Source organism: Ursus americanus, chromosome 7, assembly GCF_024610735.1.
Source record: "Ursus americanus isolate L20-20 chromosome 7, mUrsAme1.1.p, whole genome shotgun sequence".
Lineage (NCBI taxonomy): Eukaryota > Metazoa > Chordata > Mammalia > Carnivora > Ursidae > Ursus > Ursus americanus.
Genome location: NC_142133.1, coordinates 57,378,203 through 57,496,755, shown reverse-complemented (window position 1 = coordinate 57,496,755; position 118,553 = coordinate 57,378,203). Strand labels below are relative to the sequence as shown.

Below are 118,553 nucleotides of genomic sequence, written 5' to 3'. Positions count from 1 at the left end.
CTTGAACTTGGATAACATGACTGGTATTGTGGCAGCCAACTTGAAACCAAAAAATAGATGAAAATCCATTCCTCTAAGAAGGGCAGAAGAGGAATAAAAAGAGCCTGGGTCCTTCTTGACATTTTGAACAGTTGGACCAATGCCAACAACTCCCTTACACTGAACTTCCATTTTTTAGGTCATTATTTGTTCAGCTTTCTCAAACTTAAAAGCTAATTCCATTCCTTGCTGATACAGAAACAAAAGGTAAATTGGCAGGGCTGCACTTTGTTCGTCTGCACATTGAAGACAAGTTAGTCCAGTCATAATGACCAAACACACTGGGAATAAGAGAGGCAAGGTGGCTAATATCCATGACCCATTCCTAATGATTCTTTGACATTTGTTTTACATGCTTGTACCTAGAAAGATTGTTTAAATTGGTGGAAACTGTCCACTGAGTATAGTGTCGGGAACCAAACTACTCCTCCAAGTGACACACAAAAAAGAGAAGTCTGGGTAAAACAACAAGACTTGAGAAGAGGGGAAAAGAGAATTGGTGTCCTGTTTTTCCAGGTAAGGGAAGGGAAACGGAGAAGCCGAGTAACAAACCTCCTCAGTTACTGATGCAGAAATCTTCAGACGGGATTCTGAGCAAATTCTTGATCCACCTTAATTTTCTCCTCCTCATCCTTCAACTTGCCATGAGGAATTAAATGTGAAAAATGAGTACTTCTTTTCCTGAACTCCTTGAAAATGAAGAAACACACACAGATAATCCTTGAATAATACAGATAAAAACTGTAATACCACACACAGAACAAATTATAAGAAACATAAAAACACAGACCTATAGAAAATAAATGTGAAAACCCAGAAGAAAGAAAATGTTTCCTACAAAATATAAATTATCAGAATTAATCCAAGAAGTGAATATTTTGAACCAAAGATATTAGAAAAGAAATTAACAATCCTACCTCTAAAAAAGAAGGCCTCGGGAACAAAGGATTTCTCAGCCAAGTTTCCTCTAATCTTTAATATATAATTTCAACGATCTCTTATTTAAACAAATATAAAGTATAGGAAAAGATGAAAAGCTCCCCAATTCATTCTATGAAACAAGTATTGCTTTCTAAAAATGTTTTATTCAAGTATAATATACATACAGAAAAGTGTACATGTAAGTGTAAATTAGATGAATTTTCATGAACTAAACAATCCAACATAAACAAGCACCCAGATAAAGAAACAAAATATTACCAGCACTGCAGAAGTCCCCCTCAGACTCCCTTTCAGCCACTATCTCCTCCCCTACCTCTCACTGAAGATAACCACTCTCCTGACTTCTAACAGTTAACATAGATTAGTTTTGCCCATTTTTGACTTTATATAATGGAAAGCATACAGTATTCTTTTATAGCTGCCTTTTCAGGCTCAACATAATGTTTCTGAGATTCATCCATATGTTGCATGTACTTATAAACCGTTCATTCTCATTGTTGTATAATATTCCATTGTATGAATACCAAAATGTATTTATCCATTCCATAGTAGATAGACTTTTAGGTAGTTTCTGGTTTGAAGCTATTACTAATAATGTTGCTATAAACATTCTAGAACATATCTTTTGGTGTACATTTGTATGCATTTTATTGGGTATTTGCCCGGAAACAGAATTACTAGATTTCATATGTTCACTTTAGTAGATTCATCCAAACGGTTCTCCAACATCTTGAATAAATTTGCATTCTCACTGGCAGTGGGTGAGCCTTCTGATTAGTCCCACGTTTTGTCAACCTGCATAATTTTTTACACCTAATAAAAAGTCCACTGAAGAAACCTATAGACCAATCTCACTTAGGAATATGCATGCTGCAGTTCTAAACAAAATATCAGCAACTGGAAAACTGATTTATAAAAGAAAGAATAGCACATTATGACCAAGTAGGTTTTATTCCAAGGAGACAAGAGTGGCTTAATGTCAGCAGCTCCACAAACAATCTAGTTAGTCACCAGATAAAAGGACAGTAACACACAACCACATCAAAAGAAGCTGAAAAGGCATCTGACAAAATTCAGCAGCTATTTCTAGTAAAATCTCTTGGTCAAACAGGAAAGAATTTATTTAAATTAGATTATTTACCAAATAGCAACACAAATATTCAAAATAGCTAAATATGCAAACTATTTCAATTAAAATCAATAGCACTCAGAGATGCCTATCACCATTATCACTTAACACTATAATGGGGTTTCTAGACAATAAAGATTCTGAGAAGAAAAGAATCTTTCAAACACTGGGGAAAAAAAACAAGTTATTTTTGTGATTTTGTGAGCGTTAGTGTCATTATATTTGTGACTGTCATCATTATATTCCTAAAAATCCCAAGAGACTGTAGTGAAAACTTCTGGAATTAATGAGAAAATTTAGTAACTATATATAATAAATGTGTTGTATACAAGGTAAGAGCACACACACACACAAATAAGCTTTTTATTTATAATAAGCCTTTAGAAATGGAAATGGAAAAAAATCCATTCTCAATAATGACCAAAGACTAAGAAACGAGATTACATGTAGTTAAAAAAAAAAAAAAAAAAAAGACACAGGACTTAAGTGAAGAAAAGTCTCAAATCTCAAGCTTACTAATGATATAGACAGGATCTGAGCAAACAGAAAATGATACAATTTTGTTAGTTCTTAGAAGACAATATCATATGTCAAATTTCCCAAAATTAATCTTTAAATTTAATGCAGTTTCAACCCTTAATTGGATAAAATGATCACAAACTTCAAATGTCTGATAATAGCCACGATAGGCAGTAAAAAGAACAGTAGCCAGGAGTGTGGGGTGGGACAAAGCTCTGCCTGACCATTTTATAAAGCCACTGTGTGCAAACATAGAGTCACTGTAATTAAGTGCATGATACTCTAAGCGAAACAGCATAGTATAGTGAGAAATCTCATTCTATCTGAAAAATTAATATATGACAAAGTTGGTATTTTGTTTCATTGGAAAAAGACAATTTGGTAAGAAGTGCTGGAACAATTGGCAACCCGCTCGGAAGAAAGTAAAGTTGGATCCATAGCTTGCATTCTGTACAAAAACAAATTCCAAATGGAGTAAAGACAAATATAAAAAAAAAACCCACTAACAACAAAACCCAAGAATAAAATGGATAAGCCATTCTAGGAGACTACACATGCCACCCAGCGGTGAACAGAATACTTTGAAATTTTTACATATTTACAAATGTCCATGTTTTATAAAAAATATACTTGAGTATATACTAATATAAAGTTTTGAATGGGAAAAGGTATAAATATGGTAAACAGACAAATTAGTTTGGAAAAAATTTGCAAATAATATGAAGTGTTTACATATAATGTAGAAAGAGCACTTACAATTTTTTTTTAAAAAGACAGTGCACAGATGGGCAAAATGTTAACAAAAAATGAAGTGAATGAAAAATTTAAAAAAACGAATAAAAATTTAAAATGTGAATAAAAAGATACAAATATGCAATTCACCTTAAGAGTGAAATCCAAAAGGCTAAATTTTCTATGGAAAAAGTATTTAATAATATTAGTGGTCAATGGACAACTAAGAGTTGGAAAAACTTTGCAACCAAGGGTAGAAAGGCTTAATAATGTGTAATATACAAAAAACCTATGAACTAGTTAAATTAAAAGATAAAAAGGCAAACACAATAGAAACATGGACATAAGTGTAAAGATATAAATAAAAATATGAATATTTGTGGTAGACAGAATTCTAAGATGGCCCCATGATCTTTGCCCCTGGTGTTACTCCCATGATAATGCTACTTTTACCAAGCAAAGGGAGTTTGCGGAAGTAATTTAAGGTTACTAACCGACAGACCTTAACATACAGAAATTATCTGGGTGGGCCTACTCTAGGCACATGAGCCCTTTAAAAGCAGAGAGTTTTCTCTGGCTGATAGCAGAAGAGAAAACACAGAGTCAAGTACGAGAAGGATCTGATGAGTCCTTGCTAACCTTGAAGATGGCCGGCAGGGGGCGGGGTGGGGGAGCGTTACATACAAGGACTGGAAAGGAACCTCTAAAAGCTGAGACAAGAACCTCTAGCTAACAGTCAGCAAGGAAACAGAGACCTCCATATTACAACCATCCTACAATTGTAAGGTTTGAAATTCTGCCAACAACATGAATGAGCCTGGAAGTGAATTCTTCCCCCAGATCTTTTAGTCAAGAGCCAAGCCTGGCACACACCTTCGTTTCAGCCTTATCGGACACTCAACAGAGAGCCCAGTCAAGCCCACTTGAAGTTCTAAACCACATAACTATGAAATAATAAAACGGGTATTGTTTTAAGCTGCTAAATTTGTGGTAATTTGATACACAGCAACAGAAAATGAATACAAAAGGTAATTTAATTATGAGTGAAATCCAAATAACCAAAGAACATATGAAAAGTTATGCAGATTTACAGTAATCAGGAAAATGCAATCAGGAAAATAATATGGAGAAATCACTGTACACACCATGTCGTGTTTTTTTTTTTTTTTTTTAATGCTACAACAGCTATTGCTAGTGGATATAAAGAGTAAGGGTATTTTTATACTGTACATTTACTGATGAAAATATAAATTGTTCCAGCCTTTTTGGAAAACAATGTCAATACTTATTTAAAAAATTTAAATCTCCATATCTCTCAACCCAGCAATCCTACTGCAGGGACTCTATTCCATAGAAGTGAAACTATCCTGGTCATGAATAGTGCACAGGCACAATTACCATAATAGTGAAAATCTGGTAGCAAAGTAAATGCCCACTGATTATGAAGAAGTTTAAGCCATCATCATTAGAGTATTCATCATTAAAAAGAATGAAATAACAGCTATAAGACAGACTTGGAGGAATTTCAATCACATATGGTTGGATGAGGAAAGATGCAGAGGACATGTATTATCTCATTTATTTAAAGCAAGAAGATCCACCAAAAAAATCTCATTTCATTTATATAAGATTGTGTGTGTATATTAAGGAATGTAAAAGAAAACTATATATGTATAGACTTATAAGTTGCTCAAAATATAATTAAATTTTAAAAGCAAGTTGCAGAGAACACGTAGAACAAGACAAAAGTCCATGCAGTATTTGTGTACACACACTGGTATGAACAAGAACAGAGGTACATATATCACACTATTACTACAAGGGGGGTGGGAGTGAAACGGTATGGTGGGATATGATGAATACTGCCTCCGTGTGTCTTCATTACTTATTTATTGCTCCTTTCTGTTGCTCTTTTTAAGTTTTTATTTATTTAGGTAATCTCTACAGCCAACATAAGGCTCAAACTTACAACCCCAAGGTCAAGAGTAGCACAGTCTTCCAACTGAGACAGCCAGGTCCCCCTTGTGTTGCTCTTTTAATTAATTGTATTAATTTCAATTGTATCACTTTTTACGTCTAAGAAAAATCATCTCCTTTCCCTTTGTTTATCCTTAACACTTATCACTCATATTCTGTATTTTTTACCTATATTATTTGTTGTTTTCCCCAGCTGGAATGTAAGCCACCTCTGATAAAGGATTTTGTCTGTTTGATGCTGCACGCCAGTGCCTAGAATAGCCTGGCACATGGCAGGCACTCAAATATTGAGGAAAGTAACATTTTATGGATAACTTTTAGGGCTACTCTTGATGTTCATGTTAACCTTATTTCTCCTAAATATCTGATATTCTTGAAGTTATCAGGAGTGTGACAGAATTACGTGACAAAAAGTGTGAATTCAAGGAGTGAATAATTACTTGTTGGATGTTTATTACTGCCCAACATTTTATCAGGTGTTTTGTGTCTATTATCTCATATCAATCTATCAGGCAGGTCTATAATCTCCTTCTCACAGATGAAAAACCAACTCATAAGAGTTAGCCTAATTAAAGTTTCACTGACAATAAATGTCCTGTGTCCAGGCCAAAACCCTGTTCCTTTCTTTGTGCTGGTACTGATCTTAAAAGAATATTTTAATAATTAAAAAAGAGATAATAGTTCCTACATAATACATAGGTTTAACATTGAGATTTAATTGAATATTTCATACACAATTCACTACTCTGTTGATGATTCTATTAATGATGTAAGTCATTTGATTGTTATATATAAATAGTCTGTCTCTAACTTGTTGACTATTTTACTCCTGAAGCCATTGAGCTCTGCAGCTCAAGGCCGCTAGCCACCTGGGCCCTGGGAGAGTGGTAGCAGCAAACTGAGACAACACAGAGCTCTTCTGGGGAGAGTTAATAAACATTTAGATAATTACCATCAAATGTTCTACACAAAAAGCAGCCCTGAAAACATCCTGAGGGATTTGTCCTAGATTCTTCAAATTCAAGGTACGCTCCCCAGAGGAATGTCTTTCTTGACAATCTTCTGTGGGGAGGAACTTCCTACTTCTTTGGAAAAAAAACACCCCAGCCAGTTAGGAATAGCAGGACCGTCTGAGGGTCACGAGGAAAGAGTGGTGGACCTGGCCTGGGCCCAAGACAGTCCTGGCAGGTTGAGGTTCCAGACTGCATCAGCGGCCCCACAGGGGAGTAGAGGCCAGTGGGGTGGTGCTGCGGAGGTTAGGGAAAGAAGGGGCAACTTTAAAGGGTTCAGATACGTCTCGTTGTCACCCACAGGCTCAATTCCAATGCTGGCAGGACTGGAAGTGCACAGCAGCGGGAGGGTGATGCCTTTGGCATTCTATTGCCACCTTCCAGGTGAGGTCCCAATTCCTCCCTAATTAGAGTGCACACCTCAATCTTGGGATCAGCTTCACAGATCTAAGTACATTTGAGATTGGATAGGGACTGGCAGAGATTACTATTATTTTTTTTTGTCTTTGAAAATCCGGATAGATTTAGAATTTTGAAAATGTGCTGATTACTCACCCAACAAATAGTTATTGAGTATTTTTTATATGATAAGGCACCAGGAGAGGTGCTAAGGGGAATATAAAAAAAAAAAAATGAGGAGCTTATAGACATTGAAGCAAACAAATAATCATTAACTGTTTTTAGTTTGTTAGGTGACAGTAAGTAATACTTAATATGTAAAGTCTGAGTTGAGGATGGTGTATAATGGGTATAAATTCATAATAAAACTCATCACTACCTGCTCCCCATACCACAAAAAAATCTACAAAATTTTGAAATATATAAAATAAACGTATCACATCTTCCTTGCTAGTCTTTGCACTTCCAAAATAATTTTTAAAAATCACACAAAATAAAATTTGTGTTGATCTGCAGAAGCAAGCTGTATGTAACTTGCATACATCAAGGACAGAAAACTGCATGGATCACTAACTTTCAATTTCAAAAGTAAAATCATTTCTGCCTCCAGAAAGCAATGATGTTCCTAAGGAGAAGAAACAATCTGCTTGCAAGGTTTTTTTTTTTTTTTTAATTGGAATCATTAGACGTGTATTCCCAAGTATTGTACGATATGAAAAATAGGAGCTTATTGTCTTGCTTGTTTAAAAGGCTGACCAAAATGAGTAAAACAAAGCCTGAATGTTTTAGAGCTGGGAGAAAGCCTTTCTTCTGACCCTGAGATCTACAAGGAAACTGAACAGGTACTGTTTCACTGAAAAACACAGTTTCCATTTAAATAAATTAAGTGGCATTTTAGCTGGATGTGCATACTTTCAAAACTCACGAATGGCAATTAGCAGAATCTAACCTTAACGCTGATAGCTCTGACGGGACATTGCTAATTAACATTATTAACATGGTATACATGTTAATTTTAACATGTATGAAATACACAAGTCTTCCATGTTGATCTGCAAACTATGTACAACCATAGTGCTTTTCCAGGCAGTCAAAATACGGAGACATTTACCACTTGTCTACATAGGAGTTGAGTACTGTATCAGGAGTGTTATTCATAAATGACTGTCAAAACATGTGAGACCAATGAATTTTTTTTCTAAAATACATACTGAATGAAATTATTCCAACAGGATATTCTGAAATACATGGGCTCAAAGTCTGTAGAAAAATACACAAATATATTTTTAAATGCTTTTAAAAGCACAGTCAAAATCATTCAAAACAGACCTCATCCTATAAAAATAATTCTCTAATCTTTTCGTGAGATTATCACGTGAGATTGGCCACATGAGAACATTTCTTACATGTCTGGTCTTCATTCTGACATATGCAAATGACACAACATCAACTGGGCCTATGTTATTATGGCTTCCTAAAATATCATAAAAACTATGTTGTCTGACACTTTACCAGGGGCTCTAGGGTACTTTTGATGTAAAAATCTTTAATTTAGGTAACAGGGACCAATGACAAACCAGAATTGGAACCATTTACTTTTGTAGGTCAAAAGATCTCAGTGGTCATCGTTCCCGGCCATTTAAAGAGAAAGAAGGACAATGGGTGGTGGGTCAGATTGCAGAGCTGGTGGCTTTTCCTTCCTGGGATGGTGCTTCTTTCCCCACACTTTCACCCAAGTTAGCCAGCACCCAAAGTAAACTTTCTGATGAGATTTCTTTTGCTCTAATGTAAGTTAATCTTGTTTATTGGAGAAAAATTACTGCCTTGGTCCCACTTCCATCAGGAAGTAGCTAAATGTCAGTATACTTATACATTTCGGCACATCTAAGTCACAAGCTGCTTGTTTTTACAACTCATACTTAACATAAAATTTTACTTTCTGGGGTGCCTGACTCAGTCGGTTAAGTGTCTGACTTGATTTTGGCCCAGGTCAGGGTCAGGAGAGCAAGCCCCAAGTCCTCCACGCTCGGCAGGGAGTCTGCCCCTCTCTCACTCTCTCTCTAAAATAAACAAACAAATCTTTAAAAAAACTTTTTTGCTTTCTATGCAGTTTTTTTTAATTAAAGAAAGTTTTTTAGTTTGGGAAGTTTCATTTGTGAATGATGGGTTTCCCTTACCATTACCCTTAATTTGATGATGCTATTATATGAGGTAATTCAAAAATATCTTTGGTTTGAGGTTGGAGATTGGGAAGCTGGTGTACATACTGGATCTTATGAGAGCACGGAAAACTTTGGCACATGAATTAAGAATACTAATTCTAGTATTCCAAGTGCTATTTAACAGATGTTTTACTGTGGGTCCTCCTTTACATTACTGGATTAATTATCTCTTTAAAGAGGCACACAGGGAAAGTCAATGTGGAGTTAGCATCTGGACCAGCCTTCAATGTAAGGTGAATGGCTAAATCATCAAGGACAAGAGAATTTTCTACAAAACAGGCCCTTCCCGTTAGCAGGATATTGCAGATTTTGTTCACTCAAATAGATCCTCCAAGTCTGACTGAGGCCAGCATTACCTTTAGTCTAATTACACAAACAGGATTAAGAAAGGGCTTAGGGTTGTAGGATCTAAGTGAAACAAAGAGTATTTTCTGTAGGGTGGGTTTTGAATTGTTTGGTTTTGAAAGTACACAAACTATACTAAATTAAAATCTGTGTTCCAGCAAATATGGATTTGTTTTCAGACCTGCAGGTCAATGCTTCCCCATAAAACTGGAGTGTCCTGATCATTGTAAGCAACAGGTGTAACTAAGAAGTAACAACTGGAAGGACGCGTCATAGTTACAGTGATTGGGTTAAATAGTGATGCCAGATTCCTAAGTTCCTGGGGACTACCCTAGGTGCCAGAACAACTCTGGGAAGGTCTTGGGAAATCCAATGCAGGTCAGAATACCACCCTGGGGTACCCCAGAGGGTCCATCAAATGTCTCAGTTCTTATTAAAGGGGACAAAAGGGATATTTCTGACACTACTGAAAAATGTGTCCATGACAAAGGATATAACACTCATTACTACAGAAGCATACAAAACATCAAAGCACAGCAGATAGTTTCAAGGACACTCTTAGAGTCCACATAACATTATGGCTTCAGATTGGAACAAAGAGATTGTGAGTTGTGGGCAGAGAAAGCCTTTGAAAAATAATGTTGATTTGAAAAAGCAAGGGGGAAGGTTTATGTTTGTTAAGTAGCCAAACAAAAAATAAAAACACATTAAATTTATAAGTGTATAATTTTTTAAAAATATGTAATTGAACACTTGAAAAAATACACATATATCCCTGAAAGTATTACTGACCCAATCTTATCGGGTATTTTAATTTTACTGGCTTTCCAAAGGTTCAAACTCCATAATGATAAATTTCTCTACCGTACTCACAATCAATAATTAAGACTGGTTCATTACTTTGGACTCACATCTACTTTGTCTAATACTCCTTTTATTTCTCTGCATGCCTCTCCTACCCCTCCCCCCCACCAAAAAGACAAAATCAAGATGTATTATTTTAACTGCAAATCCACTAGATTCCAAAATATTTCAATTCATGAGACACCTATAGCACATTATCTATATTTGTACACTTTATTTAAAAACAAATAATACACTTAGAGCCACCAAGAAAAGATAATTAGCTTATCCATACCCTGAATTTACAAAAGAAACTTCTTGCACCACAAAAATTAGCATTTGGATTAATTTACATTAATTGATATAACTGAATTTAAAAATACCTGAAGATCAAACAATCTGGTTCAGGGCTCACCAGCTGGGGGGTGGGGAATCGGGGGTGTGGAGAAAAGGAGTCACTTAGGAAACTGGACTGATGATGCCCTGAAGTCAGCACTAGTAAACTGAAGTTGAGAAGACATAAAAGTAACCAGTAGATTTCAGGATTACAAAGAAGTGGTTCCTCCTAAAAACAGATATTAGATGGAATGGGTGTAGGGGAGATCTCTTAATTTGGATTGAAAAAAGTGTGTGGAGAGGGGGGTTGTATTTGTTTCTCACAAGAGGCAAACTTCAGCCAAACAATGAGAAGAAAGCAGGGAGGGAGGTATGTGGTAGACTGAAGGCTTTCTGACTGCTGATAATACCGAATTTAGCAGATCTGTACAACTAAAATACCATTCTCTGAGACATTATCAGAAAGGAGCTAACAACCGGAAAAATCATTCTACATTAACAAGGCACTCACTGGTTCACAGCCTGCTAAAAATCCAGGCAGACATTAAAGTTAATCTAAATTAAAATGAACTTTCTAGTTTGCATCAGAGGGATGACAAGCATGTTGTCCCAGTTAAACCAAATGTAAAGGTTGACTAGCAAAGATCCAGGAAATTCTGACCCCTAAGTACCACTTTAGGAATACTGCTAGAATAAAGAAGTGGAATCTAGGGATCTCTGTTTGGCCTAAATTTGCTTTTTTGTTTTGTTTTGTTTTTTAAGATTAAGAACAAAAACAAAAATGGAACAAATTCAAAAACAAAACTGATGCAATCTGTTAAATACTTTGTCAATCTGGTCGTCCCTGACACTGACATGGAGGTCCAGCTGGATGATGGATATGGCCAATTAAAAAACTTTCAGTGTTGAAAGTAAAAACGATTCAAATCATTTACCAATGGCCTGTCCTTTGTTTTTAAAGATGGACATGTTTTCTGGACCTTCCCCTAAAAGGAACTTCTGGAATTGATACATTTCACAAAAATATACATATAATTTCTATCAGCTACTACTTTTGTACAACCTGAATCCCAGTGTCAACACATAAAGTACTACAATTATATAAATAACTAGACAAATAACATAGTAACAAAGGCAACTTCTGAGTAAATAAAATTAATGATTATGTACTTAATAGCCTTGAAACAGCTTTCAAAGAATAAAGTAAGCTGAAGAAAACTGTACTTAGAGCTCTTTTTCCATGTAAATTCAGTAACAGTTTGGCTCTTGGTTGAAAATATTACAGACATATACTAACCAGAGATTAACTATATCCACTCACTATCAACCTTGACGATAAATTTTAAGCAGTTCTTTCAAAAGAAAACCAAAACTCTTAAATCTTTCAATCTGATTTGTGACATCTTAGTTCAATATAACTTAAATGACAAAGCCTGAGAAAAGCACCAACATAGATTTTTTAATTGCATCCAATCATCATTTTCAGATGTCATAAAGATTTGCTTTAGTTAAAATGGCAGCAATGACAAAGAGGTAGATATGAAAGATGTCATTTAAACACTATTCTTAGGTGGTATTTTAACTAGTTCAGGTGTTTAATCTAAAAATAATTTTTCCTAGTTGAGTCTTCATCACATAAGAATTTCATGACATGCTCTTATGTGGGAGGGAAATATATGAAGTCCTAAAAAAGAGGGCCTTTAAAAATTACATTTTTAAAAAATTAATTTACTTAGCCAACATTTAAGAGATCCCATCATTTTGGTGAACGAATAATTTCTCCTTTTACCTGAACTTGACTACAGTGAAAACATAGTTATTTTCCTCTCTACTGAAATTTCTAGGAATTCACATTCAAAATCCTTGGAAAGTACAGGTGGTGCTCAGAAGAGCACAAAGACAACGCATGAAATGTCCCCTGAAATCCTAGAAGTTGAGCAGATACACTGAAGACATTGATGGTCACAAATCAGGACCGTCACAGATTGGCGCGCGCGCACACACACACACACACACACACACACACACACTCTCTCTCTCTCTCTCTTTTTCTCTCTCTCTCTCTCTCTCTCCCCCCCATAGCCCTCCCACCCCCCAACTCAATCCTCATCCTCACTGTAAGGCTGCATTTGTATTTTATTTTAAAGGCACCTCTCATTCTCTAGCTATTGCCTTCTTGATGATTCTGTTTTGTTAAAAATCCTGAATGTTCAATGGAAATAGTTCAGTACTGAGAATGGAATATTTTTCAATTCACATTTGAATAGCCAGGTTTTCTTACATTCAGATTTTAATAAACTAGAATGACAGTCTTTAAAACAAGCATGCTAGCCTATAATGAATATAATATATACAGTAATTTAAACATTTAGAACTATATATTATACTGCAAAAGCAAACAGCACAACACTCATCATACTCATCATTACCTGCGGTGTACACACTACCTCTAAAAACAAAAATACAAAACAGTAAAATGCACCTATGGTTTATATATATATACATATATATGTATATGTATATATATATATAGTCTACATATATTATATATATTCCTACAATATATATAATATATATTTATAAAATATACATACATTTTAGACATTTTCAAATAAATCTTTATCATTATCTCCAAAAGAAATTTATAGCAAGAATACTGAAGGAATGAAAGATAAACAAAAAATTTTTCACAAAGTTCATTATCAGTGATGCAGCATAATTTCCCCCCTTTTAGTCATAACTAAAATGATTATAAAAGCTAAATACTTTGCATAACTAATTATCTGTTTAATGGCAAAAATTGCTAAACTTGTTCAATAGAAAAATACTGAAGGTCATTATATCACTTATGTTAAATATCTGTCTAGGGTTCGAGTAGCAAATGAGCTTCATATGACAGTTGGGTTTTGAGAAGGGTGCTGCAAGCTCCCAGAGATGTATCCACAGCATATGAAAATAAGGCAGGGACCCACTTCTCCTGCTGATTTTCATACTATCCCCATATATTTCACCCAAAATATTTACAAATCAAGCACTATGCAAGCATTTCAACGACTGTTTAAATCGTGAATTTGTTCATTTTGTGGATTTTCATTGAATTTTCAATAGGCTGGGGGGGAAATTAGACATATGTCTATGCTTCTATCTGGTTGGAAGACAGCTTTGGCTCATTTCTAGGCTGAGATCATATAGTGCTAGTGGAGGAGAATCTCTGTTTCTGTGTATGGTCTCCAACGGCATGGCACTGGCTTGCTAAAGAACTTTCAACAGTTCCATCATTTGCACTACAGTCTACATATCTCATGGTCATTTTCTACTAACAGAAAAATTTCAACCATGAGGTATAAAATGCAGGGGAAGAGAATGTCTTGGTTTGGGGAATTTCAGTGACTTAAATAAAGCAGGCACTGAAGATCCTGGGAGGTAATTAAAGCAGTAACTGGTAGAGCTGTAGCTTAATCTGTCATAAATATGCCAAGTAAGGGCACCTGACTGGAATTTTTCACTCATCGAAGAACCAAAAGAGGAATGCACCAAACAAAATGCGGAATTCTATATCTGCGTGGGAATAATACAAACATTCACCTGGTAGCTCAAGTCCAGGTCAGTTCATTTGATTATACAAAGGAGTCCCTTGAGCCCACTGTTACCCAAAGCACAGATGAAATGACAAGGTAGCTGTGTCAAAATATTAAAGCATATATGTGTATCAATCAGGCAAATCTAGCACACATCTTTAAAGAAATTTGCCTATAGACTGCAAAACTCTAGAGGCAGAAAACAGAAATTTTAAAGAAAAATTATCAATTACTACCCATATCACCATCAGAATACGTTTTCAAGGAGTAGATATACATATAATCAGAAGTGTCATTGTTATGACAATGGAATAGGTGGGGAGAGGAATGTAGGAATTACATTAAAAGGTTAAAACATTTATGGATATGGATTTTTTAAATCTGAGAACTATTATACATATATTTTGCTGAAATGCTGGGCATTAGTAATTTATTTCTAATTTCTACATTGGTCTCTGACATTTGAGGCAAACAAGAGAGTGTAAAGACAGGTGAGACAGTTGTAGGGATGAGGTCTATACATTAGGTCCAAAGAGTGGGGTCATGGGAATCCCAAGAGCTGGCCACATGTGGGTCACAGGCTAGGTGAGCTCAGGGAAGCCTGGTCCTTTATGACAGTTTTCCCCAGAAACAATATTGATACACTGCCTATTAAAACATGCTGTGTATTCCAATTAAAGAATGGAGGAGGGGGTAGGGGCAGGGATAGAGAAAGACAACTCTTTAGCCAAGGTTATACACTGAACTCTTCCATCCAGATTTCCAGGGAGCTCCCCTTCTTGGATATATTAATGGAGGACTTCTGGGGTACAAAATAGTTGGCTTTATTTAGTACTGCAAAAGCAGCTGCCTGACGTTAATCAAACCCTTTGGGCTGTTAAAACATAATAATTATAAACTGTTTTTGGTAGATATCAGATAATTTGAATATGAGACACAAAGAAAGAGCAAGAGGTCATCTGAAGCATGGTATGTGGGTTTTGGGTTTTGACAAAGGAGTACTCACAGATAACTTCCGTCTTTTCAAACCACTGAAAGGTAAGAAGATTTCATCGATATGAGATAACCACTCTGGTACTATAAATATCACATGAATAAAGTGAATTTTTTAAATTAACAGAAATTATTATAAAGATATGCCCTGCTTGTTCTTAAAAATAAACAGAATCTCAAACCTGAATAAGTTAAATCCTTTAGTAAAAGCAGACTCTATCAACTATTCATAATGGTGACTGTTTCTGACAGCTAAACTTTACAATGGTACCAAATCTATTTTCAAAAATGTAATACAATATAGAAATCTGCTTACAAACTAAATATTTGTTTAGTATTTCTGAATAATAATATATTTAACGTATTATTGCATTTCTTTTTTTCCCCCCCTTAATAGGTACAATGCTTTGCCAGGTGCTTTATGTGCACAGACGAAAGGAGAGCTAAATTAAAAACTCGTTTGAACACTGCCTGGTCATTATGCACACAGGGGTTAGTACAGCAGATATGGTCAAGATTACTGTTTTAACTACTTAATGTGTTTAACAAGATTTCTCAGGGGAGAAGTAGGTCTAAATTTGTTCTTCCTTTACTCATTCCCAGTCATCAAGTTTTTAATTATCCCATATAGCATGTCCTATTTACTCAATAGGGACAAGCTAAACTTATGTTCGCTCAGGCCTGCCTAGCGAATTAGAACCACCTCAGAAATAAAAGCTCCTATTTGGGGGAAAATTTGAAACAGTTTTCAGGCTCACAGATTCAGCTGAGCTTGCAGCAACCTGAACAAACCTTAGTTTTAGAAAACAGTATACGAATTGCAAAACTATACTTTAAAACAAATGTTCTCTGTGCTCCTTCAGCAGAACAAAAGGGCAGGACAGGTTGATTCTTGCCCTGGTCTTCTGTATCTCTTTTGTGCAGTTGATTATTTATAAAGAGCTAGAAGGTGAAGATGATGCACTGTGTCATACAAAGACTTTAGCCAGTGCATCAGCCCCAGCACTGGCTATATAGCATTTGGATGGGTGGAAAGCTACATCATGAATTGATTCTTCAAACTTTTTCCGATGAGCTGTGAACTCTTGGATACACGTCTTACTTTCTAGGTTCCATAAACGTATTGAACAGTCATGACCTGCATCAAGAAAAAAGGAAAAAAAAAAAAAAAGAAAAGAAATTGAAAGGAAATATTACATTAACATGAAACTAATAAGGATAAATAAATAATCCACAGCTGATGTACTTACTGCCAGACATCAAGTACAAGCCATTAGGATCAACTGCTAGACTTGTAACAGCTTCTAGGTGGGCTACCATCGAGTGGATGAGTTTGCCTTTGGAAAAAAGAGATTGTTACTTTTTATTAATAGCTCTCCTCATTCTGAATATATGCCAGCTACATGTTACACTGATTTCTCCAGTCACCCCTCTCTGTGTACTTACTGCATCAATAGCTTTTTCCATAACAGCTAAAACAGTGTGTCTCCCTCCCCACTCCAGCCACAGTAATGATGAAAAACAAAAGCTCAAATTTCAAATTATATTTTTGTCTTTCAAATAACAACATAAAAGTCATCTGTACACAAATATTCCTTTAAGCCATGTTCATTAACTAAGACTCAGACTTTATTAATTAGCTACTTTGTATCCTTTAGCAACAGGCAAATTACATGGGCTGTGAGAACAGAAGAGACAGAGACAAAGACAAAGGAACAGAGAGAAAACCTGGCCACAATTTTGGTGGAAACAACATATAGAAAGGCATTAAAGTATTAAATTACTCATCACTCACAGCTAAGCAAAGTCAGCAAAAGTCAAGAGCAGACAGTCAGGTAAATATGGCTGCTAATGTGGAGTGTTTTTCTCCCAACACAGCTCTTCAGGATTTTCCTTTAGTGAAACGCAATTCAATATAAAAATAGGAAAGCCCACATATCCTAATTCAAATCAATCAGGACCAGATAGTCAATATTATAATACAGAAAAGAGTAGTCCATGAAAAACTGAATCAAGTAAACCAAATAACTCAAGGGTTTCCATCTCCAACACTAAGGCTATTCAAACACTGGACAATTTTAAACAAAATATAATGATCATATGCCTCTACTTCTAACATGTTTCTACTTGTCCCCAATATATTCACAGCAAAAAATCAGTTTTATTGCTATTTGAATGACCTTTTCATTGTGTCCCTAGTCATAACCTTGGCTCTAGGGCCAAAACATAGTATTTACTTACTACGAAATAAACCAAGATGATTCTATATGCTACCATGAAGACTAGTTCTTAGCAGATCTGGACAGAAGGAATAGAAACTGAGCTGGGAGAGTATCTGTTTTCATGCCTACTCCTGGACCATACAGCCACTAAGAGACACCCAGATCAGGATACTTATGGTGGGGTTTGTTTGTGGTTTTTTGATTTTGGGTGTTTTTTTGTTTGTTTGTTTGTTTTATCACTGATCACTTTGTAATAAACACTTACCTGTATTGTTATCATAGAATTTGATGTGCCTGTCTTCATGAGCAGTGATGCTGATGGGAAGAGTGGGGTGGCTGATAACTCTATTTATTTGGCAGGAAGAGTTGCCTGCAAAAAAGAAAAAAAAAAGAGCAACAAGTTAGTCAAAACTACAATTTTTTCACACAAGAGAACTGAATACTCACCTAGGAGACTAAAAAAGTAAACCATGTGACTTTAATTTATCTTTAGTTCATTTATTCCGTGACTATTCATAATTTCAGTGTTAGGAAAGAAGAATTGCCTGAGCAGTAACATACTGACAATCAAGAGGTATGTACAAATGAGAATTTTCTTTTCCACCTGCAATCAATGGGTGCCACCCAGGGATTAGCCTAGCGTCACTGACATTTCTCATTCTCTGATGACTTGTGATACTTCTGCTGCTTTAATAAAGTTCCCTCATTACTTAAATGTAGACAGTACCCAAATTTAAATCTCCACTCTTTCTAGATATAGAGCTTTTTACCACATGGTTATCATCTGAAGACAAATATGACAAAGAGAGCTTCTGAGCTCTTTAATCTCTTTCTCATCATAATAGAAATAGTCATCAGGGCACCTGGGTGGCTCAGTTGGTTAAGTGTCCGACTCTTGATTTTTGGCTCAGGTCATAATCTCAGGGTTGTAAGAGCAAGCCCCAAGTCAGGCTCAGTGCTCAGCACGGACTCTGCTTGAGATTCTCTCTCTCCCCCTCCCTCTACCCCTCCCCTCAACTTGCACACGCACATGCACACACACTCTCTAAAATAAATAAATAAAATCTTTAAAATAGAAATGGTCACCATTTGACAGTCTACCATGTTTGGAATCTTAAAATAGCATCCTGACTAGTGCACTATAAAGTAACTTTCAAAGAATGTCAATTATATGCACAACGAGACAGGCAGGCCACATGTCATTAGGTCCATACCACAGTGCATAAACCAAGGTCTAGAAAAAGTTGTGACTCCCCCAAAATCATGTGACAAAGCCAGTACCAATACTAACTTCTACCTCTATCCTAACCACATGGCTCATGCAAATCACACAGCTGCCAAAAATGGTACCTAAACTATTATAAAAGTCTTTTATCAAAAGGAAACCAATCATTAAAAACCTTCTAGTGAGCTCTGTTAAGACACTTTATTCTTCTTTTAAAGGAAAAAAATCTAGATATATAAAGGTAATACTAACTTAAGGTATGTCAAAGTTAAAAAAAATCATGTCACGGTTCAGGGAGAGGAAGGGATGCCCTTCTTATAAAGTACATTATTAGGACATCTGGCAAATTTGCATATAAACAATAACTTAGACAATATAGTATCACTGTTAAATTTCCTGATTTTGATAATATGCTACATCAGAGAATGTCCTTGTTCTCAGGAATTACATGCTAAAGGATCTAGGGGTACAAGGCTATGATGTCTCTTAAGTGATTGAGAATTTAAAATTATACACATATATAGATAGTGATAAAGCAAATGTCACAAACGTGGCAAAATGCTAAAAACTGGTGAATCTGGGTGAAGGGTAGCTAGTTTTTGTACTATTTTTGAAACTTTTCTGCATATGTAAAATTATTTCAAAAAAGAGTTAAGGGGCGCCTGGGTGGCACAGCGGTTAAGCGTCTGCCTTCAGCTCAGGGCGTGATCCCGGCATTATGGGATCGAGCCCCACATCAGGCTCTTCTGCTGTGAGCCTGCTTCTTCCTCTCCCACTCCCCGTGCTTGTGTTCCCTTTCTCGCTGGCTGTCTCTATCTCTGTCAAATAAATAAATAAAACCTTTAAAAAAAAAAAAAGAGTTAAAAATTTTTTTAATCTTGGAATAGTTATTATGAATTTACATTCAAATAGAAAATATAATAAAAATAGGTAAAAACAGCTGTAATCCATTAGTGTACTCTATTAGATTTTCTTGTGGTTCCTAAAAATATGATATCTTAAAAACTGAAAATAGTCTTTTTCCAGTGTTAATGACAAGGGGCCACCCAGCCTGTTATCTAAGAATAAAACAAAAAGTCACTTGACCATGTGGAGTAAGCTCTGGGTCAGTTATACTTGATTCAAATGGTCCTAACCAAAGAGTTTAGTTTCAAAATTCAGCCTACAGATTTTCCCCCCTCCGGAGGTAACACAACATGAGCAAGATCCTCTGTAAGACCCAGCAAGAAAGTAACAACAGAAACGAAATACTTTAAGTAAAATATCCCATATATTCTGAGAGAGTGGTTTCTGAGACTAGCTTCCATTGTATTGAGATCTAGGAAATAATTATGATAGAAATCACATGATGGAAGCAGGCAAGAGTTTTCATATAGTTATACTTTCAAGGAAGTTCTCCACTTAATGGTAAATCAGACAAGTAAGCAAAATGCAAAGAACACTAGAAATCAATTGAAGGCCTACCAACCATCATTCTAACAATGAATCTAAATTTTCCAAGTATTCATATTCAGCTTGCAACTTAGAGGTCGTTTACTTTTCACTGGATCAACAAGTACTCAATGACCTGCTTCAACTACTTTTGACTTTTTCAGTCAAGTCACCATTGACATTAATGAGTAGAAAGCTAGTTTATTCTGATTTTTAAAACAAAACTCCTTCATCCTTTTAAATTCTTTTTTTTTTAAGATTTTATTTATCTGTGAGAAAGAGAGAGAGAGGGAGAGGGAGAGCACAAGCAGGGGGAGTGGCAGGCAGAGGAAGCAGCAGGCTCCCCGCTAACCAAGGAGCCCAACATAGAACTTGATCCCAGGACCCTGGGATCATGACCTGAGCTGAAGGCAGATGCCCAACCAACTGAGCCACCCAGGCAACCCCACTCTTTTAAATTCTATATGAAATTTACTTTCACCTTGAAACATGTTTTTGGTCAGAACTTTAATTTTTAAAAAATCTGCTAAATTCCAGAAAAGAAGAACGTAGTCAAATATGAATAGGTAGGGGTAGTCATGGTAGAAAGGAATAAAAGACTAAATTATACAACTCTAAAGTAATCAAACTGAAATTTAGGAAATGTCAGGACATACTATTATAACTCAAAATAATTATCACTTATGCCAATAATGCTGCCTTTGTTCAAAACATTTTTGGCAGTTTTCTTCAGAAAATGCTTCTAGTATCAGGCAAAAAGTTGTATGACTTTATAGTCACCACACTTAAGGAAAAAAATGGGATTGCCTAGTTCAGTTTATCCATCTCATCCACCAGACGTGATGTCTTATTAATTTAGAGCAGTCATTAAAAATCAGTATTTACCACTCAGGACATTCAAATAATTGACCACAATCTCTGAAGATAATTCTAAGAATGTTCACATCTTTCTTAGTTTTATCTTGTTTTTTGTATTTTACCACTGTAGCTTTAGGTCATATATTTAAATGAGTTTAAATTTATTGAGAGTCTAAAACCTATATTTCTTGGCAAAAAAAAAATTTTTTTCTCTTTTTCCTATTCCATAATCTCAGTTTTTATTTTTTGCCTCTCTCTTTTACATCCAAATAGTTCAAAACTCTATTCATGTCTATTTCCCAAACAATTCTCACAGGACCTCAGAAAAGAACAAAGGACAACAGACTGGGAAGAGAACATGAAGAGAGCCAAAATGGAATGAGGGAAATTTTTGAGAGAAAATGAGTAGAGGGAAGGAGGGAGACAGACAGATAGAAAGACACAGACACACACGCGCGCCGTGGTAATTCTTTTTAAAGCTGGTTCTCAGACTAAAACAACAGTGTATGTTTACACAGTTTTTTTTATCAACTGCATCCTAAACTATCACCGTCTGGATGAAGCCTAAAGATAGAAAGCAATGGTTAAAAAGCCAAAACCACTAAGATTCTGTAGTATGTTCTTCACAATCTGAGAAATTATTTTCTGACTTTATGTATCCAATAAGAAGCTTCATATTTGAGATTCTGAGAGGCAGAACTTGATCTACATTCTAATCAGGCTGTGTCAAATTACATCATTAATACAAAATTAGGTTGATTTAAAAATGAAATTTTGAGACATGAAAAAGATTTTATTTTCAGAATAAATATTATTGTCCTCAAATAGAATTGAAAACTAATCATTTGGTGTAAAGTAAAATCTGACTCCTCTTTGGAATAGATCAAATGCTATTCCAAATAGTATAGTTACAAATGTGTGTAAACTTAACACAAAGTCTTAAAATCAATTATAAATCATTATATCCTTCTAAGTTACTGTGTTTTGTGATTTAAAAGGCAGAACTCTTTATAATAACAAGCTATTATATAACAAGGTATTTTTTGTAGTTGACTCTGGTAGTTATAATTTTGATAAAGCTTAAAAATTTGATCCAAAGACTATTTAAAGTTGGTATACACAACAATTGCACTACTGGGTGCTTACCCCAAAAATACAAATGTAGTGATCTGAAGGGGCACTGGCACCCCGAAGTTTATAGCAGCAATGTCCACAATAGCCAAACTATGGAAAGAGCCCAGATGTCCATCGACAGATGAATGGATAAAAAAGATGTGGTATATATATCTACAATGGAATATTATGTAGCCATTAAAAAAATGAAATCTTGACATTTGCAACAACGTGGATGGAACTAGAGGGTATTATGCTAAGCAAAATAAGCCAATCAGAAAAAGACAATTATCATACAATCTCACACGTGGAATTTAAGAAACAAGGCAGAGGATCATAGGGGAAGAGAGGAAAAAATGAAACAAAGATGAAACCAGAGAGGGAGACAAACCATAAGAGACACTTAATCTCAAGAAACAAACAGTGATGCTGGAGGGGAGGGGGGCGGGAGGATGGGGTGGCTGGGTGATGGACACTGGGGAGGGTATGTGTTGTGGTGAGCAATGTGTATTGTGTAAGACACAGACCTGTACCCCTGAAACAAATAATACATTATATGTTAATAATAAAAAATAAATTAATAAATAAATAAAATAAAATAAAGTGTTATACATACTTGTATCTAGGTTGGATTCTAAAGTGAGAATGCGCTGTTGCGTTTCCATGTTAAAGATGCTTGTATATCCTTTGCTGAATGATGCTACCATATGGCTTGGGTCACTGCTCACTAGATCCACAGAAGCAGGGATTCCCAATTCTAAGAGAGTCAGAACATATTCAGAGAATGGTGATCAGAGGGTCTACTTGAAAATGTCCTCATAAAATAGCAAAACAAACAGTCACAAGATTTCCGTAAGAAGTAAAGAAGACTCAATCTTAGAATAAAAATAAGCTCGTAGCCATTCAATGGAGATTATTTCTTTTGTTACGTTTAGCCCTAGCCTATTTTATTATTCTTACCTGTTCAGCAAGTCTTCTACCTGTTACTCAGCTAAAATATTCACAGAATGCAGGCCTTGGCTCAGAAAATAAATGGAAAACATGTATGGACTACAAGTTTTGTTGCTTCCACTCAACCTGAGGCTTAAAGTGGCATTGTGGGAATTCTTTATTTTAAAAGCCCATCTCTTATTAGGAATTTTAATTCATCAAAAATACGGAATTAAAAAAGTAAAATTTCAAATTATTATGATTATGATTATGATTATATTATTTTATGTAGAGTCACACAAATATCAGATGCTGGCAATTCATCAAAACCCAAACACAAGTTACGACAGCTCAAAAATAAAGAAGGTATTTTTATCTATCATCTAGAATAGGGTAAAACTTGGTTAACCTTGAAATGTATTTATAAACAGAACAGAATGGTATGTATGAATATAATCTTATCTTTTGATTTGGCTCAAAATCTAAAGTAAGCAAATAGTTCAAAAATGTGTATATTACAGGGGCGCCTGGGTGGCATAGCGGTTAAGCGTCTGCCTTCGGCTCAGGGCGTGATCCCAGCGATCTGGGATCGAACCCCACATCAGGCTCTTCTGCTATGAGCCTGCTTCTTCCTCTCCCACTCCCCCTGCTTGTGTTCCCTCTCTCGCTGGCTGTCTCTATCTCTGTCGAATAAATAAATAAAATCTTTAAAAAAAAATGTGTATATTACAGAAGAAGATAGATGAATGGCTAATGAGCACACAAAAAAAGTGCTCAAAAATGCAAATTAAAACCACAATGAAACACTGCTACAAACCCACCAGAATGACTAAAACTAAACAGGTGTTAATAATTAAGGATGAAAAGCAACTGGAATTCTCATACACTGCTGTCAGTGGTGTAAAATGGCACAACCACTTTGGAAAAGCTTGGCAATTTCACATAAAGTTAAATATACAATACCACTTCTAATGCCCAGCAATTCTACTTCTAGCTCTTTATTAGCTCATAAAAAATACGTGAATGTTCATAGCAGCTTTGATCATAATAGTAAAAACCTGGAAACAACCCACATGTCCATCAAGAAGTAAATAAACACATACACTGATTTAATGAAATACTATTAAACATAAAAATAAATTGATACTTACTAGAACATGGATGAATCACAGAAACAGTATAAAAAGCCAGATACAAAAAGAGTACACATTGTACGATTTCATTTATATGAAATTTTAGAACAGACAAAACTTATCTATGATGAAAGAAATCATACCCCTGATTGGGAATAGGAAGAGGGACTGGGAAAGACACAAAGAAACTTTGAAGAGGTGAAAGAAATGTTCTAGATCTTGATAGGCGCAAAAGTTATTTATTTGTCGAACTCAATAGAACGTATCCTTAATATCTAGTTTTTACTGTATATAAATTATATCTCAATTTTGAAAAAACATTTTTAATATGTGCTCTTTCACCAAATACTGTGTTTTTAAAAATCATTAAGCTGGAAATTTAAGCAAATATACTTTCATTGCTTAAAAACACCCCTTCAAATTACATTTAAACTGTTTGTAGAATCATTTACTTATTTATTTGCTTGTTGTTACAATAAGATATCTTATAAAAGATTCTTTAGAATCACTTTTCAAAAGTACGCACCTTGATTATCGTTAAATACACTTAGGGCTGGAGCAACCTCAGTTGTATTCCATAAACGGAGAGTGCCATCTGCTGAACACGACAACAAACGCTGATGTGCGGCACTATAAGCCAAGCCCCAGACCGCATCGGTGTGGCCTAGAAGAGGGCCTCTTAAAACAGAAGGATCTATACAAAACAGCAAGAGTGCAATATCAAGAGAAAATAAACAAATCCTAATGGTGCTCAGATTCCAGAGAAACTAAATATACACACAAAAGTGCCTGAGAACAGTATAAAACATGCTTCCCAGTTTCTGTTATTCTTCCGAAATGCTGCAATAACTAAAAAGAGGCTTGGAAATATGCAAATGCCGAGTCTTGAGTTTATACATTAAAATTCTTAAGTATATATTTCTCTCCTTAAAAAAATTAGGTACTTCCCTCTCGCCTCCCTTTTTTCTTTCCATTTGTCTAGATTTTTTAAAAAGCATGTTAACACACATCATCTAAATTTTATCCACCTTCAGAGAAGCCACAACTCTTCCCTGGAAGTGAACAGAGATCTCTTCCTCCCCTGGCTCCTTCGGCCACTTCTCCCCCTGGACCTCCACACTAGGAACAGCAGTTACTCCCGGGGAGCAACGGGGCTCTGCTACTCCAAGTGGACAGGAACGGAGACCTAGAGGAACCCCAAATCCTCAAACAGCGATAACTGACATGTCAATGATGTGTACGATAGGGAGGGAGGAGAGAGGAAGGGGGATCACTTAGCACCGTTTCATAATACAAGTCAAACTGGAAACTTTCATTATTTCTCCTCTCAGTGACTCTACGAAGCAGTACTTTCAACATGGCTCACACGTTAAGTTTAAAATGTCAATAATGTTATCTGTCCTCTACCTTCTCTCTGTCATACCATAAAATATTTATTGAAGACACAATGTGTCAGGCACTATGCTAGGTGCTGGGGTCACCCAGATAATTAAGACACAATGCTATCCTGTTCTCAAAAGACTGTGGTTAAGTATAACAATGGTGACAGACACCAGTCTCCAAGGAGAGTAACTGGGGTGAGTGAAAGCTTCCCAGAGAGAATGACAGGTGTTGGCCAGTCAAAAACTAGAGGGAAGCCACTGCTGGCAGAGGTGGGACCTACAAAATCACAGAAGGACAGAAAGCATGACATGTGAGGAAATTTATGAGCTATTCAGCATTACTAAAGTGTGACGTTTGAGGCAGGAAGCAGACAAGATGAGAGGAGCTAGTTTAAGGTGGGATTTCTACAACATATTAAGGTACTTAGAAATTATTGTGAAAGCAAGATGAACCACTGAAGGGTTTTCTAGGAGCAGCTGGGTGAAGCGTGTATTTAATAAGGTAGGCTTCACTGTAGTGGAGAAGACAGAGTGGAGAGAATCAAGATGAGGGCAAAGGGACTGCTTCAATAGACTGGGAGAGTGATGATGTAGACCCAAGAGAGGACAGTGGTAAAAGAGGCAAAGCAGAAGGGGTAAATTCAAATATTTAGGGGGTAATATCAAAAAAGCTAGGTAATTAATAAGGTGTGCATAGTACACAGAACAAAGCAACAAGGATAACTCTTAGGTTTCTAGTTTGGGTAAGTTTGGTGGTGCCACCATCTAATAAAGAATATACGGGACAAGAAACACAGCACTTATAGGGATTTATGGACAATGAGATGACCACTTTGAAATGTCCTGCAGGCAGTCTGAGGCTTAAAGAAGAGATTTATGAGTCAACCGCATGTAAAACCACAGAAGTAAATTCAGTTCACCAAAAAATATGTGTACAAAGAATGAATAGGGTCAGGACCTTGATAAGTGCCAATACCTAAGGTGGGAAAAACTAAAGTTTATGAAGGATAGGAAACAGAAATTGTTACAAAGTGTCAAAAAAGCCAATAATTCAAATTCAAAAAGGATGGAGTAGTCTACAGTTTCAGATAGCCAATACATATAGTAAAACAAGGACTGTAAAATACCCCTTGGATCAGCCAATTGGGTAGTCATTGATAATCTCATTATATTTAAGTGTGATAGCCAGAAAACAATGCAGAGGGATGATGCACAGGAAAAGGACATGGAATTAGTAACTCCTGACTGTGTTTTCTAGTCATTACCACCAGAGAGACATAGATGATGAAGGAAAGAGAGACTAAACAGAAGCCAGAGAGGAAAATGGAGTCAAGAAAAGGCTTTCCCTTGCTCAGGATAGGAGTTACCTAAATTTACTTATATGCTGAGGGGATGGGAAGAGAGAAAAGAGGGCAAGGTTTAAGAAGAGAATGAGACAAAGCGAGAGCGAGAGAGAATCAAATGCAGTCTCAAAAGAAACAAGAGAGAATGAGGTCAACAGCAAAAGGGGAAGGATTGGTTGGCCTGAAACAGAATGAAGACAACTGATCCACTTCTTAGAGAGATAAAGGAAGTAAGGAAAAATGGAGAGGGTTTACCTTTTACAAAATATATGTTAAATGCTTATTAAATAAGTGTTGGGAAAAATTTTTGTTTATTGAATTTCTTAGGTTTGGTAGTAAAATTAATCTAAAGTGAAAATGAAAATAAATATGGCTTTAGGACAAATATGACACTCCACGCCATTCTAGAATTTAAGAAAGAACATAAGAGGAAACCAAAATAGTCAATTCCTAAACAGTTTTTGCAAGAGAATTTATGGTAACATCTAGTGATAGACTATAATGTGGATTTATGTTTCACGGTACTGTTCCCAAGGCTAAAAGGGCACTTCTTAATTTTTAAGGCCTTTCAAGTATTTTGGTGTCACAGAGTTTAAAAATCATTCGTTTCTACACACTCTAATAATAAATGAATAACATTCACATTCCTTCAGTTGTTTGTCAAGAATAGTAATGAATATGTAGTAATAGTATTAGTAATGAAACATGATTACGGATTAGTAATAAGGTATCAAGTAATGTACAGATGCCTAAAATGAAGAAAACAATTGTCAATCAAGCCAGCATTTCCAATCAATAGAACTTTGGGGGGTAGGAACTGTTTTTTCAGGAACAACACATTTTTTTCTTTTTTCTTTTAACATATATATATTTAATTGTTTCCTAAATACAAAAATCCTTTTTAACAAAATAAAGACCTTGTTCCCTTTTACCAATTTATTTTTTAAAATATCTCATTTCATCCTTATATATGCTATGTAAAATGTGTAAGAATAAAACAGTTTATTCTTTCACATCTTCAGGGAAACACCTACCATAGGAGTCATAGGGATCGATGTTGGGGTTGGTGGTATTCCAGCCCTGGATCAGTCCGTCAGTACCACCACTGTAACACTGCTCACCATTGCTGCTCATTACCACACAAAGCACTGGACCTCTGGGAGATAAAAATCAATTTCTATTCCCAAAAATCAATCTGATAATAGGACTTGTTAGAAAAAAAAATGTTTAATTATTCATATGGCTTTCTATTTTTCTGCTTTCTACAACGAATAGAAATTGTATAAAAGCACTGCTCATTTTTCTTCTTCTGCTAAACCAGAGATTGGTAAACTATGGCCTATGGGTCAAATCCTGCCAGTGGTCTGTTTTTATACAGTCCTCAAAGCTAATAATGATTTTTGCATTTTTTAAGGGGTTATAAAACTGAGCTAAAAACAAGAATATATAATAGAAAATATATGGCCTAACAAAGCTGGAAAAGTATTTACTATCTGACCCTTTATATAAAAAATATGCCAGGGGCGCCTGGGTGGCGCGGTCGTTAAGCGTCTGCCTCCGGCTCAGGGCGTGATCCTGGCGTTCTGGGATCGAGCCCCACATCAGGTTTCTCCGCTAGGAGCCTGCTTCTTCCTCTCCCGCTCCCCCTCTGCTTGTGTTCCCTCTCTCGCTGGCTGTCTCTCTCTGTCAAATAAATAAATAAAATCTTAAAAAAAAAAAAATACGCCAATGTCTGTGCTAAATCAAGTGAATTAGTGTATTTCTTAAGCTTATACAGAAATATGAAAAGCATGCAATATGTGATCATAATTTAAAAATTCTTCATATTTTTATCTAGATTATCTTTAAGGAAAAAAAAGGTCCTGATTTTTAATATCTAAACCTTATTGCATCACCTTATTTCAAGCACAAGATATATAACATTTAAACATCATCTAAATAAAATCTAATTTCAGCAAGGATCTCTGGTAGTGATAAACTTGTTTTTAACACTGTATTATCTTTTTTACATTTATTAAAAAAAAAAACCAAAATTCCTCCCCAAAACTGCTATTAAATACAAAAAATACATAACACAAATACTTAAGTGAAAGAAAATAAAATACTCTAATCAGGCTGATGTACAGTGATGTTGACTTAGAGAAAAAGCACATACTTACTTATGAGCCCTGAACGTATAGATAGGCTCCACATCAAGAGAAGTACTCCTAAATCAGAGAGAGAGAGGACTTTTACTACTCCAAGTTTTAGTAGTAAACGGTATCAATGAATATATGCCACAAAATAGCCTTTAGAAATACCAACACTGTGGTAATATACCATTCTCAACCTAGGACACTTAAGAAAGCTTACTTGACACCAATCACTTATTTTTGTGGCCTCAAACAAAATCCTTGTTTAGTAACAATACCTGCTTATAGTGCTCTTAGCATTTCATCGTCTATTTGACTATTTGAGAGAGCCACACTCAGAGAACATCATGGGCTTTGAGGAGATACATTTCTGGATTCAATTAACTGGCTAACTCCAGGCAAATTACTTACTCTTTTGGAACTTCAGATTCCTCTCTATTTAAAACAAAACAGAAAAATTGGTATAACACCAAACACCCACAGGATTAAATGAAATTCTACAAATAAAACAGCCTAGGACAGAACCATGCACATAGTAGGATTTCAATACATGGTACTTTAATTTCTTTGCATTTCCATCAAGGCTAATATGTCCAAGTCATTAGTTTATTCATTATTCAGAATGCTGAATGCACAGATAGTCTACACTGCCTAATACTTAAACTGGATTTAAAGTCAATTACTTACCATTTCTTGTATTGTATTAGTTTTTTATAGGCATATGATTTCTCAAGCATTTCCAAAATGTTAAGCTCAAAGGTAAACAGGCCATGTTATTACATGTGAAGGTATTATTACTAAGCTATCACCAGCAAGTTACTTGTTTCAATATTTTTTAAGTTTTAGTCAAGAATATATGAGACGTTCACATTCTCTAACGAGATGCCCATTGTGACCAGAGAACTAGAAATAATTTATAACTAAGAAATAATTTTTCTCTGCTGAAGATACTGATCCATATGAGGATTCTCTTGGTTTTAGCAAGATCTGGTTGAGCTATGTCATGAAGACTGATAAATCACGTTATTTTATCTAGTCCATGTATGACTTACAGTAGGAATGTCACTGATCTCTTTTAAACTTGGCAATAGATATCTTCTATCAGTAGTAAAACTTTAGTAATCTCCTCCAGTTCATGTTCATTTCTATTCTTCCAATAATAGAAGTGCCTGACACTGGAGAAGGGCCCTGCTGACACGTGCTGGGTTCTGGGCCACCTGATTCAAGGACACAAGGAGAGGGATCTCCAATAAGTACCTCACCAAGTGGGGCTAAGACTAGCTTGGTGACTAATAAGAGTTTATAACAACTCATGTCTGTTCATGCTTAGAGAGGAACCAAGAAGCCAAGGCAAGAACTAGCAGTTAAGTGACAGCAACAACACTGCCTTTCTGTCTACACATTTGGTGGGTACGGAAAGTACCTAAAGCATCAAGGGCAAAAGACAAAACCAAAGAGAGGTCCCTCACCCCTCTCAATCAGCCTTCCCTCCCTCCCACACCATTAGTCCAAACCTAATAAACAACAGGGCATGGTTCGGGTGGGGTTTGAGGATTTTAAACATGCCTACACCTCTTTACAACAACAGTAGAAACCTTCAGTATAGATAAGGGACTCCACAAATATGACGACCATTTAAAACACTGTATAAGGACTGTAAATAGCATTCAGAAACTCTGGGAAACTATCAGATACCACTTCTCTCTCACTGTCAGTTTTCCAACCTAATATCAGATTGTGAGTATGAAGGGGAAAATTCTAATTATGTGACATGGTAAAGAAGAAAGAACTAGAAGGGATACCTGATAAATTGAGAAATTTAATAGCAAATAATTTAAGTATTTTTTTGCTGAAAAACTGATAATTAAAATACTCAAATACAGTTAAAGTAGAATATTCTCACTTCTTGGCTGGGGCTGTTTTCTGCAAATTCCACATTTTTAATGTGTGATCCTCTGATGCTGTTATCAAAACAGGCTCAGTGGGGTGGAAAGCAAGGGCTCGAATGCCATCAAAGTGACTTCGTAACGTAAACTTAGGGTTCCATGTCTTCCTCAATGCATCTTTATTGTTTGCTATCTATTAAAGAAACAAAGAAAAATACCCGGACATTTAGTTCAGGACAGGAAAAAAATTATATTTCCACATTAATTCTTGCTGATTTGTCATTAAATCATCACATTTTACAACTTCCAAAACAACATAATTTCTACATGTAAATAATCAAATCAACAGGCAAAATTAACACGTCAACAGTGGCTTTCTTTGAAGAAATATGAATGCTAAAATAAGAAAAGAGGTAACATAATTCAATATTGAAAGAATATTAAATAACATAAATCTTCACTAGGATGACTAAAAAACCCCAAAGACAAGTAATTTCAACCTACATTATAGTACAGAAACTAATTTGGGGTAAGAGCTGAAAAACTAAGTTACCTTTAAACCTGTTAACATTATAGAATATGATACTTCTGAGATTTTCAATACTTTCTACAAAGAGCTAAATTTTCTTCATCAAATTGGCAACAAGGTTTATAAACTGGAAACATAAAATGTTAACATTGGAAGAGAGAATCAGATGTTACAAAACAGTAGATTCCACTCGTAAAACCCGTCACATTATTTTTCTCCACAGAAACTCCATCCCAACAACTAAAAATGTGCTTTTTTTCTCAACTATATTTCAGCTTTTTTTTTTCATTTCCAACTAATGCGAAAGCCAAAGAGGTTCATGTTTAACCTTACACTAGCACCACATATGAACTATTCACGCTCCACAACTAATAATCATGCTAGGTTTAAGCAAGAGTGGGCCAAGTATACTGTTAACACACTGGAGAAATATTACCATACTTACAATGACAAGAGCCAGCAAGATACTAACAACAGCTGCTATTATAAGCATTATTCATTATTTTGTACATTTTTCAAAAACTTAACATGCATTAACTCACCTAATTGTCACAACAACTCTATGAAGGAATTAACATTATCCCCACTTTATAGAATAGACACGTAAGGAAAAGAGAAGTTAAGTGACTTGCCCTCTAGTAAGCGGAGGAGTCAGGATTCAAACCCAAGCAGTCTGGCTTCAGAGGCTACACTCTTAATATCAACTAAGGCTTAGGACCCAGAAGTTTAAAAATTTGCAAAAAAATTGGATAGAGCATGTCACAATTGGGGCAGTAAGAAGACAAAACACAGAATATAAGGAACTACTATAAGAATTGGGGCTGGTTATCCTTGTGGGGGGAGGCAGGGGAGAAGTGGAATTAACAAAGTTGACTCTGTCTGCTCTTATTAACGAGCTGAAAGATTTTCATATTTAAGAACAATTCGATTCCTTCTGACTGTCTTAATGTGGTAGACAGCCACTAAGATGGTTCCCAATCAGCCCTACCTCCTCATATTTACACCTTGTGAATCCCCTTCTACATCATAGGGTTGCTCTGTGTGACCAATAACACACAGCAAAAACCTTGCATCTTGGGTGTTCTTGCTCACTCTCTTTTCAAGGGCACTCACACTGGAGAAAGCCTGCTGCCCTGCTGAGGAACCCACAGAGAGGCCCATGTGGTGTGGAACTAGTGTCCAGCCAATAGCCACGAAGGAATCAAGGCCTTCCAACAACCACATGAGTGAGCTTAGAAGCAGATCTTCCCCAAGTCAAGTCTTCATTGAAGGCTACAACTCTTGCCTACACCTAGACTACAACTACCTGAGAGAACAGAACCACACAGCTAAACTGTCTCAGATTACTGACCCCCAGAAACTATGATATAACAAATGTTGTTTTAAGCTGTGTTGGGTGCGATTTGTAACAAAGCAATAGATTACTAGTATGTGTATTAGAACTGGAAACTACTTTCAGGGACCCTGGGTGGCTCAGTCAATTAAGCATCTGCCCTCGGCTCAGGTCATGATCCTGGAGTCCTGGGATCGAGTGCCACATCAGGCGCCCGGCTCAGCAGGGAGTCTGCTTCTCCCTCTGCCCTTTACCCCACTCTTGCTCTAATAAATAAATACAATCTTTAAAAAAAAAAAAAAAAAGAACTAGAGACTACTTTCAGAAACCTAGGTATAACACTGAGTTTTTTTTTTAACAACTCAGAGATGTTAAAAAAAAAAGAGAGAGAGAGAATGACATTTCTCTAGGGACATGACTGAGTTCCATAACATACTGGACTAAATCTTTGTGGGGTTAGTATAGAAAGAACAAAAGTATCTAGTGGGAACTTCTGCTTTTAGCTATGACAGACTAGATCATTAGGATCAAGTCTGCACTTGAGGATAAATAGAAAAGCAGAGCTAAAAAAATTTTAAATGAAGAACCAGCAAAATAGTGAAGAAAAAGCAGACCAGAATCCAGGGGAAGACAGAAGTCTAAAAAGCCTGATATTTGGACCTGTTTTTCCCACAGGGTGTTTACTGATTCCAGAAGGGATGGCTGAGAGGTCAGGCTGTGCTTTTGACAGCTGTATAGTGCAAGGAGATACAAACTGGTGTCCAGTGCCTGCCAAGAAAGTGGGGCTTGGTGCACCTCTTTGCTTTAGGTTCTGAGTTCAAAAAGCTGCATTCTTTTTATTTTTTTAAGATTTAATTAATTTATTTATTTGAGAGAGAGAGAGAGAACAAGCAGAAGGAGCAGTAGAGGGAGAAGCAGACTCCCTGCTGAGCAGGGAGCCTGATGAGGGCCTTGATCCCAGTACCCTGCGATCATGACCTGAGCGGAAGGCAAACGCCCATCTGATGGAACCACCCAGGTGCTCTTTGGCTGCATTCTAGATAGAAGAGTTAACTAGAAGAATACAAGCCCTTACAGAGACTGCAGATCAGCTTTAGATTGTCTGAAAAATTGAAAATGGAATGAGGTGATCCAGATTTCTGATGGCTACAGACATCTGACAGAAGCAAATTAAAATACACTCCCTAAGGAAGATATCACTCTAGGCCTGAAATTATTTCTACAGACAACTCTTCAGGTATAGTTATTTGGATATAATAAAAAATAACCAGGCCTTTGCAGGATAATACACATAAATGAAAACAAGCAGATACATAATCATGCTTACTGCATTCAAGAAGATAAAAGACAACACTGTAAATTTTGGAAGAAAACTATAAACAATTAATAAAAAGAATTCTAGAAGCAAACAATATAAGACCTAAATAGATGGGTTTAATTACAGATTACACATAACTGAAGTGAGAATTAGTTAACCAGAAGATGGGTCATAAAAGTATCAAGACTGAAGTATGGAGAAACAAAAGATGGAAAATACAGGAGAGGGAATAGGAGACAGAGGATATAGAAAGATCTAACAATTTAATTAGCATTCCAGAAGGAAAACAAAGAGAAAGAAGGGCAAAAGCAATATTTGAAGATGAATGGCTGAGAATTTTACACAAAACTGATAAAAACATATTAAGCCAAGAAGGTCTAAGAACTTCAAGAAGGTTAAATAAAAAGAAATCTAAATCTTGGCTAAAATTCAAGACACAGGAAGATTATCAGTCAGGAAAAAAAAAAAAAAATCAGACTAACACTGAACGACCAGTAATAGACAGTTAACTTTAGCAGAAAACAACAATGGAAGAAAATGAAATTATATATTTAGAATGCTTAAAAAGGAAACAAAACAAAACAACCCTTGCCAAATGGAATTAGATACCAGAAGTAATAGTTAACCCACTCAGGCGAAATACAGACAATTTAATAAAACCAGAAACTGAGGGAACTGGGCACCAGCAGACCTTCACCAAAGAGAAATATTAACAGTTCTTAGAGTAAAAGAAAAGTAATCCCAGATGGACAGTCAGATGTGCAGGAGAGAAGAGAATAAAGCAAAATGAAGAATGTAAAATGGATAATCCTAACTGAATACTCAGTGTACAAAACATTACCTTGTAGGAGATAAATGTCTAGAGAAAATACACAACAAGAATGACATATATGTAGTGGGGTAGGAGTTTTTGGGGTTTTTTAAGATTTTATTTATTTATTTGACAGGGGGTGCACATAAATGGCGGTGTGGCAGGCAGAGGGAGAGGAGGAAGCAGGCTCCCTGCTTAGCAGGGAGCCTGATGCAGGGCTTGATCCCAGGACCCCGGGATCATGACCTGAGCTGAAGGCAGATGTTTAACCGACTGAGCCACCCAGGTGCCCCAAGGGTAGGAGATTTTAAGTAGAGTTAAAAGTGTCCTAATGGTCTTTGCATTAAAATTTTGATAAGGATGTGTGTGGTAACCTCTAGGGTAACAATAAAAGAGTAATGAAAGAGTTCATCATCTCCAAATAATGGGGTGGGGGTGAATAATAAAAAATAATCCCAATACAGGCAAAAATAGGAGAAAAAGGAACACAGAATAGGTAACACAATAGACGATGGATTTAAATCCAAATATATCAGTAATTACTTTAAAAAGAAAGACTCTGCTCTAATCAAAAAGTTTGTCAAAGGTTAGATGAAAAAAAAAACGAAAGTCAACTAAATGGGTGTTTTTATACAGAGAGACGTAAAACATAAGGATATAAAAATAGAAATAATTTTTTTTAAAGCCTGTATCACATATGTGGAGAATGGGGAGCAAAGAGACCATTTAAATCAGGTTACTGTAGTAGTTCCAGATGAAGAAGAAATGGAGTTGGATGGGAGGTTTAAAAAAAAAAAAAAAAAAAAGCTATGGATTTCAGCTATTTTTGGACGGAGAACCCAAAAGACTTACTAATAGACTTAGCAAGGAGAGTGAGAATTTTTGATTTGCAGGAAGAGGAGTGAGTGGTGAGGTTGCTCTGTGGAGTACTTCCTTCTCGCATCCATGGTCTGCTTAAGCATCCATCCTACATCCCCCATGTGACAGGAGCTATACTTTGCTCTCCAACAAAGATAATGAGGTATCAAAGTTGAGAGAATTTTAATGAAGATAATACAAACTGTGAACACTTTATAAAATAAGCAACTGTTTTTCTGACAATTTATTGTCATGAACAATTACAAATGTTATTTATGAAACAACTGTGTTGGGGATTAAGTAAAGGAATGCATGAATAAAGGTATCAAGATTTCAGTTTTGGTCCAACTCACTGATGGGTCTGCCTTAATATCTGAAAAGCACCCTACAGACACCCCTCCCTAACAATAGCTAAAATCATTTGTATGCAGGATATTCACTGGTAATGTACTAAAGAAACACAAATGTTGCCATGGGCAAGCATGAATTTCAACTGATCACTGGTACCCTAAAACACAAAACCCAAACTTGGTAACAGAAAGGGAATTCTTTCCCTTATCTAAAACCAATAAACAAGCTATAATGACTTACGGATTTAGGCGAAGCCCATAATTTTAATCTCTATGCAATGTGAAAAATGATTGTTTAGAATATATTCATATTTTCAATGTTTGCAATTAAAATGGAACCAAATTCTATACTTGTGAAGAAGTTTTACCCCTGTCTTTTTCTATAAAGTTAACTTTTTATTTTTAAGAAATGAGAAAAGAACAACAAAAATAAAACCACGACTCACATCGTAAGTTAGTGAATCTGCTTCATTGGCCACCGTAAGGCCTGCCAATTCTCCAAGTCCCAGTTCACTTTCAAGGGCTTCATCTGCTCCCATGATGAAAGACTTCCCAGAAGAAGGAGGAAAGGTCAATGCTTCCACTGAAGGGGCAAGACAAAAGAAACATAAAAAACCTCTAAAGTATAAACAATTAGTCTCTTAAGGACTTGTCTACATTTATTTTTAAACACTTTTAAACACAATAAAATTCAGTTAGCAGAAAGCCCCGCAGAACTAGCTGATTTTTTCTTTTTTAAAGATTCTATTTTTTTTAGAGAGAGAGAGAGCTCACATGCATAGCTGGGGGAGGGGCAGAGGGAGAAAGATACTCCCGGCTGAGCGCAGAGCCCAGTAAGGGTGTCGATTCCAGGACCCTGAGATCATGACCTGAGCCAAAATCAAGAACAGGATGCTTAACCAACTGAGCCCCCCAGGCGGCCCAGAACTGGCTGCTCTTTCCATATCTTAACCATAACTGAAGGTATCATCTAATTAGAAAAGTACAACATGAAACAAATCCAACAGCCCATTGTCCTTTCTTTTTCACACACACCAAAAAAAAGACTAAAAAAAAAGTAGGCTTTCCTTATTTGATATTTCCTGTTTATTACTCAAATTATTAAATATATGTAACAAGTGATCTGAACACTGCTGGTCTCATTCAAAATAAAACTGTATAATTCTATAACCTGGCGGAATACAGAAAATTTCAAATGAAAATGGTTACAACTGTAAAATGTGCCTCTATGAGGAAAATTAATGCTGGTTTAGAAGTCAGGATTATGTCTGGAGACAAGGGAAGGAGCAGTGATTTGAAGCACAAGCAGGACTTCCAGGGCCCTGGTAACATTCTGCTTCTTGACCTAAGCAGAGGTAACACACTGAATTCACTTTGTGATAATTTACTGACCTGCTCCCTTATGACGTCAACAGTTTTCTGCAGGTATGTTGTATTTCACTTAATAATGTTTATTTCAAAGAAAAATTTTTTCACTGTAAGTGGATTTTTTTTCAAAGAATTTTTTTATAAGTGTCCATTTGAACACTTTCATTAGCTACTAAGTGTGCTTCAAGAGGCCAGATTTTCTTTGTGATAAGTGAAAATATCTTTATTAACACTGAACACACCAATCCAATTCCTTCAATCACCATCATAGAAGAACTAGTTAAAAGCAAATTGCCATATTAAAATAGGAATTTTATTTAATTTGGCCAATAGTAAGCTACTGATTTTTATAAATGCAAATTATTCTAGCAAAGTGTCAGAGATAGTCTTTGAGTAGGTTTCTAGCTGTGGTTACTTTACTAACGACAAACATTTATAAGTTGATTATGTGAATTTAGTAGTTTAAACTTAGGCTGTTAAAAAAAGTAAATTAACTTTTTCTTAAAAGAAACAAGTCAAGGGGCCTCTGAGTGGCTCAGTCAGTTAAGTGTCTTCCAACTCTTGACTTCTGCTCAGGTTGTGATCTCAGGGTCAAGAGATCAAGCCCCATGCAGGGATCCGTGCTAGGAGTGGAGCCTGCTGGAGATTCTCCCTCTCCCTCTGCCCCTCTCTCCACTTGTCCTCTCACTCTCCCTCTCTAAAAAAGAAAAAGAGAAACAAGTCAGTTAATGTAAAAAACTGGACTTAAAGCTGCTTTCAGCTTTCAATTTGATTATGTAAGTTTAGATTCAATCATAAGTATTTGTTGAAATGAAAGAATAATTATGTGCACTCTATTTAAAATCCTTTAAGAACAAAGGAGAATATAAATTAAGACATTTTTAAACTGCCATACAATAAAGCAGCAATAATAAAAATGGGTTTTACCCAAACATACCACATTATCTTCTGAGGGGTTTGAACAACTCTAACATTTACTATTGAAGAGTGGGGACTATTTAAGTTAGAATGGCAATTTTCATGACAAAATTTCAATAAAAGACTCACGTGAGTCTATGAGGCTGAGTCTTCAGCCAGGTGTTTTGCCTGCTTTCATCTCTACTATTTCCAGACAACTTTGTTCAGGTGTGAAATAAGAACAATTCTTAAAAAAACAAGACTAAGATTCATGGGATTTGAGCATGCACATTGGGCTAATTGAAATAATGCTCTAAAAATGACAAAGCAAAACCTGAAAACAAAGGAAGGCAGCAACTCCTTCCACCACACACCACCGGCTAAGCCAGCCAACCTGAGGGCCTAAGAGAGAGCAACCATGGGCAGAACTCACTTGACTCCTCTCTAAGATGCCTTAGAACTTAAGACCATACATCACATTTCTATCTGGTAACTAAATATTACTAGCTCTAATCAGGTCTAATCAAATTACTGAACTGTACCCTCTTAAGTATGGCACTATCTTCTGAATTATTAAAACAAAAACAAAGTAATAAACATTTATATCACACACAGGCTGTGGACTGGTTTTCTGAAACTAAACTGGAGACCAAGAAGCATCAGTCAGGTACAATTAAATACACAATGTATTTCTTACACACTTTTCTATTGCTGAAAACCTCACACTGAGGAGGAAAGCTTAGGACAACCAATGTTACAGACATTAAGCTAGATTTTCAACCCTTCAGTTTTAAGGTTCTTAAATATTTTTTCTACCAGGGGCACTTTCTGTGGCTTATGTAATACTTTTGTACATTTGTCATTATAGTACTTAGTCCGCCTCTATTATTAGAATTCCGCAAGACGAAATCTCTGATAAAACTCTTTAGGAGTTATCAGAATAAAAGAAGAACTAACTTTTCTCCTTATCTAGACCTGATCTTGGAGTAACTGAAACTGATTAAAATTCTCACATCGATAGGGTCAACTGTATGGATCTCCTAGTGAACAACAGACACACCTAATGAGGCCCAAGACTTCACATCTGTAATTCAAAAGACGTGTCTACATCAAAGAAATTGTACTATAAAGGTGTAATGTACACATATTTATTATTTAATGCATGAGTAATAAATTCCAAGTGTACTATAATTAACTCTAACAAATAACTAACCATGTTATGGTCAACAATTTCATTTAAAAAGAACTCTGACCATAAATCTGTGCAAAGTTCTATCAGTTTATGTCTCTTTAAAATGTAACTAATTTTAAAAACCAAGAAAGAAAAACACTTCTGATTTTTCTGTGGCTTTTTCCTGGGCTGTTTTGTTCAATCAATAATAATTTGAAGAGGCATATTCACTGCAAATTATTACAGCATTTAAATTCAAGACAATTTTTAAAAATAAATTCTGAAAAATATTTATTAATTATTAAGATTATTTTTATGTCATACTGGATTTTCAGCTCATGTAAACATACATATTAAAATCAATTTCTACATATAGGCACTTAATACATTTATAAACAGATAAATCAGAACTTACATCTAAAAGAAAGAACTGTATATATCATAAAAAACTATAAAAAACTAGAAACCTAAATTTCCAACAGGGAAATGGTTAAGTATCAGGTCTAAAATACAATATGTAATCTTAAAGATATAATTATGAAAGTTATTTTTGTGGCTTTATGTTAAATGAATAAAATAAAATGGAATTATTCTACCCGGGGACTGTAACTTTGTAAAAAAAAAAAAAAAAAATACATGCAATTGGACAAGGACTAACAGGGTACAAAGTAAAAACAGAAAGCAGAAAATGTGACTAGACTTTCAAGGTGTCTTTTTTCCCTTTTCCATTTATCAGCGACAAACTGCTTAAATAAAACATTTGAAAATATTTATATGAGTCTCAAAGTAAACATTCACTACCTATTTATGCTTTTGTACGTAAGTACAAAAATAAGTACAAAGTAAACAGTGAAAGTACAAAGTAAACACTACCTATTTATGCTTAATTTTCGCATTGTTGTAATGGGATAAATAAAACACCCTATGTATACCAAATACGTGGCTTCTGTGGAGCCAGGGGATGTTCTAAACTAGAATTTAGCTGGTCTTTAAGTTTATGCATCCATTCTTAAGTCTAAAAGATTGAATCACACCCCCCTGAATGTAAGAAAGCCTACATTTGGGGGATACTATGTAGATCAAACATCTGTAAAATAAAATTATTTTCTTAAAGAGTCCTTCTGAATAACTGAACTTATATATGTATATTCCCATACTTTTTGTGCTCCAGAGTGTCTTTTTTTTTTTTTAAAGAGGAGAGTGAGGGAGGGCGAGGGAGGGAGGGAGGGAGAGAGAGAGAGAGAGAGAGAGAGAGGTGGAAGAGAGGGGCAGAAGGAGAGGGAGAGGGAGAATCTCAAGCAGGCTCCACATCCAGCGTTGAGCCTGACACGGGACTCAGTCTCACAACGCTGAGATCAGAACCTGAGCTGAAATCAAGAGTCAGACGCTTAAGCAACTGAGCCACGCAGACACCCCCAGAGGTCTTACATACTTACCTTCATCTGCCCTATTTATTTCGTGTTCAGGAAGCCTGGAGCTGGTGGGTCTGGAAGGTGAACCCACAGATGGCTGCAATGAGGGAAGTTCATCAACATCTCTCAAATTAGCAAGCATATCTTGTAGTTTTGACCTATTGGGCCCTAGCCCAAAAACAGGAAGGAAGAGAACAAGAAAGAAGAGAATTATTCAACTGGATCAAAATGGTGCCACAAACCTTATTCACATCTACCTACATTCACCTTTAAAACTACCCTACTAAATCAAAAAGTAATTATTTTCCAAGTTTTCAAATTATTTTAAGAGTTTATTCTTGAGAAGAATCATGTTTTACATATATTTTAAAAATTAAGCTAATGGAATAATATTGCTATTTGCATGAAAAACAATGTTCATGTGTAATTTGGACCATTATAAATAGTATTATTCTATAATCCTTGTACATTACTCTAACTACAGACACCACGGATTGTGAAGCTACTGTGTATTGAATTAAACAATAACATCCCTTTTTGTTTGTCTATTTATGTTAAGTTGCATTCATTGCCTTACATCCTGAAACTATGGTACCCAAGGTGAAGTCTCATGCCCTACTGATTACTTACCTGAGCTTTGATTCTTCATTCTCCCACATCCCTGTTTTGACTGTTTTATATAGGATAGAGGCTGAAACAGATCTTCGGTAGTTTTTCCTGTTACAAGTTTAATTAAGAATGGGAAAATCTTACCCATAGTCCATTATGGTTTTTTTCCTATACCAGCAAAGAATACAACTACTTTTAAGCAATTTTAACTAATACCTAGAAATATATTTCAAGACAGTATGATTGGAGTACACAATTTGACTGGAAATATTTCTACTTGACCATATCAAAAGGACTCAAACTTTTCCAATGAGTAATTTTTAATTCAATTAAAAAAATATTTATGGTGATTTATAAATCCATGCTTCGTATATCAAGTCAAAGCTTTGCTTGAGTTCTGTTTTTATGTCTTCACTTATTCCCAAACCACCATGCTATTAAGACAACATGAACTAACAATAATAAACAAAATGTGCTGAGCCTCACTCTGCAGTCCTTCCATCCTCAATGAAACACATTAAAATTCCTCTCCCTGCAGTCATTTTTCTTCATCATACCAAAAAACTATGTGCTATATGCCTGCATAGTGATCATAATCCCCAGTCAGGAAATCCAATAGCTTCCATTAGTAGGAATACTGTTCCAGTCAAATGGTGCCATTTTAGATCTTAAGGGCTAAATTCCAACTACAGCAATGCCTTGATATTTGACAAGAACTGAATAATCAATATAATAGTAGGTGGATTCCACATAAGACCTAGATACCCTTCCAATCAAGAGATGTTTTATATTTGAAGACATTCATTATTGCAGCATAAGGACTTAAAGAAATATCAACTTTAAGGCAATCTGAAAATTAAAATATTCTCCTTTCTCATTTATGATATTTGCATTGAAATTTCAGTATAACTGGTTTTGCCATGGTTTGGAGAAGTCCTAATAAAGCATGTCTCATTATTGTTTAAGATTAAATTTTTTATCCATACATTTGGATAAAAGTTACAAAATACTCTTATATTTTAATATTAATCTTTCTCATGATTTAATTTATATTGAGGAGGCATCAAATAACATCATCTCTCAGTTATGTAATAGTTGGTATAATGATAACATAAAAAATAGTCACTGACTTTTTATCCATTCAAGCTAACTACTTTTAACACCTAAGATATTTTAAACAAAGATTTAAATGTTTATCAGGAATGACTATGCTACTTTTTCCAACTTTTTAAATGCATGTTTCACTAAATTGGATTTTAATCTTACTTTACACTACTTTAATATCCCAAAGGATACAATTCCTTTTGCCATAAAGGGGAGCCCTATGTTCATAGTGTCAGGGAGAGTGGAAGCACAAGGAGGTAGTTTAGCCTAAAAAGGTGTTTTAGATGGTTTTCAGGATGCTTGAAAGACTCTGTATTTCCACTTTACATACTTAATTAGTTCTACTGCTAAACCTAATAATCTGTATAATGAGTTTTATACATATATATATAAATTATTATATATATAAATATAAATATATACATTAAATTAGAAAATAAACACTTTTAAAAGTTGTGATTTGACTCTGTGCCCTATATAGTATATAGTGGTGAGAGCAAATGAACTGTGTGTTACGAACACATAGAATATTCAGGGGTAGAAATTAACTTTCTGTCTCCAAGTCCAAAAATAATATGCAATAATTTGGGTGGATTGCCAGAGGGTCATACTAAATGAGATTTAAAATTGTCAACAGTGAAAAATCATTGTGGTAATTAAGCATATATACTTCAAAAATGAAATTATCACTGTTTTGAATATATAGTCCCACACTCTCATGAGGCTCTAGATGTATTATTGGGATATATTATGATTCCATAATCATATGCATGGTTGTTTTAATTTTTTAAGGTCATACTCAAATAGCTAACCATTTAATTTCAACCCCTGAGAGCAGGTGAAAAGGAAAGAGATCAGGAGCAGAAAAGAAAAAGAGTAAGTGGTTTTAGGAAAACATTGAAAAAAAAAAATTGGGGGATGTAAAAGAGGCAAGATTTACGATTTACAGATACAATGTTTTCCACTTACTCTTCACCCCCTTTTTCCCCTTTCTCTCCTTTTTGTATTGTTCCTTGAGTTTGGTAATTACTCCCTGGTCCACATTCCAGGCTTCAGGCATGAGACACTGGTCTTCCTTTTCTAAATAGAGTGAAACAAATGAAACAGCCTTTTTAAATAGATATTGAACACTGTAAGTCAATTCACTGTTATGTCACTGAACGACATAAAACCATTTTCTTCATTGTATCACTAATTTTGAAAAGTCATTGCTTACTCTTTAGATGTATAAACCACACAAAATATAATATCTAAGAAACGACAATCAATTCAATTTCCTAGGTAATAAGAAATTTCTCTTGAGGGGTGCCTGGGTGGCACAGCAGTTAAGCGTCTGCCTTCGGCTCAGGGCGTGATCCCGGCGATCTGGGATCGAGCCCCACATCAGGCTCTTCTGCTATGAGCCTGCTTCTTCCTCTCCCACTGCCCCTGCTTGTGTTCCCTCTCTCGCTGGCTGTCTCTATCTCTATCGAATAAATAAATAAATCTTTAAAAAAAAAAAAAAAGAAATTTCTCTTGAAAGAGACATAGAAAAAAAAAAAACTAGAAGATCTGAGTGACTTTTAGTAAATAAAGCTCAAAAACTCTAGAAGCCCTCATTTTCTTATTCAATTAGGATTGATTCATAAAAAATTTTTTTCTTATTAATTTATGTAATGAGAGGATTATTACTAAGAGATTATATAAAATGTCTTCAATAATCTTTTCACTTTAAAAATTTTAAGTTTTTGGCATGTGTTCATCAACTAATGATCATTTTTTTTTACAGGCCTTATAAATACCACTTCGTAAACTTATCATTCAACCTTCATTCAAAATTTAAAGCAATTTAAGTGATTTATTAGTTTACAAATTCCGGAACAGGAAACTGAGCTCCTAGTAGATAAGAAATTCAATCATTAATTTTCACTATTACAGGAGAAAAAAATTTAAAGAATGTGTCATGTATTTTATATTAGTATAAAATTATTTATATACCATATAACATTATGTTTTAGCTCAGAACTCTCGCTTGAACTCAAGACTCATATATCCAACTGCCCACTCTACATTTCCAAAAGTCTAACAGATTATCTCGACTAAATGTATAAAATCAAATTCCCGATCTTCCAAATCCAGTGTTTCATCATCCTTCCATTTGCTCAAACCAAAAACCTCCCTTCTCTTTCATACTTCACATCAAGTATTTCAGAAAATACTGTTTTTTTCTACCTTGCAAACACATCCAGAATCTGACTACTTAGCACATACGCTACTTCTCTAATCACTCTGTCTCTTGCTATAATTACTCCAATAATTGTCTCCTCTCCCCTCACACCAAGACCATTATCGACACTGGGTGCTCTACATAGTCTAAGTAAAGCCAGAATGATGCTTTCAAATCAAAGTCGGATCATGGCACCCTTCTGCTCAAATTCCTCCCGTGGTTCCCCATTTCACCAGTGGTGTATGGTCCTATATGATTTGGTTATTTCTTACCATATTCCCCTTAGAATCACTCTGCTCTAGCCATTCTGGTATCCTTGAATTCCTCAAGCATACCAAGGCTGCTGCTATCTTGGGGCATTTGCTGTGGCTTTCTTTTTCCTGAATATTCCCTCCCTAGATACCATATTGCTAACCCACCAATGAACTTTGAGTCTTTTGTCCAAATGTTACCCCCCTCAATGGGATCTATCCCATTACAATTTTAAATTATAATCTGTCCCCCTCCACTTCACCCCAACCCCAACACTCTCTATCCTCCTTACTCTGTTCTACTTTTTCTATTTTCCATAGCATTTATCACCTTCTGACATGCTCTATCATTTGTTTTTTAAAGCTTATTGTCTATATTCTCTTAGACTATATGGACCACAGGGGTAGGGATCTTCACCAAAAGACTTCGCACATAGAAAGCACTTGATCAATATTTGTTGAATGACTGGAATAAACCAAAATGAATCAGAACGAACAGGAACCTATTTTTAACAAGTTGAATTTCAATCTATAGTTCAAAAAACTTAACTGGGCCTCTGAAAAGATTAAACACAATAAATTTAAACATTTTTATAGTTCTAACTATAATCTATCAATAATAAAAATAGTCTCTTCTTTCCCAGAAAGATCTAACAATTTAAAATGTTAATATGTCTTCAGTTTTTTAAATTAAAAGTTAAGCCTTACTGTAACCTTCGACAGACTCACAACAATAGTAATGGAAGGTCATGGAAGATGTGTGGTAAAATCTATTTACCTGCCAGAAACTAATGAGAATCTTAATGTAGGCATATTCGCTCCTTTTTTAAGGGGGAAGGAAAGAAATAAATAAAGCACTTAAAATGGTTTAAATGTCCATTCAACTAAACAGGATTTGCAATCTAGTTCTTTTAAACTGCTTAAAAGTGAAATTTTCTGAATATAATAAAATCCTAAAAACACACAAGGCTATACTCCTGGTAAGGAAACCTCTAGTCAACTGAAAGATTCCATTCACTCATACTCAGAAATACCCAGTACACTACTAAAGAGTAAGACAGCTCAAAGGTTGGACCAGTCACTCATGTTTTCACCAGTAACTTCACAGGAGGTTACCCTGAAACATACACACATGTATCATATAATATTCTGGGCCATGACTCGCACTATAAAGCAAAGGAAGTGACACAAGAAACAATGCAGCTCTCCTTGGAGAGAAATGAATCGCAAAACCCTTGCAGTAAGACTGGCAATGAAAAAGCCAACTATTATTTATGCATATGTACGACTCCTCAGAGAAAGACTTCTATGTAGACAGTGGAGCTAGCTATATTGGTAGACCTGGTGCCTAAAGTATCTGAATAACTTGATATATAACCTCAGGAGTAACAATTCAGAAAAGAGACTTTACTTCAATTTCCCCTGGGTTTCCAAAATTTTTCTATTGCCCCCTCCCCCAAAAAAGAAAAAAAGAATTAGTCACTTTATAGCCATTATATATTTCAGTGACTAATTATCCAGTTTAATAATTACCTTCAGATATTTGCCACAAAAAAGGAAAAGAAATGGCATCATAAGAGTTCTTGAAGGTAAAGCCCCAAGGAAAGCCCCCAATTTAAAACTAGGATAGGTACTGACTCTCTAACCTCCTCTGTCTTTAAAGTACATAAAACCGCAACTAAGGGAGTCCTGGAATTCTTCAACCTCAATAGAAAATTTTCTCTTATTCTCAGTATCTGTCTCTCTCTCTTCCTCATTCATACTACATGTACACACACCTGACAGAACTGATCACTTTTGAAGAATTCATCACAATCCTACCTTACTGATAGCAACAATTCATTTTCAAACCCGAAGAATAATCTATGCCGTAGAAGTCTTCCCCCAAATACTTGCTTTACCTCGTTAGATGTTTAAAATATTAAATTTGTTTAGAACAATTTGCACCAAAAAACTCTATGCCTTGCACAAACTGGTGAAATCTGCCTAGAATGAGTAACTACAGTTTTCTAAAATTTATACTTCTTTATGCACAGAAGATGCCAGAGACGAGTCTCTAAAACCCTTTTATTGCATTCTCATGCTCAATTTCCACAAAATCTACATTTGCAAGTTCTACTATCTAGGCAGGAAACATAGAACATTCTGTATATGGATTCAAATTATTTTCATGGTATATTACTTATGCTAAAAAAAAAAAAAAAGATGAGATAACTAGATGTACAACTTTCTTTAAACACACACACAGATATACACCCTGGATAAAAGGTGACAACAGTAAAAAGTTCATAGGATGTTTAAAATTTCAACATTTTAAGAAATTTACAGTGTTCTTCAAGATGTTGCCCTCCTGGTAAAATATTAGTTTCTTTTATTTACTTAACACCTCCGGCTGGATCCAGTATGTTTCCTTACCCCATTCTGTTCCATCGCCTGCACTTCTAGACTCGTTGTCTCCTTCTTCTGATGTAACCAAGAAGTCAAATTCCTTTAGAGCTTCTTTTGTATCTCGATCTTCACTGCTATCAGGCAATGCTTTTTTCCTAACAATCTAATGAAAAAACATGCTAAATTAAAATTCTAGGATATATTATGAAATTAATTTAAACAAAGGAAAACACTATCCCTTTATCACTGAATGAGAAAACCCCATTATTGGCTTCTTCAGAAAGTATACCTTTGTTATGTTAAATAGCTATAATACTTAACCAACTCAATGTAAAATAGGTATCATTTTAAAAAGATATGCATTACACATTTTAAAGTAGTAACTTAAACTTCATTCAATGATGGCTTGTTTTAAATAAGCTAATGAAATCATATATTGAAAACACTGTAATTTAAGATAGGTATTTAAATTATAGATAGATGAAAAATGTCCCTAACATACTACTGTACTATGAGAACACAACCATATCCTCCATTTCTTGGATGCAGTCTGTGCAACGTGCAGACATTCTAATCTAACCAAAAAGAGAAACACTTCATAAAATACAAGAGTTTTACAGAATATAATCATGATAAATGTTAACTCTACTACGTAATTCCCTTACAAAATCTAAAATCATAATAGCTACAAACTCAGAAATGCATGCAAGTCTTAGAAAGTATGGTGTTAGAGAAGGAAAAAAAGGTTCCCCCAGTATTTCTACTGTTCCAACCCTGCATCGGTTTTCCCTAATAACTCTCTATAATTCAAATTTTTTCTAAAATACTGATCTTTCCGAGCGGGACTTGACTTAGATTTAATAGCAAATCTGATAAGGGCTGCTATGTTGTTTTATGTATTGAGGAATATCTCTGGAATCACAAATCCAGTTGGAGGACTGAAATTTAGGCTTAATGCATGCAGAGATAATTTTTGAGATTTGTATGCCAAAATTCTTTATGAATTATCTTCTTTTTGGTCCCCTCCACCACCAGAAGCCCAAAGAAATTAGGATGAATGGTTTGCAGCTTCTTTTGATAAAATGGACTATCTCAGCTTTTCCAGGCTTCAGCTTCTTCGCTTCATGCAAAATGGAAATAGCATGATCTGATCAAACTTTATTGCTGGGTTACTGAGAGTGGGGTTACTGTGAGTGGATTAAAATTATAAGGGTTCAACAGAGTGATCAATAGGACAGAATACAGAGTCTAGAAACAGACTCTAAGAGATAACAAATACCTGACTTGTAAGACCCTGTTCTCATGCTCATTTGTGGTATCACTTAACAATTACAGCAGTTTTCATCTAAGATCAGATACAGCCTCAGAAATCCTTTTCAGTGAAACAGTATGGAAGTTCCTCAAAAAGTTAAACAAGGAACTACCCTACAACCCAGCAACTGCACTACTAGGTATTTATCCAAAGGATACAAAAATGCTGATTCAAAGGAGGACATGTACCCCAATATTTATAGCAGCACTATGAACAACAGCCACATTATGAAAACAGCCCAAAAGTTCATCAACAAATGAATGGATAAAGAAGATGTGGTATATACATATATAATGGAATATTACTCAGCCAACAAAAAAATGAAATCTTGCCATTTGCAACAACATGGATAGAGCTAGACAGTATAATCCTAAGTGAAGTAAGTCAGTCAGAGAAAGATCAATATCGTATGATTTCATTCATTTGTGGAATTTAAGAAACAAAAGAGATGAATATAGGGGAAGGGAAGGAAAAATAAAGTAAGATAAAAACAGAGAGGAAGGGAAACCGTAAGAGACTCTTAACCGTAAAGAACAAACAGGGTTGCTGGCGGGGTGGTGGGTGGGAGGATGGGCAAAATGGGTGATGGGCATTAAGGAGGGCACTTGTTACGATGAGCGTTAGGTATTATATGTAAGTGACGAATCACTAAATTCTATTCCTGAAACCAATACTGCATTATATATTAACTAACTTGAAATTAAAAAAAAAAAAATCCTTCTCAGTGTAGCACTCCAGGAAGCCACTATCAGAAGAAAGCTGGTGCAGTAGATGAAACCTAATCTGCCTTCACTGTCCTGGTATATATAAAAACCGAATAGGAGAAAGCAAGGATTGTTCAATGCTGCTAGAATAACTGGTTTAACTATTTAGAGTATTTCCCTAAAACCAGACATACTTTTATGTTTACAGCATATTCCAATCTCCCATCTAGCAAATCTATTAAACACACAAAAAGCAAGACCAGTTTGACATACTGTGTACAGAAAACCCATGCTGAAGGTGTATTCTCTTGTAACCATATGCTAAAAATTTCTTCTAATTCTCCCTGGGCAGCCAAACTAAGGGAGAAAAGTATCTCAGAGGGGTTACACCAATAGAAGACGCTGACCTTCACTGTTCCACAAACAAACACACTGCCTAATCCATCTTCTTTTACCCAAGAGGCTTGATTCCTCCCTTTCCCCGACCCTGATGGGACACCAGATATGAATTAGAGGGACCATCACCAATACCCTGTAGATAGAGAATTCTTGTTCTCAATGCCTGACGAAAAGGACAGGGAAAATACAGAGGTATCTGGAAACTTAAATTGAAAGACTGGATGTATTTTCAACATTCTAATTACTAAATGTGGTATTAAGTCACAAAACTAACGCCTTGGGAACAAATCTGTTTCTAGGTTTCTTCTCCTCCATATAACCTTATGAATGAAGATGTGGCAAGCTGCAGGCCACACTGTCTATCAAGTCCCCCACTTAAATAAATAAAAACGCCTGTGTTTTTAATGGTTAGGCATAGAAGAAAAGTGTGGTTATCAACAGAGAGTAGGATTAGTAAATGGGAAAGGGTGGGGTTTGTTGTAGTAAGTATATATTACTTTTCCTTACATCTCGGGTTCCACTCCACTCCTACCTCCAATGAGTTTAGAAGTCAACTTAAGAATTAAGGCAAACACAAAAAAAGTTATGGGTTGCACAGGGTGCCATGAAGATTAGAAAAAGGGATAGATGGGCACAATGAAAACTATTAGAAGAAACATAACACAGATGGGGATGGAACTGTGACTAACACAACAGTTAATGATTCTTAATCCCATTCCAACACAATAGTTAATGATTCTTAATCCCATTCCTTTTCCTCCTCAAGTATCTGAATGTGGAGGGTAAATCTTGCTGGTGAAGTTATCCTTCAAATATTTTAAAGCTGATCACTTTTTATACACATGTATAATTTCAAGATCATTATTACACTTAACTAATGATACCATGGTGAGAATGCAAAACAATGATGGTAAAGAAAAATAAGGTGAAGAGGTTGATCATGAGGAAGGAGGAGATAAAGAAGAGGGAAATGATCCAGAATGTAACCCAAAGAACAATCAAACTCCAACAGAGGGTAAAGAGCAAGAAGAGAAAGCATATGTGGCTACACAGAAATGACAGTTACTAATAGCTATGTTTCTGTATTTTCCTAGTTGAATCTACCAAACTATTTTGATTAAAGGAATAAAACAACAGTTTAAAAACCTGTTCGTTGTATTAAACATTTTAATAGGATGATTTTCAGCCATTCTCTCTTTCTATAGCATTGCAATACATCTTTTAAGTCTTGCTTACTCATTGCTACATAGAGTTAGACTGTGAAGGTCCATTTGGTATGTAGCTGTTAGCCTGCAGCTGTGAAAATTAATGTAATATATCCTAAAAATTAGCAAAGCTATTACAAAGAAAGCACTTATTTGTTTAGAGATATTTTTTTTTCCTGAAAAACTAAAAGGACGTTTGACTCCATGCTCAAATGGGGTTAATTAGCTATGCCTTCACTGCTTGGTCATAGAATTGCTACAATCTGCACTAACTGCAAGAGAGGAGCTTTATGAATTTGATTACTTACACAGAAACCAGTTTATGGTTAGGAATTTCTAGTAAGACTATACTTAATACTTAAATCATCATAATCAGTCATCATTTACCACTGAGCTATGAATAAAGTATTTTGATGGGAAAATAATATCTCAATGCAATCAGCCCATAGAAATCACAAAGCAATACAAAACTTCCAAATGAATAGGACAGAGAAAAGGTATCATACAAGTTTAGGCATTTTCTTTTACTACAGTAAATTAAAACACATGCTATTACTACCTGTTTGGATAAGAAAAATTGGGGGTGACTACTTGAAGTTCAAATACTATCCATGGCAAGTCTGGATCAGCAGAATACTACTGCAGAGTGGCTCAGGGAAACAATAATCTGGAAGTAATAATTTGAGAGTCTCTGATGGAAGCAGAGGATATAAAGGACAGAGAAGTTACACCCAGAAAGCATTTATATCATTTTTCATATACACCATCTCATTTACTGCTCACAAAATCCTCTGAAGATAAGATGGGTATTTATAATCCCCATTTTACAAACTAAAAAACTAAGCCTGAAGGCTAAGAAGCACAGATAATTAGTGACAGAACCGGGACTTAAATCCAAAGCTTTCAACTCAAGGTCCAGTCGGCTTCACTACCTTGCTTTCTTCCTTACTCTTCTTAAATAAACATGGAAGAGGAAATGTAAACATTTTCCTAGACAAACCAAAGCATGCCCTCATATATTACTTTAAAAAGAGAGGAGGAGAAAGGAAGGAGAGAGAAGAGAGGAGAAGGAGGAAAAAGTAGGGAGAAAAAAAGAGAAGAAAGAAAAAAAAAAAACAGGAGGAGTTGAAGGTGAGAGAAGGGAGAAGAAGAAGCAAGAGACACCTCTTATTCCAAGAAACTACCATGGGAAAGTCAATAAACCTATAAAGATCTAAACAAAACTACGGAATTAACTTCAAACAAGTTTGAAGAAATCTAATGGAACAGTTCTAAAAATTTTAACAACCATCTACCACCAGAGCAACCCAGACAAAAGAGACAAAACTGCATCGATTAGACGTGATGCCAGTCACTATCAGGTACCATAATGGGTCTGTCAGTTCTACTGTCTTATAGCACCAATAACACTGCATTATTATAACATACACATTTTTACCATATTCACCAGCTCTATCAAACTATCAAAATGTTTAATGAGTTAACAAGTCAAAGAGTGAGGACTTTAAAGATTTTTTAAATTTTTGTAAGTAATCTCTCTACCCAGCGTGGGGCTAGAACTCACAACCCTGAGATCAAGAGTCATGTGCTCTACCATGAGCCAGCCAGGTGTCCCAGAGAGTAGGGACCTTTTAAGAAAAAGCCACCATCCCAAAAATATTCTTGAATTTGAACTCAATACTAAACACTCTTAGATTAAATTTCCCCAAATTCATGAAAAAAAGTTAAGGGTTTAGGTTGAAGCATATGGATTTAAAAAAATTTTTTTTCACTTGGGATATTTTTAAAGTAAGCATAATGATCCCTAAAAATATTAGTATCTGTGTATCCAACTCACCGTTGAAGTATCAATGATGCTTTTCTCTCTTCCATCAATGTCATCATCTTCATCTTCATCACTGAAATCTGCAGCTGCACTTTCAAGGAATTTGAAATTATCCAGCACGGAGGCAGAATCTGTTAACTCGGATTTTCTGGTTTAAAACATGTACAGCTTGCTCAGTTAATATTTTTAACTCAGCAGAAGAGTCCACATGTGGCACTAACTTCTGTTTACACTGTAACTATGATACCTCAAATCATGTTATGAACTGCACTGATTCTTATCCATTATATTTCCATAGATTTTAATTGGCAAAGCACAATAGGCAGTGGTTACTCTTTTAAAAGTACTTTGAAATCATATCTATTTAGGTTAATGGTAATATAAAGAACTCCTGCTCCTGATTCAGTATTCTTTTGATCAAGTCAATCTTAATGTCTTTCTTTTTAAAAATATTTTTCTTACTACCTCTACTTCTATTTTTCTTCTTTTCCTCTCTGCAACTCTTGCTCTGAAATGTAAATTTCTATAACTAGAATATAACTAGTAGATATGTCAGTTTTCTCTGACACAATCTTATAGTTCTACTGAACAGCTAAGGAACTGAAAAAGACAAATACACACATAAAGTTACTAAAAACAACTTAGTCAAATTAATATTACTACAAAACTTGATCCTGTTAATGAATAAACCATTAACCTTTTCGAAATGATTGACTTTTCAAATACATAAGATTTTAATTTAGTGCCCTCAAAATAAATTCAGTAAACAATTTCCTAATGGCCAGAATAGGATGATTTCTCTCCAGTTCATTACGAAATGTTTTAGGTAAGAAGGCATTTTCTTAAAAAAAATTAGCCATGACTATAGGCAAAATTTTCAAAACAGATAAATCTTAAATTTCAGATCTACTGAGAGCTATGTTTTTGGTGTCTTCCACCCTATTCTCCACCCCTACATAAATCAGACAGATTCAGAATAATACCCTTCTCAATTCCAAAAGACAGGTCGAGGGCTAAACACAAGACAACTAGAGTGGTCTTTTCTGAACATCTTTATAATGACTTACGATAATCCTTCAGGTAAAACTATAACCAGGAATAAGGTCTACACTGTCTATGCCTACACAAAGAAACAATCTAATCTTACATTTGTATAAATAAGTTAATATAGTCTTAAATATTAATGAATATATTTAAGAAGGCTCCAATGACATTTGTTTATAGAAGTTTGTTTATAGAAGTCCTATGTTTGAACCTTTACCTAAATCCCATAATTTTAGTTAATGTTCCAAATAACAGAAACTATGTTCTTACTAGAAAATGTACAGAGTTCAATTAAAACCATTCTTATAGCCCAAACATGCAGTAAAATGAAGCAAAATAATATTCAGACCTTCACAGAATCTTTGGCTTTTTATTTAAGAATCATGCCAAATTTCTTTTCAATAAAGAATGTCCTTATTTAACTACTCATGTTCATTTTAAGCAGAATTACATGTAATTGTATGACACATGATCCAAAGAGCAAAACAAAATGCTTCAAACAGCTATTGAATTTTTCACACTTGCTCTATCAATTAAAAATACACACTTAAATAGATATTTTTGAAAGGAAAGATGAGTTACATTATTATTAAATACACAAATGGTTACGAAAACATTTACTTCTAAAAAATTTGAGGAATTTATAGGATTTCTAGGTCACCAGGAATGAATTTCACTTTTTCAAGATTTGAACTGAATCTACAAAAGATGATCTTTTGTGAAGTTCTAATAGTAAGTAACTGAGCTTCAAGATATTAAAATCTGTATTAAACCTATACATTTCAAGGAAATAAAAGTACCTTAAAAATATTCTTAAAATAATCACAAATAACTCTAATCCCTATGGGTAATCTTCTACCAAACTAAATTTCAATTTTTTAATTAAACTTCATAATAAATTATTTCTGTAGCAGTATCTAAAATTGCGAGTATCTCAAGTGTCACCCATAAACCAAAAATATCTGATAAGAACTAAAATTTTAGCTAAAACCCTTTCTAGACAAAATACTTACCCAATCATTGCTGTCTCTTTAACTTCGGCCTCTGTGCCATTTATAACTGAATCCTGATTTTTGTCATCTTCCCTGTCAGTGACATCACTTGAAAAGCCCAACAAAGCTCGCACTCGTTTAGATTTCACATCTAGAATGGTATCTGTGTAACCCACCTCCTGTAGATACCTGCGTGTGAAGAAGATCCTTACAATTCAGTCATATTGGAATCAGTATTCTATAACTTAATATGTAAATAAAAGTATTTCTTTAAATTCATTGCCTGTGTAAGACTTAACAGTACAGTACTATGCTAGTAAGACTTGCTAATAAATAATCTTCCAGCTGCAGATGGAGCTGTCTCTTGCAGTACCAGCCTCTATGGTCACTGAAAAAAATCAAAGAACTATACAATACACCATTCATTACATTTATCATAAGAAGAAGCTGGTCCTTAATATACCTAATAGCACATTCTTTCTTCTAGGCAGCAAACTCACTCTCAGATTCTTACAATAGTAATTATTATAACCACTAGGGTTTGTTTTTTTTTTTTTTACATTCCTGATATATTATCGAATCAACTGTTTGAGATCTAGAGAGGGTTTTTCTAGCATATTTGGTTTCCTCCATGACATACATGAAGATATATTCCAAAGAGTAATTTCTACAGAACGGAAGCCTTTATCCTAAGACAACTCTAAAATAAAAATAGCCCACAATTCAACTGTGGATGTGGGATGCCTGTGTGCACGTGGGTGTGTGTGTTACAGAGAGGCAGCAGAACAGGAAAAAAGAGAACAAGATCTGGGTCTAAAGCCCATTTCTGCCGCTTTCTTCCTGTGTACTTTAATTCTCCTCAGCCTCAGTTTTCTTCCCCCTAAAAGCGACACACCTAGTACAGTGGGCGGCACACGGAAGGCACTCGATACCCACTAACAACAAGGTGACCAAAATGACCAAAAGGAACATGAAAAAAGCAAATGTCATTACTAATGTCATTAACAAATGTGACAAATATTAGGCATGAACCTATAAGTAAGCATCAAGTCTATGAAATTAAAGAGAAAATAAAGGTGGATAAGATAACCAGTCTGAGGTCAGTTTACTTCAAGATCTGGTATTAATAGATTTCAGCTCAAAGACATGTTTCACAAGAATATGTGACCCAAATGGAGTAAGTATATCTTATCAAACCAAGATACTCATTTTTCAATACTATCCAATATTTATAGAAAGGTTTTGATTAAAATTTGGATAATAAATGTTTAACTTTCTTGAATTTAATCAGTTCTTCTTATAAACCAACAGAAAGGTGTTATGTTTTTCTGTTCTAAACAAACATTTGATATATACCTTTCTTTGGCAACAAAATCACATTACAGGTAACTTTTTCAAAAACGCTCTTTCTATGGTAAGTCGGCTTTACTAAATAGCTACCTCCTTATTCATTGACAAAATGTCACCTTTACTTTAAAAGGGCAGATTATGAGTCTTTTGAAGTTTTTGAAAATTATCTCTCAGATTGCTTACTACAATAACCACTTCTCATAAAAAAGAAAATGAGCACTTTAAAAACACATTTATGAAAAAAGAATGTATATGTCATATTTAAGACCAAGGTGAGGGCACTATGAAAACCACTTATTAAATGTTAGTGAATTCTCATTTTTTTCCCTAACATTGAATAGATAATACATAAAAGGAGACATTTTAATATGCTCTTCCCATAGTCAAAAGGAATGGCTGGCACAAATCCACTCTGGAAACCATTGGTGTAGATTACTCACAGGAAACTCAAAAATCCAAAAACAGGTAAGTAAATTTCATTTTAATGAAGCACAAATCAGAATACCAATTTCAAATGTGATATGCAAGGATCAGGCAGTGAGCTGGTTAAGTGGATTTAGCCTACCACCTGACATCTGAACCTCATTCCAGCTTTGTTTCCTTTTAATAGTCTCAAATACACATTTTATAGGAGAAAGTACATGTTAGTGCAATATTTGCAAATTGGGAAATTAAAAAAGTTCTTCAATCTATTTAAAATAGGAAGTTTAAAAACATAACCAAAATTACATCTAAATATTGATTAGACTTACATTAAGACATACGTATGTTCAGGTATAAAAGATGCAAAAAGTAACTTTAAGGGTAAAGAATTCTTTTTTTTTTTTTTAAGATTTTATTTATTTATTTGAGAGAGAGAGAAAGAGAAAGCAGAAGCAGGGGGCGGGGTAGAGGAAGAAGTAGGCTCTCCGCTGAGCAGGGAGCCCAATGCAGGGCTCGATCCCAGGACCCTGGGATCATGACTTGAACTGAAGGTAGACACTTAAATGACTAAGCCACCCAGGCACCTCAGAATTCTTTCAAATGTAAACATAGTGTATATTAAAATTTAGAAGCTTAAAAGTACACTCTAAGTTAAAATTATAAAAAGAAAATTTATTCTTGGTAATTCTTATGAATATTTAATGAAAAATAAATTCTACCACAGGGGGAAAAATGTTTACTATGAAAAAGGAACAATAATTCAATTAAGCTTTTTCATACCAGCAGTCTAATGATAAAAGAGATAAAATTATTCTGAGTTGAAAATGCCAAAAACAAAATACATACATATATATATATATATCTCCTGATGGAAACATACTTTTCTTTGTTTGGCCACGGGATACTTACTGTCTGAGTAGTTGTCGACCTTGTTTCCACATTAACTGGCTGTTTTGCTGTGGCTGTACCTCTGTTTCATTACCTTCATCTGGAAAACATTAAATCATAATAAAAGTGCTTTGTTTTATTCATTAAATGGCATCTCAAATCATAGAATATGTCCAACGAAAATTTATAAGACGAAGAATATGCAAAACTACACTGTAAGGTATGTTTTAGGACAATGTATATTGTTTTTTTAATCTAATTTCCATAACAAAAATTATAATATAGATTCATTATTGCTACTAGATTCCCCTGAGTGTAGCAGAACTAAAATAAAGACATTTTCCCAATCTCTAGTAGCCTGATAATTTTCGTCCAGGACAAAGACCTATTCAAATCAAGTCACACAATAAGAGTCAAACGAAAGTATTACGGAGCACCACATCAGAGCTAGAACAAAGCACACAGGAATGATGACAGAAAAGCCAGTTTGGTAAAGAATAGATAGGGAAGAAATAATTTCAATCCAAATCTATTTCTTTCACTGGTTATTAAATGAAAACTTCAAATATTCTTTTGAAGACATTCTTTGAATGAAAACCACCTAAGCCTTGTAAAGCTTAAATTCATCATTTGGTAGAAAGTGAATACTTTCAAGAAGATAGTAAAATAAAAAAGCCTTCTCTGTGATAAATCTGGACTACAGAATTTCCAAATTATACTCTGACTCAACTTTAAAAATACAAAAAAGTTCACACTTTCTATCAGCCCTTGATCAAACTGTAAGAAACCGTGATCTTTTACAGGGTTTTATTCAAGTGGAGATGTAAGAGAGACCGGGAAAATTTGTTTTATGATATTTGATGTTAAGCATTTACTATGTTCCAGATGCTGTGTTAAAAACACATTCATTATCTCTTTTAATCTTTACAACCTCAAAAGATAGGTGTTATTACTATCCCCATTTTAAAGATGAAAAAAATGAGTTTTACAAGTTGTACGATTTGCAAGTTAGAAACACAGTTGTAAGTGCTGAAATCACGTCTGACTCCAGAGCTCACATATTTCCCTCTACATGCTATCACTACAATGATAAAAAAATTAAAGAAATATGTAAATAAGAATTAGATCTTCCATTTTCATTTTTCTCCTAAAATAATTAGGCCAAGCTCTGTGATATACCAAAGAAACAGCAGTAGACCAGACTGTGGAGGGAGGATTAAGTTACCTCAAAAAGGTAGATGACCTCAGAGGGTATACTTTTAAAAAAAGGGCAAAAATAATCTCCCCATACTAAGGAAAAACAACACACATCTTGTTTCCATTGACCCACAAATTCAGGAACTATGGTTCACAAATGGTTCCACAAATTCAGGAATATACTATGGTATGTTCTAATATATATTAAGTCAAGTAAGCTATACTTGCCAAGTAAGAATACTTAAACTGGCATTTCGAAAGACTAAACATTTCATACGGGAAGGAACTCTAATTTCCCATCAGTATAGGCCTCTCTATACCATCCTCAGAGATAGTCAACTGCCTTTGCCTACTTTGGCAGCTAGTGATGTTACCAAAGTGTGACACATACACTCAATGGAATACTACTTACAAGGAACAAACCACAGATACACACCAACATGAACGAACCTCAAATGCATTATGCTAAGTGAGAAAAGCTAGACTCGGAAGGCTGTATTTTGTATGATTCCGGGATTCATATGACTTTCTGGAAAAGGCAAAACTATAGGAACATAAAACAGATGAGTGGCTGCCAGGGGATTAAACTGGGGACAAAGGGGTTGACTACAAAGGGTAGTAGTAACGAGACTATATGTGTTTGTGAAAACACTAAAAAGGTGAATTTAACTTATGTAAATGATACCTTAATAAAAAATAAATTAAGTCAAATCAAATAAGAATGCATCTTCGCCCTCCTTAAAAAAGTGTATTCACATATTGAGATAAAATCTGACTCCCTGGGTATGCTTTTTGAAACAGTCTGCAGTTAAAAGAGGAAAAAAAAAACTCTTGTACACGTGAACTTGATTTTCCCCACATTTCCTTATCCAAGCTAAAATTCCCAGTTCTCTCAATCAACTCTCAGATTCACTCTCACCGTATCAAGTTTAAAAAAAATGACATCATACAAAAGTGAGGATTTTAAATTGGTAAGAGTTGAACTGCTTGGTAATATAAAAGTAGTTGACTAGTACTTCCAGTCAAGTTGGAGTAACATGGACCCAAATTTACCCTCCTGCTTGAAACAACTATAAAACAAAATAGATGAAATCATGGTTAAGACCTGGATGTCAGGCAACAAAGGACAATGATCCCTGAGAGAAAGGAAGCACAGAGGTGAGCCCTGTGATTACTCCAGCTTACTGCCTTGACAGAGTTTCTAGATTGTGGCATAGGGAGGAGGAACAAAAACAATATCTGAGGAAATGACGGCTGAAAAGTCCTAAACTTCATGAAAACTATAAACGCACAGATCCAAGAGACTCAGTGAACCCCAAGCACAAGAAATACTTTGGGTGGGGAGCACCTGGATACTTCACCAAAGTACATTATAATGAAATTGCTTAAAACCAATGGCAAAATGAAAAATCTTAAAAGTGCCAGAGAAAAAGGTCAGATTCTGCATACAGAAAACAGAGACAAGTTTGACAGAAGATATCTCATCAGAAACAATGCAAGCAAGCAAGCAAAAGACTTTTTCAGACACAGGCTGAAAGAACTCATCGGCAGCAGCCCCTATTACAGGATATGTAAAAGTCCTCGAGGCAGATGGACTACCACAGCAGAAAACATGGATCCACACAAAGAATGATGAGCACTGGAGATACAGACTTCTTATATTATTTAAACTTCGTTAAAAGAAAATTGACTGCTAAACAAAAATAATAATGTAGTGTGTGACTTACAACATAATAGAATCAAAATATGTGAACAACTGCCAAAGAGAGGGGAAATCCATGGTTACAAGGCTCTCATACTATAAGAAGTGGTATATTGTCACTTAAAGACAGACTGTGGTAAGTTAAAAAAAAAAGTACACCGTAAACCCTAAAGCAACCACCAAAATAGCAGAGTTACAACTAATAAGTCAGCAAGAGATAAAATAGAACCATTTAAAAAAAAACAAACTAGATTATCCCAAAGAAATCCATGAGAGGAGAAAGGATCAAAGAACAGACTGAACAAAGAGAAAACAAACAGCAAAGGGGGTAGCTTTAAATCCAACCATATCAATAGTCACATGAAATGTAAACGGTCTAAACATCTCAATTAAAGAATTCGTCACTCTGGATAAAATATTCTATTTTTAATATGTAACTGGCTTCTAATATTAAATAAAAGAAGCTAAAATATAGAAGATAAATAGATTTTAACATAACCTGGGGTAAATTTTCCTAAGGTAGAAATGTAAAGGTTTGGATATAGAACAAAACAGGGGGGAAAAAAGTTAGAAGGGAAACTAATTTTATAGTGAAAAATGTCTCAGAAAATGTCTGGATTGTCAGTTTTAAAAAAAATACCGTAAATGGAGAAAAGAGCAAAGACTAGAAGAATTCCTGCTTCTTTAAAGTTTACCCTGTTTGGATACACCACCTTCTACCCTCTCCTAGTCACTGTGCTCATCACTGTCACCCATGAATCCCTGGATAACGCTCAGAACCAGGCTTACATGCTTCCTCTGCAACCAAACGTTTACCTCACCTTGAGCGAAGTTAATATTCACGTGGGTGATCCACTTCAGCCTCCCCACAACCACCACCCTCTCTAGCTGTCATACCTTAGAGCTTGTCATTATGAAGAAAAGACGCAGATGCAAACTCCCTCTCTGAGCATATTCTCAGCCTCATATTCCCACCTCACTCGTTCTTTCATTGAGTTGGGACCTTAGACCAGGGGCCAGCAAATTACAACCTGCAAGTCAAATGTGGCCTGTCATACTCATTATGTGTTGTGGCTACTTTCATGTTCGGATGTCAGAGTTAAGTAGCTGCAACAGAGAACATATGGCCTAAAAAGACCAAATATTACTATCTGGCCCTTTACAGGAAAAGTTTGCTGGCCTGCCCCAGACCACAGCTTATCACCTCACTTTTACCCATTAGCCTCCTTTTGTCTTCACTTCCTTCCCTCTCTAGTTTTAGTTCACAGTCTATCACTTCAATTATTCTTTAGTTTATGTCTTCAAATTTCTTGTCCCTGTGGTCTCTCCACTAATTCAATGAATTCAACTATGAACTATTCTCATTCTATTTAAGTTTCACCCAAGCTGTCAAGTGTGCAAACCAATGTATCTATATAAACTCATGATCACACCCTCAACTGGACCCCTTTCTCAATCCTACTATTGTTATCAGTTTGCCCTCCTGTTCATTATTATTTTAAACCTTCTCTACTTTTCTTAAACCTGTCATACATTCTTAGCAGGTAATCCAGTCTTACACATAAAGCTATCATATTAAATCCCCATGACCAAAGTGAAACCCAAACCTACACATCCATCACCTAACTTCTACATTCTTCTTGGGAACAATAAAAGACATGCTCCTCCCACCATTCTCCAGCTAATTCAGAATCCAACCTCTGTGCTTCTTCAGATATCTTCCTATTCTGAATATCTCTTCTCTTTCCATTTTATTTGCTCTTCCTCTAAGAAACACATCACACACACATACACACATTCCTTGACCCCAGGTACTCTTTCAGCTATCCCTCTCTTTCACCTTCACAATCTAAGCTTCCTGAAAGATAACAGCACTTAGTCTTCATTTTCCACTCATCTCTTTGTTTCTACCTTACCTTTCTCCTAAAACTGCCGGCAGTAATGGCCCACGTGTCACTAAATCTTAAAGCTCTTTAGAACCTCTGGCTACTAATCATAGTGCTTTAGAGTCCTTACTTCTGGAATCCCTCTCTTCTCCTGGTTTCCATCCTACCATTAAGATAATTCTTATCATTTCCTTTTCAGCTTTCTACTCTTCTACCGGTTTTTTAAGTGTTGCCATTCCTCAGGGCTCCAATCCAGGTCTTCCTCTCACTCTGAATATAGTCCAGAGTCGGGGGGCGGGGGCCTCTTCTTCCTCTCCAATGACCTGAGTGCCTTTGGAACCATGTGCTGATGCCTCTCAAATCCACACATCAAACCCATACCTCCAGTTTGAGCTCCAGACCCACAGCACCAGCTGTCTGCCAGCCATCTTCACTTGAGTGCCTAACTAATAAAACCAAAAGTGAAGCCATCATCTTCCAAATCTACTTCCGGGACGCCTGGGTGGATCAGTCCTTAAGTGTCTGCCTTCGGCTCAGGTCATGATCCCTGGGTCCTGCGATCAAGTCCCACATGGGGTTCCCTGCTCAGCAGGAGGCCTGCTTCTCCCTCTCCCACTCCCCCTGCTTGTGTTCCCTCTCTAGTTGTCTCTGTCAAATAAATGAATAAAATCTTTTAAAAAATCTACTTCCAATCTAGTTTGGAGAACTAGAAGTGTGGGGGTCATCTCTGAATGTCCCTTTTTTTCATCCCCTACATCGAAACTAGAACTCATTCCCCTCTCTCTTCACGTCCAGTCAGTGCCTGTCAAGGCAGCCTTCCTCATTTAGCCAGGAGGCTGCAACAGTCCTCTCAGCAGTCTCCCCATCACCAATCCAGCTGCTCTCTGATCCACATGCTACACTGCTGCCTATGGGATCTAAGAGAAATCTGATCCTTCAAATACCTTCTCAAAACTCTTAGGATAAAATGTAAATTCCTTAATATATTTTTACAAGACCCCTGTAACATACTTTACCATCTGCTCTCCTCCCCTTTCCCCTGCTAACTCTCTAGGTTGCATCTAAAAACACTCCTTCCCCCCCTTTCTCTACTAGCCAGTTATTTTATTTCTCAAATGTACCAGATTCTTCCCTCTTTCTCCCACCTCGCGTTCAGCAAATATTTAGTAAGTTCACTTTCCCTGGCCAATTCCTACTTGTCCATAAGATGTTAACTTTAAACACCATTTGACTCCTTAGGACTAGATTTGGTTCCCCTACTACTGTGTTCCATAACACCTATTATTACCTTCCCCACTATGCATGTCATTTTACTGTAATCACTTTTTTCTTACCTTCCCTGTAAAAATCCAATAGAGCATTGTTATTTTATTCACTGAATTTGATACTGGGTCTGACAAGCATTACATATTTAATATTTGTAAATAAACAGTGAAAGATCAATAGATGGAATCATACTAGGTACTAACCATGTGTTGTATACTAAGAAAATAAACCTGAAAGTGATGAATTATTTCCACTATTTTCCCAGTTTCAGATAAGCAGCAGCGCAATCTCTGACAGATTAATATCACAAGTATTTAAAGTGTCAGGGCAGAGTTGAACTTACAAGCATAAGAGTCAAACTTTTTCTAGAACCACACTGTTTACTTATAAACATTTTGTATATGTTGGCAACTAGACCTTTATACTCCTAAAATAATGTCCAAAAATAAAGAAACAAACTTTTTTAATAAAAAGGTCCTGATCAAATCACTTCTGTGAACCAGACAAAATACTTTCAGGAGCTCAATTAACAAATAGTTTAAATTTAAAACATCTAAGTGCATCTCAAGTCAAAAGGACAGACACCAAAGTAAGACAGAACAATTTAAAAAACAAAGGGAAAAAATATGCCAAAGATCAACTGATACTGCTCTAAATCTCAAGGATTCAATATTCAGCTGGGGAAATGTGTTAACATTACTACACTGAACTGAACTTTAAAATCGGCAGCACATTCAGAACTTATAAGGTTTTTTTCATACATTGTCAAATACAGAAGCAGTGTGGTAAAATGGGACTAATATGAATTTTGGACTCTATAGGTATGGGGCAGGTGGCTGGCTCAGTCAGAAGAGCATGCAACTCTTGATCCTGCGATTCTGAGTTCGAGCCCCACCCTGGTGTAGAGATTACATAAATAAACAAACAAACAAACTTTAAAAATATATGTATGAATGTTGGGAGTCATTAGACCTGGGCTCGGATCCATATTCCCATTACTTAATAGTTGTGTGACCTTATGCAAGTTTCTCCACTTCTCGGAGTTCAAATTTCACATAGGTAAAATGAGAAAAATATCATCTTTATGAGCAACTATGTTAAGAATTAAGGTCAACATACATAAAGCCCCCAGTACAAGGCATATATTTCAGCAAATGATATAAACAATAATTGATATCTTCAGATATTTGATCTAGAAATTTGATCTGAAATCATGTCAAAACATACTCATTTAAAACATAACTTTTGAACTTTTCTTACTATCGGTTATACCTACTAATAAGTCAAATATGTCTATATTCCTCAATATCTGATTGTTTACAAAGTGCTATTTTTGTAGGGATGAAGAGGAAGGTAGGAGAATAAAAAAGAAGAAATAACACAAGAAGATAATAAATGTTTCAGCTGTTAAAAGATGGCCTGGCTGCAGAATCTTCTGTGTGTAAGAAAATCCAAAAACAATTTTGCACCTGCAACTGAGGGATTAGATTGAAGGGATCAGGAACTCCCTGTATGTGAGAAGAAATCTCTGAATTTCATTATTCCTTCTCTTTCTCTCAGAATTTCAAGGGCATGATGTGTACTGCACATCTCAAAGTTCCCATTAATACTGGGAAACCCAGCAAGAGACAGTTATGTTAATGTGTTACCCCATGAATTCTGATCCTTCCAGAAGTGTAGAACACAAGCAGAAAACGGGGAACTAAAAGAAAGGGTAAGAGGAAAAAGGAAGGAAGGTGATAGAAAATCATCTAAATAACACTAAATGATTAGTGCTAAAGATAAGTCAGGTCAGAGAAAATCACTAATTTGCAAATAATTAGAAATTAATTTGCAGTTATAAATATTGCTGCTACAAATACTAATGTCAACTTCTTTTTAATCACTTAAACTTCCTTTAAGATTGGCTTACCAGAATCATAGCTTGGAGGCTTCATATCTCCCTGATTCAATTCTGTCCCATATTTCAACTTGTGGTATTTGGCTCTAACAAAGAAATAAGAAAATACAAACCATCTTAAAACATATTTAAATGAACTTTAGGATATGTAATAGGAGTAGTCATCAGTACACAGCAGTCCTGGCTACCTTTCAAAATAGCCTTCCACGGTGTCAAAGTGGTTATCATTATTATTTTATTGTTGTTATACCATCGAGTGCCATTATAACAGATAAAAGAGTAACACTGGGAACCATAAATCTTTCTATAATTACATATAACATTCTAGTTTCTAGAGTATTCAAATTGTCTTGATGATTGCCAAAGTACAATTCTACTATCAAAAGCAGTAGATAAATTTGAATTATGAAATAAACTGTTAGAAGGCTAACCTTTCTCAAAATTGATGTATTTAAAAAAGAAAACTCATCTAATGGTATGTACATACAATGGAATATTATGCAGCCATAATATTAAAAGGACGAGATCTTGCTATTTGTGACAACATGGATGAACCCAGAGGGTATCATGCTAAGTGAAATAAATCAGACTGAGAAAGACAAATACCAAATGGTTTCACTCATATGTGGAATCTAAAAAAACAAAACAAATGAATAAACAAACAAAAGGCAGAATCAGACCTATAAATACAGAGAACAGAGAATTACCAGAAGGAAGGGCAGTGGGGGAACAGGCAAAATGGGGGAAGGGCACTGGGAGATACGGGCTTGAGTTATGGAATGAATAAGTCACAGGAATAAAAGGTATAGCACAAGGAATACAGTGGATGATACTGTAATAGTATTGTATGGTGACACATGGTAGCTACACTTGTGGTAAACATAGCATAACATATAGAGAGATTGAATCACTGTGCTGCACACCTGAAACTAATGTAATATTGTGTGTCAACTATACTCGAAAAAATGTTTTAATTCATCTATAATACTCTGTGCGTTGTCAGGCAATTACGATTTACCAAGTATGCATTACAGTAAACAATTCAAAGGAGGGAGGGGGGACCAGCTCTTATCACCAGTGTTGAGTAAGATATTTCAATAGGAATGAATAAATTTCTTTTAATAGTCAAGATATCCTTTGCCTTTTCAGGAAGAACTCAGGAAGAACTGTGAACAGAAATTCTTATCTATTTCCCTTTCAAAGCTAGCTGAATGTAATTATTTCTGGCTAACCTGATTTCACCATTTCAGAATTAACAATCTGAGACCAGAAAAATAATCCAGATAAAGTAAAAATTTTAAAGGTCAACCAAAAATGGCCATACTTATGTAATGTATTTATACATTCTGACTGGTTTGTTTCCCCAAAATATTGAGGCCATTTATAATAAATATTAAATGTAATAAGGTTAACAACCTAATAATAGTAATAATAATTTGAAAAACTGAAGTAATAAAGCAATAAAGAAGAAATGAGGGGATAATATAGCCAAATTTCAAAGTTAATTTTTTTTATAAAAAAACTAATTGAGCACTTAACTTTATAGAAGTTTTTGTATCTCAAGAAAGGTATAAAGGAAATGAAAATTATTTGCTCAAACGGGCAAAGTAGTGGAATTCATATTATTTTACAACAGAAAAATCAAAGTTTATATAGAGGAGGATCTTAAGAAAACCTATGAAAATTATAGTCAGCTGATGTTCTATTTAAGGTAGGTAGCGAGTATATGAGTATATTATGTATTAGTCTTTATAAGTTTTGCATATGTACAAAATGTTTTGTAATAATATATACCCATTAAAAATAAAAAAGAATATTTGTTTTATATGTGTGTTTTATATATATATTTCATATGCATAGAAGATTTCTGGAAGAATACATGATACATAAGACATTAGTAAGATTTCCTTTGGGAAAGGAAAGCAATACATAAGGGAGACCATATTGTGTTATTTGGTTAATTAACAACATGAATATATTTCTTCTTTTTCTAATTTTTAGTAAATACTTTTGTTCCAAATTAACTAGAACATCTTTTTCTCTATTTCCAATGCTTCTGTTAATCACAAAGATTTCGTCACCAAAAACATTTCCTAGTCTATTTCAACGTATCTGTAATAATGTTGATTAGAGAATAAGATTTATTGCCACTTAATTTTATTTACAGTTACCAGAAAGTAAACAAGGTTCTTAACATAATCATCAATCTTCAGATTTTTCATCTACCATGAAACAAAGTAACAATACCTCCTAAAAGTCAAATAGCAATTGAAAGTAACTGGTCTGAGGATGGAATAAAAGTAGCAATAAAATATTACGGAGTTTATAGATAGATAAATAGATAGATAGATCGATCTATGAATAGATATATATACATATGAATGTGTATTTGTGTGTGTGTATGTGTATATATATATACATACACACACACACAGAAAAACATTTCTATACACAAAATACTGCACTAGAGTGCATTCTAGTGGTCTTGGGGAAAACTGCAACAGAGTTTATATAAAAGGGGAATAGAAAATATTCTTTATAATGTATGTAATAAAAATAACATACTATGAACAAACATTTCATAAAAAATTAGACAAAGTAGGGGCGCCTGGGTGGCGAAGTTGTTAAGCGTCTGCCTTCGGCTCAGGGCGTGATCCCAGAGTTCTGGGATCGAGCCCCACGTCAGGCTCCTCCGCTGGGAGCCTGCTTCTTCCTCTCCCACTCCCCCTGCTTGTGTTCCCTCTCTCGCTGGCTGTCTCTGTCAAATAAATAAATAAAATCTTAAAAAAAAAAATTAGACAAAGTAAATAAAACTGTTGTGTTTACCACAGGATGTGTTCCCTCAAAGCAGGGTATCCCTACTAAACTGTTAAATTCACTGAAAAATAATTTAGTCCCAGAACCCTTCTTAACTTAGTAACATTCCTTTTGAAGCCAACATGCCAAATACCTTTCTCACTCATACTGTTTCCCATGGTTTTAACACTTCATCTCACTGTGTTATCTACCAATCTTCTTATTCCCTTATCTTTTTGTCTAACTGTGACTATAAAATAAATAGCAGATCTTACGCCTAGGAACTCTGATACATAGCTAAGCCTCCCAACTGGTCTTTACTGGATAAAAGAGCATAAAATTTGTATAATAATAAAGAAGTCCCATTATAGCTTTGTTTCAAAGTCTATTATTATGTATAATATGCTAGGAATATAACATAGCATCCCAATCACATTTTAAATGTTGATGCTAAAAATAATTTGATGAAATCAATGAACTGTTTCTGAATTCTTATAACATGTCAGGATTGTATTGGCTGCTGGGAATAACCTGCAATTTGTAGTCAATTAGGGTGGAGGCAAGGAGATGCTTAAGAGATAGAAATTAAAATACGACAGCACACTGTGATAAGAGTTATGAGTTATATCAAATGTTATAGGAATTCAGATAAGAGATTATCTAATTTTGTCAAAGGTGGTGTCAACGAGAACTACCAAAAAAAAAGGTAACATGAAATTTTAGCTAAACCTCAAAAAACCAGTGGTTTTCCAATCAGACGAATAGATTGATGAAAAGTATTTCTGTCAAAAGAAAAAGGTGCGAGGGAATACATCATGGGTCAAAAAAAAACCCGCGTGTGTGCATGTGTGCATGTGTGTGTGTATACAGGACTAGAAAGGGGCCGGGCTGTAAGAGGTTTTTACTAAGATTTTTGAAAATAGCTAGATATTTTAAAGCAGGGATATAATACCTGTATTTCAAAAAATGAATCCTACGAATGTGGAAGATGAATTAGAATATGGAAATATCAGAGGCAAGCAGGACATGTGGGTTTTTACAGTAGTGCAGATGAAAGAGAGAAATGGGGAAAAATGGAATGTTTCAGAATTTTATTTTATATAGTATTTAATAAGGTTCTTCAGTATAGAAGTTTCTGAGTAAATCTTAAACATTATGTATTCTTGAAAAATTAGATGTAAATTTGCTCATTTTGCATACTCTATCACACTTTAAGGAATGCCTTTATAAATTCATGGCTAGGCGAGTAATCTTCCTGTAATGTTAAGGATTCAGTTTCACTTAATTTTGGATCTTTTTAAGTGGGACTACTTAGAAAATCTGTAACACAGCAATTCCAAATCATGATCCTTACACTTAGGTGTGTCAGGTAAATGACAAGATGTCTAGAATTTGCTGTTCTAAAATAGATAAAGACGAAGCAAGACTGACAGGAACATTAACTGTTGAGGCTTGGAGGTGTATATAAAAGATATTAGTCTCTCTACATTTATGTTTCAAACTGTCCTCAATAAAAAAAAAACTTCTTAAAAATTCTTGGCTTAAAGCTTTAGAAAAATAATTTCAGAATCAAAAGAACTGAAATGTTCTAGAACTCCAAAATTTTTAAAAATTCCTGGCATTAAAGCATTAGAAAAATAATTTCAGAGTTAAAGAACTGAAATGTGTTAAGAGCTCTAATCCACAAATAAATGCTTTTTTATTCCTTATTACACTTATAGTGTAATAGTGCCATAACATCAGGAATAATCTCAAATCATTCCATAAATTTTAAAAGATACTAAATCAGTGACTTTTCCAGAATTCCGTTAAAAAAAAAAAAAATCTTCCCTAGACCCAGCCAGTTATCTCTTCTGTTCTTCAAAGTCAAACTACTTGAAAAAATAAGCGACTGTATCTGTCTCCACTTTATCTGTCCTTCTTAGCCCTCAATCCCCTGGGATCTGGTTTATGTTTCTGCTACCTCACTGAAACCATTCTGGCAAAGAGACCAGCAAGCTCCTACCTGGCAAATCTAGATGACTACTTTCAGTTTACAACTTACTTGGAGTATGTTTGGCATCTGCAACTGTCAAACTCCCACCTTCTTTAGCTTGCTTCCAATATACTGCTCTCTCCTTCCTTCTCCAACCATTCCTTTGATGGCTCTTCCTCCCTCTGCCTTTTCCTCAAACATTTCCATTTCCTGTGGCTCCAGCTGATTCTTTCTTCTCCTCCCATAACACTTGTTCTGCTTGTTTCAACTACTCCTATAACTTTATCCACAATATTCATGGTTCCCAAGTATACCTCTAGTCCTGAGTCCCACTCCCATACCTGCTTTTCAACCCTTACTTCTTAATCTTTAATTCATTTGATAACTTATAAAACTTTCACTCAAGCCAGGAACCTGGGAACCATTCTTGAATTATCTTTCTTCCTCATCCTCTATACCCAATCATCTCTAATTTTCATGGATTCTATTTAAAATGTTTCACAGCTGATGCCTCCTCTACCATGTTATAATTTCTCATCCTAGACTATTAGACTCTTCCTGCTTCTATTAACAGATCTTTCCAGTCCATCCCCCATAATGAAGTCAGGGTGATCTTTCTAAAATCTATTTCACACTATTCCATGCTCCTTTTAACTGCATCACAACTAAATACAATATATATTCCTAGACTGGATCCTAAACCAGGAAAAAAAAAATACTATAAAAATCATTACTGGGACATTTGATGGGAAAAAAAATGCTATAAAGATCATCACTGGAACATATGAATATATTAGATAATAGTGCTATATCAACATTAAATTTCCTTATTTTGATAGAGTTGTAATTATATAATGGAATCTCCTTGCTATTAGAAGATACACAGTGAGGTATTCAGGGGCAAAGCGATATAATGTCTGCATCCAAGTAGCAAATAATTCAGGAAAAAAGCAATGTGCCTACAGAGTGAACATACCAGTAAATATAGCAAAATGTTGTCAACTGGTAAATCCGGGTAAAAGGCATGTAGTACTGAAACTACTATTAGCTTGAGAAATCTCAGAATAAAAGGTTTTGAAAAACTTTCAATGTTCCCTATTATATGGAAGGTAAAAGTCTGAACTCCTTAGTTAAGTTCTCCATGATCTGGCTCTTGCCCACATCTACCATTATCACTTATCAAATCATACCTAACATCCTACTCTCCACACACAGTGACTGCAAATTTCTGTAACACACCAAACTGCTTGCTTTGTTCCCTGTCAAACGTATCCCCTCTACTTTCTGAACTTTGCCTATCTGGCGAACACCTTATTTTTTATGATGCTGTTGAAGTCTCACCTCCTCTCCAATTACATCCTTCCTTCTACTTCCGCCTTCCAGACCCAAATAACCACTCCCTTCTTTGTGACCCCACTGTACCCTGCACAGACATCTCCCATAGCACCTATCACACCGCACTGCACTTTTGTGGTTTACAAGTGTGTTTCTTGCTACTCTGAGCCCTTAAGGGCAAGGACGGTGACCTATGTTTATACTCAGCTCCAGCACAGTGCTTAAGTTGGATGGATACATTAATGAATATGCTTAATGAGAAGGGACACACTCATACACACACACACACACACACACACACACACACACACACACACAACATCCCTGGTTATCTTCTGTATTACACAGACTTCAGAATCAGACAGACCTGAGGGATCTGAATCACAGCTCTATTACAACTTTGCAACTCTACTCAAGTTACTTCGTTTTTAAGACTTAGGGCCTGGTACACAGCAGTTAATAAATAGCTGCCATTATCAATGTTATCACTCTTTCTCTTCGATGATGCCTCTAATTAGATTGCTTAAAATCTCAAATTTTCCCAAATTGCATGCTTTTAAAAGTAGCTTCCCTCCCCCCATCTCTCCAATACAGCTTTCAATCAACCTCTCAAGCAATAAAAAGAATCATCTATTTTTTTTACCAAGAGGTCAGCCCGTTTTCAATTTCTTGTGCCATTCAAAAATCTCTTGTAAAGGTGAAAACAAGTTCTAATAAAATTTAATCTGATTCTTAATATTCACAAATATTATCTGTTAAACGGTATTTTATGGCAGTTTTGCAAACAGCCCACTCATCAACTTCAAAGAAATGAGAAATACATGTGATCAAAACAAGCAAAATGGAGAATTTCAATATTGCCTATCGAGTACTCAATTATCAGAAACAAAAAAAAATTATCTAAAAACAAAAAATCCAAAGACTACCTGTTAAAACAAATAAACTTATAATTCATACTAAAATTTCCAAAATTCACATCTATGACCTGTTATCCTTTACTTGTGACCTGAGCTTAGTTACTTGAGTATCTCAGACACTAGCAACCCAGCAAGATAAGATTCACTCTGGAGAGATATGAATAGCTGATAGCAAAGAAACAAAATATCCAAAAAGTCTATAAAAAGAGAAAAAGATTCTCAATACAGTCTACATTTTTTCCAAAAAAAGCCATCAAATTGAATAGTATTAGTTGATGAGGGAGTAAGCATCACAGAAATTTCCTTTACAACTCAAAAACAATTTTAATTCCATAAAGAAATGGATAATGACAGCTCAGAAAGCATATAAGTTTCTTATATGGCCAGAGGGAAAGTGTTGTTAAATTTTTTTTAAAAAATCATATAAATCAGTTTATTGGTCATGATTAAACATTCACAAGAACATTAAATTAACATATTACAATAATTTTTAAATGTGCATTACAGATACTATTTCCTGAATTCAAAAGTATTAAGTATTAAAATTTGGATTTGTTTTAGGATGACAGAAAAATTACCCCAATCTTCAGAGAACATCATCTTCCATTTCACTGAATTACCTTTCCTGTTTAAGAGCATACTCCAGCATTTTGATCCTCCTCACAAGATCCTTCTTCAAAATTTCTTGACCCTTTCTTTCCCCCTGAAGGAAAGCAATCTGGGCCTGAGTAGGGAAAAGAAAGACAAAAGTAAGATTAAACCAAATAAAAAAACCTTTTAACCCAGCTGAAGAAAGGAACTTTGGGACATAGGACACTTAGATGCAAATATGTTTCCTTTTACATATGTGTCACAAGGTATGTAAGTATATAGAAAGGCACTGATGGCAAGAGGAAAAAAAACAAATCTTTTCTTTAAATATGTATTTTACTTCAGATCAGGGATGTTACAACAGGTAGACCATATCCTCTAAGAGTCTATAATCTAAAACAACCAATATAAATGCAGACATATGCAAAGTGTACAGTATAGTTTGCTCAAGTGTTTGTGGCATTGAGGGGGCTTCTCTTTTATAAAGAGTGAAGATGGGGAAAGGGAGAAAGTAAAATCCTGAGTTCTTGTAATACCACTGTGAAGTAACAGTTCTCAGAGCTTCACCACATACGTAAATCTTATGATGGATTTAAGATTGTCTTGAAAGACTATTCTGGACCTCCCCTACAAACAATAAACAGCTGCCTTTTCTCAATCCCCACCTTTCACCCCACCCCCTTTTAGGAGATTTAATATGCAAAAAAAAGTGAAAGTTCAAAAAAGTAAAATCAGAAACTACAGCCCTCCATAGGTTCCTGGCCCCTTCAAAGAATATTTAAAGAAAAAGAAAAAAAAAAAACCACTACATTTTAACATGTAAACAAACCATAAAACTTTTGTCTTCTGAAAAACAGCTAGGCAAGAGTGGCTCTCCAGAATATCTAAAAAGACATCTAGAATTAAAACAGTATCTTCCATTTAAGGAACTGAAACTATGTTGCAAACACTAACTTGTTAAAGAAACTCATAACACCACTAAGAATAGGGCAGAAGGGATTTAAGGACCCTTAAGGATAGCCATCAATTTCACTATTCTCATATGCCTTCCCCTTCCATTTTTATTACATTAACGCAGATAACAATGTTATTTATATTTCCACAGTGCTTTCCATTTAAATAAGCAAGAACTTATATTTAATGATGACCTTACCACATCCTTAAGAAACTGTGGATTGTCCAACTAAAGTTTAGTGAGTGAGCCACTGAACTTACTTCTACCGTTTGAATAACACTCCTTTCTATGTTTTCAGTACCATATTGAACATAATATCCAATTTACCAAGCATCTTATAATTTTCAAGATGTAAGTGCTGTTTTTGTTTTCATTTCAATAAGCTCTTAAAATTGCAATTAAAAGGATTACTTTTTCTTACTGAATTAAAAATAGTCCAAAAACAATCATATACACAGAGGAAAAGACATCAAATATCTATACTACCCAAACTTAATGATCACAAAACCTTTTGAAATTACGTATTCTGCAAGGAGATCATTATTTTATGTAAGCATAATAATACAATGCATTTAAAGCTGACAAAAAATGAGGGGTGCCTGGGTGGCTCAGTCACTTAAGCTTGCAAATCTTGATTTCAGGTCAGGTCATGATCTTGGGATCACGAGATCAAGCCCCGACTCAGGCTCTGCGCTATCTGCCCCCCCCCCACTCACCCGCTAAAAAAAGTAATAATAAAAGCTGACAAAAATTAAAGTCTTGTCAAAAGGCTATGACAGCTCAACCTGTTTGACCAAACAATGCTTTCGCATAGAATTCTATACACTCTTCAAAATGGCTTTAATAAAAACAATAATCTAATCTGCATAATTAAAGTAATAAAATCAATGACCAATTTCTTCCTCTCTATATCCTTTGGCTAATTTTGTATTTCTGCCACCATCATGGTTCCTGGATGATTCTGAATCTTCAGCCCATAATACTGGAAAGTCTACTGTGACTCATTCCTGAACCCACCAACTACTCCTTGTGTTCTCAGTACACTTGCTTCCTGATCCTTCTACCAATTCACATATTGGATTAGTTAAATACTTAATAAAAATAAAAGACCTAGAACTGTTTAAGAGGAAGATTACAGAGAAGATGGAGCTGCCTAGAAAGACAAAAAAGAATAATAGTACTGGTGATATTTCTTGGGGATCACAGAACACCTCTGTGATATTTCTGTCAAAGATGCAAACCTGAAATCAATCAAAAGGAAATACCAGGCAAATTCAAGTTGAGGGACATTTTACATTAACTTTCTCATAATATTCAAAAGTGTCAGGTCGTAAAAGTCAGGAAAGGCTGTTTCAGATTGAAGGAGATTAAAAAGACATGAAAACTAAATGTAATACACGATTCTGAACTGAATTTGGCTATAAAACGACATTATTAGGACAAGTGATGAAACACGAATAGGGTCTGAGGATTAGAAGGTAGTAATATATCAGCGTTAATTTCTGATTTTGATGGTTATATGTGGTTACATAAGATAGTACCTGTTTATAGGAAATAAACACTAAAGTATTTGGTGGGAGGCAACAATCTATCAAGTTGGCTGGCAACTTGCCCTCAAATGGATCAGGAAGAAAAAAATTCTGTGTATTATCCTTGCAACTGTTCTGTCAATATAAGATCGATTTTTTTTTTAATTTTGAAACAAACGCTATGCCAACTCCCTTAATATGATAAGACACAAAAAATTCAAGTCAAAGTCAGCATGACGTATAATGGAGAAACTCAAGAAGTACTGACAATCAGGAACAAAACAAGGATGTCTATTTTTTGCCACAAATATTTAACCATGTTCTGGAGGTAGTGGCCAATGTCATCAGTCAAGAAAGAAAGAAGTTTAAAAACAGAAAAAAGAAAATAAAATTATCATCATTTGCAAATGGTATGAGTGGACAACAGGAAAATCCAAAGAAACTGACTATACAGTCTTACAAAAAAAAAAAAAAAGAGGAATTTTAGTAAAGTGGCTACATATAAAAATAATAAATTAAAACCCATGAGCTATAAAACAGTTAGTGGATATAATGAAAGAAAACAATCCCATTTACACTAACAAAAATAAGCTGATTAAAATAAAACTTCCAAGGAAAAAAATAAAAGCTAAGCAAAGAATACAGCACATGATAATTCTAGAGTACACATGGAAAAATAAGCAAAATAAACAAATTATTTAAAATCCTTGAAATATTTTAAAAGATATTATTCTACAATCAACCTAAATGGTGGTACTGATTCATGAACAGAGAGCTATGGTATGACAATCTAAACACAAACCCAAATATATACAGAAATTTAGTATATGCTAAAGGGGACACTACAGATCACTGGGAGAAATGTGGGTTATTCAATAAATGTTGATGGGCAGCCACCTGGAAAATATTTCTCACATCCAAACAAATAAGAGAACATCTTCAAAGAATCCCAAAGCATTTGAAGAAAAGAGAGGATTTGTCCTTGTTCTAATAATCTCAAGGTTAGGAAAGTCTTTTTGAGAATAAGATAAAACCAAAGCCATAAGAGACTAATACATTTTATCTCAAAAAAAATATTTACATGTATATGGCGATTAAAAAGTTGCTGAAAACCTGTTATGAGAAATAAGACAATTCTTTTTTGACAAATGTCAAAACAAAATAGGAAATGCAGTCATCACAAATCACAAGAGTTTTGTTTTTCTTACTATATTAAAAGCACTTACAAGTCAGTAAGATAAAAATAGACATGTTCATAGAAAGTAAATACAAAAGCTCAAAATATTAAAAAGATGTTTAATGTCTCATGAAAGAAAAATACCAATTAAAACTATAATCAGATTTCCCCTTTTACATCAGACTAAATTCAATAATGTAATAAAACAATATACTGGGGGAAAAGGCATTTGTATGTTGGCTGAGGTGATGTAAATCAGTTTCACTACGATGGACAATTTAGCAACATCCATCGACTCCGTAAATGCACATACTCTTTACTCAGCAATTCTAATTCTAGACTGTTACCCTTCAAATATATTTGCACACATGTGAAATGATATACTGAAAGAATATACACAAAAATGTATGTGCAATTCAAATGTTCATCCATAAGGGACTGGTTAAATAATGTATGAATACAACTAGTGGAAAATCAGGTCCTCAACCAATATCTATTTAAAAAAAGGAAGAAAGAGTCAATCTCTTAAATTTTTTCCCTCTGGAAAACTCTAGTCAGAAAATTAGAAACAAGGGGCGCCTGGGTGGCGCAGTCGTTAAGCGTCTGCCTTGGGCTCAGGGCGTGATCCCAGCGTTCTGGGATCAAGCCCCACATCAGGCTCTTCTGCTAGGAGCCTGCCTCTTCCTCTCCCACTCCCCCTGCTTGTGTTCCCTCTCTCGCTGGCTATCTCTGTCAAATAAATAAATAAAATCTTTAAAAAAAAAAAAAGAAAATTAGAAACAAAAGATCTTAAAACACATGTTCTTACAGACTAATTTCTTCTGTAAAAACCACCTGAGTCTAAAACATATAAATCTCTTTACTCTTTCAAAATAAAAAGTAAATCCCAGATAAAGATTTTTCTAATATGGTAGGATACTGTTGCTTGAATTGGATTATTTAACTGAAAAGGCAGGAGGAGGAGAGACATCAGGGGAAAAACGACTGAAAGAAAGAAGAGAACCGAAGGGAAGGGAAGGAGGGAAGGAGAAAATAAAAAGTGGATACATCTATACAAAGGAATGCTATGTGTTTGTTACAAAGGAGACCGCTCTAGATACACTGACATAGAACAATTCCAAAGATAGATTAAATGAAAAAAAAAAAAAAAAAAAGCAAAACACAGAACAATGTATATAGTTTGCAACTGTTTGGTTTTTAAAAAAAGGTAAATATACTATTATGCGTCTATGTATAAGTAATAACTCTGGAATGATTTACAAACATGTAGTCATTCTGAATGTCTCTGAAGAAAGTGACTAGGTGGCTGGGAAAAAGAGGAATAGGAATTAAAACTACCTTTAAATATCCACATCCCTCCTTACACCCTCTGAATGCTGTACCACAGGCATGTTACTATGCATTAAAGACTCTTAATTGAAAAATGTGAAGACAATTACAGCCAAGCAAATTCATTCACTAGATCTGGCTCCACAAGCCACTAGTTTGTAGACTTTGTCTTGGCTGTTTTAATCCAACTACATCATTTTTACAAAGGAGAAAAAAGAAGCAACAAGAGATCGAGTAGTTTATGTCCCTAAAGAACACAGCATTCTCACAAATGAACTAAGATGACAGTCCAAGACCATGAATGAATCACCACTTGGAAAACTCAAGACACACAGGCAACACAGTGAGAGTATCAGTAACAAGGATATGATAGAAAAACGCATGGTCCAAAGGGCTCCTTAAAAGTTCTCCCTGCACATCACTACAACAGAATTCCTTCTGAAATGAGACACAGTTCTCTAGTTAGAAAGCAAATATACTCCTAGCCTCCAATACTGTCCAGTAATAAGGAATAGTGATGAATTCAGTTATCTAATTTTTTATTTTATAGCTATACTTCTCTATGAACTATTCAGCTATAATTTGCCTAGTTTTTAAAAACTCTTGCTTCTGCTTGCACGAATGTCACCTCAACATTCTCAGAGAGTGAATTCTTCTGAACTTTCCAGAGTTCCAGGAACAAAAGATTAAGACATGCAATCAAAATCTTAAGAAAAAAATTAGAAAAATGAAGTAAATTCAATTTGATCAAGTAGGCAAGGTATGAGAATAGCTTTCAAGTGTTACAAATAATATATTTTTTTAAAATTGAAGTCATCACACATCCATTTATCTGTACAAGGAAACCTAATGGTAATAGCACATACATTTGAAAAGAAAACTTTGGAATTATCTTCAGGGAAAATGAATGTTAGAACTTTCACGATGCCTTGTAAGATTTTTACAACATTATATACCTAAAATTAGGCCTTCGTTTCCTAACCATTAGAAATAAAAGAGATAAAAAGAACAATTGGATATTTTACAATTTGAGTCTACACGGTAAACAAAAATTAATTTTCGTATTATTTTTCAATAACAATTTGTCAAAAGGATATAGATAAGGAATATAAATCTGTCCTATCTAAGCAGGTTTATCTGCATATGCAGGAATATCTAATAAATTATTTCAAATGTACCAATTTATTGAAACCATTTAAACTATTTTGCACTCCAAAATTAAAAAGGGCTCAAATTCAAAACTGAAATCACTGAAAAATACATTCAAAAAAGAAAAAATACACAAAATATTAGTTTGGGTCGGGCACTTTTCAGTTAGTTCTTGGTCACCTGCTATGGGAGGGAAAGAGCACTCACTTTTACAAAAAATGTAAAGTACAAGAAAACTTGACCAATTTAAGCTTCTCACTTTCAATTTGAGCACAAACTCACAAATAGTAAGAGAAATACTTGAAAAGAAAAAGTGAATAATATCATTTACTTAAGCTAAGAAATAGCATACAATGAAGTTTCACTAATTTGCTTTATATCTTAACACCTTTATAAACCATACCTGTTCCCTCTGAAAAGCCTTAGATTACATTATTCTCTTAAACTCAGGCTGCCAGTTGGTTTTCTCTGGCATACAACTGTTGCCTCTAGATAGCCCTCTCTCCTAAAGACAGTGTGACATTAAACTTTACCATGGGAATTACCTAGAGGACTTACTAAAACACAGACTGCTTGAGCCAGGGTCCACCCTCAGTCTAGAGTGGGGCCTGAGAATTTGCATTTCTAGCAAGTACCCAGGTAATGCTAATGCTGCTATTCTGGGACAACACTTGGAGAACCACTGACCTACACCATCTGTGACATAGTTAGAAGGCCAAAAATAAAGCAAATAGGCCGTTAAAGAACAAGGAACTAAGCTGTCCCAGAACCCTAGCTCTCTACTCCACAGAAGTACAAAGTCTCACATAGGCCCTCAAGCTGACAGACAAGGACATATTAGCTTTTTTGATTCTCTTCCAAATTTCTTGTTTATGACTACATTTTTAGCAGTCTCGTGATAAAAAAATAAATAAATAAAATTGACCATTCTTCATTCAGTTTAATCACATCTTTACAGAATACCTACTACCCACCGCAGTCCAAATTACTGTAAAGAATATAGGAAATACAAAACCAAGTTCCTACTCACAATTCACTTCCAGTCTAATGAGTGTACAAGACCAGAACACGGAGGTATAAAGAGCAAAGACCAGACAATGGGGTCTCCTAATAAATGAGGATTTGAGTCATAAATTTATTGAAATAGTCACATGTATTCATTTAACAATATTAACTGAGCACCTACCTTGCACCAGGCACAGTTACTGACACTAGGGCTATGACAGTGACAAAATAAAACATGTGGACCAGCAGTGTATGTTGTACGCAGCTAGAACCAGAAACACAGTTACAGGCAAAAGCAGTGAGGGATGCCTGGATGGCTCAGTCAGTTAAGCGTCTGTCTTCAGCTCAGGTCATGATCCCAGGGTCCTAGGAATGAGTCCCACATTGGGCTCCTGGCTGGCTCAGCAGGAAGCCTGCTTCTCCCTCTGCCTGCCTCTGTCTGTCTCTCTGACAAATAAACCAATAAAATCTTTTTTAAAAAAACAATAACCAGTGAATATAAAAATAAACACAAAATAGGGGCGTCTGGATGGCTCAGTCGGTTAAGTGCCTGACTCCTGATTTTGGCTCAGGTCATGAACTCAGGGTGGTGAGACTGAGTGCTCAGTGGGAAGTCTGAGATTCTCTCTCTCCCTCTGCCCCTCCCCCCTTTCTCTCCCTCTAAAAAATAAAAAAATAAATCTTTAAAAATAAATAAATAAACACAAAATACCATGAGATGCCTGTTCAATTCTGGGGTCAAGTACAAAACTGATCTTCATTTCAGAAACTGTATTTTAATCTAGTACTAACTTTACAGCTAGCTTTATCTTTCAACAAATGAATGAGTTTCCTGAAATCTTCCTCATAAATTCTGTACCATTATCTTTATTTATTTATCTAGCATTCCTTTCCAAAAAAGATGAGTAATTTTTCTTAGATGACACATTATGTCTGAAATGCTATAGGAGATAGTGGTATATTCTATCACATCAATCCCTCCATCCCTAAATGTATGATTGAAAATATAGATTGTCCTACATAAGAAACTTTCCACTGCAAAAAATTCACCCTTAAAACACTAAATTAATTACATGCATATTATCAACTGATGGCAAGATATACATAACCGTACATTAGGTTTCTTGAGTCCTCACAAAGTTTCCCTCTCACACCCAAACAATTCCCACAGCATGTCCTCCTAGCTCTCAAATCTTTACAAATGTTTCTAATGTTTGCACAAAGAAGTGGAAAGTTCAGTTACAAAAAAAATTACATATATATATACACACACACACACACATACATATGCAATATACAGGCATATTAGATCAATACTTGCACAGTGTTATGTCAGATATATCTCAATAAAGCTGGGAAAAAAGAAAAATATGTATTATTCATACACATACATAGAGTGGAGTGAGAGTAAGATATCAATCAAGGGAAGAATCTGTGGATGTGCGGTATAATAAACTTGACATTCACAGATTTAATACTCACAGTTATCACTGTTTGAGAGCTACTCAAAAGACATTCCGTTAAGACAATGAGAAGCTAGAGGCCAGATCCAGAGTAAATGAGCGAGCCTAGCCTAAATAAGCATTCCTATCTCAAAGTTCAAAAGCAATAACTCTGTTTTTTTTAAGCTGAGTTTCTTCATAAAAAATGTCTCCCCCCCACCCCCAAAGAAAGCCAAATGGCTAGCAAGTGAAGTGAAGAAAAATAGAAGGACTAAGAAAGTAACAGTTCTTAGGAAAAGAAGGAAATGTCAAATTTGGTAACAGCTTGTAACTATGAATGTGAACAAGTCCACCAAATGTTCTATACAAAAAAAAAAAAAAAAAGAAAGAAAGAAAAGAAACATTACTGACTCAGCAAGTGCTCTAACCTGAGCAAAATCTATTTATCAAAAGAAATAAAACTTATATTAACACCGAGAAGAATATTAACTTCATAGGAATATATATATATATATATATATATGTAGATATAGGTAGATATAGATATAGATATATAGATATAGATACATAAGTCTTAAAGGAAATATAATTCAGAGGAAGCAAGGATCCCACACAAAGACCTCTTAATTTTAAAATCTGAGGATTCACAAAGGTCTCAAAGTATCCCTTGCACATGACAAGTTTTCTATAGTGTATGATTTTCTTTACGGTTAGAAAACTGTGAAGGAGTTCTAAACATATTTTAAACCAATCAAATTACCTTTTGATAGGTATACAATCTCTAAAGAAGCAGTCTTCAAGGGCAACACTTTTCGTATTTAAAGCAGTCATTCAATATATATGAATTGTGAACCTATAAATTTAAGGTGTTATGTAACCAAAGCCCAAATTCTTCCCAGTGGAATGTCAGGCTATCTACAATCTGTTCCCAACTCACCTGTCTAGCTCTGTCTTCCACATTCCCTTCTCACACATTTTGTGCTCCAATCAAAGCAGACAATCTTTTAGTCTTTAAGTATGGTCTGAACTCTCCCAGGCCCATGCCTTGGTTTATGCTCTTCTCTTTGTCCCCACTACCTTCCCCAAATGCCCTTCTAAAACTTCAAATTCTACCAATGCCAACTCTTAGCCTATTTAGCTTAAAGTAATCCCTCCCTCTCTGAAGTACTCGGAAGAGTACTTATTATTTTCTATTAAAGAAAAACACCTCTATGTGTAAATACCGTTTTACTACTTTACAGTACTTAAACTAATGTTCAGTCAGGAGGCAAGAAAATAAGCACTTTGGAGTACCAGGCATTCTGCTAAACACAAAGTATTTAACTAATCTAATTTTCTGTGTTATTACTGTTTTTATTCCATCATTTTTATTAAGTTTATTACCGAAGTAATAATAATAATTGAGTAAAAAGCCAATTCAAGCAAATTTACCATAACTTACTTAACCATTGTAGCAGATCTTGTGGACTGGCTACTCAAAATACACATTCCCAATCCCTTTCTACTCTGTAACTTCCCACCATAGAATCTGGAAAGTAAAATTCACGCTTTCTTAGTTTCTGTTGTGGCCACACATGGCTACGTAACCAATGAGATATATATGGATATCTGCTGGGGATGGGAAGAAAGTACTTATGGGAAAGTTTATCATTCCCTGATAAAGGAGACACACTCCAAAAAACATTCAAAAAAACCTATTTGCTGCTTTTCACTCTGGTCTTGATATTTGCAACTATAGCAGTCCTGTAATCATAATGTAACAAGAAAGAAGACAATAAGCCAACAGACTGGGGGTGAAGGATGGCAGAGGAGAATAACAGAAAAGGCCTAGTTACTTTATGTCATCACTGAATAACTGCACCAACTTATGTCAGAGAAAAAGACTACCCACCACCAGACTTGTAGGAAAAATATGACCTTTGTTATGTCAGTGTTAACAAGGGTTTACTCGCAGCCAAAAGCATTCCTGATACTCATTTCACTATAGCTGGGCATTCAGACTGTAATTTTTCACTATTACAAAATAAATTGCTGATGATGTTCTTCATGCGTATAGACTTTCTAAGTTTTTAATTTTAACTCCAATGTAGTTAACATACTGTGTTATATTAGTTTCAGGTGTACGATACAGTGATTCAACAGTTCTATACATGACTCAGTGCTCATCACTGTAAGTGTACTCTTTAATCTCCATCACCTATTTCACCCATCTTTACACACCTCCCTTCTAGTAACCATCAGTTTGTTCTCTATAGTTAAGAGTCTGTTTCTTGGTTTGTCTTTTTTTTTTTTTCCTTTGCTCATTTTGTTTTGCTTCTTAAATTCCACATATGAGTGAAATCATATGGTATTTTTCTTTCTCTGACTGACTTACTTCACTTAGCACTGTACTCTCTAGATCCAACTATGGTTGTTACAGATTTCACTCTTTTTATGGCTGAATAATAGTCCACTGTATATATATACCACATCTTCTTCATCCATTCATCTACTGATGCACACTTAGGTTGCTTCCATAATTTGGCTAGTAAATAATGCTGCAATAAATGTAAGGGTGCATGTATCACCCTGAATTAGTGTTTTTATATTTTGGAGGGTAAATACCTAGTAGTGTGATTACTGGGTCATAGGGTAGTTCTATTTTTAACTTTTTGAGAACCTCTATACTGTTTTCCACAGTGGCTGTACCAGTCTGCATTCCCACCAGCAGTGCATGAGGGTTCCTGTTCCTCCACATCCTTGACAACACTGGTTGTTTCTTGTGTTTTTGATTTTAGCCATTCTGACAGGTATGAGGTGATATCTCATTGTGGTTTTCATTTACATTATCCTGACAATGAATGATGTTGAGCATCTTTTCATGTGGCTGTTAGCCACCTGTATGTCTTCTTTGGAGAAATGTCTATGGAGACATTTGGACAATGGAGAAAATGTTTTCTGCCCATTTTTTAAATTGGATTATTTGTTTTTTGAGTGTTGAGTTGTATCAGTTCTTTATATATTTTGGACACTAACCTTTTATTGGATATGTCATTTGCAAATATCTTCTCCCATTCAGTTGGTTGCCTTTCGTGCATTAGACTTTTAAGGGAATTGTTTATTTCTCTGGGAAAGACTGCAACAAACTGAATTACTAGGTCAAAGTCTGTTTCCTGATAGATACTGACTAATTGATAATACCAACAACAATGTATGAGAGTAAAGTTTAACACATCTCGCCTAGCACTGGGTGTTGTTATTGATTTTTAAACACTCATAGATAGAAAAGAGTGCCTCTCATTGCTTTAATGAATATTTAAGATATTAATTATTTTGCCATATGTTGACTATTGTCCTATAATAGAACCATCCAAATACTCATTAAGAGAGTAGTTCAATAAACTAACTTTTGATGGCTTTAAAAAAAATTCTTCTTCCTCATTAAAGAAGTACCGTAAAATGGAAAGAAATTCAAATTTTATATAAATATATAAAGGAAAAACCAGCAGAACCATTCCTTTACCCCATCCCACTCCCTAGAGATAACCAATGTGAAGTTTCCTGAATTCTCTTGCAAGCTTTCCTGTATGCACAGACAGAAAGATAAGCAAAAATGACATCTGCCTTGGTTACATAACTACTAAAAGTGCAGGGACTACAACTATACATTCATGAAAATACATGAAATTAATGAAACCTATCTTTTATTGAGCTCTTCCTATGTTATATTTTTCTGAATAAGTGTTTTATCAACTCATTTCACTGTCAAACAAAAAAAGACACAAAATAATTATGTACAAACCAATCATATTTAAAACACAAACGTGTATACTAACAGAGATCAGAAGAAAACACGGATGCTAGAGGGTTAAATTTAAAGAGCTTGTAGTGAAGGAGGGTAAGACTGAAATGTAAGTTTATACGTTGCTGATTTTACTATTAAGGTGGGCACTCCCTGTAGGCAGTAGGCAAGACATAAGGCTGGAGCTTCCAGACTAGAAATATATTTAGTAATCTTGATTTTCAAACACACAAACCCATAACATGTCCCAAATCAATTAAAGTAGCTACAAGATGTGTGTGTCTATAGATATATATGTAGATATCTCTGTGTGTGTATACATATATATTCTTTTTATTAATTTGTAAGAGTAAGATCCATAAAATATGTCTTTTTAAAATTAAATCCATTACATAAAACAATGCCTGTTATTTTATAAATATTCTTAATATAAATACAAATCCCAATGACTTCATCTTTTTTTTTTTAAGATTTTATTTATTTATTTATTCGACAGAGATAGAGACAGCCAGCGAGAGAGGAAACACAAGTAGGGGGAGTGGGAGAGGAAGAAGCAGGCTCATAGTGGAGGAGCCTGATGTGGGGCTCGATCCCATAACGCCGGGATCACGCCCTGAGCCGAAGGCAGACGCTTAACCGCTGTGCCACCCAGGTGCCCCACCAATGACTTCATCTTAACCTACTTTACAAGTATTATATTTATTTAGCTTTAATAAATAAAACTATTATTCTGCTTCCTAAAACTGTAACACTAACCTAAAAAATTACCAAAAATAAATTACAGAAAAAGAAGAAAAACTAATCCTACTTGTAAATATAGATAGAAGATGATCTCAATAAATACATATTCCATGCTCTCATAAAGGGTGTAAATAAGCAATTTAGAGAAGAGGAAACCCAAAAGGCTAACAAGCTTAGAAAGAGCTGCTTGATCTCAGTGATAAGCAGAAAAATTCAAGTTAATATAAATAGGAGATATAACTTGACACTTATGAGACTAGCAAGAAGTAGAACTCTCGATGATACGTGATCATGCACTGCTACTGTAAATGTTAGACAAGGGCAGTCATCCCCAAAAGCAATTAGCAACTTAGCTAAATTAGGTTTATGTGTACCCAACAAACCATTACTATGTTTAAGAAATTCTCAAACAGTTCAAAGTAATGGAGTTAATGTACACAAAATATCACATATGAATCTTTTTAAAAAGAGAAAAAATGACATAATTTGATTTTTGTAAATAAAGAATACGTGTACAGAAAAATATTTTTCAAAGATAAAGAAAAAAGGAAGGAGAAGATGAGAAGAATGGAGATTAAAACAGATAAGCAGATTAAACAAGAGAGGCAATAAACAAATATTGCCAAGGTAAATGCAGGTTCAATAAAAAACCCAAGTGTGTGTTTATGTGTGTATATACATAAAATTCTGGAGGGATACACACTAAATTGTTAGTAGAATTTATCTCTAAACAGGTTTGTGAGGACTGGTGAGAGGAAGGGGTACTTTCTATCCTTTATCTTTCTGAATATCTTATGTTTTATATATACACCTATTCTTTTTTTTTTAAGATTTTATGTATTTGAGAGAGAGTACACAAGCAAGGTGGAGGGGCAAAGGAAGAGGGACAAGCGACTCCCCACTGAGCAGGGAGCCAGATGCAGTACTCAATCTCAGGACCCTGAGAATATGACCTGAGCCTAAGGCAGAAGCTTAAACGACAGTCCCCCAGGTGCCCCCACCGATTCTTATTTTAAAGATAACATTTCTTCTGACAAAGATTCTCTTCTCAACCAAACTTCAGTCAGGCTCCTCTGAGCCAGCTGTTTGACTAAACTAGATCTTTAGACTTCCACGTCTACCTTCACATTCCCCAATTTTAGCAACAATCTTACTAAGTCAGTTTGGCAAGAATCCCTCATCACCCTCAGTATCTCATCACCCTCAACATCTGATCAAATTCCTCACCCCTCCAATCCCCTAGGTGACATTTGGTCACCCTGGCCTGCCTTCAGCAAGAACCCTGTTAAGTCAGTTTAGCCAGAATTCCCTTACCCCTGATGTTTCCTCTTCATAATTTATATCCACCGACCCCCCCACCCCTTGGCTATAAATTCCTAATTTTCATTGCTGTATTCAGAATTGAGCCCAGTTCCAAAATGAGGTCTCTTTCCCCCTATTGCAATAGTCCCTGATTAAAATCTGCTTATACTACCTTAACCACTGTCCAACTCTGGTTTTCTTTAACACTGCTAAATGTAAAATTTAGACAGTTTCTAAAAATAAAGTCTAAGTTTAACTCTGAATTCTAAATAAGGATTAAAACTTTCTTTTTTGTAGAAAAATTGGTGGTTTCTAGTCAGTGATTCATGCTCTAAATCTCTAATTCATGTTATAGCAAACTTATTATTTTTTTTAAGTTTTTTTTTTTTAAGATTTTAAAGATTTATTTTTATTTGAAAGAGTGCCCTCATATGCGCATTGGCATGCAGGGGGGAGGGGCAGAGGAACAGGGAAAAGCAGACTCCCAGCTGATCAGGGAGCCTGATGCGGGGCTGGATTCCAGAACTCTGGGATCCGGACCTGAGCCAAAGGTGGATGCTTAACCAACTGCCTGAGCCACCAGGCGCCCCTACAAAAACATTTTTAAACAATCAATATAGATTCCTTAACTAGGGAAGTCAAGCTTTATTACAAGTTTTTAGTAGTAACTATCTGACTTTCAAACATTATCAAACACTCATTTCCTGATACATATATTTATATTTACAGTTATATAATATATAAATAAAATTAGGTCAATGTATCAAAGTAACCATTTTTATTCAAACAAGTAAACAAGAGAACACAAAGTAGGGAAAATAGGAAAGACTTATCAGACACACATAAAAAATACCTGAGATAAATCATTTAAGCTTTGATGTATACTGAATTTTAAAGATCAATAAATTCCTGCTTTCATTTTGAAAAAAAAAAACCAGGGGACATAATTTTTCTTGATAACTCAGGACCAGAACTATACACATCAATTACTGAACTGTATTGTACAAATATTCAATGTTCTTTGATGTGGTATTTGGGAGATTCCTACTCCTGGTTCTCTCACTACCCTGTGTGATCTTATTAAAGTTACTTAACTTTTCTGAGCCTCAGTTTCTTCAACTATACAGGGAAAGAGTTTAATATCCTGTGATTATACAGAACTGAAGATGGTATGTGGAAAACAAAATTGAGTAAGTCCTGATCCCAAGACAATGAGTATTGTTTTTAATTTCTATTTATTTGCATTCTGTTTATTTGCATGGGAGGCTAATGGTACACAGCTGAATTAATATCTGCCAAGGCAGTATTACTTTGGCTAATTTTTTAAAATTTATTATTGAATTCAAGACAATAGCCACCTTCCAAAAGACATCCTCACCCTCCAGAATAATAATCCTTTTCTCTATAATTATCAGTGTTTTTTGGTCAGCAGCAAGACAGGGGTTTTTTCTGTATTATTAGTCAGGGCCTTCTTGCAAATTTGAACTCAATTTTAATATTATCATTATTAACACATAATGTTAACACAACTATGATACATGTTAGAATTTTAAAAATAATAATAAGGTACAGAGGAAGTTGCTAAAGTTCCAAGAGGACAGAGACTGTCCATGCTATTGACTGCTACATCCCCAATGCCTAGAACGGTCACTTGCATATAATAGATGCCTAATAAATATTTGTAAAATTAATTAAACAGATTCATAAAAAGTAAACAGTAAAAGACAGCACACCCTAAGTGTCAAATGACAAAAGCTGGTACTCAAAAAGTAATAATCAAAACCAAAACCAAAAACTCTTCATGTTGAAAATGGAACTTAAGCTAAATTTGAATAAAGAATATATAAATCTGAAAGAATAATACAAATTATGAGGTGGTGGAAGTATATTTCAGAATGACCAAACTTTTTGAGGAATGATTTAAAAAAAAAAAGTGAACATGGCTTATGTGCAAAGCAAGATTAAATATGTTGGTTCCTAACAGGTAGGAAATACAACAGTCTAAACATGGAAGAGATTTGAAACCTAACACAGGCAAAAAGAAAAAAATATCTTGAACAAATCATTATTTTTAGAAGCTTGAGAGGCAATATTGTGTAGAATATCTTGGCCAAGGGAGAGACCAGAGGTAAAAAATTAAGAAGGTCCCTACTGTAGTCACCCAGATATGAGGTGATGAGGACCTGAACCAAGTTAACCAAGTTATTAAGAATTAAATGATTAAAAATGGATTTAAAATATTAAATCGTTTACAAAACCAGATGCATGGCTGGGAGAGTGAGGACAAGAGAGTGAAACACTGACTCAAAGCTGAATCTAGACTTCTAGAAAGGGTAAACTAGGGGCTCGGTATAGGGAAGAGAGGTAACTTGGTTCGGGAGAAGGATTTCAGAAAGGCTGATTGAGTTTCAAGTTATAGCAGGTCATCCAGGTGACATGAACAAGAAATCAGACATGCAGAATTGTAACTGTGGGAAAATATCAGCACTACCTAGAAATGTAATTTTGTAAGGCATCTATCTATATGTAAAAAGAATAAACTAGAATGAGAAGATTCAAATCAAAGAGAAACTTCCGGAAAGAAAAAAAAAACAATCTAATCTGGTGAACAAGTATCTGAACGGTGGACTAGAAGGAGGAATAAGTAACCCAAAAGAGAGAAAGAAACTAAAGAAACTGAGATGGAAGAAAATGAGACTAGCAGAAAACCAAGAGTACTAAATGTGGTCTGTACAGAGAAATTAACAGTGAAATGAAAGAGAACAAGATAGGATGACAGTCCTAACAGATAAAAGAGCTGAGAAAGGGGTTCCTTTTGTTGTCACTATTGGTTTGGTTGGTTTTTAAATGGGAAAAACTAAAATGGCATTGCCACAGTGGGTACCACCACAGGCATAATGGACTCAGGTCTATCTAAAATTAAGAATCACCGCTTGGGGCGGCTGGGTGGCTCAGTCCTTAGGTGTCTGCCTTCGGCTCAGGGCGTGATCCCAGAGTCCTGGGATTGAGCCCCACGTCAGGCTTCTCCGCTGGGAGCCTGCTTCTTCCTCTCCCACTCCCCCTGCCTGTGTTCCCTTTCTCGCTGGCTGTCTCTCTCTCCATCAAATAAATAAATAAAATCTTAAAAAAAAAAAAAGAATCATCGCTTGATTATAAGCTCTAAGTGACCTGGAACTATATCTGCTTGTTTTCCACTGTTAATCCACAATGTATTTTCTATGAGGCTTCGGCAACTTCGGTATTTCCATACGTTAGTCTTTTTGTACTCACTCTCATTTACTTGGCTAGCTATAAGGGGCTGGGAAACTAAACTTTAATTTTTGATGGAATGAGGCAGGCTTAGGGATAAAAAAGTCAGAATTTTAATTCTAAATTCTGGAACGGGGGCATTTCTATTTTATTAAAAAAAGTTTAAAATCACAGTATATTAGTAATGCAACTGTGAACAAAATCAGAAAGGTAGAATACAAAGTAATCTAGAAAACTAGATAGTTTACTTAAAGCCAGATTTATCTTCACAGAAAAAAATATTCAATTCGTTATCTATTTAGAAGGAATAAAGAACATGCATAAAACTTGAAGCCATGGGTTTTAGAAAAGAAAAAAAAAATGTTATCTGACCCTGCTGATTGTAAAGACTTTTCAGGACATGATGCCAAAGACATTTCCTGGCAGTCAGTGTTTAACACACAAAGGGAGAAGAAAACAAACCTATACTCACAACTATCAAAACCCAAGCACCATTTGCTGTGGCTAACATCAAGCTGCAATTATGAAGCCAGTGGCATCCCCAAAATGAGCTCTGTCATAGTGACTTGGCAGGGCCCAGGCAACGCTCTACACAACAGAATACAGATACTACTTGCTCTCGAAGGCTCTTTTCCAGGGGAAGTCATAAGGTGGAACTAGCTAGCAGCAAGAGGGACAGATACACTGCTCCCCTACACTCATGAAATTTATGACGAACACTGTAAATATCAAAGATGTCTGAGACACAGAACTTGCCCTTATGGCCAAAATTTAGCTAAGAGACATGATATACATATTCAAATACACATAGTTAGTACATATTCAGTAACAATGTAGCCTAATATCTGACTCATTTAAGAACCATTTATTAAGCAGCTACTATTTGCCAGTAACTGCTGGACCTTAGGGAAATAAAAACGCCCTTAGTGACTCAGAACCTAGAGATTCTACTGAAACAGAACCTAATGAGTCTACTGAAAGTACAAGATAGGTGGTATAACTAAAACACAGAAGTTCTCATCACTAATCCTTTCTTAACCAAACCTCTGGATTAACCAGTATTCTTTGGTCCCTTTGTAAAACACTGCCCACCGCCCAGGGCACATTAAATATTCACAGCTGGAGTATGCTCTTCTTTACAGTCCACTGCGGTTATCTCAGTTGTATAAACTCATGAAGAGTCAACTTGGTTTCTTCCCAAACCTGTTTATGTCAGTTGCACTGTTGCTTTGATTAGATAATTCAATTAAACATTACATAAACCAATAAAATACAGGTATGGAAAGAAAGACTAAGTCGAATGCTTTGGGAAGACAAGACAACAAAGGAGACCTACAAAAAATACTGCCGTCGAATTAAATGTGGGTGAAACAACTGTAAAAGAATAGGGAAAAGTCATAAAAATCCACGATTCTGCACTGTATACTTTATTCAAGGAAAACCAAAACCAGAAATCACAAACAATGCATTATAATTGTAGCTTTTTCAAGAAAGACAACACACAATTCCAATCAGCATTCTTTAAAAAAAAAAAAAAGTGAAGGGCAGGTGGGCTTGGCCTTACAGTGGCAAATGAGTATGCGTTTATATATTTTTAACTTAAATGACTTCATATCATTTCAACCAGATTAACTGCCCAACCACCGGTCAGGATGGTGTTTGTCTTATATATACAAGCTTTTAGGGGGGCATGAAGCTTCACTATGTCTGGAGGTCAGAGAGGTTTCTCAAAGAAGGTAAACTGAATCTTGCAAGAGGATTAGAAATTCACCAGGCAGGGGCACCTGGGTGGCACAGCGGTTAAGCGTCTGCCTTCGGCTCAGGGCATGATCCCGGCGTTATGGGATCGAGCCCCACATCAGGCTCCTCAGCTATGAGCCTGCTTCTTCCTCTCCCGCTCCCCCTGCTTGTGTTCCCTCTCTCTCGCTGGCTGTCTCTATCTCTGTCGAATAAATCAATAAAATCTTAAAAAAAAAAAAAAAAAAAGAAATTCACCAGGCAGACAAGAGAGGGAAAATATCCCAACCCTATACATTGACTCAGAAGCATGAAAGAACAAGAAAAATGTCGAAGTAACTCCCGTCCATTTACCATGCCCCGGCCCACCTCTCAAACTTTTCTCATGGCAAATTATCCTCTCTCATCTATGAATTAGGGGATAAGTATTAATACCTACCACAAAGAGTTTTGCAAAGATTATAATAGATTACACATGTAAAGTGCTCTACACTGTACCCAGCACATGGTAAGAGCTCAACAACAACAACAAAAAACCTATTATTATTTTTGGAGGGTAAAGAAAGGAAAGGAAACAAGATAAAGTATTGGGTTCAAGTACTAGGACCACAGTACCATCTCCCCAACTAACTACTCTTTAGAGTTCAGTAGGTGTACTGACCCAGATTTCTAGGCTCCTCCTTGCTCCCTTTTAGCTTTATATGAATCCACATTCCTTGGGAGCAGGTTTTGGTTGTGCGTATTATTTGGCTCCTTTGCTGACTGCTTAACCTTCTCATTTAGGAAATAACAAAAAAAAAAAAAAGAGAGAGAGAGAGAGAGAGAGAACAAGTCCCAGACTGGGCTGTAATTTTCCATCAGGTAAAATTGGTATCATCACCCTTGTGGAATCTGACATCTTGTTTATTTCTCCTAACTAGATATACTGGTATTGGATCCAATTTCTTTTTTTTTTTTTTAAATGATTTTCTATCATATTATGTTAGTCACCATACAGTACATCCCCGGTTTCCGATGCAAAGCTCGATGATTCATTAGCTGCGTATAACACCCAGTGCACCATGCAATACATGCCCTCCTTACTACCCATCACCGGTCTATCCCATTCCCCCACCCCCCTCCCCTCTGAGGCCCTCAGTTTGTTTCTCATAGTCCATAGTCCCTCATGTTTCATTCCCCCTGGATCCAATTTCTGTCCCATGTAAACGAATGCTAATGGAACCTGTGTCTAACAGTTCCTCTGGCCCTTTCCTTGGATCTCTATAGTGCAGTTACGCCAAGAACCTATTCGCCACACCCAAAATGCCTATTCCACCCAACCCTGTTCAATATTTCCCAACGCTCCTCTTAATTCCAGGGCTTCTACTCCCTTACTTTTCTCCCAATCTTATCTACAGGAAAAAAAAAAAATCTCATTTTTCCTTGTGCCATACTGCTTCTAGCCAACTCTAGAATAAATTTTCCTTCTTACATATCAATCTTTTCTAATATTCCATCATCTTGCTCAGATAAGGTACTTTTGTAATAAAAGTTAAACAGCATTAAAATGTCTGCCAAAGAAAGTGATTTTATTTCTTCAAATATCTTAATGCATAACAGCAAATACATGGTTGACATATTATTCTGTTCAAACAGCATACGTAGGTTGAGAATGACCTAATAACCAAAGCACTACACAAAAGGTGATATACGGTCAATAAACGCTAACTATATTTTTAAAAATACACACACACACACAGAACTTAATTAGGCTACCATCAGAACAAGCTCAAAAAGATCCAAACTTGCAGACTTTTTAAAAGAAATAAACGTTTTCTATCAGTATTCCCTACACAAAAATAAAATTATTAAAAGAAACTAGAGTGACACAATGTTTAACACTTTTGAGGAACACAAATTGTTCAAGACCTTCCTGAACCCCTTAAAATATAGTCATTTCACTAAGTTGTTCTACTTGAAGAAAAGTTTGAAATATGTGAGAAAAATTTACATAATGACAACTACTCAAAGCATAATTAATCATCTAAATATTGTAATTCACTTGGCTACTTCAGATCAGAAGCAGCCAAACAGGATGAGGGACCAATAAAAGGAGATGATGTGGTATGGGCCAGGGTAATAGGACTCCTGGGTTCTAAACTAAATCTTCACCAACTCACAGAGTGATCGAAGACAACTCACTCCATCTCTCTTTCGCCCTCACTGATAAAACAAAGGATGAGACTTCTTAGGTTCTAAGGTCCCTCAGGAGGTAAAATATTCTTAGTCTAACAAAGGGAACAGAAAATTGAGGGTAGAGATGGGGGGAGGGGGCAAGAAAGTGTGTGTGTGTGTGTGTGTGTGTGTGTGTGTGTGTGTCTTTCCTTGTCAGCCTTAGAATTCTGCAAGTGCTAAAATGAAGACTAGACAATACATGCTCTAGGAATTAAGAACAAGCTCATGTGTGCAGTTTCTCCCTCCTGTCTGTGTCTGCTCCCCCCACCCCTTTGCTCCCCACTCTGTTTCTTCTTTTCTTCTACCTCCTTCCCCAGCTTCTCTCTTGCCTCAGGTTTCTCTCCTAAACTCCAAAGTTTCCTCTATTCCTATCTCCTGTCCTCAATGCTTACAAGTTATTACCACCTATCACTCCACATCTCTGACCTGCCCCTTACTTCTAATACTGTCAGTTTATCGTCCTTAAACCACTACTAACAGGGCAAAGAGAATCTAAGTAGCCACTATGCGCCAAATGGATCATTTAAACCAGATCTTGGCTTCTAAAATTTAATTTAAATAAATAATACAGTTGAAAGCGTTCTCTCCATAGAAATCTCAAACAGCAAGAGCAAACCGTTTATTAGACACCTGTTATGGGTCACATACTTTGCATACTTAATCTTTTTAAAATTACAACTACTCTTGTTTGGTGGGTATATTAGAATTCACAATTTACAAAGATGAGGGTCAGAAAAATTATATACTAGAAATGATGGAGTTAAGGCCCATACTTTCCATAGCCATATTATGATAGGCAAGTTTGTTTTGTCAAATGGACCACCAAAGCAAGAAACTCCAAGGATCCCAACGGCAAGTTCATTTCTAATGGCCCAGAATTGAAAACTAGATACCATTAATAACATTCATAAATCAAAATGCATGGCTGGCATCAAGTAGATAATAAGCTGACAAAGGGAAATCAGTCCAGAGTATTTGGACTTCCAAACACCTTTCAAAGACTGGATTAGTAAAGGGGTTTGTTTGTTTTAAATTCTGCTTATATTACCAAGATTTTGGAGAAAAGCTGTAGTCTCCTCTCCTACCACTGGAACTCAAAGAGAAGTAGACTTAGATGGTAAATAAACTTTACGGCTAAATAAGGGCATCTCTTAATAAAGAAGTATTATCAATGATATTTCTCCACAAATAATTACTGGGCCACTCTTATTTATCAGTTTTTGAAAGTAAGATAGTGCCCTAAATTAACTCTTCTACTGCAAACAGCTAAAAATTCTGGACAGAATACTTTCACACTCATCTAAAAGGCAAAGCTGATAAGAAGTAAGGAATTATTTGACCAAAATTGAAGTGAAAATGAATACCGAGTGAGGTAAGAGAACAAATGCCACTTTTGCCCTTTGGGTACTGGCCAATCAGAACAAATCAGAACCTTAGTTTGGACAGCCTTACAAGACCCAAAGGGCAAAAATCAAAGACCAGGACCATCCAGAGTGAAAAGTCTAACAGGTGATATACTCACATTTAGCTAAGACCTAAGGGACTTATACCTTCAAGGCAAAGGTGAAGTACACTGGTCTTCAAATGTATTTGCAACAAACATTTGCATCAGCGGGGTGGTCCAAATTCAAGCAATGAATTTATTTTAAATGGTTCTGGATTGGTAATGCTTCCAAAAAGCTACCAGAAGCAAATGAGAAGAACTTCTGAAGAAGATACCTTTATTTGAGACCTCGGTTTAGTCTTAACACTTTTTCAAGACAGTGAGCATCACACGAAGATAACTATGCATACAAACAAACAGGCCATCATGAACAAGACCCAGCAAAAACAAGAGATCATAGAAAGGTACCTCTAAGACCTCACATACAGGAAGTACAGAGATAACAACTATAAAATAACTATACTTACTAGGTTTAAAGAATAAAAGAGGACTTGGGGCGGCTGGGTGGCTTAGGCAGTTAAGCAACTGGCCTTGGTTTCAGCTCAGGTCATGATCGCAGGGTCCTGAGATCAAGCCCCATGTCTGGCTCCATGCTCAGCGCAGAGTCAAGTATACTTGAGATTCCTTCCCTCTCCCCGTCCCTCCGCCCCTCTCCCTGCCCTCCCCCAACCAGCTCACACACACTCACTCTCTAAAATAAATAAAAAATATTTTTTTTTTTTTTAAGAATAAAAGACAACCTGAAAATATCTTCAGGGAACAGGAAACTATTAAGAAAAGATCCAGCAGCAGATTCAAAAAGGAACCAAACTGAACTTCAATAATAATCAAAATTACAAACTCACTGGATGGCTTTAAAACATTAGATCCAATTGAAGAGAAAGTTAATGGACTGGAAGATAAATCAGAATAGATAAAGAAGGTCTAAAGTACATGTAATCAGAGACCCCACCCAAAAAAAGAGAACAGGATAGAGCAGAAATCTAAAGAGATGACTGAGGATTTTGTGGATTTTTCAAGGAGCCTAGCAAAGTCACAAACAAAAAGAAATCTATACCCAATACATCATAATAAAACTACAGAACACCAAAGTCAAGACAAAATATTAAATGTAGCCAATAAAATAAGCTAGAAAACAGGCGGACAGAGTAAAATCTCCATGTCTGTTGTTTTAAATGAGAAGAAAAATGATAAGCATTAGTGTGACTGATTACCTCAGAAAGTTCTAAGGATCAAGCAAGATAATGTATTCGAAAGGGCTTTAAAAAAACTTAAAAGGTATCTGGCGATTTAAGTGACAGCTTGTATAAAACCTGTTTCATTCTTGGGTCATTCAACCTCTCTGTGGGCCTCACTTTACCTGCAAAACAAAGTTGCAGCTGATTTTTTCCAAAGTTCATTCCAGCTCAAAGATTACTCTATCATTATCTCTCTCAGTCAGAGGGAGGTGAATCAAATTATAATATTCTACTGGCTAAAAATAAAATGCTAGCTATCATCAGAAAGAATAATAGAAATTATATCCCGAATTCTATAAAAAGCCATCTATATCTGGAATATTAATACATGTCAAAATCATCAAACCATACATGTAAAATCAGAAGAAAACAACTAAAGTAGTGGTTCTCAATCCTTGCTGCATATAAGGACTACCAGGGAGCTCAAAAAAAATACTAATACCAGGGGCCCTATATCCTAAGATTCGCATTTAATTGGTCTGGGGTAGAGTCCAGGAAATTAATATTTTTAAAAGTTCCCCCAGATTATTCTAAGACTGCGCTATAGCCGAGAAATTCGAACTAAAGTGACAAACAGTAGGATATGTTTTAAAAGAGTAAGACCTCTACAATCTTTCTAAAATATAAAGATTATAAAATTATCAAGGATATAAATAGAATGAAAAATGATCCTGTTTACAAAATTATACCGTACCACAGTGGGGTTCACCTGCTCCAAGTTCAAAGGAAGTGGTTTAAAGAGTCAAATAAAACCAAAGATTAGTTTTACAGAGTGGTTAGTAAATGTATATGATTTGTTACCCAAGACATCATGCAAGGTTAAGATAAACACACTCAGAAAAATCTACACAAATTCCAAGATAACAGACCATATTGAGTTATAAGGAAAGCAAATACATGTGAAGTACATAATCAGTATTGTGAGGCTGACACTGAAGGCAACAATTCACTCCCGTGAAATGTCCCTTAGCGCCACCATCAGACCTGGAATATTAGACTGCCTGGTCCAGGCTGGCACTTACGTGCTGTAGCCTTAGAAGAGTTCACGAGCAAAGATTATGCTTTTCTCTGGAGACAAGGACATAAAAAAGAATGCAAATTTAACATCATGTATTTGCTACCATTTATTCATTCAGTACCTACTTTGTGTTATGTGCCAGCCTCTGAGATATTTTAAAACATCTCATTTAATCCTCACAAGGTAGTTTATTATCCTCACCTTGTACATGTGGAAACTAAGGCTCTCAAAGGTCAGAATTTGTTTGCCATGTTTGCCATAAAGTAAAGCAGTCTTACAGAAAAGATTTAAAGCAGGTCTATGCCATGTTGTCTCTCACCGTAGTTGCAACACAAAATAAACTGTCATTTTAAGTGCTATATCCATCTAAATGCTCAGTAAATTTTAACAGTCCTATGAAGCTACTCAGTCAAAATAATTGAGTCATACATGAGTCTCTTTTCCTCACATTCTATTCTTCAGCACATCTGTCGGTTCTACCTTCAAAAATGTATTCGAATCCATTACACTTTGAATATGTACCAAAATATATATTCACCTATCTCATCACTACCACCTTAGCTCATCTCCAGCCTGGATTATTAAAACAGCCCCGAACAAGACTCCCTGATTCTTTTACTCTTGTCTTCCCTCTAAGTATATTCTAAATCCTTGCAAAGGGTTCCTTTTAAAGATGGTGTTGCTCCTTTACCCAAAACATTTCAACAGTTGCTCATCTGGTGGAGGTAAAATCTAAGATCCTTACAATGGGCAAGACCCAGTACCTCTGACATTTCTTCCATTCTTCTCCTCCACTCTAGCCACACGTGCCTCATTATTCCTCAAACATTCCACGTATGCCCCCCCCCACTGTTCTCTAGGCCTACAAAGCTCTTTCCTTACTTTCACCTTCTCAAGTCTTACTCAAATGGCATCTCGTCAGTTAAGCCTTTCTTCCCCACTTCACCCTCTCAAGCATTTCATATCCCACTTACACCATGTTATCGTGGTGCTCGCTACCACCTAACATTTTATGTATATAGCTATTTATTACTGTCTGCCTTCCTCCAGAATTTAAGTTTCATGAAGGAAGGATCTACTTTAATCATTCTTGTTTCTCCAGTGCCTAGAACAGGAGCTGGCATAAAATGGGTGACTGACATTTATTGAATGAAAATATAAATCAATAATGCCAAAATCCAAATTAATAAATACTCCAGTATACAGTCTCTACACCACATGCCCTAAGCTACTCAATCATATGACCTTTTTCACACAATTTTAGCATTTGCAGGTAAACAGCAGAGCCTCTCCTACCACACTCAACCCCCAAAATCTAGGGCCAATAAATTTTATTATTTACATGTTTGCTTTCTGTTATGTCAGTAATTTTCAAACAGGTTCTCATTACCTCATAAAGTTCTTTCTTTCTGCTACTCTCCCCAGTCACTGCTAGCTCTCCTCTTTTACACTAGTCTAAGAAAATTTAAGCCTCCAACGTGATAAATACTGATTTTTCTGCATCTTGCTTGTACTATGACTCCAACTAGACTGCATGCTCTTTTGACGTCATCTAGTTCAATGTCTCACATATAGAAAATTCTCTCAAATGTTATGATTAGTATTCCAACTCCATTTCCTTTCACAAATATAAAGCTCAGTAATAATCCTAACCATTCTTTTCCCATGAGTTACCTATTCTCATCTGAATGGTGGTAATGAGGTGGGAGGGAGATTATCAAAAATAAAGAGAATTCTACATTAACCAAAATGGGCAAGGAGTGGGGGTAATGACAAGTTTGCGGCACAATGTAGCTGGTTCCTTCCTCCCAAGACCTGAAGAAGGGAGGAAGTGGAAGAGGCAGGCCAGGTAGATGAGAGCTTGGATTGCCTTGCACAACTCTGCCCTGGCAACCTCAAAGAGCAGGACGGACAGGTTCCTGAAGGGACAAATTAGGCTTAATCTTAAAGGTATTTTTGTTGACTTTGGTGTTAATGACTTAAGAAGAGATTCAAAAATCAAAAGGGGGACGCCAACTAATCCAAATTTCATCATCATTCATTCAACTCTTCCTTCCTATAGTTGTTTTACAAAAATTCCAACGGCAAAAGAAAAATGAAGTGATACGTTCAAATTTAATGATGCTGATGAAATGACTTTAAGAACATATTTTAAATTGTGAGATTCCTGCAACTCTCTCCTGCCAAATACAAAACAAAAGCAGAACAAAAATACATAATATTTGTTCTGTTTGGAAAATATGACACATTTTTAATGTTTGACGTTTCTCCATGGATGCTTAAATAAATGTGAGCACAAACCAAAAGATACTGTAAAAATGTAGTCCCATCAATGTGATGAGCACCAATGGGAAACCTACCTGAGCTTTAACATTTGCCACAAATAACCTGGGAAGTAGCGTGCGTGCGTGCAAAACTGAAGAGTGACTACAATTAATTACAGGTAAACTGAAAAGTTGAAACTGAGGAGTGGAGGGGGAGCACTGGGAGATCAGACAAGGGGTGAGATGAGTTGGAAGTTCCCAAACCTCCACAAGTAAGAAGGGAAGAATTATTATCTTGTTTGTTTTTAACCAAATTAGTGTGACTCACCTTCCCTTAACTAGAAATTAAAATTTAAGCAGTCACATACAAAAATCATTCTCCACACCTGAACAATGTTAAAGTTAAAGCCTGCCTTTCACTCTTCCTTGAAGCCTGAAATCCATAAACTCAGTTACAGAATGCAGTGCTAATAAAGTGCTTTATTAATAAATCTGAATGAAACATTTAAGTCTGCTTGTTATTTATACAGACATGGTCAGATTTATTTTGAGAAAAATTAAAAATATCCATAGACTAGATACTGAAGTACATAAAAGGAATCAAAAGAAGTTGCTGAAGAATATAAACATACAACTGTAGAAATAAAGAATGAGAAAAAATTTTAATAACTATGGGTTATGCCTTGTTTCATTCAACTCCTCCCAGATGCCCTCCTCAAACACCAGATCTGAAATAAAATAGCTGTCCCTATCACACTCTATTCCTGTACCTGATTTATTTTTCTCATCCAAGTTGCCACTATGGTCCAATGTATTATATACTTGGATTTGCTGACTGCTGACTAAAATGTAAGCTCAATGAGGGCAGAGTTGCTGTCGGTTTTGTTCATCTCAAAGCGTAGAGGCACACAACTGGCACTCAATAAATGTACTGAATAAATAAAAGATGAAACTGAAGTTCAGAGAGGCGAAAGGATTTCCTCAAGGTCAGAGCTAGAAGCAAGCACAGCCGGTACTACAACGCTATCTACTCCCTCTTTCCACAGCCACTTCCACCACGCCAAAGCACCCTGTTCCAGCACATGATTCTATTTAACAGATTTCTCCTTTTTTTAAGTGCCAAAGAAAATACATGTTACCAAAAAAAGGGACACACTGGTAGCATTTTAACTTCAAGTGTTTCACCAACCAAAACTATACTCGGATTTCATGAGCATACAGGATTAGCCAGTAAAACAGAAAGGCACAGCTACTCAGTTCTTTAAGCTCCTTGTGAAATTGGTGTATGCCTTGGAAGTTTTAAGAACAGCCACTGAAACCTACTTAGCAATTCAGAATGGCCAGTAAAGATCAGCCTCACTTTCTTCTATGAGCCCCAACAGCTCCTTCCTGGATATACTTTATCTTGCAAATTATGCAAGGAAATGTAACCAACTTTAAAGTCCCTTTTAGTTCCTTTCAAAGTACAAATCAACCTCACAAAACCCTGGACATAAAATTAACCCTTGGGAAGTTTCAGATTCTGAGAACTGGAAACCATCTCTGAACCATCACCTGAGATCAACTAAGTCCTTCATTCAAAATCCATGAATCTGAAATACCTGAAAGAAACGCGGGAGGGGTAAGGAAGAGGAAAGAGAAAAAACATTTACATATATCAAAAAGGAGCTGATATTCCTAATAATACTTTCGCCCAACATCAGCTTCTCGCTTAAAGTCAAGGCCCCACGTACATTAACTTCTGCTGTCTTTAATCACCCTCCTTTCAGAGAGAGGAGCCAACTACCAACACCTTTCGCAGGGAACATCTCTAGACCTAGGATGGGACTCACTAGAGCAGAGGATGATTTGCTCGACATCTCTCAAAACTACTGTCAACCCAATTAGTAAACTGAAAGGGACGACCTAAAATGTGGGACGGGAAAAGAGTTGAAAAGAGACTGAGTTAAGAGTGGGAAGCAGCAGACGAAAAGGAGCGGGGAGGGTAAACAACGCATCAAGGGCGGGAGTGGGAACCCGGGTCAAGGAAGTGGGGTCAGCGAAAGGCAAAGGTGAAGGGGGTAAAGAGACGCGGTTCTGGGTGGGATGTGCGGGAGCAAAGGGGGAGGGGACGAGCGGGGGCTGAAGGGGGGAGGGGGAAGGGTCCTGGGCGGGGCGGAAGGGAGCGAAGAGGCGGGATGAAGAGGGCCAGGCCGGGAGGGTCTTTACCTGCAGCTCCGCCCGCTCCACCTCCCACTGGGCTCTCTCAACCTCGAAGCGGGCCCACTCATGCTGCAGGAAGTGCAGGATCCCAGGGAGGCTGTACTGGGCTCGCGCCGCCCCCGCCGCAGCCGCCCCGTCGCCGGCCGCGGCAGCCTCCGCCAAAGGCCCGAGACCCTTGGCACCGCCGGCGCCCGGGTGGTTGTTGCTGAAGAAGACGCCGGGACCCGCCTGCTCGTCCATGGCGGCCGCAGAAACCCCGGGAGCTGCCCAGGCGCCCAGCAGCGGAGGCAACGGCGGCGGCGGCCAGCAGCGCCTCCTCCTGCCTCCGCCGCTCCCCGCCCACACCCCAGTCAGCAGGGAGCAGCCGCCTGGGCGCGGGGGCCGGCCGAGCCCGGGACGGGCCGGGAAATGGGTCAACTGCGGCGCGCGGGCGGCCCGGGGCTTGCTGGGAAATGTAGTCGCGGGGCGTGGCGCTGGCGAGCCCGACAGCGGCGGCCTGTGGGGCTGCCAGCGGCTCGGGCGCGGCCGCAGCCCCGCCCCCTGGCCCGCCCCGGCCCGCCCCTGCCCGCAGTGGTGGGGGCCGGCTGGGCCGGGAGCGCGGGTTTCCTCACCCGCCCGGCGGGTGCAGGCGGGCAATGCGCCAGTCCCCCTCGCACACGGAAGTTCTCGGGCGGCGCGCCCTGTTGCACATACACACACACACACACACACACACACACACACACACACACGGAAGTTGTCGCGCCAAGATACCAGACTGAGCTGCACATCTTTCAGGGCTTCCTGGTAGTTCTGTTAAGAAACAAGCTCAAAGCGACGTTCGGAGGTCAGGCTCTTGGACCCGGATCCTCCAGCTAGTTGGAACTCAGCCCTCTCCCTTTGGCTCCGACTTCAGTGTTTTCTCTGGCCGCAGACACTCCTCAGTTTTGGCAATCTGCTTATCGCTCTCGCTCCTCCCTTTCTTTTTCTCTTCGGGGTTCCAAACCTGTTGCCTGATCAGTTTTCACTAATAAGGAACTCTGATCAACTCTCCTAGACTAGCCCCCTTTCAGCTTCTAAATTCTGGGTTGTTGGCACTGCAACTGAAACACTGATAAGCCTGAAGTCCCTTTCCCTTGCAGTCAATCTTGCAGTAAATCCAAATCCGGTAAAGTTTAAGATATCCAAGGCTGCTATTTCGGTCTCCCTTTTCCTACCTTTTCCCTCGCAGTTTATACTCAGTTCAACTCAACAAATATTTGATTGTCAGTTATTTCTGTCGCTGGGGATATAAAGATAAATGACACAGTTCCTGTCATCAAAAGGAGATTGGCAAGTATATAACCAATTCTCACAGTGCCTTAAATCAACACTACCTGAAAGAACAAAGTCCTTTTCTCTTCCCTAGAACTGTCTTAGGTATCCAGGCTCTTCTCCCTTTTCACCTGTCCCGGTTCCAGTTTCTGTCCAGGTTCACCTGCAAACTCGCAGCAATATTAGCCTACCAAAGACACACCGAAGTCCTTTCAAGTGTTTCTCTGCAAATATTATCCTTCGAAGTCCCTGAAATTATGTCACTATAAATTCACACTACAACAATAATGAAAGGAAGGCACCTGAAAAAAAAATGTAACAAAGGAAAATGAAATGAAGCACTTATTTTGTCCTCATAACAAGTTATTAGTAATTCTTCTGTTTTGCGGGATGGACTTCTGGAATATCAGACCCGATGGCCATGAAAAAAATTAAAGATTTAGGCAGGTTATTGACATGTCAGGGAAGGACATCCTGTTCCTCCCTTCTCCCCCCCCCCCCCCCAACCCCTCCCTTCCCATGGCTACTTGTGGAAAGGACAGGAAACACTGTATCTGCCCTGGTTGCAAATAAAGATGGCAAGCTCTCTTTTCTCACTTATTGAATGTTTCTGCTTCATGAATTCATTCTTCATTATAATAAAAGTTAGATCCAGGCTTGGCCAAATTCCCTGTGTCATAAATTAGTCTGGTTGTAAGTGTCCTTTGAGACACTGCCCAGTCCTCTCATTTTACAGCTCAAGAAACTTAAGTCCAAAGAAGTTGAGACTTGTCCACAATGAGGCTTTAAGTGGATGGCACAGCCAAAACTAGAAACCAGAATTTCTGACTGCTAGTTCATTGATCTTTCCATTAAGGTGTTACTTGCTTTCTTACTTATCAGACCTACCAGAATACCAAAGCGACAATAATGCTACAATGGCATATTTTTTCATCTGAAAGACTTAAGTACTCCTACAAGTTCTGAATGTTAAAACTTTTTTCCTCACTCTAATAGAAGACATGTCTGACAATTTCCTGAAATAAATTCATAACACACAAGAAAGCGTAATTAAATGTAATGGTAGCTATTTAAGAACCCATAAGTCCTTTAGCTAGACTACCAAGAAAAAAAGAGAGAGGACTCAAATAAATAAAATCAGAAATGAAAGAGGAGGGGCGCCTGGGTGGCACAGCGGTTGAGCGTCTGCCTTCGGCTCAGGGCGTGATCCTGGCGTTCCAGGATCGAGCCCCACGTCAGGCTCTTCCGCTATGAGTCTGCTTCTTTCTCTCCTACTCCCCCTGCTTGTGTTCCCTCTCTCGCTGGCTGTCCCTATCTCTGTCGAATAAATAAATAAAATCTTAAAAAAAAAAAAAAGAAATGAAAGAGGAGATATTACAACTGATATCACAGAAGTACGAAGGATTATAAGAGACCATTATAAACAATTCTACACCAACAAATTTGGACAACCTAGAAGAAATGGATAAATTCCTAGAAACGTACAACCTATCAAGACTGAATCATGGAGAAACAGAAAATCTGAAAAGACTGATCACTAGTAAGGTGAAGCAGTAATCAAAAACATCCCAACGAACAAAAGTCTAGGACCAGGTGGCTTCACTGGTGATTTCTATCAAACATTCAAAGAAAGATTAATACCAAACCCTCTCAAACTCTTCCAAAAAATAGAAGAGGAAGGAAGTCTTCCAAACTCATTTTATGGGGCCAGTATTACTCTGATACCAAACCTAGATAAGTTTGCCAAAAAAAAAAAAAAAATTATAGGCCAATATCCCTGATGAACACAGATGCAAAAATCATTGACAAAATATTAGCAAACCAAATTTAACAATACATTGAAAGGATCATACACCCTTTGTCAAGTGAAATTTATTCCAGGGATGCAAGGATAGTTCAACATCTGCAAATCAGTAAGTGTGATAGACCATGCTGACAAAATGTGACAAAATTCAACATCCATTTATGATGAAAACAACACCACCACCACTCAACAGGCAGATATAGAGGGAATGTACCTCAGTATAATAAAGGCCGTCTATGACAAGACAACAGCTAACATTACACTCAATGGTGAAAAACTGAGAGCTTTTCCTCTAAGATCAGGAAGAAGACAAGGGTGCCTACTCTCACCACTTTTACCTAACATACTACTGGAAGTCCTAAACAGAACATTTAGGCAAGAAAGAGAAATAAAAGGCATCCATTGGAAAGGAAGAGATAAAACTATCACTATTTGCAGACTTCATGACATTATATATAGAAAACCCTAAATACTCCATAAAAAAAAGTTAGAACTAATAAATGAATCCAGTAAGGTTGCAGGATACAAAATCAATACACAAAAATATGTTGCATTTGTACACACTAATCACGAACTATCAGAAAGAGAAATTATGAAAACAATTCCATCACAATTGCATCAAAAAGAATAAAATACCTAGGAATAAATTTGACCAATGAGGTGAAAGACCTGTATACTGAAAACTACCAGATATTAAGAAATTGAAGAAGACATAAATAAGTGGAAGTCTATTCCATGCTTAGGGACTGGAAGAATTAATATTGTTAAATGTCCATACTACCCAAAGCAATCCACAGATTCAGTGCAGTCCCCATCAAAATTCTAAAGGCACTTTTCACAGAAATAGAACAAACAATCCTAAAATTTGTATGGAACAATAAAAGACCCCAAATAACCAGAGCAATCTAGAGAAAGAAGAACCTCAATTTTATTCCTCACTCTACAATTATCCAAATCTAGAAATTTTGGACAAATGGTTAAACTTTTTTTAGTCACGATTCTGTCATTTTTAATATGAGAATAATATTTACCTTATAAAGTTACCGTGAAGATTAGATGAGAGAGGGATGCCTGGGTGGCGCAGTCAGTTATGCGTCTGCCTCTGGCTCAGGTCATGATCCTGGGGTCCTGGGATCCGGCCCCCACATCAGGCTGCCTGCTCAGTGAGGAGTCTGCTTCTCCCTCGGCCCCTCCCCTACTGCTTCTGTGTGTATGTGTGTGTATGTGTTCTCTCTCTTTCAAATAAATAAAATCTTAAAAAAAAAAAAAGATTAGATGAGAGAAAAGTGTTAAGTGCCCAGCACAGTGCCTGACATATAGCATAAACCAAATAATGATAGCTGTTATTGCGACAGAGTTCACAAGACTAACTGAGTAACACAGAAGAATCAAAAATGCTGGGGACTCAATGATTGTTCTTTTTTCTTTCTCATCCCCATCCCCTGTTCAGAACTTTAATTCAGCAGAGTTAAAATAATCTTTAAAAAGTTAATGTCGGGGCACCTGGGTGGCTCAGTCGTTAACTGTCTGCCTTCGGCTCAGGTCATGATCCCAGGGTCCTGGGATCGAGCCTGGCATCGGGCTCCCTGCTCCGCTGGGAGCCTGCTTCTTCCTCTCCCACTCCCCCTGCTTGTGTTCCCTCTCTTGCTGTCTCTCTCTGTGTCAAATAAATAAATAAAATCTTTAAAAAAAATTAGTGTCTGCTTGCCATTAAGCCTCAGACCTTAAGGTGTTGCTGATTTCCTGATCATTTCATTTTATAATTAATAAAACCTGTGGCACAAAAAAAATGAAGTTTCCTTTCCAAGCACAGAGGCAGCTGTCTAAATGTTGTTTTATGTATCGGTATAACCAGTTTAAAGTGAAAAATTGTGAAATGCTGAACAGTTATTTAGATAATTGGAGTGTTTGCTCTTTTTGGTTTCTCTGGGTGTATTATGTGGGATGGGGATTACAGTTTCATAAAATGACAAGTCGTCTGCTCCCCCCCCCTTTTTTTGTTGTATTTTTCATTAAATGAGTGGCTATTTAAACAAACAAACGAACATTGTCCAGGGGTCCCTCGCTGGCTCAGTGGTAAAACATGTTACTCTTGAGACACTTGATCTCAGGAGTCCTAAGTTCGAGCCCCACATTGGGGGTAGAGGTTACTTTAATTTTTTTTTTTAATTGAAAAAATAAAAACCTCTCCAAAATGACCAGTTATTTGGGTCTCTGACTTTTTAACTCCTCCAAGAAAAGTCTTCAAATTGAACCTCATCGCTCTTTCAGAATTCTGGCCAGAGAACAGGGCATGGATCGCTTGAGTGGAGATAGGCCTCTGCTGGAACGAAGAGAACTTTGGGGAACAGACATGTGCGATAGCCCCACTGTTTATCAGCCTCTCTACTATCTGCCCACCCCCTGATTGCCCTCACCTCTCCCTGCTGCCTCCCCTGCTTCTATCTTTCCTCAGCCTCCAAACTTCCTCCCTAGATTTGAAGTCTGGAAATGACTGGTTTGGGGAAACAGCCAGTAACAAATGGAGAAGTGAAGGAATTCCATTTTTTGAAAATGTTCTTGTAGTCCAAGAATTTAATCTACATCACAGTCACATAATAGGATGGGGAAATTGCCTCTATTACTATTTATTATTATCACAATTATTTTCTTTTGGAAGAGTGGTTGAAATTAGAGAGTTGCCTAATTTACATTTTAAAACGAAATCCCCGGGAAGCCTGGGTGGCTCAGTCCATTAAGCGTCGCCATCAGGTCAGGTCGTGATCCCAGAGTCTTGGGGCCGAATCCTGTATGGGGCTCCTTGCTCAGTGGGCAGCCTCTGTCTGCTCTGCCTGCTGCTCCCCCTGTGGGTGCATGCTCTCTCTCTGACACATCAATAAGTAAAATCTTTAAGAAATAAATAATAATGGTATTTCCTTTTATTTATCACATTTTAATAAAATCAACTAGTTAATTAAATAAGATTTCATTTTGAAATTAAAATTAATTTTAATTTTGCAGTGACTGATACATGGAGGAAGAGATACTTAAATCTAAAATCACGATTGCTTTCACTATCCATATAGCTAACACTGCAAGAAACTAAAATGATAATACAGCTGTGAAGCTGTAGCAAGACTTTTCTTAGAATATTGATGGTGACCAACTTAAGGTTCTATTCCTCTAGCAACATTCAGTGAGTTTTTGAACACATGCTTTTTCTTTCTCCCCATCAACTCCATCCCTTGCCTCTCTACTCTTTCCTCTTTTAATATCTCCAGTGAACGGAAGCTGTACACTAAAGGTTCTTGTCTTCTTCCTCTTCTTTTCTTTAATAGCTATGGTACTCCCATTTCTAAGGCAGGAACGAAATTTTAAACAATTCATATATCTCATTACATAAAAATAACCGTTGTGGGACTTGGGGTAGGGAGAGAACATTTTTGTAAGCTGGCTCTTCCTGCCAACCATGCAACAGAGATGTGCTGGTTTCCACGTGGAGCCTTTGCTCAGAACAAAATACCCAATCTGCATGTAGATTTGAATTGCTCAGAACAGCTTCTTCCCTCCCCCCAAAACTCCTATCTGATAGCCCTAAAATATAAACTAAGTCAGCTCTCAGAAGAATTCAAATGTGGTACATTATTATTATTTTTATTTTATTTTATTTTTTAAATTTAATTAAAAAAAATTTTTTTTTGCAAACATGACAGGGAAAGATCTGGGCATTGTGCCAGAAAAACAAGAAAGATGACTGAGGTTAAAGAGGTCCAATAAATTTTTTTTAAAAGGTTTTGGAGACCCCTATTTTCTTAACTTTTTCCAAACAAGATTTGATGTGTTTGCATGTAGTCTATCTCTCTCCCTCTTCCCTAAGGGCCCTCAATATGCTACTGCTGTTCTGTACGTATTAATTTTAGCAGTTGCAGTTGTTCTCTGTAATGGAAAATTCTACCATTATCTATGTTATCTCCTTTCCCAGATTTCCCCCCAGCTGCAGGACATGAAGTAACAAGAGGAGGAGTGGTTTGAACCAGCTCATACACACTTTCACATGAAATCATAATGTGTAACATTATAACCCGTAGCTGATTGTATCCAAGCTTAAGGAGCCAATACACACATCTTTGCTACAGGAGAAAAAGATTGTTTAAATAGTTTAAATAATACCATTTTTAGGATTGGCAATAACCAAATGAATGCTGCAACATTTTAATGAGAATGCGCCAGATTTAAACGTGAAGGAAGAGCAAAAATTAGTTAGAAGGTGAAATGGAGCTTTTTAAGCAAAATTCAAACACCTGCGGAAGAAAAGTGCATAGTGCATTTGAAAGAGGCCCGATATACTGACATAAAGAACAAGAGGAATAACAATTATCATTTTATACTCAGTTCTTACTGAGCATTTACTAACAAAATGCATTTTGTAAGTCTTAACTCCATCCTTACACTGTCCTTAAGAGGTAAGTACTACCATTCTTTTTTTTTTTCTTTCCTAGGTTTTATTTATTTGTTTGAAAGAGAGTGTGTGTGACCAGGGGGAGGAGCAGAGGAAGAAGGACAAACAGACTCCATGCTGAGCACAGAGCCTGATGTGGGGCCGGAAGCAGGGCTCTATCTCACTCCTGAGATCACACCCCAAGCCACAATCAAGAGTAGGACATTTAACAGACTGAGCCCCCCCAGGTGCTCCTAATATTATTTTCATACGACAGAAAGGGCCACCAGTGTATGGCCATGGGACCTGCATGAGGAGGTGAAGTACATAGGGGCCAGATTATGCAGGGACTCGCAGGTCACCTTAAGGAATTGGGTCTTTTTGCTAAGGTGAGCCACTGGAGAGTTTCCAGCGAGGTATCAGATTCAAATTTATGAAGACCACCTCAGTTTCTGTGTGGAAAATTTGATATTAACTGACATTTCTTAAGTGTTTTCTATGGGTCAGGCACTTTTTTAAGGTCATTTGCAAGTATTAATTTATTTCATCCACAGCTACTCTATAAAATAGGTATTGTTGTTTTCATTTCACAGATGTGGAAACTGAGGCACAGAGAGGACGAGTGACTTACCCAAGGTTACACAGCTTATAAATAATGGAGCCAGACTCCAACCCAGGAAAATTGACCCTAGAGTCGACACCCACCACTTTGCTGTAGAGCAACCAGATGTGGTGATTTGGACTAGGATGGTGATAATGGCACCAAAGATTGGGAGGGATTTGGCAAGATATTTGGAAACTTGGTGATGAACTAAGCATAGTGAGGGAGAAGGTGGCAACTGTCGGGGATGATACCAAGATTTATGTCTTACATAAGAGGATAAAATAGTTGTGCTATTTATTGGGAGAGCATGAGTGGAGATGTTGGTTTTTAGATAAGGAGGTGAAGAATCTGATTTCAAATTAATTGAGTTTGAGGAATCTCTGAGACAACAAATGGCGGGTAGTCCCATTTCAGGTGTGAAGAGCAGACAAGAGTCTATGTAGATCTAGCCTATGTAGAAATCCCTGCCTTGGGGCACCTAGCTAGCTTAGTCAGAGGGGCATGCAACTCTTGATTGTGGGGTCCTGAGTTTGAGTTCCAAATGGAGTGTAGAGATTCCTTAAATATATTTTTAAAAACTTAAAAAGAAAAAAGAAGTCCCTGCTTATTCCTTATCAAACCATTCTTCATACCATTCCCTCCAACTACTTATCACAACCTGTGACTATTTTACCTCTCTCCCCAGGTAGAGTGTAAACATATCATGGCAGACTCTTTGCTTGGCCGTTCACTATTTTATTCCCAGTGCCTGGCGTATAGGTGTTCCGTAAATAATCGTCCAACGAATGAGACAGCATTAGACGATCTTACCACAAAATCTTTGACAAACAGGAATTCAAGTTCCCCTCGTATATGTCCAGTGTCAAGGAATGCACGATTATCAGGCAATCATTTTTAACAGCTCTCTTAGGAAATTCTCCTTTTACATTCGATTGCAGACCACTTACTTGAGACATTGACCTGTTGGTGCAATCAGCTATCTGGTCCACCCATCTAAAGATGAATGACCTTGCTGCCCTTCTTTATTCTCAGTTCCCCTTTATCCTTTGGCCTGGGTACACACCAGTCTGTCATTGCTCTTGATATGTGACCTCTGAAGCTGATTGTCCAGCCCCGAGCCCTGACCTCACACATACACACTGGTCGTTCAGTGGGTAGAGTAGGACGGTCACCTTCCTTGTTTTAACTAGCGTATTTTTACTAAAAACAGCCAAACTCTGTTAAGCCTCGTGATGATTTAACCTAGCTACATAACGATTTACAGTCAGCTAGAATGCCCTTTTTCAAAAATGTTTAGGTATACCCAAATATTTGTGATTTAATGACATTCCCAGGTATTTTCTTGGAATTTGGAAAACAATGACCCAGTTTCATTTTCACATCTGTTAGTTCAAAAAGCATCACTTTCTAAAATTCAGCAATCTGCCTTAAAATTTAAAATCTGTCATATTTTTATAACCCCTTTAAAAAGGAATTTATCCCCCCCCAAAAAGGAATCTATCCCAAGGAAATAATCTACAAAATTTCATTTTTAAAAAACAATGCAGCATTATTGATGAAAATGTAAACACTAGAAACCAAGTCCCCCCATAGGGTAATGGCTAAGTCAGTAGAGGTACATCCACATTGAGCAGTGATCAAAAAATGATGATTACTAAATCTATCCCGTCTTATATTCATTACAACAACTCTATGGGGGAAATGCTTATAAAATAAGTGGGTGGAGGAAGGATAATAACATCCTACCTCAGGGTGATTACAAATGTGGAAGGAAATAGACTAAAATATCAGCAGTGATTTGGTCTGTGTAGTGAATTGTGATAATTTTCTCAAAAATTTAGTGAATACAAATTTTATAATTAAAATTGATTTATAATAATGTATAAAATTATTTTCCTTTTGTCTCTTACTCTACTTTTATGCTCATTGGACAAGATTAAGGTCATGCCTTTTTTTTTTTTTTCACAAATAAGAGGCATTTTCCTATACAAATGGAAATAAGTCAGAAAGAAGGAAGAGATTGATTGATTTTTTAAAAATTTTATTTATTTATTTGACAGAGCCAGAGAGGGAGAGAGAGAGATAGAGCGGGGGGGGGGGGGGTGGGCCGAGGAAGAAGCGGATCCAGGACCCTGGAATCCAGACCCGAGTCGAAGGCAGACACTTAACCCACTGAGCCACCCAGGTGCCCCCGAAGGAAGAGATTTAAAGAAAGCCAGGGTGGCTCAGATGGGGGTCGTGATCCCAGGGGTCCTGGGATGGAGCCCCGCGTCAGGCTCCCTGCTCGGCGGGGAGCCTGCTTCTCCCTCTCCTGCTGTTCCCCCTGCTTGTGCTCTCTTGCTCTCTCTGTCAAATGAATAAATAAAATCTTAAAAAAATAAAAGAAAAGAAAGAATGAACAATCGAAGTTAAAAGTTGGAAAAGCCAAACAAACTTACTTAAATTTTCTTGGATTCTTTTGACTTACGTTGAAAGTCAAGGGGGGAAAAGGGAAAACGGGTTATATGTGTGTGAAATGGAAACCCATGCATTCCGATGGCAAAAAGAGATTGAGAATTGTGGATAGGGGACCAAGGCTGTGAACAAGTTCTCCTGAAAGAAAAGAACAAAACAGTTGTACCGGTCACTTGTGCATGCATGGTTCTCACGTATTTGTTTAGCGGCAGCACTGAAAACTTAGCTCAGAATAATTTTTCTTATGATTAAGAAATTATGATTAAAACTTGAAATTTTTAAGTAAAATTTTGTGAAGCCCATAAATAATAATTTCACAATTATTTAATTACATTTCATAATTATTCTTATTATTAATTTAGAAGTAGAAATAGGTTTGTAATTACTAAATTAGGTTTTTTAAATAATCCATGTCATGGAAAGCATTAAGGCAAGAAATTTATTTACAGCTGTACTCTAGCCATTGCTGACAACAACCTAAAAATTCCAATTAAGAATGAAGAAAATGTGAGGTGTAGTGATTCACATAATTAAATGTGTTTTGAAAATTGGGCTAATTGCAGACCTCAGTCAGCATTGTTTGAATGAAAAGTAGGAATGGATATAAAGGGTCTAGCACAGTGCCTGGTGCACAGCAGAAATGGCAGCTCTTCTTGAGAGTGATAATCTGCAATATTTTAACTGCTCTCTGGATTTAATATATTTTATACTGTCCTATAATAGCTATTTTATATGCATGTAAAAACTATTAATCAGACTAAATAATATTATGTGCTAATACTAATGGACCAGCCAAAGACTCACTCTCTTGATAAAAATAAGCAGGACATGGGGCGCCTGGGTGGCTCAGTCGTTAAGCGTCTGCCTTCGGCTTGGGGAGTGATCCCTGGGTCCTGGGATAGAGCCTCACATCGGGCTCCTCCACTGGGAGCCTGCTTCTTCCTCTCCTGCTCACCCTGCTTGTGTTCCCTCTGTCGCTGACTGTCTCTCTCTGTCAAATAAATAAATAAAATCTTTAAAAAAAAATAAGCAGGGTAAATCCACAGACATGGACTTTTTAGGTGCAAAAGATCATAGAATACCTAGTAAGTTTTCCTCTAATTTTATAGATGAGGGAGCTAAAACCCCCCAAAAGGTAGGTTTTCTGAAGTTCTATCCCTAGTTGCTAGCAGAACCTATTTGGAAAAGGAAAACCTGGCCTTCAAAGTTTAGTTTTCTCTAATTAAATTCAGAATTCAAATGGACAATATTAACGAGAACCTGGAAAGTAAATAGAAAATACTTTATTTATTTTTTTTTTAAATTAAAACTGCTCGGATTATGCTTCAGAAAGAATCCATTGGCTGTCATGATGCTTCTCTTTTAGCTTCTTGATACTGGATGTTCAGAATCAAATAGGTATGATTACTCAGCTTGAGAAGAATCTCAAGCATTGGGCAGTGAAACAAATTAATAAATATAATTCTTCAAACAGAGCTTCTTTTATAAATATTATCCCAGAAAACTTGAAGTTAGGTTGTCAGTGGCTCAGAATAGTTTAGAGAAAGTACAAAGTAGTCCTGGGGAGAGGGAAGGAAGGGAAGGGAAGGGAAGGAAGGGAAGGGAAGGGAAGGGAAGGGAAGGGAAGGGAAGGGAAGGGAAGGGAAGGGAAGGGAAGGGAAGGGAAGGAAGGAACTGAGGGAGAGAGGGAGAAAGAAAGAGAATCATTGTTAATGCGTGATGCAGTTTACCTCAAGGTAGGAAATGATGGAAAAAGTCTGGGAGGTTCCAAGAATAGCAGAAAATAGCCAAGCAGAAATAAACTTTATACTTCATAAATAGGTGAGAGAGAAAAGGGCTTATATGTGTAAGAAACCAGAAACAAGCATTGAAGAAAGGTCTGGCAGTTATCATTGAATCAGCAATTCCCCTCCTAGGTACATACCCAAGAGAAATGAAAACATACGTCCACCGGAAACTTGCACAGTTGTCTACAGCAGTGTTATTTCTAATAGGCGAAAGGTGGAAACAACCCAAGCGTCCATCCACCGGCGAATGGATAAGCAAAATGTGGTACACATCCAGCCGCAGAAAAGGGAAGAAGTACGAATGTATGCTACCACGGGGATGAAGCTTAAAAACATCAGGTCAAGGGCCGTGCCGCATCCGGGGATCTCCGCCTTCCCCACCCCGGCTTGGGCCGCTCCTCCTCCACACCTTCCACTCACAGAGGGGACCTTGTGAGGGGCCGGGGATAGGGAGTGGGGCGGCCGTGCACATCCTAGCCACATAAACGGTGAAGATGTCCCGCATCGGGGACTGTTTCAGGAGCATCCCGGCCATCGTGCCCTGTTGGTAGGTCACCACGGTCGCGGTACCCTGGTTGGCAAACCTGGTCTCATCAGCCCGCCCCCTTCTTCCTCTGGCCTGAAGAGGCCCTCCTCTATCGCTTCCAGATTTGGAGGGCAATCACTGCCACCTTTTATTTCCCTGTGGGTCCAGGAACTGGATTTATTCGGTCAATTTCTACTTCCTGTATCAGTATTCTACACGACGTGAAAGAGGAGCTTTTGATGGGAGGCCAGCTATTATTCTTGCTCCTCTTTAACTGGATTTGCTTCGTGATTACTGGCTTAGCAATGAATGTGCAGTTGCTGGCGGTTCCTCTGATCATGTCGGTAGTTTATGTCTAGGCCCGGCTGCACAGAGACAGGATTGTATGGTTTTGGTGTGGAACACAGATTACGGCCTGTTACTTACCATGGGTTATCCTTAGATTCAACTACATCATGGGAGGCTCGGTGACCAATGAGCTCATTGGAAATCTTGTTGGACATCTTTATTTCCTCCTAATGCTCAGCTACCCAATGGACTTGGGACGAAGACATTTTCTATCCACACCTGTTTTTGCACTGCTGTCTGCCCAGCAGGAGAGGAGGGGTGTCAGGATTTGGTGTGCCCCCTGCTAGCATGAGGTGAGTTGCTGATCAGAATGGTGGAGGTGGGAGACACAACTGGGGACAGGACTTTCAGCTTGGGGACCAATGAAGGAGAGGCCACTGGCCTGTCCAACCAGCCACTCTGCTCAGACGAAGTTTCCTCCTGGTGCTGGGTGTGCTTAACAACCAAGTTCTAGCAAACGCTGTTAGATCTGACCCACGCTGAATGTAGTCTTTGGTACATGACAACATTTTTTAACTCCTGAAGAAAAAAATGGTTCCTCAAGTTGCATGATTCTCTTTCAAGTCCTTACTGCTACAAAAAAGAAATATCAACCTGCAGATTTCAGAACTATATATTTTTTGGTGTCTTCTCTTCCTTTTCCATCTGAATAATGGCATCTGCTGGCACCAAGCTGGGCATCTGGGATTGGGTCACCAAATCCTTGACAAAAGGACTCTTACCTCTTTTTTACATTCACGACTTGCTCCTTCTTTTCCCAACCAAAAATTTGCAGCTAGCGGAGGTTGCCCGTAAAATGGTTCTGCCTTTGACAGGCTCTCGTTTATTGACTTTGGCAAGGCGTGGTTGCAAAGGACTTGTCCACCGTTTTCCCCCCTTTGGTGGCAGATGTATAATAGGGGAGAAGACTGGACCAGTGGATGGAGGGCTTTTTCCGAGTTTGGAATTGCTGTGACATGCTGGCAGTTGCAACCATGTGCCACCTCTTCAGATATTTTTATTTAAAAAAAAAAATGCACCACAGATTAGTGTTAACGAGGCATAAGTGTTGTTGCTAGGCACTTGTCGCCCTGAGTGACATGATCCAAACTATACTGGAGCCGCATCTTACACAGGGGCTGGGTGTAAACTGTGGTGGACATAATCCCTTTGCATCTCATGTAGGGCGTTCTGGCTTTGTGTGTACTCAGAGTAGCTGAAATGTATTGTGCTAGAAAGTTGTAAATTTGTCCCTTCGAGAGGCACCTGGGCATTGATTCTATTTCATTCTCCTTCTGGATATATGTTTATTGAATAGTGTGGAGAGGAGAACCTATTTAAATTGTCATTTTTTTGCCTCCCCCTCCCTTTTAATGGTCACATGCTTCAGTTAATCGTGAGGAAGCTGCAGCTTCTCTGTACATTGATCGTATTTTAAGAGCTGATATAAGCACCTCTAAGCGAATCACATAATTTTGGGTTGTAGTGGCTTTAGACTCATTTGTGTTTGAGGGTCTTTATTTTGCACCATGAATGTACAAGTCATGAATGTACATCAGACCAGCTTACATATCCACAACTCCTTTTTCAGAGGTGGGCTTTTTCCATTAGAACTAGGCTTATCCCCCAATAAATAGCTTTTGAAGGCTAAAAAAAACCCAACCAAACAAAGAAAAAACCACTAAGAAGCCAGTCACAAAAGGCCACGTATTCTCTGATTTCATTTACATGTTCATAACAGCAGAACTGATGGAGACAGAAAGTAGATCTGTGGTAGTGAAAGGCTGGGGTGAAATGGAAAGGTTGTGGGTGTTCGCTAAAGGGTATGAGATTTCTTTCTTTAAGATTTATTTATTTTAGAAAGAGAGAGAGCAAGTGCAAGCTGGGGGAGGGGCAGAGGAAGAGAGAGAGGAAAAGGGAAAGAATCTCAAACAGACTCTCCACCGAGCATGGAGCTCAACTCGGGGCTCCATCTCATGATCCTGAGATCATGACCTGAGCTGAAACCAAGAGTCAGATGTTCAACTGACTGAACCACCCAGGCGCCCCACGAGGTTTCTTTCTGGAGTAATGAAAATGTTCATAATTGATTGTAGTGACGGTTGCACTACCCTGTGAATACACTAAACACCACTGTACTGTACATTTTAAATGGGTGAATTATATCTTGTCTGAATTACATCTCAATACAACTGTTACCAAAAAAACCTCCCCTGAAATAAGGAGAATAACTTTGGCAAAGCAACTTGGAAATGAAAAAACAACCCTGTAGATAAAAAAGAAAGTGAGACAATGGCGAAAGAAAGCACCTCTCTGAGGCCTAAAAGACAGAACAAGGAAGACCAGCAAGGGGACGGGAGCTGCCAGCTGGTGAGGGCATGAGAGCGGGTAGGCGGCAGATGATAAACAGGTATGCATCTGGAATATTCAGAAAGGTGACTTGCTGTTGATAGCACAGTCTATGTAATACTGGTAAAACTTGGTGTTTAAAATTTGCACAACATTGTGACAAATGCTTATCTCATCAATTATCT

The 118,553-nt window shown here is 36.4% G+C and overlaps 1 protein-coding gene and 1 pseudogene across 2 annotated transcripts; one reads left to right on the top strand and one right to left on the bottom strand.

Moving 5' to 3' along the window:
* Positions 1 to 1,104: 1,104 nt before the first annotated feature.
* Positions 1,105 to 103,192, bottom strand: STRN (striatin). 2 transcript variants are annotated; one of them, XM_045809081.2, is made up of 19 exons: positions 102,814 to 103,192; positions 73,061 to 73,164; positions 65,430 to 65,503; positions 57,488 to 57,566; positions 54,827 to 54,994; positions 52,782 to 52,917; positions 47,352 to 47,487; positions 43,449 to 43,559; positions 41,397 to 41,483; positions 40,791 to 40,934; positions 36,365 to 36,501; positions 30,737 to 30,912; positions 28,861 to 28,908; positions 27,736 to 27,857; positions 24,503 to 24,670; positions 22,530 to 22,670; positions 17,552 to 17,656; positions 16,315 to 16,401; positions 1,105 to 16,202 (listed from the first exon to the last, which is right to left on the bottom strand). In XM_045809081.2, the coding sequence occupies exons 1-19, from the start codon at positions 103,045 to 103,047 to the stop codon at positions 16,033 to 16,035; spliced, it is 2,427 nt and encodes an 808-aa protein (XP_045665037.1). In that variant the 5' UTR covers positions 103,048 to 103,192; the 3' UTR covers positions 1,105 to 16,032. The 2 variants fall into 2 exon arrangements, with proteins under 2 accessions (XP_045665037.1, XP_045665038.1); XM_045809082.2 differs by lacking the exon at positions 41,397 to 41,483 and having other exon boundaries at positions 102,814 to 103,191.
* Positions 103,193 to 115,660: 12,468 nt separating this feature from the next.
* On the top strand, positions 115,661 to 116,406 carry LOC123799967 (derlin-1 pseudogene; annotated as a pseudogene).
* The last annotated feature ends 2,147 nt before the right edge of the window (positions 116,407 to 118,553 follow it).

Excerpts from the sequence above, each read along its gene's own strand:
- STRN (XM_045809081.2), bottom strand. The coding sequence starts at position 103,047 with ATGGACGAGCAGGCGGGTCCCGGCGTCTTCTTCAGCAACAACCACCCG. Across the intron at positions 54,995-57,487 it reads GGTCGACAACTACTCAGACA|GTATCTACAGGAGGTGGGTT; the intron begins GTAAGTATCCCG and ends CTTCACACGCAG. Across the intron at positions 40,935-41,396 it reads AATGAAGAATCAAAGCTCAG|GGCCCAATAGGTCAAAACTA; the intron begins GTAAGTAATCAG and ends TTTTTGGGCTAG.